We start from the raw sequence: 141673 nt of genomic DNA, 5'->3' as shown, positions 1-141673 counted from the left end.
AACATAAACAAGATGTTAATTTTTCTGAACCAACTATGATATACTATCAAAGAGAATAGTGGTACTAAATACACATTGGACACCATGTCACATCCAAAACGTCATATGTGTTTTTGACCGGTGGGTGCAATAGATAATGGATTTGCATGAGTGTAATAAGAAAGAAATATTGAGGAATTATTTAAAGGGGGAGAGATGGTTCTGCGAATTATTAAGAAATGCAATAGTTACAATTTGAACCGTTAATTAGTAGAAACGTTACCAATAATTAGAAAAGTAGGAAGGGATGAAGGTTGGTGTTTGTAATAATATTCAGATCGGAACTCCCAAAAAAAATTAATCAGTACTAAATGGTAAAGCAAAAATCTAAATTTATATAGTATTTGTTATCTGGACTTATTTTTAAAATGATGAAAAATTGCATGATTTAGTCTTCAAGATAAGATAAGATATTATATATGGAGTAAAAGGTAAGGCAGAAAGGTGGGACGTCAGACGTTTAGACATTTTTCTGTATGCATCTTTTATCGATAAGGTATAAAATATAGCGGCGTGGATATGGATTGGAAGGGCATCCCTATTCGACTCGATTGCAAATGGACCGACCGACTTCTTTCGAGAACTTTACCAAATATCATACGTTCTGTAGGAGACAATATTACCTTCTCTGTTTCGATAGAGCTGTCTGAAAACATCCCCTTCACTCAATGCAGCAAGTTTCAAAATTCTTCAGTTCCCTCTGTTTTAAATTATAAAACGTTTTGACTCTTCTAGATCTACTATAATTTACATTATGTCTATATACATAATAAAAACTATGTATTTAGGAAATATCAAAAACAGTTTAAATTTGGAAGGTATGAAGTATACTTTTAAGACCTTTTGGAGTTTAGACCACCGAGATTCAGAAAACACGGTTGGCCAAAACATGCACACACCCATGTGCAAAGAATGAACATCGAACTAAATGTCTTGAACAGTGTGTACTACTTCCTCTGTTCGTTGTAAACAGTTTGATATTTTTTAAAGATATGGTTTTTACTGTCTAAACATAATACATATTTAGCAAAAAATAGTTACCTAAAACATTCAGAAGAATATACAGTTTAGAAGAAAGGGAGTAGAGTACTCGAAAAAGTGCAATTTAACATAGTCTTAAGTCAAATTTGACAAAATTTGTAAAAACTATAAATATTACTAGTATTAATAATCAGGATACATAATATATCTATTTGGTATGAATACTCGTATTTTATAGGATGTATTTCAAGCTCTAATGATGGTATTCTCTCAGTATAGATAAATGTTCTCGAACAAATTACATAGCTCATCTAGAAACTGCAAGACAAATCTATTAAGTATAAGAGTTTTGCTATTTATCTGTTGACAGATTTTGTTATCTTTTATTTGTCAGATTCTAGGCCGTTTGTTGTGTTTAGAGATTCGTGCAGCAATCTAGGTTTACTGACGGGTCCGCCACGCTGATGGGTCCGCGAACTAGATCTTCCGAAACCCGATAACCTGTTATTCTTTCCTTTGACCGCTTCTTTCTTCCCCAATATTTCTCCGCTTCGTGAGAGTCACGGGTGGTGGCCTCGCCGCCGCTTTCGCTTTGCGCCGCGCCAGACCGTGGGTGGGGCGGAGCCACCGGCGGCAGTCCGCTAAGCTGCGGCGAGCTGTGGGGTGGGCATGGCTAAGCCTCGCGCGCCGCTTTCCGCTGTGCCCGCGGCCTGCGGTGGTTTGAGATCTCCGGACCGCTTCCCCCATGCCGACGACCGCACTAGAGCCCATGCCCCATCGATTTTTGTAAGTGTATTTCTTCTTTGTATGTTTGTTTGTTGATTTTGCTTTTGTGTTGAGGAGCTAGTGCGTGTTGGTGGGCGAGGGGCGAGCCGCGGGGTGAGGTTGGGCGACGTGGTGGCCAGAGCCGGATGCGCTGACGAGGGGCGGCAGTGCGGTAGGGAGTTGGTGCACCGGGGCGGCCAGCCGACCATAGGGCGCGGGCGCGGGCGCTGGGGCCGGAGGCAGCAACGCGGCGGCAAGCCCTCTCGCTCTGTCCGTCACCTGTGTGTGGGTGTGTGTGTTTGGTTCAGCGGTGGCTATGGTAGTTGTTTCAAACCCAGTAGTGGCTGTGGCTTTTGATTTGGTCGCGGCAGGGGTTGTAGCTGTGGATCTAGTTGCGGCGGGGCTGGGGTGTGTGTGCATCAGCTATGTGCACAGGCAGGCATGGACGGCAGGTGCTGGCGTGTGCGCAGGCCAAGTGGGCTTGCCGGCGGGCGCGTGCCTCCCTCTGCGTATACGTGCTACACGCCGCTCTAGCTTAGGTTGTTGCTTGTCTGTGTTTGCTTATGTTGTCTTTTCGATTTTGTTCTACCACATTTTTGTCGGGTTGTTAGGATAATATTTCAAGCAGGTTTATGTATTTCTGAGGTTATCTATCATTATTCAATTCTTGTGTTTCTTTGACATGATTGTGGTATTGTGGCTGCCTATTGTGTGACATTCTAACATAAATCATAAACTAAATTCGGCTCTAGTTGAAAATTTGCCATGTGAAATTATCTTTGATGATCACCATGCGCCCATTACCTAGTGGAGTAATATTCACTTGCATGATTGCACCATGATGCTTTTGTTTAGGATTTATTATATTCCCGCTGTCTCTGTTTCAGGAGCAGGACATCCTCCTACATTTATTGTTTTCTGATTACCATACTCTAATTTTGGCTTTGCAATTTTGATTTTTCAGTTAGAATGTTCCGGGAAGAGTTGCAGTTGCTTCAAGAGCCTGGCTCATATGTTGGTCAGGTGGTGAAGATCATGAGGAAATCAAAGGTTCTGGTGAAGGTAATTTTGTCTACTCTACAATCAGTATTTCATATGAATATCATTTTCTGCTTGAAAGTATTTATTGTGGCTGTGATCAAACAAAGCTCTAAGAACAAGATTTTACCAGTGCTCTCTAGAAGTCTATGTTAGGCACTTAGGCTTACATACTAGCAGAGTACTCTGCTGCTTCCTTTATTATTTAACACCTATAAATGAGCTTATGGGACATGTCTTTGTTTTTAAAGATAAGTTCATATGTGGAAATTGTGACTTCTCGTATTTTACAAAGAACAAATATTCGTCACTTGACTGCATTATCAATCCATGGAACTATGCTTACAAATAAAAAATATTCATCATTGTACTGCATTATATAGATCCATGTTCCAACCACATATTTAAAACAACTAAGCGAGTAAAAGAATTATTTGGCCATGGTAGTGCAACTATCTTAGATTCATGGTACAAATTAGCATCATCCTTTACATTTTTCTATCTTGTCTGTGTAAATCAGTCACATTGTCGCTGCTATATAGTTATGTATATCTACTAACAAAGAATCATTAAGTGGTTGTTTATGGTTTACATGGGCACTATGTTTTCCTTTCTTTTTTTTTCTTTTTCATTTTTTTCCTTTTTTTTGTTTGTTTGGTGTGTGTGTGTGTGAGTGTGAGTATGTCTCTTTGTGGGTAACAGGTTGTGTGGGTGCTAGTTTTGTGTTGTGTGGGTCTATAAGAAAGTGTAAGTGTGTCTGTGTTTGTGAATGTTTTTGTTTTTGTGGATGCATGTGTTTTTTGGCTCTGTTGGTCTTTGTGTGTGTGTGTGTGTCTCCGTGTGTGCATGTGTTTCTTTACGTGTGTTTGTGCAGCTATATTTGTGTGTGTGTGTGTGTTTGTCTGTGTGTGTCTTTAGGTGTGTTTGTGCTGTTTGTGGGTGTTTTGTGGGTCTTTTTCTTTTTTTCTTGTTTGTGTGTGAGTATCTCTGTGTGTGTGTTTTTGTAGGCTTTTTTTCTTGTTAGTTTATAGTTGTTTGTGTATTTGTATGCTAGCTTTGGGGGTCTATGTGTAAGTGTGACTGTGTATCTTTGTTTTTAGTTTTCTCTAGGTTGGTTTTGAGCTGCTGTTGGAGCTGCTGCTGCTGCTTTTTTTTCTGCTGTTGGAGCTGCTGCACTCCGAGGTTCGGGCAGCTGATGACTTCTATGTGTGTTGTGTTGATTTGCATTATTGTTTTTATGTTTGAGTTTGACCTTTGTTTTTTCTTGGTGAATTTAGTTGAGTTGCTTAACTTGTTTTTGTGTGTGTGACGTTTCTGCAGTTATATGTCAAAAATAACAAAAGCACTACGTGATCCCTGTGAAGTAGTACGGAGACAAATGTTTTTATCCTACTCTCTAAGTTGCTGCAGGTGCTAATCACTTCTATAATGCTTTATTTTGAATATTGGGTCATGGTTAATGAGACTGCTTTTTTTGTCCACAGGGACTATGTAAAATGGAGAGGGGTTCTCTTCCTTTGGTTTCTGCCATCTTTAGTTGATGAGTCTGAGAAGATAAGGCATTTGGCTGACTATCTTTTTGAAAACATCTAAAAAGGTATTTGTTTTTGAACTAAACTTTTGTTTTTGAAGCCACTAACTAACACGTATCAAGTCACTGATTAACATTTGCTTACATTTTTGCAGCTAAAGCGCCACTCCTTGTATATAATAGTTTTATTGAAGCTATATATGTTCTAAACGATTGCACTGGACATGGTGTCTACAACGACTCTAGTCTTAGGGAAGTTCAGACAGAAGACCTGTCCTTTTTGGAATTCCGTAAAACAACTCAAACTGTTTCTCAGTGTTGATGATATAGCTGTTTGCGATATATGGCTTTCTCAGTGTTGATGATGCTGGTGGAAGGGCTGTACTCTAGGTGGGGATCAATATCTTTTAGAACCCAGATGGTTTCTTGTCATTATGAACTAAGACTTGGATATCTAATACCTAGATAGTAGGTATGACCATTAAAGGGGTGTTTGGGTGGGGGTGTTAAAGTTTAACAGGTATTGTAGCATTTTTGTTTTATTTGGTAATTAGTGTCCAATCATAGACTATTAGTTTCAAAAGATTCGTCATGCAAATTATTCTTTAGCTGTATTTTTAGTTTCGTAAATAGTCTATATTTAGTACTCTATGCATGTGTCCAAACAAACACTCGATGTGACGGTTCACAACACCAACAAAACAGGGCCTTAACACATCTCGATTAGTGTTTATAGTCTGATTGTCAACCTGCAATGTGCACATGCAGCCAGAGTTTTTTATTCATGCTTATTATGTTACATGCTTAGTGTGTTAAATGATTTTGGAGAGCTAAATGGCTTTCATAGCTGCTATTTTTCCATAGTTGTGATGATTTAGTTTTTTTGTCAATAGGATGCTCTGCAGATACCGGCTTGCAAGGAGATGTGCATCCACCACAACATGTTGTTAGAGAATTCTGAGATGGATGAGGAAGGTGGCGAGGGCAGAGGAACGACCAGCGTGCTCTTGGTGGCCAGAGGGAGGGTGGTGACCTAGGTCGCGAAGAAGAACCTGATCCAGATTGTGGTCTTGATCTTCATCGAGCTGAAGCGGCTACTGGAGAGCAAGAACAACAAGTGAACTGCGACATTGAGCCGAAGCGGCTGCTAGAGAGCAAGAACAAGAAGTGAGCAGTGACGACAGTGAGACGTGTATAGTGAGCCAGCTACGGGTGTACCATAAATCAAAAGAGTGCGTTTTGTTTTTGCTGTTAATGGATGTTGGATTTGGGAAGCCGTTATGGGATGATCTATTTATGTTTTAGTTGACAGATATTTCAATGTTCTATCCGTCAGATTTTTTTGGATGAGCTGTCATCTGTTGATTGGATAAAAATTTGACAGATTTTGACAACAAAAATCTGTCAGCAGATAGCTAGACAGACCCTAAGTATAATTAATATGTCATTAGCACATGTGGGTTACTGTAGCACTTAAGGTTAATAATGGATTAACTAGGCTTAAAAGATTCGTCTCGTGATTTTCAACCAAACTGTGTAATTAGTTTATATATATATATATATATAATGTTACATACATGTGTCCAAAGATTTGATGGGATAGATAAAAAAATTTTGGGTGGGAAACTAAACAGGCCTAAGATAGTGGTAAGTTAAATGATTTGAGGTTTGAACATTTTTTGTATAAAAAAATATGTTTAAATTTATCATGAAATATGTTTATTGAGACTTAGTCAAATTCAGATTTGTTTCATTTTGACCAGATATAAAATTGTATATATAGTATTTATGTTAGGAGAAGAAAAACAGTTTTTTTTCATAGATTTGACAATAGGTCATGGCTCTCGAGAATCTTACAAAACGTCAATATCTCTCGAGTCTCGACAATGTGACGAAACACCAATTTATGAAAGAGACGTTCCTTTGTGACAAAGTTCACATGGGAAACCCATACCCTTATCTCTTTCTTGTCGAAATGCAGCAACATAAAAAAAATAATAACGAAGTATGGACAGAAATTCAGAAAATCCGGCTGACCAAACATGCGAACTTGCTCCCCATACAATGCAGTGAATATACGGCTTACCGTGAAGAGTGAACGGAGTGTGTCGCGATCCAGGCCCGCCGTGTTGTCATCGTCGTCGGCGGCGTCCAGCAGCAGGTCGAGGAAGTCGTTCTTCTTGGGCTCGCCAGCCTCGCGGCCACGCAGCCTCCCGTCGATCTCCTCGTCGAAGATCCGGTGCAGCCGCGCGAACAGCCGTGCCAACCGCCGGCGCCATCCCTGCAGGTCGGCGGGCGCGAGCGCCGGGAAGTAGTCGGAGACGTTGGGGCTGCCCACGGCCTCCATGATGTCCGTCACCACCTCCTGGAACTCCCTGGACCCGCCGTCGTCGTCGAGGCCGGTGAGGTCGCGGGAGAAGACGGTGCGCGCGACGAGGTTCAGGCTGGTGGTGAACGCGACGCGGCCGACGGTGACGCCCTCCCCGTTGCGCGCCAGCCGCCCGACGTGGTCCACGAGCTCCTGCGCCTTGTCGCGCCGGAGGTGCTGGAGCGCGTCCAGCCTGTGCGGCGCGAACAGCTCGGTGCCCATGATCTTGCGCAGCGCGCGCCAGCGCGGCGCGTTGGGCAGCCAGACCGTCGAGTTCCTGGCGTGGGCGCCGGGGGCGTCCGGCACGGACCGCCTGTTGCTGAAGACGGCGTCGTGCCGCTGCAGGATCTCCCGGGCGGCGGCCGGGGAGGAGGCCACCACCGTGGTCACCGCGCCCAGGCGGAGGGACATGAGCGGGCCGTGCGTCTTGGCGAGCCTGGCCAAGGAGCGGTGCGGCTGGTTACCGAGCAGGTGGAGGCTGCCGATGACGGGCAGTGGGTGGGGTCCCGGCGGTAGACCACGGCGACGACGACGGTCGTGCACGAGATGGCCGAGGAGGTATATGCTGCCGGCGAGGGAGAGGAGCAACCATGCCAGCCATGGGAACAGCGCACCCATAACCATATAATTGCTAAGCTCTGCTATCGGTCGTATTCGTGTCCAACGAGATGAATAGATGACAACAGGATGAGATGAGACCGATGCTTGTTTCGTCTTATATATATATAAGGAGGGTCGGGTGCATCGCTGCACCGGCATACTCGCAACGTTGACAAATTGAATACTGAATTTGGTGGCAATTTGGCATGGAGCGCACGGGTGATGCGAGTGGTGGCGTCTGTCAGTATGTTTGTATGTTTGACTCGATCGCCGCTGTGTGCACAGCGACGGGTGCGAAGAGAATTCGCACCGCCCTATTGGCTGCTACCAAACATGCATGGCGGCTTAGTCACCGCCTTTGACCACTTCGTTGAAACTGCAACGGCAGCTGCTCCAGCCTAACAGTAGAACTGTCGTAGCAAGTTGAAACTCTAGTAGTATACTGTATACTAGGCACCGTACCTGCCACGTCGATGATATATGTAGGAATAGAAAAACAAGGACATGCCTATCATGCAACGGAATGTCTTGGAAGCTTCGGACTACTGATTTTTACTCATATATTTACATTATCTTTTAGTTATATACTTATATGTACAACGTTTTATAGTGTTTTCAGTGTAATCTATTGCACAGAGTCAAATATATGGATAACACAACTTCTATTTCTTTGGATTGCAAGTATCAGAGAAATATATATCAAATTATTCCAAATCTCAAAAATTACAGATTGTTCTCAAATTGCAGTGGAACCCACCCTCCCTAACCTTATCCCTTTCCTTCCCTTCCCCTCGTGAGCCGCGTAGGCTTGATGGGGTCCGGAGGAGCACAGGTCCCAGCTCGGCAGCACCTTGCGCGCGACGGACTCAAAGGCGCCAGGTGTCGCCGCCTTGCACGGGTCCCAGCCTCCCAGGCGGCGAGGGCAGGCGGTACTAGGCAGCGACAGAGGGAGAGGGAGGGCTATTGCCAAGGGGTGGTGGTGGAGGGACGGTGTCGATGTTGGAAAAAATCAGTTGTTTACGACAGCTCCCAAAACAAACTGTTTTTTGTGTAGCAATTGTCAAAAACAATTGAAAGAAAACCTAATGCAATTTATCATTGATTAAAATGTCCTTGACCTAGGTCCTGTTTGGCACGACGATTGCTCAATTTCTCTACAATGGAAAAGATCTAAATGTCATCGTCACTGCTAGCTAATTGCCCCTCACCCCCTCGCGCGTTAATACCCTGCCTCGACCGCTAATCCTGTATGTCCCTTCACGTTTATGTTAATATTGCCAATATTAGGAGTGCGGAAGAGAACTGAAAGAAATGCATGGTTCCAGAGAGAAATTGGTTATTATAGGACTCCAAACGTTAGGTTTCTTTATAATAGGACTCTTAACGTTTGTTTCTTCTAAATAGGACCGTAAATAATTACAATCAGCTCTAATGATATTTTATTTCTTTTTTAATATCTTTTGTTATCTAAAAATACATGTATTTTTCATATTGACCCTATTACCCTTTAGCTATCATATGGTACTGAGTTCCATCCATTCATCTACGAGACGCGAGACGCCGCACGACGCTCCTCCTCGCATAGTGGTGTCAATTAGCTTGGATTTTCTTATTTGCGCCCTTTCGCAAGACCTCAATTTCAGATCAGATGGCTTAAAAGACGAGCAGGACTAATTTGCATGCCGCTAATCTTTGCTGGAAAGCTAAGAAATATCGTGCTGGAAAGCTAAGAAATATCGATGCAGTCCATTCTCCTTTTTCCTAAACCTGCACTTATGCAGTAAAATAAGTGCAGTAAACTGTGGTCGGACGCCGCCGGGAATTCGATGAAATTGGAGGGCTTGCAGCCTTGCACCATGAGATCATTGGCGCTAGATTTATCGGAGAGGGTTCGAGCGAGCCGAGAGCACATCTGCACATCCCTGTCACCAAGCAGCCAAATTCAGCAGCGCCGTGCAGGTGCGGCGGGTGACGGGAAGGGACGCTGCTCGTCTCGGCGGTGTTCACGTGCGAGGAAGAGCGTCGTGCGGCGTCTCGCGTCTCGTAGATGAATCGATGGAATTGAGTATCATATGATAGCTGAAGGGTAATATGGTCAATATGAAAAATACATGTATTTTTAGATGACAAAAGACATTAAAAAGAAACAAAATGTCATTAGAGCTGATTGTAATTATTTACACTCCTATTTGAGAGAAACAAACGTTAAGAGTCTTATTATAGAGAAACCCAACGTTTGAAGTCCTATAATAGCCAATTTCTCGGTTCCAGATGTAAAGATATCAAAGAGAAACAAAAAGTAGGAGGGTCTCAATTATTTTTTATATAGATTGGATTCCTGATACAAAATGTCTACATTCGAGTGGGCCTCTTCTTATAGGCTTCTTTTCTAATTTAACGTGGGCTAAATCCTTGTAGTTAGACCGGCTTTGTTGTGGGCTAGACAAAACCCATGTAGACCTTTTTCCTTTATTTATTTTTTTTCCTAAAATACTATATCTTGCAAAATTCATCAATATCATAGAAAAATAGAAAAGTGTCAAATCAGTTTTGTTATTTTCATAAAAATGTAATCTATTCATAGATGTTATGAATCTTGTTGTCAACTTAGTTTTCTAAAGGTGCCTATAGTGGCAGAGTTGTGTGTGTATTTATAGGGATAAGTATGTTTACATGTATGAGTGTTGTATGTTTACATGTATGAGTGTTGTATCGGTAATATGGTATGTATACATAAGTATAAGAATGTTTGATGTATATGTTCACTTTATCCTAATCTTTTTTAACAACATCATCACAGAACCAATTTCTTCGACATGTAGTTGTCTCACAGCTCATTAGCAAGCTTGCTCCATTGGAATGGATGGCAACGCGGATACTTCTTCTGTCTTAGAATATAAGTCAATTTTAGGACAAATTATTGCCTAAACCAACTAATTAATGTAACCCTCACTATAAAAAGATCTTATATACCGTATTTTGAGTCAGGTAGTGAACACTTATGGTAGGTACACACGTGTTAGGTGTTTTAGGAAAGTTAATTAACCTAAAATTATCTTTTTTGATTTGGGACAAATCTTTAATACTTTAATACCTTATATTTTTGGATAATAGTACTAATTTCTTAGTAATCTATATAACGCAACACAAGGATCCACTTAACATGTCTTCCCTGCCATTCCAAACTTCCCAAATAGCCTTACTCCACCCTTCTCTCACACCCTCTAATTTTCTTATATGTTACGTCTAACTTCTATATCTAGGATCTACATTTGACTATATTGCTCTCATTTGAGCTGATCAGCCAAATCTATCAGCCATGTAATAGTGTTTTTATCTTACAACAAATCAGTGAAGTACTTTCTGCTATGGCTTTTCATCAAAACGAACAGAGTTCATCTGCATCTCACGTATATAAGATTTTTTCCCATGGCAACACACGGGCATATTTTCTAGTATGAGAAAAAAAGCAAAAATGTGGTACATATGTGTTACCTTTGATTTTTATGCTTGGAGTTTTGTGGACCACGGTTTATTATAAAATTATGCTCAAATTGTACGTGAGCTTAGAAATGCTGAAACAAATAGGGCCTACATTATATGTACTCCCTCCACAAAAGAAACAATCCCAAACTTTAAATAAGTTAAATATTTTAAAGTTTAATGGAGTTTATGGAAAAAATTTTAATATTTGAGTCTTTAATTATTTTTACAAAAACAATTTTTTTAATCAATATAATGATACTTATTTGGTATCATAAATGTTACTCTCTTTGTTCTAAACTATGAGACATTTTAAATTTTCTAGATATACGTAGCTTGCTATGCTCTTAGATATACAAATATATCTAAATACAAAGTTAAACCATTGATAAACCCTGTTTATGTTTAGGATAAATACATGCAGCTGGCGGTTGGTGCGTGTGTGTCTCGTTATTGTTTGATGTGCTTAATACATTATTGCACAATAAGAATGATCAAAATACAGTTGTGCTGACCTATTGGTTAACTCAAATTGGTGTTGCTACAGCGTAGAGTGGCACAGCCTTGATTAGTGTCACCCCAAATTTTTCTGCCATCTCAACTCCATTTCTTTCAACATCAGCTGGAAGCTTCCATTTGAATTGATTTAACAGTGATCCAAGCACCAGATGCACCATCCTAATAGCCAATGGCATGCCAGGGCAAATCCGACGTCCTGCACCAAACGGGATGAGGTCAAAGTCTCCACCTTTGAAATCGACGGTCTTTGCCAAAAATCTTTCGGGCATGAACTTCTCTGGTTCAGACCATATATTTGCATCTCGACCCATTGCCCATACATTTATCAGTACTTGAGCATCTTTAGGTATTGTGTAACCGATTACTTTTGTTGCTGTCTCAGGTTGACGTGGCAACAATAACGGAGCAGGAGGATGGAGTCGAAAAGTTTCTTTTATAACCGCTCGAAGATATGGTAACTGGACAATTTGTGATTCTTCAAGATTTCTTCCTGAGCCAATAATTCCTGCAAGCTCATTGCAAACTTTAGACATTGAGACTGGATTTTGAAGCAACTCCGTCATTGCCCATTCCACTGTGCTAGAGCTTGTGTCACTTCCCGCAGCAAATAAATCCTAAAACATGATCATATTATGAAATTAACAGTCTCAACCATTGCAGAATATTAGGGACATCAAAAAATATGATGTAGATATTCGAAATTGTTCAATAAAAGTAGTATGATTTTTCACAAGAAGTTGTAGAATCTCCCAAAGAAATAGTGGCAGCCTACCAACTTGTTTTTACTCTTCACTTTCTTCAGCCTGGTGAGAGGGAGGTCTTGTATGGTTCTGCCGATTGTATATGTAAAATGCCTATTTTTGATACTTTCCACGATGGTGTCTGATACCCTTTTTTATGTAACATTAATTGTTGATGTTTTACAGCGACAATTAGAGATAAAAATTAAGCTTTAACAACTTCAAACATAATGATAATACTAAAGGATATATATACCTCTTATGCGAACTAAAATCTAGGGTTTTAATATATATTTTAATTTATATCTAATAATAAAAAACAAAATTTGTCTCTTTTTTATCCATCTATTTTTTAGTCCGTCTTTCTCTAACTGTCAGACAATAGAGAATAAGTTTAGAATGGTAATATATATTAAAAATTAAAGAACCAAGTAAGACAATATATTCGAACCATTCAAATAGGTGAGAATTAGGGACGGCGTGAAGCCGTCTCCACACCACCATCACTATATATATATATATATATAGTATCGTTGAGTCTAACATCCAGGACTACGGAATACTGAAAAATACTAAAACACGAGTACTAAACAATACTGAATTTTGTTCAGTATAACAGTTTGGTGTAGAATAGATCCAGTAGCACATATAGGTACTCTCATCTTAAATAAACCACATTGTGTATGTATTGATATTTATTTATCGGTTTGAGTATGTTTATAACTCATATTAAGATACTCTAGATCTCACGCGAAATTTTTTTAAGGAAATTCATATTTTTAATATATTACTAAAATACCACTACTATATTATATATTATAAGTATAACCACATACTCTATATATGTATGTATACTTAACATACATATCACCCTAGATAGTCTAATATGATCTACTTCGTCTATATACATTTTGTCAGTCATATACACCTTAAATTTAGAGATATAGACATGAGAGTATATATATATATATATATATATATATATATATATATATATATATATATATATATATATATATATATATATATATATATATATATATATATATATATATATATATATATATATATATATATATATATATATATATATATATATATATATATATATATATATATATATATATATATATATATATATATATATATATATATATATATATATATATATATATATATATATATATATATATATATATATATATGTGTGTGTGTGTGTGTGTGTGTGTGTGTGTGTGTGTGTGTGTGTGTGTGTGTGTGTGGATTATTGTGTGTGTTCACTGGAATGCAATCACTTGTGACAAGTGTCACACTCTTCGATGGCGCATACCATCTTGGATGCACTACACAATAATCCTCATTTTTCTATGTACGTGGTGGATCATTTTCACAAAATCTCATGACAGCAGCCCAAAGGTAGCCCCACAGTATTGATTGAACATAGAACACATGCTAAATTACAAAGTGTCACGCTCGATCTGGTTATACGGTTACTGTACGTCAGGATTATCATTGCAATCTTTTGAAGGAAAATTGTAGGCTTCTCAGGAATTCTAGAAACCATTTTTTGTGGCGCTGACCAACCTTGCAAAAGTTTAACACAAATTTGGCACCGCGTATTATGTCCACAAGGAGTGCATGTAAGGCATATGAAATAGACGATTTTCTACCCTCTCTTGAACGGTATATACGCCAAGGAATACCACTGCGGCCTTGTTTAAATGCACGTTTATTCACTTTAATCCATATGTGTTGAACTATTGAAGTGGACTGGAATAAAAATTTAGTTTAATTTCACTTCAACACATGTGTTGGAATGAAATCTAGTTTAATTCTACCGCAATTCATTTCAACACACGTGGATTGAGATGAATATATACATATTCAAATAAGGCCTAACTGTATATAAATTACTTTTATAAACTCTATATAGTTTTTGTACTCCTTGAGTTCAACATATATGGGACATAACTTTTCACTTGTCATGATCAACAAATAAATAAATAAATAAATAAATAAATAAAATTAAATAAAGTTAGATCTTGACCATCACTAGTAGTCGGTTGGCCTGCCTCGATCCGTAAATAATTAAGTGGTCCACCTGTGTTAATACTTCCTCCGTCCACGAAAAAATCAATTTCTAGGATCCGTGCCGGTCAAACTTTTTAAAGTTTGACTAACTTTATAGAAAAGAATAACAACATCTATAATATAAAATACACATTATATGAAAATATATTCTATGATGAATCTAATGATACTAATTTGATACCATAAATCTTAACATTTTTTTCTAGAAATTTAGTCAAAGTTTAAAAAGTTTGACTTAGGACAACTCTAGAAATTAGCTCTTTCATAGACGGAGGGAGTAATGTAGAAACCAAAAAATTGATGATTCTCAACTCAAGACGCATTTAAGGTATGCTTAGAAATTAGTCAACAAACGTGGACTGGCGAGGTACGAAGGTGCTATGGGAGCTCAAGGTCATTTAGGCCAGTCTTAGGCTTTGTTTAGTTCACCCTAAAAATCAAAAACTTTTCAAGATTCTCTGTCATATTAAATCTTGCGATACATGCATGAAGCATTAAATATAGATGTAAATACAAACTAATTACATAGTTTGTCTGTAAATCGCGAGACGAATCTTTTAAACCTAATTACTCTATGATTGGACAATGTTTGTCAAATAAAAACGAAAGTGCTATAGTATCAAAATTCAAAAACAATTTAGATCTAAACAAGGCCTTAGTGGAGATTTTATGGTTCTGTTTCTAATACACTCATATTTTAGAAACAGTACAAAAGAAGTTCATCCCTATCAAACTTTTTCTACTCTCATAAAACTTTCTGTTATCTCTCTCGTCATCAATATAGTTCCATGTTAGCATCTTTAATGCCCATAGAAACTCAACTTCCATTGAGATTGGTTTTAGGACAGTCCCAATACTAGAAACTACATATAGTTTCTATAATCATTAATTTTTATAGACACTACATTTAGAAACCATGGTCCCAATGAATAATTTCTATCCAATCACATATGTTCTTTCTCCATTCTGCACCAATCATATCTCTTCATGTCTTGGTTCTCATGTAGACATGGTTTCTAACTTAGACCCGGTTTCTATGATTTTTGTTCTCTCTTCAATAACTACCATACCACATCAGCAAAATACTTAGGTGGTAGTACAATTAATGTCCATAGAAACTATAATAGTTTCTGCATTGGGAGTGCCATTAAAAAGTTTAACTTATCAATTGATTAATAGAGGTGAGTGTCTTATGATGATGATCTTTGTAAATTAATGATTAATAGAGGCGGCCGTGCTAAATGATTAATAGAGCGGATATTTGTGTAGAGTATGGCCTTGTTTAGTTCATCCAAATCTAAAAAAATTTCAAGATTCTCCGTCACATCAAATCTTGCGGCATATACATGGAACATTAAATATATATAAAAATAACTAATTACACAGTTTGCCTGTAATTTACGAGACGAAATTAGTCTATAGTTAGACAATAATTATTAAATAAAAATAAAAATACTACAATATCTAAAAACTTTTCACCTCTTCAACTAGACAAGGCCTATGTGTGGCCCTTTTCGAAGGCTGTGACCAAAACTGCCCAACAACCACCTTCGTTAACCAGGTCTGTCTCTCCAAAATCCTCTACGTTGTAGTACATCTTTTCATCATATAGTATGCCAGCACATGTAACTAGAGTTCCACTATGGTTTTAGTTCGAAGAACTAAACGTGGGTTTAGTTATAAATTAAAAAACATATTAAATCACTATCTAAATGTATATAAAGCTTGATTTTCCAAAACATACATTACGTACATGCATTATTGAACGATGATATTCCCTTATATCTAAAAAAATGTGGGTGTTAATAAAAGAACTAGTAAAAACACAGATGTGCATACCGTAAAGATCGACCGTAGCGTGTCATGATCAAGCCTCCCCGTGGCATCGGTGTCCATCTCGGTGTCCAGCAACAGGTCAAGGAAGTCGCCCTTTCGTGGTTCTCCAGCCTTGCGGGCGTGCAGCCTCTGATGGATCTCCACGTCGAACGCCTGGTGCAGCCGCGCAAGCAACGCGGCAAAGCGCCGGCGCCGGCCTTGCAGGTCGGCAGCCGCGAACGCCGGGTAGAAGTCCGACATGTTCGGACAGCCCGCGGCCTCCATGATCTCCGTCACCACTTGTTGGAACCCTTTGGACTCGCCATGGTCGTCAAGGTCTGTCAGGTCGCAAGAAAACATGGTGCTCGAGAGGAGGTTCAGCATCGTCGCGAACGCCACGCGGCCGACGTCCACCGCGACGCCGGCGCGAGCCAACCGGCCGACGTGGTCGACTAGCAGCTGCACCTTCTCGCGCCGGAGGTGCTGGAACGCGTCCAGTCTGTGCGGCGCGAAGAGCTCCTTGCCCATAATCTTTCTGAGCGTGCGCCAGCGCGGCGAGTCGTTGGGCAGCCAGACGACGGAGCTCTTGGCATGGTCGCCGATGGCGTCGGGCACAAACCGCGTCGCGAAGACGGCGTCGTGCTTCTGCAAGAGCTCGCGGGCGACTTCCGGGGAGGACGCGACGACCGTGGTGACCGTGCCCAGGCGGAGGGACATGAGCGGGCCGTAGAGCTTGGCGAGGCCCGCAAGGGAGCGGTGCGGCTGGTCACCGAGGAGGTGGAGGTTGCCGATAAGGGGCAGAGGGCGAGGTCCCGGTGGGAGGCCGCGGCGGCGTGGATGTGCTAGGTGATCAAGGAAGGAGACGGCAAGGAGGGAGGCGATAAGCCATGCCAGCCACGAGAGCAGCTCGGCCATTCTATCTGCGAACTGTGGAAGAACAGAACCTGTGTATGTTGTGTATGCGTGATGAGCCTGTGCGGCTCTTTATTGAATCCATAGAGCTGTCAAACTCAGTTTTTTTCTCGATTCTTCCATGCAACAGTGCGAAAGCTCCGTCCAAGATCCAGACAATTGAATACCTACTATGTGTCACTGTTGGAATTTTGTTAAATTCTGGTAGGCTATGTAGAAATTATATTAAAAATGTTAGTGGTGTCAAAACTTAGTTTCATCATATATGATTCTGGTAGAGTATTTATATAGAGCAGATCTAATATTTATTCCAATGGTATTCCAATGGCTGATATTTCAAATGAAATTAGTAGAGAACATATGACGTGGTACGACAGAGGAGATTTAAAAGGAGTCTCCACGTTAACTCTCATAAAAACCACGTCAGATTACAAGTGGGCCGGTCTGTGCCGCAAAGAAAATTTGCAGGCTGTGCGCCTTCGCTGACGGGTGATACTCTGGTCACAAACTGCCGCTGAGCCTAGTGATCTTTTCTGCAAGGCCGGGCCCGCTAGGATTTTTTCTTTCTTTTTTTTTAAATGAGAGCGATTGCCAAATTAATGCACTGACTTGCTTATGTATAAATATCACCAAATCATAAAAAGCAAATTACTACTAAAATATAATCTCTACAGTACAAAATGACTATATTATTACGTCTGGAAGCCACAAATACATAAATTACTCACAAGCAACAATAAAAATGGCATAAATAAATAAGTATCTTTTAGGCGTTCTACTGTCGAATAATGCTTGTCTATGCAAGGATTTACAGCACCTATGCTAAAAGGTTAAATAATGCAGATTAGACTTCCTGACATACTGAATCCTGCTGCATTTCGACCTCCGATTTTTCATGATTCGTGTAACCAAATGCTTATAGTACCTTCTAGTGTTCCATACAAATTCTTGCTGCCAGCAAACCTTTAACCCTGCCTGCTACTGCTAACTAAATGTCTTCTCCTTTTGATTCCCCAAATCCAAACTCCCTATGCGTTTATATTGCCTTTTGTTGTGGTTTCGAGGCATAGCTTAAAACCATGATTTCCGCTATCCCTGCAGGATTTGTGACTAGTAAGAGTTATATAGAGCAATTTCTAGTTCTTGCTTTCCTTAACTAAAACAAAAAGCAAGATGAACAACAAGAAACAGATATGCTTGTGTTCAGGGGAGTTGAATTACTAGAACAAGATCTAGCATAGCATCCAAAGATTATATTATGACCTGATGTGGGCTTGTGCATATGTCAATTCATACAGTAATAGTCAAAATAGCCCCCTACATTTTGTTGCGATCTCTGCCACTGATGCTGAGCATGTGTTTAATATGTTTTACTGTAGCATTGTTCCTTTTCCCACCTCGAGGTTCCTTGCTATCGCAGACAACAAACCCCACAGATAGAAGCCAAGTAAGCCACTTATTCTGTAATGGAAAAAAGGTCCATCTCCACTTCATTATTAACGCAGGTTGCAGGCATACATTTGTCTCATGCAATGTATTCTTGTTTCTTTAATTGGGTATATCAAGAACACCCAATTAAGCAATCCATCCATCAATTTGGTATATATTCATTTCTATCAAAAGGATATAAATTATGAACCAACAAAACAACCGAAGAATATAGATGCTAGGAGTTGCATAGAGCAAGCAAACACTTGTGTGACACACTGCTACGGAATGCCTTTAGTCCCGGCCAGGAAGGGGCTTTAGCCCCGAATTTCGAGCCGGGACTACGCTTTCGGGACTAAAGGCACCCCCTTTAGTCCCGGCTCCGTGCACCGGGGCCAAAGCACCCCCTTTAGTCCCGGGCGGTATTAACAGCCGAGATTAAAGGGTGCTGCCAGCGGTGCCACGCAGAAGCACCATTTAGTCCCGGCCGACAATACTGCCCGAGACTAAAGGGGTCCCTTGTTTTTTCTTTTTCTTTCCTTTTCAGTTCTGTTTTTTAGTTTTTTATTTATACAATAGGTTTTTCAATATGTATTATTTGCTGCTAATATATATATATGTTCACAATATATATATATATAACAATATATATATATATATGTACATAAATATATAGAAGTTGTTCTCCAAATCTATTACTGCACAAGTTGTACTTCATCATCCAAAGATCTACAAAGCATACAAATAATCATCATTGTTTGGAATCATCGTCTCGTTAGGATTATAGTGGAACTCGCCGCTTGGATTTATGACTTGTTCCCGAAGAAATCCTGCTATTGCCTCTTGTATTGCTAGAAGTTGTTCATGTTGCATGAGTTTTTGCTTCAACCATTCAGTCTTCAATTTGAATTAAAAGAAGGTATTAGTTATATCAAGATTATCAATAGTAATTCGAGAGAAAATGAAAAGAGACATGTGTTACATACTCTGTGGTATTCTTCAGGAATTCTATTTGTTTCTGCCATAATATACTCGCAAACGTAGTATCCACATAAGTTGTTCCCCGGTTCTTGTCTCAAGATCCACTGTATGATGTAAAGATTCATCTCGTAAAAAAGACAAGATATAAGATATACCACGTACATTGACGAAGGATAAACTTACTTGTAGCTGTATTATCTTTAGTGGCGCCCTATGTTGAGTTAGATGTTCCCGAACAATGAATCTTTCCCAAACCCTAAACCAATGATATATATGAAACAAGAAAGTTGAATCATTAAGTATACATATATACAAGCTTAGTCTACTTTACGCATGCAATGGATCGAAATTACCTTTGAATGATGTCTATCATATCTTGATAATCTTGTTGCGGTTTCTTCATTGAGTCATAGATTACCAACTTACTTTCAACAAGATCGATGACTATGAGTATCCAGTGAAAGCTGTTCATAGAGACATGAGTCGTAGAGTAGGGTTAAGTAAAATTAAAGGTACACACTTGCATGTTAACTATATATATATATATATATATATAGGGAGAGTATACTCTGTAGCTAGCTACAAAATATGTTATTTTGTAGCCACCTTCATTTACGATAATTTTATATACTAATTTATGATAATATGTATACATATTTACGATAGTTGAGTTACTATAACACATGGGGATATTTACCGTAATGTTATAGTAAACCACTTAGTAAGGAGTTACTATAATCTTGTAAATTAATATAGTAATTATCGTAACTCAAAGTGGCTACAAAATAAGTTATTTTGTAGCCAGCTACAGAGTAATATATATATATATATATATGGAAATTCCTTTGTACACGTACGTGTAGTTACTCTCATCTTCAATAAACTATATTGTGTATGTATTCATACTTGTTTATCAGTTTGAGTATGTTTATATACTTATATTAAGATACTCTAGATCTTATATATATAACTCACTTGAAGTTGTAGGGGAAGAGTATTCTTTTTTGTCTTTTTGGTTCACGAAGAACCTCATAAGATTCGTATACATGTCATTGATCCAAGTCGCCGAAGGGTTTGGCTCCTTGAAAACAACGTAAGGATCAACAAATCCAAGAGTATTGTCATTTTTGGATCTGAGCTCAGTCATTTGGAGCCTGCATATAGTGAGTCCATCGACAAGTGTAAGGATTACTACTATATAGACATGCTGGAGAGTTTAATAAAAACAAAGAAATACTTACAAACAATATCAACTAATGAGCGATTTGTCCAGAGCGTCCATGTGGCATAGCTGGTGTAATTCGCTCATCTGGACTAAGATAATATCATCGCCTCGGAAGTAGTGATGGTTTCGAATTCGAACAAAAATCCAATCTACTCCGCCTTTAGAAGCCTCCATGCACCAATTATTGATTGTAAACATCTGCGCACCGAGTACATGTAGGTGCTTGGGGTTCATTAGACTTCTGCCCGGTGCAAAATTTCTCCTCCATTCATCAACTACTTCCGCTCGTGGAAACTCTAGCCTAGCAGCAATATTTTGAATCGTGGAGTATGGGAGACCGCTCTCAATGAAATAATTTTCAAGTGAGTCCATCTCAGACAAAGTGGGCTCTCCAGATTTCCTCTATACTACGCCCACATTTGAACCATACTGATCTACCACAATTAACGGGGACAAAAGTCTTGATGTGTCCCCGAGCTGTGGAACACCCTTTCCTGCTTTCTTCTTGGCGGGTTGAGCTTTTACAACTTTTATTAGTTAGCGTTCATAGTCCGACTTTGGAGACAGCTTTACTGAATCCAGTCTCGCTGTCTAATGAACATAAAGGCCAGCACACAGTTTGGAACTGCTCGGAGTGATGACAACAAGCGTGTGACAAGTTTTATGCTTCTTCAACCAAGAAAAACAGCAGCATTTGAACGACTAGCTAGTAGTATTAGGTAATCATACTAACATGCATGAGAGAGGCCAGAAATGAAATTGATATAGAATATTTCAAAGTCAGGCATCGAAAACTGAGGCATTAGGAAATACTAGCAAATATGCCCGTCCGTTGCAACGGGAGAAAAAAGTAACATAAAAATAATACTCTAGATTTATCATCAAACTATTTTCATATCGTTTGTATATATCATTAATTATTTGTAATATGTGACTAAGAAAAGAATCTAGCAATAATTATTATCTGATCAGAAAAATTCTTTATAACTTAAGTCGATGCAGTATTGCAAGAATTAAATTCAAGGTTGAAAGCCCTAGTTTGGTTTTGGATAATTGATGAAACCCTAGTACTAACCTCTATACTAAGTGTGTGTAGACTTAATGAGGTTGGTACATGCCAAGTGATGGAGCAAGTGATGATCATAGTGATGATGGTGATGACCACAAGATGATCGAGTGCTCAACTTGGAAAAGAAAAAAGAGAAAAACAAAACCCTTTGGAGATCAAGGCAAAGGTATTGCTTAGGGTTTTGGTTTTGGTGATCAAGACACCATAGAGGGTGTGATCACATTCAGGATAGATAGCCGTACTATAAAGAGGGGAGTTCTTTGGCTAAGCGGTTATCAAGTGCCACTAGGTGTCATTGTTCATGTGCATGCATTTAGAACCTAGTGAGCTAACTTAACTCCTTCAAAGAAAATGTTTGTGAAAATGCTAACACACGTGCACATGATGGTTTACACATTGTGGTGTTGGCACACTTTGAGAAGGAGGTGGTTTACACATGATTCGGCGCTTTTCGAGAAAATGAAGTGCATATTTTCTATTGCGCCGATGGGAATTTTTTGGAGTAGTCGTGGGAGTGTTTCTCGCTGAGAAAACACTCACCGGACGCTGGCTTCTGGAGCACCGGACGCTGCGTCCGAGCGTCCGGTGCAGACAGTGCCTGGCCCAGCTAGGGTAAGGCACCGGACGATAGGCACCGGACGCTGGCCTGAGCGTCCGGTGGTGTGAGTCCGGTGAGCACCGGACGCTCAGGGTGCGTCCGGTGGCTTGCGTCCGGTGATCGTGCGAGTTTGCGGAGCTCTCTGCACATGGGTCCGGTGTGCACCGGACGCGTCTGGTGCTAACTTGCTCAGCGTCCGGTGCACTGCAGGTGACCGTTAGACTCTGACACGCGGCTGACGTTGGAGCACCGGACGCTGGTGTTGAGCGTCCGGTGCCCCTTTAAGAGCGTCCGGTGACCCCGTATTTTGCCCAGTAAAAGAGCCAGCGACTCTATTTGTTTGAGGGGCTATAAATACGTGTTTGGCCGGCTTGGGCTCACTCTCTTGGTATTCTAGCATACTTAACATCCTTGTGAGCCTAAGCAAACACCTTCCACTCATCTCCTTCATAGATTAAACATCTTTGTGAGATTGGGAGTGATTCCAAGTGCATTTGCTTGAGTGATTGCATCTAGTGGCACTTGGGGATCGTTCTAGCTGCGGTTTTCTTGTTACTCTTGGTGGTTGCCGCCACCTAGACGGCTTGGAGCAGCGGAGGAGGATTGGCACGAGTTGGTGATTGTTCGTGGCCATCTCCCAGTGATTGTGAGGGGTCTTGTACCTTCCCCGGCGGAGAGCCGAAAGGTAACTCTAGTGGATTGCTCGTGTCATTGAGTTACCACACTTGTGGGTAGGTTCTTGTGGCGTCCTAGTGAGGACGAGGTTCGTGCTACACCTCTTAGCCACCGAACCACCAAGTGTTGGTCGACACAACGGGGACATAGCGTGCCGGCAAGTACGTGAACCTCGGGAGAAAAATTGTGTGTCTCCATTGTGATTGTTCATTGGATTTCTCCCGGTGATTGGACTTCATATTATTGATTGGTTCATCCCCTCTACGCGGCGGTATAAAGTTCAAACCATCTCTTTTACATTCCTGCAAACTAGAGTAGCTTACTTACTTGTATAGAAACTTTAGATAGCTTTCTAGTGTAAGTAGTGACATAGCTCTTGTGTGCCTAGTGATTATATCAACTAGAATTGTTGGATAGGTGGCTTGTAAACACTCCATTAGAGCTAGAGCAAAAGTTTCGCTTTGTTTTTTACTAACCTCTTGCTCTAGTGAGTTTGTAGAATTTTTAAATAGGCTATTCACCCCCCCTCTAGCCATATTAGGACCTTTCAATGGTGTACCTTCACAATTTGTATATCCAACTACAACAATTTTTAAATCTTTGACAATAGGGCACTCACAGACACACCCATATAGGATATCCTAATTCTCACCTAAATACAAAGCTAGCTATGACATTGTTAGAGGCTTAGAGTAGCAGCGGCATCATACATACATGAGGCATGAGAGCTGGCTTCTCCACCTTGCTTTTCTGAATTTTCTTTCCATCCATCTCAGCTTTGACTCGTCTCCCATGGATTTTGTCACTATCATATGAAAGCCTCTGCCGCTGTTCCTAGCTCTTGTGGCTCTGTAAGCATCCATCCCTGATTGCAGGGTGGACTGGTGACTCCGAAAACTTACATGTCGTGTTTAGATGGCCGCGACTATAAGATGCCGAGCACGTTTGATTTGGTGACCGTGTTCTCTTTGTGATGTCGGGCTGAGCCATCAGGCACCGGTGTGGGCTTTAACTTCAGCTACCTAGGCTAGGCCTGGTCCACGCTGCCCCACAGGCCCAATTAACGGTTGGCTTCATCTGAGCCGTTGATAGCAATCCAGTGGCTAAGAACGCTTCTGTCGGGAACAAATCCATGCGTCGACGTTTACAGCAAAAACTCTATCTTCATCTCTTCTTCCGCCGCCTTTCTCTCGCGCTCTGGTGATGAGAGAGGAGAGCGAACAAGCATGTGGCGCCAGCCCAAGTGCCCCGACGACCGCATAGCCCGTGTTCCTGGTGGTCGCACGCCTCCACGAATCCATGCCTTCGCTTTGCCGCACTGTTGCACAGAGTTGACGCAGGACGACGAGATCTGCTTCTTCCTGCTTGCAAGTTGACCAATCGAAGTCCCCCGCGCCGGGTTTGGCCCTTCATTAAGCTAGGTGCGCCGAGTTTGGCCCTTCATCAAGCTAGGTGCGCCGGGTTAGCCAGATCAAAGTCTTCTTGAGGCCATGCTTTTCTTCCTTTTCTGAGGCCGAGTTCCTCATGTATTGACAATGATCCGCTTTATAGTAGATTTTTCTTGACATATATTGGGCTGTTATTTATGATCTCGTAAAGAACATGGTTCTTTTCTTGGCATAGCTTTTAGAGTTCTTTTTCATCTTGATTTTTTTCTTTTATCTGGAATCCTTTCTCTCCCGTTGTTTCCTGCTTTGCAAGTTTTTGTTGCTTAACATTTTTAATTGACTCTTTGTATTGCACTTATTATTGTCGATTTGGATTCCATCTGCAATTGCTTGGTATCCAAAGAGGAAATATAATACGGACCCATGATGTCCTGTTATATTAGAGAGAGATTTTGTCTTGTGGTTTACGGATTGGACTCTTCTCGTTTTTGCTTTCTTCTAAGTCATGTTGCTTTTATGTTAAGGGAGTGTTTGGGACTGCTCCACAAACTCCACCGTGGAGCAGCTCCATAAAAAATTGGAGTTTGTGGAGTACCTCTTTAGGTGCTCTCACAACTACACCCTTTTTCCTCGAACTGAGTGTGTGGAGCTGAAACCGTTTGGCTAGAGCAGTCCCAAACACCCCCTAATACTCTATATTTCGGTGGAGATTTTGGAAGGTAGGAGCGACAAGGACTCTGGTTGTTAGAGTGCGATTCCATCATGGTTTCGATTTTGTTAGATTTTTTTCCTTCTTTCTTCCCTCTACTGTTCGAACATGGCTCGGACATGGTGACGAAAGAAATCTATTGGCAAACTGAAATTTTGACTCTTTATAGATAGAATATAGATGTTGATTTAACCATTGGAAACTAAATTTTACACATCTGGAACACCAAACACACATAACCATGACTTTAACCCTTCAACTCGTAACGATGGACCACAAGTCCAGAACCATAGTAGTGGATATATATAGTACCCTGAACTATATTATATCATAGAAGCACATCTAATAAACTTTAAGAGGAGAAGACTAGACAGTGGTTTTGCTCAATGTTTTTCCTAACTAGAGAAACTAGAAAAAAAAAATAAGTCGCTTGATCAGATAAGCTACAACTGATCTATTTTGATTGAAGTAAGTTAGAGCTCTATCAAGCGGATCCGAGACATGGACCACATGCCGTGAGCTAGTGACATCATTGTCCTAGCTACAACATACAGTGGCTTACATGTCCACTTGCTGTACGCCAACAGTGATTAGCTAGAGGAAACATCATCTAACAGGGATAGTAACTTGAAAAGATTGGGCAGCACAATCACGACAGTGACTCGCTAATCCATTGCATCCGTGCTTGCTGTCCATGGACGGCCGGCCGGCATGTGTTCGGCATGTGTTCGTAGCATGCTCTGCCTACAATCAGCTGTGAAACATGCCGCACACATTGGCGGCTCTATTACACTAGTGTACTCAATCTGTCTGTGCTGGTGCCATCCTCCTCGTCCTGGTCCTCGTGTGAGATCACTTCATTGGATCTTATATATAGGTGCATGCATTAAGCATTGCCCAATCTATTTAACTAAGGTTCAGCCAATGGAAACAAAGTGCTAAAAAAAGACCTAAACATTGGAGTCTAAGCGAATGAACGACACTATGAAATAAAACTCCTATAGAGCCACTACAAATGTGGCCTAGAGAAGGGATATTTCAGGATGAGTTTGATGCCTTCAGACACAAGGTCCTCCAGTTGTTTGACTTTCTCTAGTCGAGCTCTCAAGTCTTCCCAGCACTCTTCCAGCTGCTCAAGTCTGGCCCCCAGTGTCTTGGCATGTCCCTAACAAAACTTGTCGGCGTCTAGACTCGTCGTCTAGACACTAACGAGTATAAATCTGTGTGTCTACCTAAACCCGGATGGTGATGCAAGTGGAACACAGAGAATTTATACTGGTTCGGGCTAAGGATGCCCTACGTCCAGTGTGAGATCGGGGGTCTGTATTGCCTTGCACCCAAGAGTGCTTGTAGTAGGGGTATACAAGCGGGTTGCGAGAGAGGGCTAAGTCTCAGGTCTCGACTTTGTGTGGTGGACAGAGCGCTACTTGCTACTCTGGTGTGTGCGTGAACTTGCTTGGAGTTCTAGTGTTGTGTGTGTCTTGCGAGTCTTGGATCTGTGTTGTGTGCCTTTTGCCTTGAATCTGTTTTGGATGTGAGCCCTGGCTCCCCTTTTATAGTTTCAAGGGGACACAGGGTTTTTACATGTGTGACCGGTGATCTCCTTCTGTTGAATGGTGAAGTCACAGTCCCGACCCTGTAGAGGCTTATCCATCCCGTCCTTGAGGCATGGCTGACAATATGGTTGCTCTTGTGGAGGGTCGCCGAGCCCTGTTGAGGTCGTGGGGGTTGGATCGGTGACACTGTTGCATGTCCAGTAATAGTAGAACACAACCAATAGTGACACTGGTTAATCTCTCTCATACCTCTTTTACTATGAGGCGGTACACCACAGTAAAAGAGGTAAGGCTGCATAGTGAAAGAGGTAAAGCTACAGTGGCCGGGGTGGTTGGAATAGTCGCTGCCATGCCCTGCCGCGATATGGGGATCACAGCGTCCGTCATGTCGAGGGTACAGTTATCGTGCGTCGGGAGCCTGGCTTCAACGTGGGGGCTCGGGCGAGGCGGAACTTGCGCCCGAGGCCAAGAGGTCGGACGAGTCGGAGCTTACGCTCGAGGCCAAGGGGTCGGGCGAGCCAGAGCTTATGCCCGAGGCTAAGGGGTCGAGCGAGTCGGAGCCCGCGCCTGAGCCCTGGTGATCACGGGTGGTTTGCTTTGTCTCCTTTTTTGCGATTTTTTATTCCTTTGATTTGGGTATCCCTTTTTATGGTACCCAACAGTAGCCCCCGAGCCTTTGGAGGGGTGAAGGCTCCCCTTCAGAGGCTCTCTTTTTAAGGGACAATTTTGGTTGCTTTGGAGCTACTTTTTCCTTTCGGGAGGTACGCGTGAGCGCACCCGCCGGGTGTAGCCCCCGAGCCTTTTGGAGGAATGGTGTTATTCCTTCAAAGGCTTTTACCCCTGAATGTTGTAGTCGGGAGTATTTGAGGGATAGGTTGCGTGTTCTTTAAACGTAGTGCCTGTTCCCATTATGCGAGGAAGCCCCCGAGCCCTTTCCCCACAAGGGTCGATCAGGTTCTTTCTTGTCTTGTAGTTACGTCCCTCGTTCATCCTTTCGCTAGGAGGAGGGGTGGGTGGCGCCGTACTACCCTCGATGGGCGAGTATCGGCGTTCCCCGAGAGCTGCAAGCGGGTAAATCCAAGTGGATGTCCGAGTCCCATTCGGTAGGGGTCGGCTAGTGGCCCTATGGGCACATCTCAAAATACCCGAGGGCAGTCACACTGGATGTCGGAACCGTTCTCTAGGTTCCGAGGGCTCGGTGCCTCCCTCGATGGGATCCCACTCGCGTGACACCCTCATGGGTCTCGGATACGACTGGCAAAGATGCGCTGATCCCCTAGGGGGCTCGGACCATGGCCTCTATTGTGCTCATCCTCGGTCATCCCTCGCTCGGTTATCCTGAGGCGACTGTTCGAACCCACTTTGTGGGTCAGTCTCGCAACCTCTGGAACGTAGGCGGCTATGGCCTGAGGATTTTTACCTCGGGAGGATTCAGATTGATTGCAGTGTCGGGGTCAGGCGAGACGAAACCTGCGTCCGAAAGAAACCGCCCTGCTGCTCGGCTCGGGCGCAACACGGGGTCGAGCGCCGCTTGCACTGGAAGGAACCACCCTGACATAACTTTTTAGGGTGCCCCCTTTGAGGCGACTCGCGTGGGGAGTCGGAACGACCGTGCCGTTGTGCCCTGGCCGGATGTGACGCCTCACCTACGAAATTAATGTGCGCGTGCAGTGGGCGTGGGAATCGGGAGAAGTAGGCGTTTCGGTTTTTTTCACCTGATCAGAGAGGGCGTGATGTTTGTTCGTTTCGTCGTCGACCTTCTACGTGGGAGGTGAAGCCGTGGCGTGCTCCTTCTATAAAAGCGGCAGTGGGGGTCCTGATCCCTTTCTACCTGCTCTTGCTCCCAAAACGCTATTGCCTCCCAATCATCTTGCCGCCGCCTTTTCCGCTCTACCCTGCAAGCATCCTCCTGCGCTCGCAGTCATGGCCGGCGACGATGCGTGGTACCCCTGCAATGTGACAAGGTCCGCGCTAGAGGCGCGTGTGAAGAGCAGACTTCTCCATCCCATCACGGATGAGGGGTCGCCGGAGTGGATCGCTCCCCCGATGAGCGATAGGGAGCCAAACCCGCCTCCGGGCTACGTGGTTTGCTTCCTATCGTTTCTGGAGCGGGGGTTCGGAACTCCTGTCGGCCTACTCATCCGGGCGATTCTACACTACTACGGGGTGGAGCTACACAACCTCAACCCCAACTCCGTGATGCAGGCGGCCGTTTTCGCCACGGTGTGCGAGGGGTTCCTAGGGGTCCCTGCCCACTGGAACCTCTGGCTGCACCTCTTCAAGGCGGACATGTCTGCCCGCAACGAGGGAGGGGAGAGGAGACCCCTGCGGACCGGCGGTTGCACGCTGTAGCTCCTCCAGTTGCGCTCCCATCAATACATCTGGAGTAGCATGCCTACGTTGAACCGAGGGTGGCAGAACGGATGGTTCTACCTCCGGAACGACGGCGGGCTGCTCCCGGAGTATACTGGGAAGATGGTTGTTGAGTGCCCCGCGAAGTGGGGGTGGGGCGCCCCTGCGGAGGAGCAGAAGAGGCTCGGTCCCCTTCTCGCGGGGCTCGATGAAAGCCCAAGTTTGGTTTTGGTAATTAATGACACCAAGTTGCTAATGCATTATATTTAAGTGATTTGAGTTAGGCATAGCAACACAAGTGATAAAGGAGCAAGGTGGCATGGAAAGGTGGCCACATGATCACAAAGGGATGAAGCATGAAGTGAAGATCATGATGATAGACGAGGAGCAAAGTTATCAAGGCAAAGGTATAAACATAGGGTTTTACTTTTGCCGGTCTAAGATGAGTAGAGAAGTGATTGACCAGATTTTGGATAGATAGCCGACTATCAAGAGGGGAAATCATGGTCATCTCTCGAATCAAGTGCTACTAGGTCCATATCTTGAGCATATACATTAGGATCTAGTAAAGTGCTAACCTAACTCCTTTTGGTTAAATGTTTGTGAAAAGCTAACACACATGCACTTTGGTGGTGGACAGTTTGGTTGAGAGGGATTTGGGTTCCTCTCCTAGGGATTCGGCGCTTTTGAGAAAATTAAGTGCATATTTTCTATTGCGCCGATGGGAAATTTGGAGAAGTCACGGGAGTGTTTTTCGCTGAGAAACACTCACCGGACGCTGGCCTCAGAGTCCGGTGTGCTTGACCCTGCTAGGGTTGAGCACCGGACGCACTCTGAGAGCGTTCGGTGGTTAGCGTCCGGTGTGAGGAGGTTTTGCAACCTTCTCTACGCCTTAGTCCAGTGAGCACAGGACGATACCGGTGCTTAGCGTCCGGTGACCCTGCAGGTTTGCAGAACTCTCTGCGCATGAGTCCGGTGTGGACCTGCAGAGCGTCCGGTGATCCGCAGGTGACCGTTAGGATCTGACACGTGAGATCCAAGAAGGACATGTGGCCAACCCCTGAGCACCGGACGCTGGAGGTCGAGCATCCGGTGATCACTTGTTAGCGTCAGGTGCCCCTGATTTCAGCCCATTGAAAGTGGCTAACGGCTAGTTTCTTTGAGGGGGCTTATAAATAGTTGGTTGCCGACTTTGGGAGGTTCTCTCTTGTACATTTGATTACTTGAGACATATGTTGAGCTAGAGAACACTCCCTCCACTCATCTGCTTGCTTGATTGCTCATCCTAGTGAGATTGAGTGAGATTCAAGTGCATTGCTTTGAGAGTTGCATTTAGTGGCACTTGATTCTTGAGTTTGCTGCGGATTTCTTGTTACTCTTGGGTGTTTCCCGACGCCCTAGATGGCTTGGAGCAGCGGTGGTGTTGAGCTCGTGATTGGAGATTGTTTCGAGCCTCACCTAGTGATTTGTGAGGGGTTCTTGAGCCTTCCCCGCGGGAGATCGCAATTGGCTACTCTAGTAGATTGCTCGTGGCTTGGAGGATCCCCATCTTGTGAGTGGATGTGCGGCACCCGCTGAGGGTTTGGCTTTGGATTGCCAATTAGCTCGTGATCCATCAAGTGGGTGTATCGCCACAACGAGGAGTAGCTTGCTGGGAAGCAAGTGAACCTCGGTAAAAAATCTTGTGTCAACTCTTGCTGAGGATTCTCTTGTGATTGTGAGTGATTGGTTGGATATATCTCTACTCTACAACGTTGGTATAACAATATCTCTCTACTCCTTTACTTACTTGTTTACCTTGCTAGTTGTTTAGCTTGTTTAGTTTAATCTTGTTGTTTAGGAGTGTAGCTAACCTTCTCTTGTTGTTGTGCTTTAGTGTTTAGCCTTGTACTAGCCTGTATAGGTGGCTTGCATAGCTTAGTTGAGCTAGTGCTAGAATTGCTTCGCCATTTGTTTTACTAACTCACTTGCTTAGTGAAGTTTGTAGAAAGTTTAAATAGGCTATTCACCCCCCTCTAGCCATTTGGACCTTACACTCGAGAAACTACGTCAAGTCATGGTTACTGTGGCCACGGTGGCAACGGCGTTCCACAAGCGGAGCCTGCTACCGCTGGCGCAGCGGCGGGCGTTCATGTGGGAGATGACCCGGGAGGTCCCCTGGGTCGGGACGCGGATGCTGGAGGCGCCAGTGTTGGCGACGGACATAGCCACCCGGGTCTCGAGGACCACGCACCCGGATCTGAAGGATTCCCGGGTGGTGCCGATGCGCCCTGAGAAGGGCTATATTTCTCTGGTGGCCGGGACGCTGCTTTTATCTTTGATTTTGCACCCGTTTCTCTTCTCCCTCGCCTTAGCCTTGATTGCCGCTCGTTTGCAGGGAATGGGGATCGTCAAGGACTCCCTGCCCCCAGTCCCAGAGGACAAGGAGCTCCGAGCCAAAAATCAGGCCCGGAATGAGGAGCAGAAGAAGGCCAAGGAGGAGAAGAAGGCGAAGAGCGCGAGGAAGGCGCAGCGTCGTGAGACCACCGACAATAACCGCCGCGAGGCTGAGAAGGCGGGGCTCCCTGTGCCCGATTCTCCCGAGACTTCGGTCTCGGAGGTAGAGGGCGAGGGAGATACGCACTGGCTCAACGAGCTGGCGGACGAGGATGACGAGGATGAAGTGATCCCCCCTGTCGGCGGGGGGATCGAGGCCCGAGAGGGGTCGAAGGCCCGAGGGGGGTCGGAGGCCCTCGAGGGGTCTCAGGCACCGGGGGGCGAAAGAATCGCCCCCTATATCATTGTGGATGATGAAGAGGACGGCGCCCCACGGGAGGGCTCTGTCCCCCCGGGTCCCCAAGAGGGGGAAAGGGCGCCGGCCGGCGGGTCTGAGATGCCCCCACAACCGGTGGCGTCGACGGGCCCATCTAAGCCCCGACCATGGGTAGGGGCGGAGGTAGAAGGCTCGGCAGAGGCGCCGCGGACCGAGGCCACCGTTGGAGCCCCCTCGCCAACCACTGGGGAGACGGGGGTCCAACCAATGACCCTCGGTGCTTCGGGTGGCGCCCAGGGAGCTCCAAGCTCCCAGAAGAGTACTGCCCCCCGAGCAAGGTATGTACAGGATTTTTGACTTTTCTTTTGATTTTTTGGTTTTCTCTTTCTTCTAACTGGTGTTATCTCCTCATCAGCCGGAAGCACAAGGTGGCTTCAGTGGGGCTCGCACCCCTGAAGGCCGTGAAGAGGGGGGCTCAATCGACCCCTGGGTCAGCGAGGCCCAAGTCGCCGCTCCCTGAGCCGCGAAGAGGGCGAGCTCCCCACGAGGAAGGGGGGCAGAAGATGAGGGGGAAGATGCAAGATCCCCCAGCGAAGGAGGCAGGAACGCCGAGACCCCAAGAGCCAGAGGGGACGATCCTGGCCCTCGGGGCTGTTCCCCCTTTGGGGGACGCTGGCTAGGAGGATCAGGGTCAACCTGGACATGCCGAGGAAGGCCAGGCCGAGGTGGCGCTCAGTGTGGAGCCTCCCGAGAGGTCACACGGGAAGGGGGCGGCCCGACACGAGGCCCCCGCACGGGAGGGAGGAGGGAACATGGCCTGGGGCCAGAGTCCCATGGTTTGGCCCAACCCTGACGATCCGGAGGGGAGGGCCAGGTTTGTGCTGGACGACCCGTCAGAGGCCTATCTCTGGCAGGATCTTGAAGAGTGCAGACACGCTAGCGTTGAGGCGATCAACCGGGCGTCCGAGCTCGTGAGCCGGGACATGTTTAAATTCGCCCAGGTAAGGTCTCCGTCTCTTTTGGTGAAGTGTTTTACGTCTTTGGGTCAGTTCCTTGCATAATGTTTGAATTTGCAGGCGCTCCAAGCAGCTTCTTTGGAGAAGTCGATGTTCCTCCGTGGGGAACGGGACGCCTGGGCGGCTTGTGACGATGAGAAGGCTGCGCAGGAGGCGGCCGAGGGGGAGTTCGCGAAGGAATGCGAGATCTCTGCTGAGCTTCGGCAGAAGTGCTCGGCTCTTGCGACCGAGGCTCGGGAAGCCAGGGAAAAGGTTGCCCCCTGGAGAAGAGGGTCAACGACCTTGCCCTGGAATCCTAAGAACAGAGTGCCGCCGCCGAGAGGTACAAGGGCCAGGTTGCTCGGTTGGAAGCTTTGCTCGCTGAGAAAGACCTCGTCCTTAACCAAGCTCAGGCTGACCTCTCTGCGGCTCAGGGTGAGGTCGTGCACTGGCATCGGAGCTCGGCGGAGAATGGGAAGCGTGCCGAGGGTAAGAACTGAGTCTTTTACCTTGGCTCTTTAGTATTCGGATTTATTTTCCTGACTTTTGTCTTCTCATTTTTTGCCAGAGCTGGAGAAGAAGGTGGCGGAGGTAGCCTCTACCGCTGATGCCCTGCAGAAGTCCTTTGACGCCAAGGTAGCGGACGGCTCAGCTCTAGAGGCTGTGGTTGCCTCGGCATGCGAGGGGCTCGGTTTATCAGCGAACGCATCGGGGTCGTCGCTGCAGAGCCATATCGAGGCTCTGTACTCCCGGGTCGGGGAAAGGATGAGGGAGGCACTCCATGCCGGGGCAAAGAAAGCCCTGGCGGTGGTGAGCTCTCACTACGTTAGCATCAATTTGCCGGCGATTTGTGAGGGCTATGTCCTCCCTGACGACGAGGCGGAGGCCCATGAGGAGCTGCAGAAGCTTGGTGACGCCGCGGACGCCCCGGGAGATGCTCTGGCCGCCTTCTTCGATGCTGAAGTGGAGCTTCCTCCCCTCGGCGCGTAGGGACCTGGGCAATCAGGGCAGTAAGGCCCTTATAGTTAGCTATGTTTTGTTTGTGAACATCAAAGGCTGATGGGCCTTGTTTTTGTATGAAACTTTGATGTTGAATATGGATGTTTATATGATTGTTCCTTTTAAGATTTCCTTTATGTCTTTTGTTATCTTTTTCCCTATACGGACCCGACCTCGGGGGCGCGGGGTCGGATGAGCCTCTTAGGGTCTGCGTTAGTCAGAGCAGCCCGAGCCTAAGTCTTTTTCTCTTCCTTAGTAGTTTAGAAGTTTGGATCCGTCTCCTGATCCTAGGGGGCGAGTGGAGGTCGTCCTAGCCTGTGGGCATGGATCTTTCCTCGGGCTCACGCCTTCCTAAGATTTAGGGGATGGATCCGTGGCCTCTTAAGTTCTTTTAGGAAACGAAAGAAAGACCTTGGGTCAGGGCACTTTAACTTGTGCGAAAAAAGGAAGGAAAATTCGGAGTTGCCATAGGGGGTTCCCCCCGTGTAGCCCCCGAGGGAGGCTCGGATTCTGCAAGGCAGAGCCGAGGCTTACTCTCTAAAAAGAAACAACCACATAATTTGAAGTTCCACTATTCTTTCGAGGAAATGAACAAATGGATATCTTTACAAAATTCTAAGGGTACAAGCGACGTAGCTGTTCTATGTTCCACGCATTTTTGAAGACCTCCCCTGCTTCGTTGGCGAGCTTATAAGTGCCGGGTCGGAGGACCTCGGTGATGACGAAGGGCCCTTCCTAAGGAGGCGTGAACTTGTGACGACCCTTGTTGCTTTGCTTGAGCCTCAGCACCAAGTCGCCGACTTGAAAGGCTCGGCCTCGGATACGTCGAGCGTGGTAACGTCGGAGGGCCTACTGGTACTTGGCAGAGTGTAGGAGGGCTACATCTCTGGCTTCATCCAGCTGGTCCAGCGCGTCTTCTTGGAATGTCTTGCAGCTATTTTCATCATAGGCTTGTACCCTTGGAGACCCGTACTCCAGGTCTGTGGGAAGGACAGCTTTCGACCCATAAACCATGAAGAATGGGGTGAAGCCTGTGGCTTGGCTTCAAAAAGTCCTTAGATTCCAGATCACGGCCGGTAACTCTTTGAGCCACCTTTTTCTGAACTTGTCCAAACGGTTGAAGATCCTAGGCTTCAGGCCTTGGAGGATCATGCCATTGACACGTTCTACCTGGCCATTTGTCTTCGGATGAGCTACTGCTGCCCAGTCCACACGTATGTGGTGCCTGTCGCAGAACTTCAGGAATTTTCATCCGGTGAACTGCGTGTCGTTGTCAGTGATTATGGAGTTGGGCACTCCAAATCGATGGATAATATATGTAAAAAACAGCACTGCTTGTTCGGCCTTGATCCTTCTGATGGGTCGGACCTCAGTCCACTTGGAGAACTTGTCAATTGCAACAAGCAAGTGGGTGAAGCCCCCGGGCGCCTTTTATAGAGGCCCGACGAGGTCGAGGCCCTAGATAGCAAAGGGCCATGTGATGGGGATCGTCTGCAGAGCCTGAGCGGGAAGATGAATCTGCCGAGCATAGAACTGGCATCCTCACAGGTCCGCATGATCTGCGTGGCATCGGCCACAGCGGTCGGCCAGTAGAAACCTTGTCGGAAGGCGTTTCCTACTAGCGTCCGAGGCGCGGCGTGGTGGCCACAAGCTCCTGAGTGTATGTCCTCCAGGAGCTTGATTCCCTCCTGATGGGTGATGCAGCGCATAAGAATGCTTGAGAGGCTGCGCTTGTACATCTCTCCATCAAGGAGTAAGAAAGTCTTGGCGCGACGAGCCACACGCCGTGCTTCAGCTTGGTCTGAGGGTAGAGAGCCGTCGACGAGGCGTTGTAGTAGTGGATAGCACCAGTCCGGCAAGTCGTCGGGTGCAGGGGGCTCGGGCTCAATGTCTATGGCCTCCGGCTCATGAGCCACGGAGACCTCAGGATCGAGACCTGAGCCGCCTGGGGGTTGATCCGAGCCCCCGTCGTCTTTGTAGTCGACGGAAAGCTTGTAGAGGTCGCTGACGAAGACATCCGGACGGACGGTGGCCCGCTCAGATGCCATTTTGGCGAGCGCGTCGGTGGTCTCATTGTATTTCCTTAACACGTGGTTAAGCTCGAGGCCGTCGAATTTCTCCTCCAAGCGTCGGACTGCTTTGCAGTACGCGTCCATCTTGGGATCGTGGCAGCTGGACTCTTTCATGACCTAGTCGATGATGAGCCTGGAGTCGCCTCGGACGTCGAGTCGCTTGATCCCAAGCTCGATCGCGATGTGGAGACCATTGACCAGGGCCTCATACTCCGTCGCATTGTTTGAGGCGGGGAAGTGGAGTCAGATTGCATATCGCATCCTTACCCCGAGGGGTGAGATGAAGACGAGGCCTGCGTCGACCCCAATTTTCATCAGAGACCCGTTGAAGTATAGTGTCCAGCACTCGAACTGGATCTGGGGCGGAGGGAGTTGGGTTCCCGTCCACTCAGTTACAAAATCCGCTAAGACTTGGGATTTTATAGCTTTCCGAGGCTCATAGGTGATCCCATCACCCATAAGCTCTATAGCCCACTTAGCAATTCTGTCATTAGCCTCTCGGTTTTGGATCACCTCTCCCAGAGGGAAAGACGATACCACCGAGACTGGATGAGACTCGAAGTAATGGCAGAGTTTGCGTCGCGCTAAAACTACTGCGTAGAGTAGTTTTTGGATTTGGGGTTATCGGGTCTTTGTGTCGGACAGTACTTCACTAACGAAGTACACCGGTCTTTGGACCGGTAGGGTGTGCCCTTCTTCCTTTCTTTCGACCACGATAGCTGCGCTGGCCACCTGATCAGTGGCTGCGACATAGAGGAGCAATGGTTCCCCATCAACGGGGGGTACCAAGATGGGAGGGTTAGTGAGCAAAGCCTTGAGCTTGTCAAGGGCTTCCTGAGCCTCAGGGGTCCAGGAAAAATGCTTGGATTTTCTGAGTAACCTATACAGAGGTAGTCCTTTCTCCCCGAGACGGGAGATGAAACGACTGAGGGAAGCTAAGCACCCCATGACTCTCTGTACTCCCTTTAGGTTACGGATTGGGCCCATATTTGCGATGGCTGAGATCTTTCGGGTTTGGCCTCGATCCCTCGCTCAGACACAATGAACCCGAGGAGCATGCCTCGGGGGACCTCGAAAATGCATTTTTCAGGGTTCAGTCTATCCCTTTTGCCCTGAGGCATCGGAATGTTTCATCCAGGTCGGCCACGAGGCCGCTTGCCTTCCTGGATTTGACAACAATGTCATCTACGTAAACCTCTACTGTTTTGCCTATGAGGTCTCCGAAGACCTGGAGCATACATCTCTGGTATGTAGCCCCTACGTTCTTAAGGCCGAAAGGCATGGTTACGTAGCAAAACATTTCGAAAGGGGTGATGAAAGAAGTCGCGAGCTGGTCGGACTCTTTCATCTTGATTTGGTGGTATCTGGAATAAGCATCAAGGAAAGACAAAGTCTCACACCCCGCAGTAGAGTCAACTATCTGGTCGATACGAGGTAATGGAAAAGGATTCTTAGGACATGCTTTATTTAAACTAGTATAGTCTACACACATCCTCCACTTCCCATTTTTCTTTTTGACTAGTACAGGGTTAGCTAACCACTCGCGATGGAATACTTCCTTGATGAATCCGGGCGCCAGCAACTTGTGGATCTCCTCCCCGATGGCCCGACGCTTCTCCTCGTCGAATCGGCGCAGGCGCTGCTTCACAGGCTTGGAACCAGATCGGATGTCCAAGGAGTGCTCGGCGACTTCCCTCGATATGCCTGGCATGTTCGAGGGACTCCACGCAAATACATCGGCGTTTGCGCGAAGAAAGTCGACGAGCACTGCTTTCTATTTGGGGTTGAGGCTCGAGCTGATCCTCAACGCCTTGCCTTCAGAGGCCTCGAGGTCGAGGAAGACGAGCTTGGTCTCCTCCGCCGGCTCGAAGCTCCCGGCGTGACGCTTGGGGTCGGGGATGTCCTGGTCGCCATCACCGAGGCTTGTGAGGATAGACAGAGACTCAGCTAGAGCCTCGGCCTGCTCAATGCACTCGACGTCGCACTGGTAGGCGTGCTGGCTCGTCGTGCTGACGGTGATGATGCCGTTCGGTCCCGGCATCTTGAGCTTGAGGTAGGTGTAGTTGGGGACGACCATGAACTTGGCGTAGCATGGCCGCCCCAGGATTGTGTCGTAGGTCCATGGGAACCCGACCACGTCGAAGGTGAGGACCTCCCGTCTGAAGTTGTCGGAGGTCCCGAAGCAGACGGGCAGATTGATCTGCCCGAGGGGATGGGCGCGATGTCCCGGCACCACTCAGTGGAATGGTGATGCATCATTCCTCAGCCGAGACTTGCTGATCCCCATGAGGGCCAAAGTCTCGGCGTAGAGAATGTTGAGGCCGCTGCCTCCGTCCATCAACACCTTGGAGAGACGAGTCTCGGCGATGATGGGATCGACGATCAGTGGATAGCTCCCGGGGTTGGGGATCCGATCCGGGTGATCCTGCCGATCGAACGTGATTGCGCTCTCGGACCATTTGAGGTACGAGGGCGCGGCTGTGCTGACTGCGTAAACTTCTCAGAGTTTGCGCTTCCTTTGACTCGCGGTGAGGCGAGCCGCACGTCCCCCAAAGATCAAGAGGAAGTTCTTGACCTTGGGGAAGCCTTCTCCCTGGGGGTCGTCGTCCTTGGGGGGTTCTTCAGCGCCCTCCTTGACTATGATGTCGGTGTAGTACCGACGCAGAACAGTGCACTCTTCGAGGGTGTGCTTGGTTGGTCCCCTATGATAGGGGCATGGCTTCTTCAACATCTCGTCGAAGAGGCCGGGGCCAGCAGGAGCCCGCTTGGGGTTCTTGCGATCCACCGCGGCGACCAGGTTGTCGTCCGACCGACCCTGCTTCCCCTTGCGACCCTTCTTCTTCTTCTTGGGGTCGCGAGATCCCGAGGCCTCGGTGGTCTCGGCCTTTTGTTTCCCCTTGGCGGCGCCATCGGAGAAAATTGCGCCAACTGCCTCCTCGCCCGAGGCAAAGTTGGTGGCGATGTCGAGCAATTAGCTTGTGCTCGTGGGGGTCTTGCGACCGAGCTCGTGTACCAGCTCCTTGCAGGTGGTGCCGGCGATGAAGGCCCCGATCGGCGATCACGTCGGAGTCTGTGATGTTGGGGAGCTCGGTGCACTGCTTGGAGAATGGCCTGATGAAGTCTCGGAGAGACTCATCGGACTTCTGCCGGCAGCTCTTGAGGTCCCAGGAGTTTCCAGGACGCACGTATGTGCCCTGGAAGTTTCCGACGAAGATCCTGATTGTAGAGACAGTTTTAGTGAGGAGTTTGATAGCTTGTTTTCAAGAATAGCACAACAAAGGAAATGCAATGGAGCTTGAATAAAACAACCACTCTTAGGTTTTGTTTAGTTCACTTCAAAAACTAAAAACTTTTCAAGATTCCTCGTCACATCGAATCTTGCGGCACATGCATAAAACATTAAATATAGATAAAAATAAAAACTAATTACACACCTGTAAATCGCAAGATGAATCTTTTGAGACTAGTTAGTTCATGATTAGACAATAATTATTAAATAAAAATGAAAGTGCTACAATATCCAAAACCAAAAAATTTTAGAATTAAACAAGGTCTTAATGCATAGTTTTATTCTATAATTTTATAAATATTTAATTTCATGACTGAAACTAGATGAAACTTCCACAATGAGACTGAAACTAACCCAAACCTTAGCCTTGAGCCTAAAATTTGGGGGCAGTGTCGGGTTCGGACTTCCGTCCGTTGAAAGATCTTTCGGGTTATTTAAAATCCAACCCAAACCTGACGTGACTTTTGATGTTTGATCGTTTATATATTAATATTAATATTAATTATGTATCTTACTTATTATAATTAAATTAACGATCTGTTTTGGATGCCTGAGGCGTAACCGCTAACCGGCTAACCGCCTGAGCCCCGGACTGTCTTCACCCCTGCCTTCTGCCTTCTGCCCGCGTGCTCTCTCTCTCTCGTGGCGACGACACTGCGGCCGCGGCCGCCGCCCTTCGCCAGGTGCCCAGGATTTCTTCCTCCTTCGCCAGCGACGAGCACACCAGGTATGCCCACCCCCGTCTCTTCTCTTCCTTCTATGCGAAACCGAGCACCCAAACCCTAACTTAAGCTGTTCGGTTACTTGTATTCGAATCTGATCCAACTAGTCATACATATATCCTGCCACTACCTTCGATTTTGTTTGTAAAAATTTTCGGATGTACATGTGCACACCCATTGTTCTTTACTGGGCCCGCCCCTACCGAGGACAGCTTAGAAAAGTTATTAAGTTTTGACTTCAAGTTGAGTTGATGCTTTGTGGACTTCGAGTAAGCCTAGTTTACACTTTACAGCTAGTGCATGATGCAGCCGGGGCTTATACTTTCTATAATTGGGTCTTCGTTACAGCCTGTTCGCTGCAGCTTCAGCCGCTGCAGGTGCATCAGATTTTACAGCTGCAAAATGCTGTAGTTTGAGGTAGAATCGGTGCAGCTCCTGCAACTTTCAGCCGCACCGAACATGCACAAAAGCATAATTTTTGGTTAATTGAAATATTCATTTAGTTGTTGCTTTTTTATGGATGAGACTGGGATGCTTTTCCTTTTTTGGTTGATAGACGGTAATTTCTTGTTGGATGTTTTAATCAGAATGTCTGTTGCAATGCATATGAATATGATGAATGAATCATTTAAAGAAAAAACTTTATCAACCAGGTGATCAGCAGTGGCATGGCAAGGAAGCCTTCAGCTTGTCTCAGGTTCTGTTTCCGTATATGATGTCCTTCTTTCTGAAGGGCACAAATATTAAAAGATTGTTCAAGTGGCCATTGAGAAGAGAATCAACACTTTCGACACATCTTCTTGCTGAAATTCTGCCTGAAGTAGAGTTATCGGACTACCGGAGACTACCAAGCTCTTATTGTGAGAGCCCAACAGGGCTTCTCCATGGGGAGTACTTCAAGGCTGAGCTGATTCCTGATTTGGATATTTTCTTTGAGAGACTGTATGAATATTTCTGTGCAAAGGGTTTAAGATGCATTATCATCAAGTGGATAATCGAGATCCTTAATGTTACATTTATGGTATGTGCTATTGGTTTCTTCTTCTTGTTTGTTGACTGGGATGCCCTTGGCCATTTGAAATGTGGAGTGGAAGCACTTGAGATAGGGGATAAACCATGTGACCTAATGAGTGTCATCAAGAACGACCCATTAGTTCCGTTCACATATGTGAAGCTTATCACTATTGGATCAATGGTTATATTGACGACATATGGAATTATTAATTTAATCAAGTTCTTTGTAAAATTGAGAAGCATACTCAATGTTCGTGACTTCTACTATAACAGGTATTATTTCAATTTCATGTGTTCCACACATTGGTGCACATTTCTTTTTGAGAGAAAAATGATTGTCACTTCATTTTGCAGTCTTAAGGTCACAGATCTGGAGATTCAGACTATATCATGGCCCAAAGTAGTTGAGAAGGTTGTCCTCCTCCAGAAGTCACAACAACTTTGCGTTGTTAAGGACCTTTCAGAGCATGATATTATCATGAGATTAATGCGGAAACAGAATTACTTAATTGGGATGGTTAATAAAGGCATTATTGCATTTCCGGTTGCCTGTTGGCTGCCTGGAGTAGGACCAACTGTCAGTTCGCGTTTCCATGGAAGGAAAAGCTATCTGATGCTTCCAAAGACGCTAGAGTGGGCATTAAATTGGTGCATATTTCATAGCATGTTTGATAGGTAAGGAAGAATGTTCCTTTTCTGGTCCCCTATATCTATAATTAGTAGATTACGCTGCTAGTATTTTTTTTTTTAAAAAAACTTATTTGTTAAGCAGTGCAAGTTAGTTTTTTGAGAACAAGTAAGAGTTATGAAAGGAAAAGGAACTACTATGAAATGAAATCTGTATGTACAAGTGTCAAATTGATGATACTTTTACTGGTAATAATGTCAAAAATAGAATGCTGTTGCTAGGTAGGTAGTCTATTCTAAACCAGTCCTAGTAGATTTTATTGATGGATAAATTTTACTTTGTTGATAAATTGAGGTCTTTGTGTCACTTTAATATCATTTGTGATATGTGATAATAGAATGTCTGTGAAGCCTTGCATGTGCTGCTCTCAGTTATGTGCAGTGCAGGTTGAATAGGGTTTGCCTGAAATTTTAAGATGATCGATGAAGGAAACCATGAAGCTTATTATTGTATATTCTAGTTATTAATGATCTTTGAAACAATTATCACTACATTGATATTATATCTTCCATGATAAGTCTGGTCTTTCTGTTTTTGTTCTTATTCATGAAGTCTGTCGTCATAACTGCTCCTTTAAAATGTCCTCTTCCCGTGTAGTTCTTACTCATTGTTTGTTGATCCTATTCCTTTGAAATACCATCTTACTCTTTTTAATGCAAACCCCATGCCATCTTCTTTTGCAGTAAATTTTGTGTCAGGAAAGACTTTCTAACAGGCCCATCTGTTTTGACAAAGCGACTTGTATTTATGGGCATTGCAATGCTTTTGCTGTCGCCCTGCCTTGTCATCTTCCCATTGGTATACATGTTTCTGAGACATGCTGAAGAATTCTACAATAATCCCAGTACAGCATCATCTCGAAGATGGTCAAATTTGTCAAGGTGGATTTTGCGGGAGTACAACGAGGTAGAAATAGATTTCTTTTGCTGCACTGCTAGAAAATGCCAAATGATTGTGTGGTCAGCCTTTCCATTTTCCTAGTGTTTGGGGAATTGGGACAGATCCCCAACAAAAGAACATGTAGATCATATGTAGTTAATCTTGTTTCTTTTCCATTTTGCCCTAAATGCCGCTGCTTTTGGCTATTTCAGGTTGAGCATTTCTTCAGACATAGGATGGATAATTGCACTCTTCACTCTTTAAATTATTTAAAGCAGTTTCCAACTCCATTAATATCTATTGTTGCAAAATTTGTATCATTTGTATCTGGCGGCTTGGCTGGAATTCTTCTCATCCTTGGATTCCTGGGGGAATCTATTCTTGAGGGACATGTAAGCCCCCCCCCCCCCCCCCCCACACACACACACACCATCCTTAGTGTCACACAATGGGTACCTTCCGCCTTTTGAATCTCATGTCTTTTATGTCTTATGAAGGTTTTTGGCCGAAATCTTTTCTGGTATACTGTTGTTTTTGGAACCATAGCAGCTGTAAGTCGTAAAGTTGTGGCAGATGAGCTTCAAGTGATTGATCCAGAAGGAGCCATGACCCTTGTTGTCCAACATACGCATTACATGCCAAAAAGATGGCGTGGTAAAGAGAGCAGTGAAGTTGTGCGGAAAGAATTTGAAACTCTATTTCAGGTAATTTCCTTCCCTCATTTTTTTTTCTCAGATCACACTTTTGGCAAAAAAATTATCTTAATAGTTCTAGATCACACCTTTGACAAAAAAAAATCTTAATTGTTTTGAAGTTGGGTATTACTAATAATTCAGTAATTCTTAGTCAAGCAAATGCACTTATGATAATGGAAAATGAGCTTACAGTAGACGCAAAGATGCATTAAACCGAAAAATTCCATCCAATGTGAGGTTATCAAGTGGGTGCCTGCAGCCACATGTCATTGGCACATTAATGTTCTTCCAACATAACGAGTTAATGGATCTTTGCTGTGGTACTGAGAATACTTCATTTCAGTAGTACCAGTGTTTAGGCATTTAGATATCTGGTGTGATTTATGCTTAAAAAGGAGAACTGAGCAGTAGTTTGGTTGGTAGAGAACTGGATGTGTCTTAAGAGAGGGGAGTACCGAACCTACTTAAGGGTTCAGCAGTCTCTTAAGATGGCCGAGGGATTGCGTCTCCCCTTAGTTTTTTCTTCTTGGTTTATAAAAGAACTCAGTAAATCACTGTCCTTAGTTTTTTCTTCTTGGTTTATAAAAGAACTCAGTAAATCACTGTCTACGTAGAACCATAGAGAACTAGATGTGTCTTAAGAGAGGGGAGTGCCGAACCTACTTAAGGGTTCAGTAGTCTCTTAAGATGACCGAGGGATTGCCTCTCCCCTTAGTTTTTTCTTCTTGGTTTATAAAAGAACTCAGTAAATCACTGTCTACGTGGAACCCATGCTGTGCATTTATAAGTAATGGGCTATACTTATGTGGTCTATCAATCCAATGTATAAGTTACAATTAAGCTTTTAGAAGGATTGCTGATTGTTGTAATTGCAGTATACCATAACGATGCTTTTGGAAGAGATGGCCTCGATTTTCATCACTCCTTACTTGCTAATATTTGTGCTTCCAAAGGTAATGTTTTGACTTTTGAGCAACATCAACAGAAGTTTGTTTCCAGATTATGCTGTATAATGGTTGAATTTTCCCCATGTACAGCGTGTCAATGATATTTTGTGCTTCATTTCGGAATTTACAATTTATGTAGATGGAGTGGGAGATGTTTGCAGGTTTGGCTTTCTGTTGTGCTATTAATTATTACAATCTGCTAATTTTGCTACTTTGCAAGGTCTTTAACATCATTCTGTTTGTCTCAATAGCTTAAGCTTGTTTGACCTCCGAAGACATGGAAATAGGAACTATGGTTCACCACTTGATTCAGTAAAAGATACGAGGAGCTCCCAGGGGAAAATGGAGAAATCATTATTAAGGTACACATCTTTTTTTTAGTACCATCCATTCCAAATTATAAGACGTTTTTGCTTTTCTAGATTCATGGTTTTTGCTATGCACTTAGGTATACACTTGTGTAATGTGCCACTCGAGATTGAAATCACTCTGCTCAGCTCAAATTGCTTATGTGGCACTGGCATGTAAATATGACACCTGATGCTAAACATGAGCAGGAGTAGTAACTGAGGATCTCTTGGGCTTCATGCTACATGTTAATTAGGGTAATTTGGACCGCAAGTGACACCTAGTAAGTTTAGGAACCTAGATGTGCATTTTAACAGTTAAGAGACCTAGCTGACAGCACCACAAAGTTTAAGGCCCGCCCGTGCATTTTACTCTTTAATTAATAATAAAAACTGGCTCAGTTTATCGTGTGCATCCATATAGGTATTCTGGAATTGAGGATACTTAACATCCACAAACCATTCTGGTTGATTTTATGAACAAAATCATACTGTGTCATCTTTAATAAAAACTCCACACTTCAGTAATCAGCTTAATTTCATCCAGAGTTGTATGATTCCTTTATCACTGAGATGTGATATGTTCTTAAGTATAGTGATTAATTGTTTCCTATGTGATTGAATTTAGTAGAGTATACAAATAAATTCCAATCCTCATAAATCATAATAATCTCATTAACAGTGCTATGGAAAACTGGCATATGAAATCATTTCAAAGGGAAGGAATGTTGCATAAATTACTTTTGATAGACGTTGACCTAAAGTGGCTATGCCCTTTTATGTTGACAGTTTCCAAAGCACATATACATCATGGCAACCAAATCCAGATGGCAAGCAGTTTTTGTGCAATCTCCAGAGATTCAAGGAAAAGCAAATCCGCAAATATACTTTTCAACAAACAGTGGAAGATTCACAACTTTGGTCGAGTAGTAGAGGTCAGAGTGGCAACATTTTGCATCGGCTGCGCCCCAGTGATGTTTTTCCAGGCATTGGGATTGTTTACAACTTAAATCCATTAGGACTGCTTGACACAGATCAAAGAGCTTATCCGTATATCCTGGACTGGTATTACACATGCCACTCTGAACGTTCAGGCAGAGATTTGGACTCATATTCCCACCGCGGTGAAGCATCCCCTGAATCGGGGGAGGATATATGGCTGCCACCTATGAGCAAGCCACTAACTGAGATTGAAGAGGAGCAAATCTGGGATTCTAATTTGTATGAAAGAGCTCGAAGCCACTTGGAAGCATCAGCAACGAGTGCATTCTTTCAACGTACCACTTTCAAGCGCCAGGACAGGGAACATAATTCTACAAGCTGCCCTTGGTGGGCCCAGGCCTCTGCACGCCAAACTGATCCACGAGACAGATTTTCTGAGCCTCCTTGCGACAGTTTCATTGAGCCTCCAGACTTTGCAAATCACTACACATCTGCCCATTCTTCCAACCAGCACAGCGATTGGGCACTGAATTATGCACACCTTACTGGTTCACAGGATAATTTCCATGAACCACCGAACTTTGGAAATCACTATCATTCCAGCTATCACAGCAACAATGGGTTAGAGGAGGGAAACAGAGAGCGAGATCAAAGAGATAACAGCCCACAGACCATGTCCAAGACAAGTTTCATGGATGATGATCCCGACCTAGAGGAGGGCCAGAGTTTCCATTTCACCGATGTCCCTCCGAACAATGATGGAAATGAAGATGAAGATGATGGCAACAGAGTAGGCAGTATCTGTAGCTCTATGCTAGCCAACCTTCATGTACGGATTGTACCTAGGAGCAGTGACCCAGTTTAGTTGAAACAAACACACACACACCAAAAAAAAGTCATAGTTGTCCAGGGACGCCATCCCTAAATCACATAAGAAACAAAGGATGCATATTTTTAGTTTTGTACGAGCTGGCAAAGGCGGCAAAGGCAGACATTCTTTTGTACACATGAACTGCACCTAATATAATCAAGCCCTCCCCTTTGTGGAGGAGAGAGAGGCAACGATTCTTTTTTCCGTAGCAAATTGAAGTGTTTAAATAATTCTACAGAAGCTCCATTGGTCCGGAGTTATATTTCACACAAATGGTAGTCCGCTTGCATGATCCAAAAGTCAGTTCTGCAAGGGTTCTCACATCTTCAAGTGTTGACAGAGCCACAGAGGAGCTCGGGATCAACTTGTTTATCATGGCGATAAATTAAAAACAATCATCATGTAACCTGAGTTTTCTTTATCACTATTTGATGGTTTCTTTATCATACTATTGCGTGGGGCTGGGAGAAGTAGTATTTCACTTTATGGATACTTATATTTTTTTTGATTAATAAGATAAAAAGTACTCGTCGGTCTCTTTGAATCGGCAAAATTAGCACATACGTATGTCGCCTAAAAACAGTGGACGACCTTTAAAGCATCTGACATGCAAAATGCTGCAGTAGGCGTTTGCGCTTAGGTTTCTTATGGTACCTGGCAATTGTAGTTTTACCTATCAATCCGAGTTTAAATTTTAAACTCGACATGTATATGCAAGTTTTCTGGATTTATTTTATAGGAAGAAACAATGTGATTTTCTTGGTGGTACGATTGAAAGGACGGAATGGTCCACGACGGAGGTTGAGTTAGGTTCTAAAGCATCTCCAACAGTTTGGTAAAACTCACTTGTTAATGAGGCAAGTGAGATTTTCTTCTATCTCCAACAGTTTGTCAATTGAGCTTGATAAATTTAAAAAGAAGATCCACAACCAACAACCAAATCAACTAATCTGCTGGATGGCAAGTTGACAAATATGGGCGCGCGGTGCTGCTAGATGGCAAGTTGCCAAAAGATGGCAACCCATTTACCAAAACTGTTGAAGTGGCTATTTTCTAGTTTTACCAAATAAACAAGAAATAACAAGTTTATTTAGGAAACTATTGGAGATGATTGGAACTCCTGATCTCCTTCAGCTATTGCTGTAGTTTGAACTTATCTAATTTCCTTCAACTATTGTTGTAGTTTAATTTATCTCTTCGAACAGGATGTTTTGAAACATTGTTTTCCTCCTAGGATGCTTTTCAAGGCGGTTTAGTTCTACGTAGCGGCATGGCACCACATTGGATGTTCTATATGGCACCATGAGGGTGGTAAATTGTGAAAGGACCACCCAATTTAGTCTAATCTAAACTTGATTGTCTATCGAATGCACCACAAGGAAGAACTAAAAAACAATCCGCTTTTCATCCAAAATCCTCTGATAGCAAATAAAGCTTACAACATCATTAGACCATTTCATACAACATAGGATTTTTCAACGAATTCATTACAATATTTATTCATAAGTTCATGGGAAGAAACAAGTTTGACAATTTGTGCATATGACGAATGGCAAAATAAGAGAGTTCTGCCTCTGCATGCAACCACAATCTCACAAGGTGAATAAAAATAAATTACAAAAAGGCATCATAAAAGATGTCATCATTGTACCCACTAAGAGAAAACTATGAAATCCAAAGGACCCATCCTGTACCACGGCGATAGGCTTGGAAGGCAATGAAGATTTTCTCACCCATTGTTGTCATCTGCAACAATGGAAATAAACTCTAGTTGTTTGTCTAGCTAGTTTTGTTGGTTATGTAGAAAAGCTTACTAGCAGTGGATCTTTATATTTCAAGTTTAGCAGTCATGATAAGTTCATTAGCTAGTCAGTCTAGGTAAATATTTTCAAGTATGTGATAAGCAATCAAAATACATGATCCATTATTATCCCCATCATCCATCATGTTCCAATTGTTACTACGGTAGTGACAAAAGGCCAAGTGGTATCCATATTAAAGAAGAGCAGTGGTTTTCGAATCCATTTACATCTAGCCAGGTAAACTCAAATGTACCCTGTTGGGTTTGTACATGGCTACCATTCCTAATCTTGCATGCATAAGGCTTAAATCGACCCAGTCGACCTAGAGAACCCAACCCCATAGGCCATGTCCCATACAAGCTCCACCTTGAGCTATTGTTGTGATTCCCCACCACCCAACTATCATTGTATCCATTGAGTATACCGCATTAACCCGAATGTACCCTGTTGGGTTTGTACATGGCTACCATTCCCAATATTGCGTGCATAAGGCTTAAATTGACCTAGTCGACTTGGAGAACCCAACCCCGTAGGCCATGTCCCATAAAAGCTCCAACATGAGTTATTTTTGTGATTCCCCATCATACAACTACCACTTTATCTATTGATTATATCGCATTGAACACCTTAGGACAAGAAAGATACATACATTTCTCGATCACCATAAGTTGATATGTGTTTGATATGTTCAGCCTTGTCAAACACACCACCATCGATAATGGTTTAACAACTCCGCTATTTCATCTTTGCATTCCTCCACTTGCTCAACCGTTTAAGACTTCAGTGAGGACAACATTTCGCGCCCACCGTGGTTGTTGCTCAAACCTTCCAATGCCACCAAAAAGGAGCAACAATGGAAATCCTGGAGGGGTTGAAGAGAACTCAACCCTTTCCAACCAATGTCGAAGACCCACACATACCAAAGAAACTGGCCCAATAGGGATCCTTACTGAAGGGCACCCCACTGACAATGAGTCTAAGAGTGAAAACACATCAACCAACCGACAAGAGCCATGCCTTGATGAAACTATGCATACAAGCAAGAGATCGAGAAACTACATAGACAAAAGCTCCAGCTATAGCACAAAATGGCAGCAAAGCAAAGTCGATAACTTGAAGAACACTATTCAAGAAGTTGAAGAGTTACATAACAAATTGCCCAAAGAAGTTTATGACCTAAAAAAAGCAAAGTATAGTGCTCTAAGAAATGAAGACTTTGGTGGGTTTTGTCCCACCAAACTTGGGTTGTTTTGCCATAAAAAATCATTAAAGCATGTATTCTCCATGGGTACCCCTTGGATTTACACTTGTCAATGAATTTGGCCTTATCAGCAACAAACGAAAACCCTTTCTTCACAACATAATGCCTCACAACTTTCTTGAATGCTATGATATGCACCTTGCTAAACATTGGAATTTTCAAGATCATGAAACACATAATCTCCGGAGGACCTACACCATTCACTTCTACCTCAAGAGGTACACCTCCTTTAGCAATAATATATAGAATTAGAATTTTCATCATCATGATGTGCAATGTCATTTGTGGTTGGCTATGCAGGTGGTACTGTCAATTTGGTATATAGATGTGCTCATAGTCAACTCTAACATACTCCTCTTCGTTGTCAAAAATATGTCTCCCTGTTAGGCTCAACGTTTAGTTGCTTTGCTTCATCTTCGTTATGTGTGGGTCGTGTACCGTACTGATGTGTTCTATAGTCGGTTGGTTTGTTGTGGAATTCTCGGTACGCATTGGTGTTGGCCTATGGCATATCATCATGTGTGGGTGGGTCTTCACTAAGTATAGGACTATCATCAAGTGGAATAGCATAGAAAGACTCTGAGTCATCATAGTTGTGCATATTACAAACCGATTTGTCAAAGACACCTAAGAGGTGGCAACACATCTCAGCCTTATATATTCACACAAATTTAGTTTTTGTCTCATTGACTACTCTAATATATTCTCCCAACATATTGTCAAAGAGCTAGACAATCTAATATACTGGTTAATAACCATTTTACTTTATTGCCTAAAACTTTGGTCTAGTCTAAGAAAGAGCATCTATCTCTAAGTCTCACTTAATCATAAATATCTTTGTGTAAATTTTTCTACCTAAAGAGTGGTATAAAAACCTTGTACTTTAATATTAATAATAAAAAGAAATTTATATTAAATTTGGTCAAAAGGGATACGTAATATTCTTTTTGGATGGAGCAGTACAATGGTCCGATCAAAACCTACTCCGTACTTTTAAAGCAGTAAGTATAGGACAGAACGGGGAGACTCGTGAGGCCGGCGCTTCCTCGTTCCTTCTCCTTCGTTTCTCCTCCCAGCCGCAGGCGCCGGAATTCCGGAGGGACAGGGCCATCCTTTCCCCTTGGGGAGTCCCCCAGTTCTGCATTTCCCTCTTCGCAGACATTCGAGTACTTGCGCCCGCCGCCAGTTCTTCAGATGGCCAGAGCGGGCGATGCGGCCAAGGAGTACGTCGCCGGATCCGCCGCCGGCGTCGCCCAGGTTGTAGTCGGCCACCCGTTCGACACGGTCAAGGTATATTTCTTTCTCTCTTGTCTTCGTTCTTGCCTTCTTGTGCTCCGTTCTCCGCAATTTTTCTCTGGACTCTGGATTCTTGGTTGGTCCTGTTTCAGCCATGTTATGTCCCGACGATACTAGATGTTCGATGAAATGCTTGCGAGGTTTCATCAGCACATAGATATCCTACAGTGCTTTACATAGCCTGGGTGGTCAACAATGCCCTTCCATATACATTCCCGTGCTTGTTACGATTAGTAGCACATTATAGCAAATGCATGTAATCCATGAAGATCCATGCAGATTGTGCACCTAAGAGAGCAATAGCAGAACCTGAAATACTAGGTCAGTTGAGTAGGCTTGGGGATAGTTTAGGTTTCTTGCTTAGTAAGTCAATATCTTAAATTTATAATCTTAGGAGATGGTAGGAAGTATTATGTTTAGATTGGAACTTAGATTAGACACTGTGCTTCTATGAACAGTGGTGCCTAATAACCACTTAGGTTTGAGAAGTGGTATATGTACAAACCATTTACTAACAATTATGGGGAGCTCAGCATCTTAACACCATTACAAGCTAATCAACCTGCAGTTAATGCTAGTCCAGTAATCCTGGTTAACGTTCATGGGTAACTGTTAGTACTTGATTGGTAAAAAGAATTAAGTATGTATACCATTTCCCCTTAAATTTCTAGTTTATGGTTTGTCCTCTATCCTAAACAGTCCTCTTTGCCCTTGCTGTCTGGCCTCATTTAGATGGTGTTTTACCCTCGATGAAGGATTTGCCACCAAACTAGGCATCACTCCCATTGGACCCTGATGATCCACATTTCTATGTGATTGTGGCACTGTATGAATCGATTAAACATAAGTCCATACTCCATAGTACATTGGGAAAGTCAGCTGTAAGTAATATTATGCGAAGTGATACTAACAAATTCTTCATCTGACTGTAGATTCTGTTTGTTAGTTCAGGGCCTATTGAACGGTTACTTGGTATACCAGTGTACAAAATACACAAAACAGACGGTTCTCTGGATGAAGTGATCTTCAATCTGGACGAAATTTATGGTTGTCATTGATATACACTTGGTTCATGTGAATTTAAGATTTATTTTTTTATAACTTTGGTCCATGCAAATTCAAGAGTTTTTTTTTGCTTGCTGTTAGGTTAAACTGCAAGCTCATAATACCACGGCTCACGGAAAGGTGTACAAGAATGCGTTCCACTGCACTAGTAGGATACTGCTTGAGGAAGGAGTAAGCCCCTTCTTTCATATTGCTCGGTGTCATTACCCTTCTATACTTAAAGAAGGGATCAAATTGTTGTGGCTGTTTTGCCTGCAGTTAATGCTAGGCTCAGTATTGGAACCTGCAGTAGTTAAATTTAAGATTGATATACACTATCATATCAACATTCTGAAAGCTCATTGCATTGCTATTTTCTCTTGCAGATTAGAGGGCTGTACAAAGGTGCGTCGTCTTCATTTATTGGTATAGCTGTTGAAAGCTCCCTTTTCTTTGGCACATATTCCCAAGCCAAACAGTTATTACAGGTATTCAAATGATCTTTCCAACTAAAATAACTAAGCATATAATTGTTGAACAGTAGCTAAGTAAGGAGGAAGATTGCAAATCTTGAGTCAAGGCCTGGCTTTAGTTTAGTATAGTTTTCTAAAAAAAAATGTGTTTTCAGGGAAGCTATGAGGTTGGTAGGCCGCATCTACAGGTAATTATCCCTTCTGCTGCATGCAGTGGAGCTCTGATTAGCTGCATCCTCACTCCAACTGAGCTCACCAAGGTACTGGCATTGGTGCTAAATTCCCACTTTTTTCTAATTGATGTAAGGACTTATGATACATGATTCTAGTGATATTTAATGATGTGATGTCAAGGCCTTTTCCAGTGCAGAATGCAAGTTCAAGGGAAGGATGTAATCCATGGCGCTAGGTACTCCAGCCCTCTAGATTGTGCTGTGAAAACACTGGAAAGTGAAGGGGTGAGCTCAAGTGGCCTTCTACTTCTATTTATTAGTAGCTTAATAACTGTTACCAGACTAATCAGCTGTTTTGTGCTACAGCTTAAGGGTATATTCCGTGGTGGTTTGGCAACATTATTCAGAGAGGCGATTGGCAATGCTGTCTTCTTCTGCACTTATGAGTACAGTCGATACTGGATGCACAACTATTTGGATTCTGTGAGATTTTCTGATAGCAGTCATTTTGTGCTGGCAAAAGATATTGGGATAGGGGTTATGAGTGGTGGCATTAGTGGAATGGCGGTAAGTATTTACAATTGTTTGAAGTCCTTTGCAGTGCACATTTTACACCCTCATAATGATAAGTGTGTTTTCTCTCTGCAGTTCTGGACAGCTACCCTACCGCTGGATGTGGCAAAAACCATAATACAGACCGATCCGGACCCTCATGTGAGCCGAAACCCCTTGCAGATTTTGAGAATGGTAGTACTCTCACAGGACCTCATAATATCACGTTTTAATTATCTAGTATCTTGTCCTCAATGCACATGGCTTGAAATGTGACAGGTTTATAAGAGAGCTGGGATGGGTGGCTGTTATGCTGGACTTGGACCAACTCTAGCAAGAGCATTCCCTGCCAATGCAGCAGCAATTGTTGCTTGGGAATACAGCGCCAAGATTCTTGGTATAAAGCGAGGCTAGTATTAAGGTACTACTATATGAACACGGAGTTACTTAATTCAAGATTTAACCTTCTTTTCATCTGATGGCATCTTTTTGTGCCAGTAGACTAACAATATATTTTCCAGTGTTTTCTTGCTATTCCAGGCACTTTGCACTTATCCCGGAATTGGACTGGGAAATACACTGAATTTAAGTTTTCTTTTGGTTCATTGACGCGGATGCTTAGAAGAGGGCAACTGGAGCATTGTATTTGTAAAATTGATGGCATCGTTATCAAGTCTCCATGGTCCACTTGTATCTTTGAGTTGCATTAAAAAAACTTGAAAATGGTGGTGCATGTATATTAAGCAAGTTAAGGTTACCTCTGACCTGTACCATAATCACAAGCTCACTTGACTTGTTGTATGGACTCAACTGTCACCAGATGCATAACTGTATTTTAAGCTGTCCCTCTCCCTGATGAATTTTAAGCTGCGGCTGCCATTGTCCTGCACTGCATAAATGTATTATTGCTATCCACTGCAGAGCTACGACGCCGTGTTCGTTTGAGAGAAGCTGATTCTGCCTTATTTTTTATAAAGCTGTGCTGTTTAGCAGCCTAACCTTTCTTAATTATTTTATTGTATTTGATGTGGATCAAGCGTGTTTTTTTTGTAATTCCATTATAGCTATTCTGATTGGCCATATATCACAAAAGTACGCTGAAGAGCCATGACGAAGCCAAAGCAAAAAAATGTGCTCAGGAGCCGCCTCGTGAAATTGTAATGAAAAATGAATGGTAATGGCGTTGTCCGAACTCAAAAGGACTTACTTTTGTTGCGAAGCCACGAGCCCACAACAGCTAAGGGCCCTTTGTTGGGCTGCTTTTCAAAAAGCCGAAAGCCAACCAAAGGACTAAATTCATGTTTTAAAATTACTAATATTAAAATTTATATTTTTTGAACTACTCAAATGACCTTAGATGTAAAAACGATGGACTCTTTCAGGTTGCATTTTTTTTACCCAAAAGCTTACCTCTAGGAACCCATTTCTAGTACGTTTCTATAAATCGTGACGCACATATAGAGACGTCTGAAATAACTTTCTATACAAATTGTTTTCAGTTGCCTCTAAAAACGTTACTATAGTAATGAATGCTTGATACTATGTTAAGGGAGACTTTTTTTCTTAAACTTTAGGCTTTGTTTATATGCGAAAAGATTGTGAATTTCGCTACTGTAGCACTTTCGTTTGTTTGTGGCAAATATTGTCCAATCATAAACTAACTATAAGATCAAAAGATTCGTCTCGCGATTTATAGGTAAACTGTGAAATTAGTTTTTATTTTCGTCTATATTTAATATTTCATGCATCTGACGAAAGATTCGATGTGACGGAAAATCTTGAAAACTTTTTGATTTTTGGGGTGAACTAAACAAAGCCTTAGTTTATCCACATCTACTACCACGGCTACAGATCAACAGACGACGCGTGTCCTGGATTACAGGAAACCTCTGCTGTGGAGTGGAGACATGATTCATTGATTCTCAAGGCATCAACGTGAAGCCAAAGGTAGAGTAAACGAAGTCTGAGTTCCGATTGTTTGCACAAATGTTTATGCGATGCAATGAAATATGATACACTACCAGATTATCCACTATTTTCTGTTCCAAGTTTATTCTACCTATAACGTTTACCCACGCTTGAATTATTATTTTTTTGCTCACTCTACGTTACGGCACAGCAGCATCTAGTAGTACCCAAAAAAAAAAAAGGATATGACACGAACGAGGGATGGTCGGATGGAGGAGCAGTGTACCGACAAACTCAGCGAACCAATTTAGACGCCACGGAGCAAAAACAGCCGTGCGGTTTCAGTTCAACTATCATCAGTTTTTTTTAAAAATACCACTCCCGCACCACTAAACCAGCCAACCTCCTCTGTTAAAACTCTCCCTGTGTGTCCCCTGGCTTCCAAGCGACCAACAAACGCATCGCAAATTTTGCAATTCCATCCATCCACCCAACACTCCCGCGCCCATTCCGTTGAGCCCCGCCGGACGGTGCACGCGCGCCACGCCGCTGACCGCGCACGTCCGTCCCCATGGACTCCGACGCCGCCGTGCTCCCCACCACGACCACGCCGCCGCCGCCGCACTCCAAGAACGGCCAAGCCGACAGCGAGCTCCGCCGCCGGCGCCGGCGCCGCTGCGCCTGCGTCTGCCTCCTCGTCTCCCTGGGCGCCGCCCTGCTCCTGGGCATCACGCTCCTGGTGCTCTTCCTCACGGTGCTCCGCGTCCGCGACCCCACCACGCGGCTCGTCTCGTCGCGGGTCATCGGCTTCGCGCCGGGTCCCGGCCCGGACTTGCAGTTCAACCTCACCATGGAGCTCGCCGTGGACGTGCACAACCCGAACCCGGCGTCCTTCTCGTACGCCTCGGGTGCCGCGCAGCTCTGGTACCGGGGCGTCCTGGTCGGCGTCGCCGGCGTCGACCCCGGCCGCATCCCCAGCAAGGGCGACGGCACCATGGAGCTGGTGATGACCGTGCTGTCCGGCAGCTTCGGCGCCGAGCTCACGCAGCTGGTCAAGGACATGGAGGCCGGCGCGGTGCCGCTGGACGCCAGCGCCAGGGTGCCCGGGAAGGTCGCCATCTTCGGGGTGCTCAAGCTGCCGGCGGTGGCCTACTCTGACTGCCACGTCATCTTCGGCGTACCAGAGATGAAAGTCCAGAGCCAGGTGTGCCATGACCACACCAAGCTCTAATCGGATCCACTGCCGGGGTTCTCCATTCGCTGCTTGGGTTCTCTTTGGCTTTCCGTGAATGTCAAAATGTGCCGGTTCAGTTTTCCAAAGATGCTCGGGTAGAGTTTAGGTATGTGTATTCATAGAGTGATTGTATGTGTATTTTATCTTGTACTGTATAATTCTTAAAAAAATAAATTTCTTTAATTTTAGCAGTTTTTAAAAAATATATATTAATTTCTACAAGCTGAATTAAATGACGATTAAAACATATTTTGTGGAGAATACACTGAAATTGAATTGGCGCTGTAAATGATGTGTATTTTTTAAGATAAAATCAAAATAAAATATAATTTGTAGCGAGTAGCATTTTAATAGTTTTTCACTATGTACTCCCTCCGTCCCAAATAGGAGTGACGTTTTTTATTTTTAGACATCATGTTTGACTGTTCGTTTTATTCAATTTATTTGTAAATTATAAAATAAATAAATCATTAGTAAAGTATCTCTAATGATAAAAATAAGTCTTAATAAAATATACTAGAATTTTTATAATATAGTGAACATATAATATAATATGCTTTAGTTTGTGCTGTGACTTTAGATCTATTTTTCTATAATTAATTAGAATAATTTATAGGTGTGGTTTCTATGGTCTAATGTGGTGAAATTTTTATGGACTAAATACTGTATGCTTAAATTATACTCCCTCCGTTCCAAATTATAAGTCATTCCAAGAATCTTGGAGAGTCAAAACATTTTCAAGTTTGACCAAAAATATAGAGAGAAATATAAAGATTTATGTCATAAAATAGGTACACTATGAAAATATAACTAACAAAGAATCTAATGATACTTGATTGGTACAAAAAATGTTATTATTTTGCTATATAAATTTGGTCAAACTTAAAAAACTTTGACTCTCCAAGATTCTTGGAATGACTTATAATTTGTAATTTGGGACGGAGGGAGTAGTAAAAATTTTATACTTATTGGATCATATCTTAGCTATAGATTTTATTTAGGTTTATGCTTGTTAAACCTACATATATATAATTTAGGTTTATACTTGTTAAATGGCTCCGGAGGGGGGAAAAAGGAATGTTTAGACGGACTCTGATGCTGTAAAGTACAGGTACAGGTCGTAATAGTCATACTATTAGAATTTGTAATTTTATTACGACTTGAATGTAGAATCATACTAGAAATTGGACCCCTATTTGCATGTGTAGGAGCCTTGGAGGCATTATATTATTATTATTATTATTAATGGGTGAAGGTCTGCATCAATCAAGGCAAGAGATGGGTCACAGGCTCACAGCACATCCAAAACCACTGAAACAGACCGTTGCGTAAAAACTGTTTCTAAGTAGACCTTTCTTCCCTCTAATATTGATTTTTATTTATCAGGAACGGATGCGTAGGATTGCCGATGATTTGCATCCGAATCAATACCCTTGGAGGGCATTCATTTTCGAGCATTAAAGCAACCAAATACACACGACCACAACAGGATATTCAGAACTCTACAAGTAGTTAGTCAAAAACCATTGCTGACTAGAGTGACTACGAGCGTCATTTTTTTCCCGTCGCTGCGCACGTCACATGATCTAACCACTAAAGATAAACTTAAAACGATAAATTAGATACGCACTAATATTACAAATATTGACATTACACAGAACAAAGTTACAGATAATGTACATAGGAATACATTTCAGCGACTAGCAATACTATTGCTGCAATAGCAAGCCAGCAGTTGATTTCATCTAGCTACATCCATAGCCAAAAACGAAACACCACCAGACTCTAGGAACCTAGCAATAGACCCAGCATCAGATTTCACTCACAATAGCACCTCCAGTGGCGGCTACAACTGGCCAATGCGATCCTGTTAGCAATGCAAGAAAAGAAAATCTCAAATCAATAGGCATCACAGTTTGAGAATAAACGGTACACATACAATCAATCCGATCCTCTAGGTGCCCAAATGCAGGTGCAATCAAACTCAGCATAAAGAAGTTTCCAGCGGATCAAGACTACTTGAATTACATTACACAAGATTTTACCTGGAGCATTTGCATGAGTTTTGGATTCTGCTCTAAAAGTTGGCAGAGCTTCTCACGATCACTAAGTAGACTCTGCAAGAATTAAAAGTTATGACTATTAGTCTCCTTGGCATTAAGTTCATCCCAAAATGTAGTTTCATAAAAACAAATTTAAATGTTACCTGAATGGCTTCTGGAGATGAAAAGAACTGATTTAAGTTGATCCCTGAGTCTTGCTGCTGTTGTGAGAAACTATCAGCTTGCATACCCTGGTTCTGAAGCTGTGATTGTTCGCCAACTTGCCTCAGTGTTTGCCCAGATTCCTGCTGGCTTTGATGATACAATTGTAGTTGAGGAATGGGTAGCTGGTTAGGAAATTGCAATGGAACTTGTGGCAAGATAGCACTCTGGGGATATGGCAGCTGCTGATCTTGGTGTGGTAATTGGATAGCACCAAGTTGTTGAAGTGTCTGAGAAGGATGTGGCTGCTGTGGTGGGGGTGGGGGTGGGGGTGGCCGTGGTTGTACTGAGGAGACAGAAGGCTGCGAGTTAGAAATATTTTGTGGAAGACCAGATGAGAATTGAACCTGTTGGAGAGGCGTGCCAAAAAACGGAGTCGGCATTGAAGGCCTGCCCATCAGAAATTGTGATGCAAATGATGGCAGCAGATTCGAGTTCATGGCTAGATTTGAATCACTAATAATAGAAGCAGTTGGAGAAGGCTGGACAACACTCCCTTGGTTATACAGGGTTGCTGGAGAGCTAGAGCTCATCGGAGCATGTTGAGTAGCAACAGCTGAATAAGGTGTAAGGGGTGGCATCGGACGAGCAGATAAACCTGAGCTGAAGGTCTCCAGAGGGATCCTATTTACTGGAAATGTGTTCCATAGAAGCTTGGCCTCTGCATTGGGTAAATCATTCGCTGATGAACCGCCAGCGCCTGCAAGCATATATTGAGTTTGACCCTACAAAAGCAAGTTCACATTTCAAAAGCTGAATTAACAGATAAAAACAGAAAAGAAGTTGCATAACTAAAGCTTTCCTATGTTAAATTACCTGAAGGCCTGTGAAAGCACTAGGCATACTAGAGTCAAAAGATTGTGTAGGATAACCAGAAAGACTAGGTGTTGGTCGATCTCTAGCACTGAAGGAAGATGACTGCCTATTAGCTGAATCAGTATTTTGCATGGGCACCGATGAAATCGGAGGTGGCATTGGTGGCAGAGGTGGATGGTTATTGGAATGTCTATGCTCATGCCCATGGGATCCACTTGATAGAGAAGTCTCAGAATATTTTCGTGGACTTCTCTTTTCATGTCTACGAGATAAATGTTGATGATCTGCTTGTACAGATGATCTCCCAGACACACCAATAGAAGGATAATTAGACTTTTCAGCATGATCACGAAAAGAATTCTTCCCTGGGCTAGAAACTGAATATTTCAGTTCCAAAGAATTGTTAGGTTCTGAAAGCATTGCAGTCTGGGAAGAAATGTCAACGCCAGGACTTTCATCATCCTTTGGGAGTGATGTGGCCCTCTGGGAAAAGGGAATTCTTTCATTCTCCTGATTTTCTGTCTCAATGACAGGGCCAGGAGAATTTTCCCCAATAATGACAGGTGGTGATTGGAGACTATCATCTGGTTGAGGGAAAGGAAGTTTATCATCTGAACCTGATTCCTCATCAAAAACAATTTCAATTTCTTGATCATCATCGAGATCAGTCTTGGGTTGACGCAAGTTCTCTGGCTTAGTACGAAGACTGCCATCTAAACTTGCTGTCTGACTTTTAGGTTGAGGTGCATCTCCTGTTGGGGCCGGCACAGGATTTTGACGTTCTCTCTGCCTTGCCATAAATTCATCAACATGAATGGATGGAGGCCTTCCACTAAGCGTTCCCCGTGGAGTAGAGTTCACAATATTTGACGCACTACTTGCACCATCTATGTTTCTCTCTCTTGCAACATAGTCATCTACATGCATTGAAGGCGGTCTACTTGTGTTAGGTTTCCGCTGACGGAAAGTGTCTCTTCGTGTATGTCCTGAAGAAGCATTGGTTGTATTTAAACCTCGCGAGAACTGTCCAGTGGGTTCAGGCAGTTGATTATCCCTTACACGCCTACTTGCACTCTCTCCCAGTGCTAATTTCCTCCTGGCAGATTGGCCAGGTGTTAGTTGTCTATCAAGAGAAGAATCAGGCAACTCCCAAACTAGTCTCTTTGCAAATTCACCCTCTTGGCAGTCAAGAGGCTCTTCTGAATCAACAATAACCTTCCACACATTAGAGAAGAGAAAAGGCGATTCATCCTTTACTGACACATTGGCTAGGGATGGCATCAGATCAGCTGTCATAACAACAGAGTGAGCAATTTCTGACAGTGAGTCAGTGCCTTCTTGAATAACCATCTGAACTGAATCTGCGGATTGCCCAGAATTCTCAAGAATTGAGCGTAGTAATGTGATCGAATTCAATAGCTGTGAATTGACATCAATATTAGAAACAGGACAGTAGAGCAAAAATATTCTAACATAGTAATGAAGCTATATACCTTGTGTAAAAGAGTCTTTCCATCAACAGTCGTTGAATTTTCAAAGCTCTGGCATATCTTCTCTTCAGATGTCTTCATGAATAACTCAATCTCACTTGGACTCTCGCCAGATGATTCCAAGGAACCACTAGGATCAGAAGGGAGCCCAAATAGATACCTCAATATTAACAGACCCTCGAGACTACAACAGCAAGACAATAATTAAAAGTCAATTAAGATTTACTCTGATATGAACCCTAAATATACAAAAAGAAACAAATTGCAAGCCAACACAAATAGCACAGGAATCAGCTAAATACCCAATCATGTTAAAAATTCACTGTGAATACAACAAGTTTGTTTAAAGATATTAAAACAAGTATATAGCGTTACTTGCTCTGCGAACAAATCACATGCAATTAAAATTAAAATTAAAATAGGTATTACTTCTTCACTATCCTGTGCGCGCATCACAGGCAATTGAAAAGATCTCTGAACTTTCCAGTGAACACAAATGCCAAGGATTAAATCAAAGCAGACCACTAAAATGCAGACTAATGTACAATGGAATAGAAGAAACTCATGCATTTTTTTAGTAGGAGGATTCACAGTGAATGCAGGAGTGAGGGCATCGGATAGGATGGACCAGAAACAGCAGGCACACTAAGAGTTTTAACTTTGAGAGCAGGGTAAGTGGATAAATTATACCAATAATGAGTACATGATTCAAGAAGAGCAATAAATGGAAAAATAAGAAATGAAGAAAATTATGGCCTTGTTTAGTTCCCAAAAAAATTTGCAAAATTTTTCAGATTCCCCGTCACATCGAATCTTTAGACACATGCATGAAGTATTAGATATAGACAAAAATAAAAACTAATTGCACAGTTTGATCGAAATTAACGAGACGAATCTTTTGAGCCTAGTTAGTCTATGATTGGATAATATTTGTCAAATACAAACGAAAAAGCTACAGTGTCGATTTTGCAAAATATTTTGGAACTAAACAAGGAAATGGAAATGGAAATGGAAATGGAGAAGGCTGGGCCATGCATGCATGATGTGACAGCATGGAATCTGACAGCTCAGGATCCTAATGGATGGTCTTATACCCATATGTATAGATAATAGGATCCAACATGGATTGTGGGTGTATGGAGATGGCTATCTCCCCCATTCCCCAAACATGCATGACCCACAGACACGGCACAAGGTAAACACAATATACACAATTCTGTAGAAATTAGCATATGTTGACTACCTCAACAAACAGAAAGAGACAGCAAAAGGCAAGTGTGCTAAATAAAATGGCCTCACCAAATGAACATTGACAACATATAACTGCAAATAATACCTCTATACAATCTTCTGTGGATTAAATGCTATTGAAACATTTAAAAGGAATTAGAGGATGCAACACTTACTTTTCACCATACTGGCTGAGGGTGATAGCACCTAGTGTCAAGGAATAAATAGTTTCTACTAAATAATCCGTTGGTTGATTAGAACCAATATATTTTGCAAGCTTCTTCCAGCAATTGAACAATGAGGAAAAGCAATTCCAACCATCCAGAGTTGGCAAGTTATGGTTAGGGTCACTCTCATCTTTTTCAAGAACATCTTTGTTGGAAGTATGTATTTGTGACAATATCAAAGTTACTGCACTTCTACAGGTATAAGAAGCAGCCAATTCCTTGAACGCCAACGAACATGCTAACATTTCCCGTCCAACAGGCAAAACCTGGGGTATTTATATTATAACACGGTAAACATTATGAATCACAGAAATAAGATAAACTAAATTTGAACGAAGATATAAGAATGATGTTAATTTTTTTAATAAAGATATAGCTTGTTAATGATTTCAAATTTAGAGTGGCATATTACACGATTCAGTTAAAACAGTGATGAATACATTAGGAAGTAGTACTTCAGGTGGAAACAAACTAACAAGTTTTCAAATATGCTCAAAGACATCTCAGCTACAGGCAAGAGAATGTTCAGCATCCATATAACACTCAAGAACAAATATAATCCCATCTGTCAGATACAAAAAAGAAAGAAGAAATGAAAGTGCAATAGAGCAAATCTACTGTTCAATGTTTACACTGTCACACCTATTATTTGTATTTTCTGCCTCATTTATTGCTGAAGTTTTTTTAGATCTTTTTTAAAACTTCTCCATAGTGTTTTATCAAAATGAGTATAATTTCCAATTGTTAACTTCTCCAACATACTATTATTTTCCCACAGCATTAAGGACATTAAAAAAGGACAATATGCAGTACGGTAAATAATTAAATTTCTAAAGTTCATATCTCTTTCATTCAGGTATTTCTTATTCCGAAATCTGAATAAACATAAGTTTGTACACCAAAATTTATGCATGTACTGGGATATCTTAAGATGATTGCATACATTACTTTGGACTCAAAGGGAATTACAGTTTCAATAATAAGGTCTGTAAAACCTTGGCACAGAAGAAAATCAGAAAAGCAACAGTCAGCACTCAGCAGATATTTCAAAAAAATTTCAGCATCCCAGGTCAACACCTTCACGGTTTCCTTAGCTGATTTTTGAGGTTTTCCATGCCAAATGTATTAGTGTGCCAAAATCCCAGCACCTACCCTCCTACAAGGCTACAAGTATTTGCCATATAAACTAGGTGACTCAAAACACAATTGAAAGCTCCAGAAGTTCTCACCATTATTACCATGTGGCCCAACATTACAAAAAATTATGATGTAATTTCATGTGGAACCAACAAGTGCCTAATTGTCTGTTCTAATTGCCACCTCTCAGGCCAAATCAAAACACACAGGGTCATCTCAAATCATATCTAATTCCTTCAGAGCAGGATAACTTGAGAACATGACAATATTGACATCAAGAAGCGAAGCTTGGGGATCAAATAAACAAGTAAAATATTTTGAATAGTGTTTTAATACGCATCAAAACCCATGTTTCCACAATAATAGACTAATGATAAACAAACTAAAAGAAATGTACCTGGCAGAACATCACAAGGTGTTGCATGACAGAAGAGCATTCATGAACAGATTTCTCATTCAGGGACCTTGTTGGATGGAAAAACATTAGTTTTAGTACATAAATAAGAAATATGTTTCTAAACAAATAACGACATGATTGTGTGCTTACTCTTCAATAACAGCCTTCTCATTATTAGACGTATCGATACTAAAGACACATGCAATAGATTTAAATAAAGGGATCCTCCATTTGAGCATGAGGTCATTCTTAGAGGGCGCCCTTCCAAAAGTCTGATTATCATCTGAAAAAGATGATCGGCTACAATTCTGTAGTAACTTTCGAAGAATCCTTGTGAATTCCATCCTCCAAAGCAATACCTGAATTAAGACAAATGAGAAGGGACCACGAGAGAAACAGCTTCCAAGAATCATAGATAGCAAAGAACCTCTCACCTTGCCAGTAGGATGCTCAGACAATTTTACAGTAAACTGAAGCAACTGATGCACCTGGAAAACGCATAAAGAACTTCAGGTTGCCAATGCTGAGTTTTTACCAAATAAATGATGACAACTGAATTTGAGGAAAAATAGAAAAGAGGCTCCTTCAACCGTTCTATGATGCCAAGAAAATAACCGAGTGTTACATGCTTCATTGTCAAATTGGCACACAAATAGAATTTTCTGAAGTTTGATGCTTGATCGATTTCGAAAGACGATTCAAGAGAGCACATCTAGGAATGTGCCATACAGTTCAGAACAGAAACTTCTCAAAATGCAGGCAGGAGATTCATGCCAGAATCTGTTAGAGTATGTGTATTATAGGCCCATGTATGGCAACTCTATATGCTACCCTGTCTAGGGTTGGCCCAATTAAGAAAATTAGTTCTGAAACATGGTATCAGCAGCCTAGGGTTTCTTCCCTGCCCAATCCAGCCGCCGCCGCCGCCCACCGCCGGCAACCAAGGCCGTCTGGACTTCTCCTCCTCCCAACTATTTCACCTCTTTCCCTCCCCTCCCCATCTCAACTTGGGCGCAAATCACGCGTACAGCGCCGCCCAGACCCGCACCACCACCTCCACTTCTGCCGGCGCCGCCGCCGCCCTGGCCGTCGGCGCGGCTGCCGTTCTGGCTGCGCGCACAGGCCCAGCGGGCGCTGCAAAGGATCCCGCGGCCGCGGTTGTGGGAGCGGACGCGGATACGGCTCCACTCAGCGTCAGAGCAGAGGATGCGCCCGACATCGCCGCTGCGTACGCCAGAGCTGTCGCCGCCGCCGTCACGGCAGGCCTCGGCATGCCTGTGGCTGGGCCTGCCCTGCCAAGAGCGCAGGAGCTCTACCTAGGGGGCCTGCCCTGCCCGGGGCGCTGGCCGGGCCTGATCTAGCCGCAAGCACAAGTGTGGCTGCTCTGTCGCGGGCGCGGGTGGACTGCTCCCGGCTGCGGCCCCCTTCCCCGCCCCGCCTCCACCGCCCGCGTCCCATCGTCCTGACTCCGCTCTCGTCACTGCTCGTGTTGCGGCTGCGGAGGGCCGGGCTCGCGTGCATGAGGCCGCCCACACTTGGGAGCGCAAGCGCGATGCGGCCGATGCCCTGGCCCGCCAGATCGCCAAAGCGGAGCAGTTCCTCAGCCTCCCTGCCTCGACCGACGTCAGGGCCACGTCCTCAGGTACGGCCGGTCCTCGCGTGTCTCACACCGCGGTCCTCTGGCACGATCCGGCCGACCTGTTCGTGGCGCAACTCCACTACCAGGCCGGGGGTGTCCAGAACATCCGCCTCCTCGTTCCGGTCGTCCTCGAGCCTGAGTCGCCCTCCTACGCCCGCTCGCGGGACCTGGTCTTCCTCACACTCCGCCGCTACGCACTCGACGACCACATCCTCCTCGACGCCTCGGTCGCGGTCCAGACCCCCGCGTCGCTGCGTCTCGACAGCATTGTCCTCTCCTGGATCCTCGGGACGATCTCCCTCGACCTCCACCACCTCGTCCGCAACACTCGAGCGCACGCGGGGCCCAGCTGGCGCTCGAGGGCCAATTTCTAGGCAACGTCGAGGCCCGAGCTCTGCGACTCGACGCGAGCTTCCGTACCTTCGTCCAAGGCGACCTCTCCGTCAGCGAGTTCTGCCGCCAGATGAAGGTCATGGCGGACTCTCTCGGCGACCTCGGCTGGTCCGTGGAGGACCGTATCCTGGTTCTCAATGTCCTCCGCGGGCTCAGTGATCGCTACGCCTACTTCCAGACGTGGATCACCCGGCAGCGGCCCTTCCCCACCTTTCGGCAGGTCCTTGATGACCTTGCCATGGAGGAGCTTACTCAGCGCCTCCAGCCTAAGTCCACCTCCGTGTCGGGGTCCTCGTCCTCCTCGACTGCTCTCACTGCTACTCCGCCTCGTCCGGCCCCGCCACCACCGTCGTCACTTCTTGGTCCTCTCCCTCCCGGGCCGAGCAGGGGTGTGGGGGGCCATGGCGGCCGCCGTCACCGTGGCAAGGGACGTGGAGCAGGTCGTGGGGGCAACACGACGCCGCCAACTCCACGGGGTGCACCCTGGCCATCTTTCCACAACCCATGGTCAGGGCGCATCTCCATGTGGTCGTTCCAGACCACCGGTGGGGAGCCTCGCCCGCCAGCGGCCATGCTCGCCAGTGCTCCCCCGGGGTTCCCCTTAGCGACCTCGTGGGCGGCGGTCCTCAGCGCGTACTCCGCGTCTACGTGGGCTCCTCCACCCGGCACCTCGCTTGGGCCGACCGGTTGGGACCAGGCAGCCTTGGCCAACTCCTTCAGCACCATGGCCCTGACGCCCCCTGTTGGGCCGGAGTGGGTCGCCGATTCTGGGGCTACTTACCATACCACTCCTAACCCTGGTATACTTTCTTCTGTTCACCCTCCGTCTTCCTCTCTTCCTTCGTCCATTATGGTCGCTAATGGGTCGTGTCTTCCTATCACATTTGTGGGTGCCGCCTGCCCCCATGGCTCCTTTCGTCTTCCTGGCGTTCTTGTTGCACCTTCTATGGTTCACAACCTTCTTTCAATTCGTCATTTTACCAATTCCTGTTCTGTAGAGTTTGACTCCTCTGGTCTTACTGTGAAGGATTTGGCTTCCAGGCGTCCTCTGCACCGATGTGACAGCACAGGGCCCCTTTACACTCTTCGCTTTCTGGCATCTGCCTCGCCTTCTTCGTCTGTTTTGTCAGTTGCCTTCGCCACCACTACTTCTTCCACTACTTGGTACCGGCGCCTCGGGCATCCTGGACGTGATGCCCTGATGCAGCTCAGTCGTAGTTCTGATATTCGATGTACTCGGCCACACGATGAGCATTTGTGTCATGCATGCCAACTAGGCCGTCATGTTCATCTTCCTTTTCATAGTTCTTCTCATGTGCCCCACTTTTTTGACCTTGTACATTGCGATTTATGGACATCTCCTGTCATCAATATTTCTGGATACAAGTACTATCTTGTGGTGGTTGATGATTATTCGCATTATTCCTGAACTTTTCCTTTACGTGCAAAGTCATGCTTTCCCCATGACCCTCCACTTTTTCGCTTGGGCGTCCACACAGTTCAGCCTCACCATCAAGGCAGTCCAGTGTGACAATGGTCGGGAGTTCGAAAACTCCACCTCCCGTGCCTTCTTCCTCTCTCACGGTGTCCAGTTGCGCATGTCTTGCCCGTATACCTCCTCTCAGAACGGCAAGGCTAAGCGCATGATTCGCACCACCATCGACACCGTGCACACTCTTCTCCTTCAAGCCTCGCTTCCTGCTCGCTTTTGGGCTGAGGGCTTGCACACCTCCACCTACCTCCTTAACCGCCTTCCTTCCGCTGCCTGTCCAGCTCCCACGCCACCCCACGCTCTCTTTGGTACCCCTCCTCGCTACAATCACCTTCGGGTCTTCGGGTGTGCGTGTTACCTGAACACCACCGCCACCGCTCCACACAAGCTGGCTCCCATTCGACCCTCTGTGTCTTTCTCGTGTACTCCCCAGATCACAAGGGGTACCGATGCTACGACCTTACCTCACAACGCATCTCATCTCTCGCCATGTGATGTTCGATGAGTCTGTCTTCCCCTTTTCCACCACCACCACTTCCGCCCCCACCTTGGACCTTGACCTTTCCTCCCTGTTCCCACTGACCCGGTGGTCGAGCCACCTTTGCCGGTGTTTCATGCAGGTACTGCTACGCCATGCCCCTCGCCGGGGCCGTGCCCCCGCTCGCCGGTTGCCCATCCCACCCCGGGGACACTCGCACGGTCCTCTCGCCGGCTCTCACTCGCGGGTGGCCCGTGCATCAGCTGGACGTCAAGAATACATTCCTGCATGGCGTTCTCACTAAGACAGTCTACTGCAGCCAGCCGGTGGGGTTTGTTGACTCTTCTCGTCCCGACATGGTGTGTCGGTTCAACAAATCTCTCTACGGCCTCAAGCAGGCCCCCTGGGCGTGGAACCATCGGTTTGCTGCCTTCCAAGTCAGACACTTCTCTGTTCATCTATCACCATGGCGCTAAGACTGCATACCTGCTGCTCTATGTCGATGACATTGTCCTCACAGCCTCCAGTGAGTCCTTCACCGGATCATAGCCTCACTTCAGCAGGAGTTTGCTATGAAGGATCTGGGTCAGCTACACCACTTCCTCGGGGTCACTGTTGAGCCTCATCCTGTCGGGTTACTCCTTCACCAGCGGCAGTACACTCTTGATATCCTGGAGCGAGCTGGGATGACTGACTTGTGCTGAGGATACCCCGGTGACAGATCCCACTGCATACCGGAGTCTTGCCGGTGCACTTCAGTACCTCACCTTCATCCGACCTGACATCACCTATGCAGTTCAGCAAATGTCTCCATATGCATGATCCCCGAGAGCCACACCTCACCGCTCTCAAGCGGATCCTTCGCTACCTCCGCGGCACCGTCAACTTCAGTCTCCTCCTTCACCGACGGTCGGCCTCCACCGAGCTCGTCGTCTACACTGACGCCGACTGGGTCGGGTGTCCGGACACTCGCCGCTCCACCTCCGGCTACGCCGCCTTCCTAGGCGGCAACCTGGTGTCATGGTCGTCCAAGCGCCAGCCGGTCGTCTCACGCTCCAATGCCGAGGCAGAATACCACGTTGTTGCTAACGGCGTGGCTAACGGCGTGGCTAAGGCTTCCTTGCCGAGCTCCATAGCCCTCTCTCACGGAGCGCACTGGTCTACTGCGACAACGTTAGTGCGGTGTACCTCTCCACCAACCCGGTTCAACACCAGAGGACCAAGCATGTGGAGATCCATCTACACTTCGTCCGAGATCGGGTCGTCATCGGCGATGTTCGGGTCCTCCACATCCTGACCACCTCCCAGTTCGCCGTCATCTTCACCAAGGGTCTCCCGTCCTCAACCTTCACCGAGTTCCGCTCCAACCTCAACATCACCAGTGGCTAGTTGCGTCTGTGGGGGGCTCGTGTGTTGTACTTCTTTTTGTGTCCAGACTGCAAACTCCGCTGCGCCGGCAGTTCAGATTGCGGGGGAGTGTTAGAGTATGTGTATTATAGGCCCATGAGGTTAGGCCCATGTATGGCAACTCTATATGCTACCCTGTCAAGGGTTGGCCCAATTAAGAAAATTAGTTCTGAAACAGAATCTACCAAATTTTCAGGACACGCCAGCACCACAGTGGCAAGCAGCAAGGTCTTTTGTGGGTTATCCCAGCGGAACTGATTGTTTAGTATGTTCAAGCACATAAAGGGGAAAAAAAATAAGAAAAGCAAACCAAAGCATCCAGACAAAAAGGAGAAACCAGAACAAGGCTTTGGATTGATCCCTGTTCCAGGAACCTAACCAATTTAGGTGAAACTCAGAAGACACCAATAGATAAGTGAGTTGTGCCTAAAAGAAATGCTTGCATCAGCATATAGGCAAGCTCTAACATTGACCTTGCTAAAAAAGGGGGAAAATGCAACAAAATCATACAATCATACAAAAAAAATAGCTGGCCTTCAAGAACTTGTTAAACAATGAATTGTATTTCTCATGTGGTAAATGCCCACCCCTAACTCCAAGAATTCCAACAGTAATGCATTTACATCACCAAATTAAAGTGATGGCACATATATTATGCGAGTATAATCACTCCACATTCTCATACCTTAAAGATCTCTCTCTCTGACAGGGAAGTTTTGTCAACTTTATCATCTAACCATATAAATATAGGGCGTAGAAGAACAACTGCACACTCAATCTTTTCTGAGGCAACACGAACAATGAAAACACGAAGCATATCCTGTATGACCATCAACGCCTGCAATATACGATGATTTATGTAAAAATTGATAAAGAAAAGAAGCCATTGCTTCAGAGTGATATGATATGATAAGCAAAAGAAATCAGAGCAGTACATACCGAAGTAGCAAAGTTATCAATGATACGAGCAAGTCTATCAAGTTGTGGCATCAGCCTCACAAGTAATATGGCCACATGTTCAGGATGCAGGTACCAATTCACATCTTTCTCCACTTGAGGCCCTAGCACTGTTCCAGTACTCAAAGATCTAATGGCACTCAGAGAAGGAAGTTCAACTTTCCATAGCCATATGCCTTCATCTGGGAATAGATCACCCTTACAATGCACACAAGATATGAGAACAGCAGTAGAGAAAAACTATAAAGATGGCATCAATACTACTTCCTCTGCTCCAAATCATAGTTCAGTTTAGCTTTCTACTAAGTCAAATTTCTTCACCAATTTATAGAATGTACCAACATCTATAGTAGCAAATTAGTTTCATTAGATAGATTCCCTTTGAAATATGTCTTGATAATGCATTCACTCGAACTTGTAGATGTTAATATATTTTTCCAAAAAATGGTCAAAGAGAAGTTTGTCTTAGGACAAAGCTAAAGTGAACAATAATTTAGAACAGAGGGAAAAAGAAAAGGGAATCTATAGTCATCTCAAAATAGATATTAGGTTTGAGGACATGTGCCACAACCCACGATATTGGTTGAAGCTTACTAAGGATGATATGGTGACGGAGCATATATTCTTCCACAAACCAAAACAATAGCTTTAGGTCCTACTTAGGATTGGATGGTCCATTCGTTCTCCAATCCTCAGTCCCAGAGGTGGAAAAGTGGCCAAAATGCTTACCAGAAGACAAAGCAGACTAATAGCAGCCTTTGGGCCCAATGGTACGGACGCATTAGTAGCCTCGATATTTTCAAGAAGGCAATGAAACAGACCAGGTGCCCAATTATACAACGGCCAGCAAGCAAGTGCTGACGTGATAAGATGGCAAACAACACCAAAACCGATAGCAAAAGTAGGAAACATGAAGGACAAATCTGCAGCACAAGCTGCTAGCCTCGGGCTGCAAGAATAGAATTGCAGACATTGTTAGACAGAGATTGAGAGGGAAGGGTAGGAGGTATAAAATGGAACGTGATATGCACAACCTAACTTCTCGATGCAACTGCAGAAGAGAACTAAGAAGTTTTTTGTTGCGGTATTGTTCTTTTGTTTCCTGCAATGAAAAGATAACCCAAAAAAACAAAGCACAAAATCAGTTTGAAACAATTGTTGTGCTCATACGCATACGATATATCCATGTTGATCGTGTCACAGAGAATAGGAAGTGCAGCTTACACGTAATATATGAAGGAGATTTATCAACAAGACAAGTGAGGGAATCATGAGGTCAACAATAGCTTGCTCATGAGTTCGATCTAGAAGTAATTCCGTGGTAGAACTCAGTTCAGCCCCTTCATCAACAAGGTAATCTGAAGAATAATTTTGAAGTTTTAGGACAAAAAAGAGCACACAAAGATTCATGAATACAAGAATTTAAAGATATACTGCTGTCACAAATTCCATGTCACAGTACAAAAATATAAAACATGTTGCCCTCACCATAACTATTTGATATACGCTCAAGCATAGACTTGCAGTTCATCAGGACTATGTATATAACAGTTATGGCGCCTTCTTCAAAAAGGGATGACGCCACGGCCTTTGCAGATAGCAAAAAGGTAAGCATGTCATCGCGAACTATAAGTCATGAATAAATGGGTTTTTCCTGAGCATGAGTTTCTTACCTTATCATCCGAAATAAATGCCAAGATACGGAAAGCGGTTGTTAATTGGACCACAGAAGTGCTGCATAGGGCAACTCCATCAAAATACTTATCCGCAACAAGTTTACCAAGAAGATTATCAATGACCAGACCATCTGAGCTACTATTTGAATCTGCAACTACATTTTCTACATCCATTGAATCTGACACAAGCACATTTCCTGAAGAAAGATGAGCATCTCCACCAGATGCGAGAATAGCAGAATAACGAAGAAGGCCCCGAGCACCATTTCTCTGATAAACAACACCAGCATCAATCCATTCAAGCAACCTTGTTGGTGCATCTTTCCTGTTTGAACCAGGAGAAGATGAATGCAGAGCCTTGTGCAGATCAACAGCAAACCCAATCCATGATCTAAGTGATGAAGCAGTTGAATCCGCAACCAAAACTTCAAGAATTTCTGCAGCTGAATGGAAAATTGCAAGACCCAATGGCGACCCTCCTGAGATTAGACAGAGACAAAGACATGTAAGCTCATGAATACAGCACTAAATCAAATGGAAGGATCCAGAAGATTCTCAACCATTCTTAGCCATGACTGAATCAAGATCCTTATACGAAGAGAGAGATCTCAGTAGAACTGATATCGCCTGCAACAGAAATATTGACATCACTCAACAACCCAAATAACTTTGAGAGAATTCCCTATGTGCCACTAAAAAAACTTGCTCGCCCATATGTAAAATAAAAAAAAAAGAAATATCTTAACTCATGTGCCATAGCTTCCAATTTTCCATTCCAGTGCCAATACTGTCAAGTTCTGCCTACTTGTCACCCGTTAGTTCTACTTGTGCTGTTACTTTTTGCTTTAGCAGACAATTTTGCCCTTGCTTGAAGGAGATATAACCCTTCTCCTTGACTGGAGTTGACCCTGACCCTATGCCAAGATTATCATCCTCGTTATAGCCATGGCCACAGTGGCAAGCTGTCTTTCCGAGGCTGACACGCTATGTTTCCCTGGTCAACGAGAGACCAGAGCAGGCAAGGAAGCAGAGCCTCGCCACCGGAATCCCAGGCACAAGGCCCTTGCCGATGCATGTACCCACATCGTCGGCACCTAGCCTTGCAACATGTCTGTTGTCTCAGCAATGACGGTCCCCGATGAGCACAGCAGCACATCACCGACAGACTGCATGCGGACACCCCAACTGCATCTACAACAAGGAGTGCTGGTGTGGTACCGTTCGCGTTCAAGCAATGAGCAGATGCCAACGCCACAGAGCAAGTGCTGCAGTGGCATCGGTGCGTTCATGAACAGCTCGAATGCTGTGGAGGGAGCAGGGGATGATGACCACAAGCTGCTGTGCCTGTGCCCAAAGATCCCTGGGGAACATGAACAAGATGCGGCCCAATCCTGTGGACCCTATGCGCATGATGTACCTCACCATTGTCTGTCACATCATCCTCCCGCTGCAGGTAGTCTTCATCTGCTTCAGTGAGCATGCTCTTCTCCATCTTCCATATACTACCTCCATACCCGTAAAGAAAGTCGTTTAGGACAACGACACAGTCTCCAAAGCCTAACTTTGACTCCTTATTTTTATAAAAATATTTATCAAAAAGTGGTATATGTATATTTTTATGAAAGTATTTCTCAAGACAAATCTATTCATATGGTTTTCATATTTCCAAACTCAACAGCTTAAAAGTTATTCATGATTTATATTCCCAATGTTTGACCCAAACCTTGTCCAAAACGACTTTGGCCTTGTTTAGTTGGTGAAAACTTTTGGTTTTGGCTACTGTAGCACTTTTGTTTGTATTTGACATTTATTGTCCAATCATGGGCTAACTAGGCTCAAAAGATTTGTCTCGCAAATTATAGGCAAACTATGCAATTAGTTATTTTTTATCTATATTTAATGCTCCATGCATGTGCCGCAAGATTTGATGTGACAGGGAATCTTGAAAACTTTGCAAAATTTTTCAGGAACTAAACAGCCCCTTTCTTTACGAGTATGGAGGGAGTACATATTTGTTCATCTGCTTTACTTGATCTGAGCCTGACCGACGACGATGGCTTGCAGCAGGGCAATCATCCCCACAGGTGGTGAACGGGTTCTCCCAAGTCTTGAATAACCCAATACCCAAGCACAGCCATGGAATGGATGGTTCCACCAGTGTGTGCTGTAGCTGTGTTGTCTCTGCACCAAGGAGCGCCCCCTAGCGTCTTTTTTTTGTGTGTTTCTTTGGCTGTAGTATGTTGTTTGAATGGCATGGGGAACGAAAACAAGCAGCCTATTACTGAACTAAAGCATAATACAATCTTTACCACACACATGATTAACAATTACTCCCTCCGTCCTAAAAAAAACATGGATTTTCAGTTTCCCTAAGTCAAACTATTCTAAGTTCGAGTGTTTGACCAAGTTTGTAAGAAGAGTACTAAAATCTATCACATCAAAGAGTTCATATTATATCTAATGAAAGTTCATTTGATATTGTATATATTGTAATTGTCCTTTTCTACAAACTCAATCAAACTTAGTATGGTTTGACCTAAGACAACAGAAAATCCCTCATATTTCAGGACAGGGGGAGTACGTAGGCAAAACTTGACAGTAGTGGCACAGGGAAACACAGAAACTTGACGCCATGGTACATGAGGAGGATTTTTCTGTAGTACATATGGGTGAACAAGGTCTTTTAGTGGCACACAGGTAATTCCCTCAATAACTTCCGTAAGAGAATAGTAGACGTAGACAAACAGAGTGTACCTCAGGAAAATACCCAAGAGCTAATAATGCTTGCCGACCAGAATCAGACCTGTATCACAATGTAAACCTATGTGGTGAACATCATATGGAGTCAGTGAAATGTCAACAAATAAAGATGTTGGAAACAAGAATCTTTCCCTTTCCAGAAGTGCAAAGGTATGTGGTGAAAATCGTATGGAGTCATTGAAAAGTCTACAAATAAAGACGTTTGAAACAAGAATCTTTCCCTTTCCAGAAGTGCAAACCTTTGTGTAGAGAAATTAACTAGGCATCTTCAATTTTAGATATAAGTCTTAGTTAAAAATATAAAATTTGCAGGTATTTAACTAGAAATCGATGCATCACTGGACATCCAGATAATATCAGTGTGGTGTTCTATTATTGATTATTGTGGAAAAGATAATTTTGTCAGAAAAAAAAAAATTTGAGCAGGGTACTGGACTCAAAATTGGAAGATAATCTCAGTTTGCAGCCTCTTGTTATTCTTTTACACAACTGTTCATATGCAAAATGTAACACTATCTTCAATACTGACCTTGAAATGGCACAGAGTTCCCAAAGAACCCACAAAAGTTCATCAGAGTTTGGAGGAACTGAGAGTATCCTATTGGCAGCACTTCCCTATAGAGAAGAATCTTATTATCATTAGAAATAAGAGATACAGTTCAGATCTGATCAATTATTTGCGTGCAAATTATGCTCCTACAAGTGACACAATATAACTAATACTCCCTCCTTTCCAAATCATAAGACATTTTGGCATTTCTAGACACATAATGTTTACTATGTATCTAGACATAACTTATATCTAGGTGCGTAGCTAAAGCTATGAATCTAGAAAAGCCAAAACGTCTTATAGTTTGGGACGGAGGGAGTAGTATATGTAACTGCATTCATAGTGTGGACAAAATGATACATAGTATGATGAACCGAGTGATTTCACAAAAACATGTGTAAACACACACAGAACATTGTTGTCTAGCCCGGTGCAGGAGATGGAGATGTGGAGAAGGGAAATACTAGAGATAATTTCTTGTTTATCCTTTCTTCATGGTATCCTTTATTCCATAACCATAATGGCATCCCCTTAGAAAGAGTCCATATTCTTAAAAGTGAATTGCATAATCTAATATATTTTAGTTTCATGGCAGCACAAAGCCAAGTTCATGTGAAAAAGCTCTTATAAAACAATAGAAATTGAATAAGCATAATGCAATGAGGCCTGCACAAACCACTTTAAGATGTAATTCTGTGATCATTCCAACTTCTTTTGGGCGGCAGAAAAACCCTTTTGATAAAAGAACAAAAGCCTGTCGAAGAGTTATGCATTCTGCTTTATTCATATTTTCTGCATCTTGAAGAGAAAGAACTATAAGCTCAGTTGCTTCAGGTTGGCTGAGCAAGAATGATAACCCTGGGAATATAAAAGAATAAGTTCAGTCAGAATTTCATGAAAATGGAGATTAAGATGTTTCCAGTTTAAGAAAGGTAAAATGCCAATCAAAACCTGAACGACAAAAGAGGAGGGAGAGGATAAGAGATTCAATTGATGATGCTATCCCCATCAAAATTTCGGCAGCAGGGCCACTGGCTGAATGCAATATAGGTGATGACAATAAGGCGGCTGACAGAGGAAAAAAACTTCGTTCCTGCATATAAAGAACACAGAAGTGAAGAAATTGTATCTCAAGTCACGAATTCAGCTGTAAGCTTATAAAACAAGTGCATTTATGACGTCTATGAATACTGATAATCAACAGATTGCAGAATGCATTCCCATAAATCATTTCGTTTATGAAGAATTCATTCCCATAAATCATTTCGTTTATGAAGTTAAGTTAAAATATTTCTAATCTTGTGCTTTTAAGTAGTTAAATGGATAATCAACAGATGGTCAATAAAATATTTTTCATCTTGTGTGATTTTGCAGTTGATCAATTTGCTTTATTCAGTTGCCCAGTTAGGCAACGCCAGAGATCACATATTCTCCAAATCATTTTCTAGTTGCCAAACTTATTTACTCCTTCCGTTCCAATTTATAGGCCGTTTTGACTTTTCTAGATACAAGACTTTTATTATGTATCTAGATATATTGTATATCTAGGTGCATAACAAAAGCTATGTACCTAGAAAAGCCAAAAAGGCCTATAATTTGGGACAGAGAGTGGTACTATATTAGCTTCAATTTGGCATCAGAATCAAAAGAACAGATATGCTTGCTCCTATGGTTGGGACTGTTGCCTGGATAGCTAGCAAAAGTTTACTATTTTCAAGATAAAGAATGGTATGACCATCAGGTCATCATAATTTTTTATATCAGAATGCAAAAGATGGATCAAACCCGTTCTGATTGGAAATTGTGGAATCCTAGAAAGGCCAATAAAGGCTAACAGGAAAAGAACAAATGAGATACAATGGTTACAGCAGCCTCAGTGGAATTGTAACAGCGAAATAGAATAGAATCACAAAATTTTCTCAAGTACATGAGAGAACTGTGTATCGTTGCATCAAGAATAAAGATCCAGTTATAACACACAATCAAAGAAGTAGAAAGTCTGCAACAAACAGAAAAGAGAAACAAGGACTACTGACTCAACTCAACCCAATGCAAGCTGTGTCAGACCTTGGCCCCAGACAGCACCATAATAGAGATGTTAAGACTAATAAGATCAAAGAGCTAGTAAGGTTTAGACCCTAATTCCTAGAAACAGACATAAAATGTTGAGAGCACAAAGCATTCATAGCCTGTCAAAACAGCAGTCAGAGCATATAGGTACAGACATGCAACTGTGTCATATAGGACAATGAAGTTATATAAAATAATAACATAAAAACAGAGACCTTGTTTAGTTCCCAAAAATTTTCAAGATTCCCCATCACACCGAATCTTGCGGCACATGCATGGAGCATTAAATATAAATAAAAAAATTACTAATTGCACAGTTTGCCTGTAATTTGAGAGACGAATCTTTTGTTAACAAATACAAACGAAAGTGCTACAGTAGCCAAAAACAAAAAAAAAAATGCCAACTAAACAAGGCCAGAGAAGATCATGCAAATTGACACGAGTATTAACCTAACTATAATCAAGCTCAGACCACATAGGTACAAAATATGTGTAGAAACAGCAATGCAAATTAACAGCATTACCTGGATGAGAGACAATAAGTATGGATCAGTATCATACTGCAAAAAACTGTATTTAGACGAACTTATAAGATCAATTGTTGCTTTGTACGAAAGCAAGCCTTCCAAATGTTCAGACTTAAATAATCTTCTAGCAGTAGCCACTGGTGACGGGTCTTCAATAGGGCCACAACAAATTATCAATTTCTGCATCAGCATTTGTCAACATAAAGTCACAATGTAGCCCATCACTTTTGAAGATGACACTACATACAGCTGTAAAGAATGTTTGACTGTAAAAGGACAAAGTGATAGTCTTACCAGCATTTCAGCAAGTTCGACACTAGCAGAAATAAGAAATGGAACTCCATCAGTAGAAACTTTATCAGCCTGAAGATTGGAAATCACTTTGACTACCACAGACTGCAAAACAACCAAGAGCTTCGCATCACCAACGTTATCATATATAAAACTACAAAACAATGCATTAAGATTGAATACAAAGATCGGTCAGTAAGGGGTTAGGAGGGGGGGTACTTCGAACCTCGTATTTAGATAGTATCTCATAAAAACGCAAGCGTTGTAGAACATACGTAGCTAGAGAGGCAATATCATGCCTTTCCTTTTCCAGTAGAAGCTTCAGCAAAGAGCAATAGCCATTGCTGCTGGCAACACGTATACTGCTGTGCTCAGTTTGCGGCCACCATCCCAGGAAAGCTTCACATCCAAAACCATTCCTAGTAGCATGCTCCACAATACCTAGGAGAAGCAATGTGGTAGCTGCAGATTTTGGTGTCTTCCAACAAAGCAGATTAATGATTTGCTCCATCCCACCAGTATCAACAAAATAAAAGCAACTCTCTTTTGAGGAGCATAGCAGGAGAACCAAACTCAAAGACAGGACCAACCATTTGTTCTGAAATCGAATTGGCGTGAGATTAAAAAAAATGTTGAACATTAAATAGATGTGTAGCCAATGATATAACATCACATGATATACCTGAGAAGGACATTGTAGATCAAGTAAAGAAAAATTCTTGTAATATGGGAAACATTGGTTAAACAACTCAATTAGAATCTTGGTCGTGGGCAAGTCTTCATCTCCTCCAATGGTAAAACCATTATCATTGAAAAGATTACTGTCAGTAACAGCATGGACATTTTTCCAAATTTCAGAGAGCTCATTACCAGCTTCAGCAAGAATATTGTTAATTTCCTGAGAATCAAAATCACTCTTGGTGAAAGAATTTGCTGAGTCTTGACTCGAAGTATGTAGAATATGGTTTGTACTAGCAGTCACATATTTAGAAATAGCTGAGAGAACTGCGCTTCTTAGGTTAGGAATAAGATTTTCCACATCAGACATTTGGTACATTTTCAGAGCCAAATGTAAGACTTTCTTCGCTTCAATTGATAAGTCAACATCAGTGGCATGAAAACTCAATGGTTTCAATGATGATAATGATTCTTCAAATGACAATTTGGATGAAAGTAGCGCTGGTGGGAGGTCTTCAAGCTTTCCCTCTGATGGAGAGCTAACAACATTCGCAACAGAATGGTCCAGACCTAGTTCTATGTTGAATTGACCAAGGTCTTCGGCGGTATTGCCATATATTACAAGGGTGAGGCTGCGATAAGTTCCACGCAGAACTAAATGGTTCGTCACAATAGCCTGCAAATTAAGAAAAACAATGAAATTCGTGTGAAGCGAAAGAAGAATCATGCCCCACAATATCAGACAAGCAGATGTGACAGATACTACCACATGATTTAGATAACCAGCAGAAAATCTAGAACAAGGCAGTCTATACTAAGTAAGAGCAACAGAAGTCCTCAAACATGTTTGGCTGTATTTTCAATGTTTATTAACTTATAAATTGCCAATGCCCAGTAAGAAAATCTTTTTTTGTGTAAAGAAATTCTTTGTTACTAGAAAGCTCAATAAGAGAAAAGTAAAATGACATCTGACACAAGTGACCTGTAAATTAGTTTGAGGCAAGGTGTAATATTATTCATGACTACCAATTAGAAAGCATAGAACTGCTGCTGACTTATGGTTGCTTGGATATTCAGTTTTACAAAAATTGTCATTTGTCGTTTGTCAAATAGAGTTTAAATACCACATTTTAATTTTTTTTAATAAGGGCCACATTTTGTTTGTTAGGATAAAATAAGGATACTGAAAATCTGGTTTTCGAACACAAAATGATGAGCTTCATCATATCTTTTTTCACAAAAGAAGATTAAAAAAACAAAGAACAAAGTAGTTGATACTATTACTCCATCATTTTAAAATATATGGTGTAGTATGAGAATTCAAAAAAGTCAAACTTTGACATCATTAGTCAAAATATATGTATATTTATTATTTAATGCACAAAAGATGCATCAATTGGTTTGTATTTCACATGTATTTTAGAAAGACACTAGAAGCATACACCACGGGCTGCTGCAGGGATTGTAAATGAATTTTAGTGGATGGTGTGGTATGCTGACGTGGACAAATAAATGCATGTTAGTGGATGATGTGGCTTGTTGAGGTGGATGGCTTGCGTGAATAGATAGGTGCCACAATTGCATGTGCTAGTGGGCTGCTGGTGTGGATGGTTTGCATGTCGAGATAGAATTCTAGTAAGGTTTAGGATTATAGGACATATAGATATAGATATAGATAGATAGAGATTGGTATGTAGTAATTGATAATATATTGTAAGACAACGTACTAATAGTCAAAGTATACTTCGAAACATTTTCTCAAATCCTAATATGGTTTATTGGGGGCAGAACTAAACAAGGATTGTACTATTAAATAAGACCTTAACTAACAACTTAAACCATTTTATAAACACTCATTAAACAGTTCCCAAAGAATCTTTAAATAATTTTGCAGCTCTGAGTTCAAGGAATCGAAAGTCAGACTCTAGAAAGTTCAGGGTCTTACAATCACTAGGGCAATTTATAGATCTGGAATAAACAACTATTTTTAGTTCTAAACCCTATCCACTGTCCTATCTGTCATACACACATAAAATATCTTTAAATCTAGAAATGCATTTAAAACTTACTACTGATCATTAAACTGCAAAGATTCACATTTTCCAGATGGATAAAAGGGTGAGCAGATAATCCCATCCTCAGTTGAGAGAGTTCTGCTGGTTTTGTTCATACCACACTCTGGGCCTAAAAGCCATAACAATGTTATATTATATGTTAAGTTAATGAGATTTTTTCACATTTCAGATCAATGGTTCCTAATCCTGTTCAGCCAATAGTTTACCATATCTGAAGAGAAAGTCTATCATATCGAAACTGCTTAAAGAGAAATTAGATGGTTCTGATGGGTTCTACCATGTTCACCTTCAATGAATATCTGTGGATTTATTTGTGCATGCACCACATAGCATCCTCCAGTGAGGATGGGATTATCTGCTCACTCTTTTATTCATCTGAGGATGGGATTATCTGCTCACTCTTTTTATTCATCTGGATAATGTGAATCTTTGCAGTTTAATGATCACAAGTTTTAACTGCAATTTCTAGATTTAAAGATATTTTTTTGTGTACAACAGATAGGACAGTGCACAGGGTTTAGGACTTCCAATATGGAAAATCTCACTAACTTAACATGAAAGATGAAACATTGTTATGGCTTTTAGGCCCAGAGTGTGGTATGAACAAAACCTGAAGTAGTGTTGCGATGGCTGCAGCCAAAATTAGAACTAATTCATATCCTAAACAAGAATTCTTGTTTCTCTATAAGTGATAAATTAGCTTCTTAGGATAAGATCAGTTACATGATATTTTAGCTGGCCAGAACATTATCTCGATGAGTTGAAATTTGAAAAGATTAGACAACAAAATTTCAGAGGCTCTCTATCAATCATCTAAATAACCTTGAAATTCATAAGGAATATACAAAATGTTCTTTTGGGTCAGCCTCTTTCTTCAACCGCCCAGATTCTTGGCGAGCTGCATAGGAGAAGAGCTCCTGACCAGTCAACAAAGGACAGGCTTCCTACCCTCACACAATGGGATCCTTACCCCACCTGGACTACGACAATCCTTACCTCAGCAAGATATGGATAAAAATAGCAACAAAATAAGAAGTGCCAGTTAAGAGAACATGACAAACTAGAAACTATGAATTTATTCATACCTCAACTTCTAGCACATTGGATGAAGAATGTGAATATAAGAAAGGATGGCAAAGACGCCTAAATCGAGACTCCCCATCACAGTGAACAAACACTTCCAAAGCAAATGAAGGTGGCGATGTAGCACTGGATATAACAACAACAGTAGTAGTAAGGGAACATGGCTCATCAATCAACATAAGCAAAAGCAGTGTTGTTAATTAAAAAAAGATGTGTGCACATGCTCCTCGCACAGGTCAGTACAATTATATTAGGAAATCTAAACTGAAGGAACCGGAATCTTACTCCTAAGAAACAAAAGCATCAATCAATACCAACAAGTTGTATTAAATCTTAAAAGGAAAAAAGAAGTGTTTTAAGAAGATTGCCTCAGGCTTAATGAACTGAATAGGTACTATAATTTAACATTACTACTTGTTTTTTCTTTTATCCTAAAGATATGCAGAACGAGACAGGGAATGTCCACCCGGCCTTTGACCTAGGAAGACGAATCCTCATTCCTGCAACTATACCTTCCTCGAGCAAACCAATAAGAATTTGTATCCCCTATCCCTTGCGCCATTTCAATTAAAGCTTTGGGAAGGATTAGTACGCTATGTTTGTTTACTCCCTCTGGGGTGCTTTTACGTGTATAAAACATGTATCATGAGCTAGGGTGAATATCTTCCTACCACTAGAGACAACAAAACGAGAAGTAATTATGGGAAAAAGGTTAAGCTGAACCATTACAAATCATTGGCATCCTCTGCATATAAAGTTAGTCTGTAGGTCATACCCTGTGGGGAAAATGACTAAATAAAAACTTTAAACTCTTCAAAAATGGCATGCCTTATATAGTTTACAGAGGTTCTTGAAAATTGTCAGCTGTAAGGCATGGCCCATATACATGGGAAATTCAGATGTGTAGTCCCATTTACAAGATTTTTTTTTTAAAAAAAAAAAAGATAAAACAGAGAGTTGAAATATTCTTTTGAAGCTTTAGAGTCTTGGTGGTATCCTTAGAACTTATCTCATGCTCCCTCCCTCCCTCTCTTCATATTAGTGCTAGGGAATTTTTTTAAACTATCTATCATTGTTATTATGATTGTAGTTAGGTTAAATGGCATAAGCAAACTTGTATGCAATCCAAGTTTGATGCAGCCATTGTTGTTTTCAGCATGTTTCAGAATTGTAAAAAAACATATTATCCTCGAGACATATTATCTATAACAAAATAAAATCATTCCGAACATTTGGATCTTTTTCAACTTTTACTCATAGAAATATAAGCATTTGATAAATAATTTATCTGATTTAGCTGTTGTTCTACAGTACAAAAGCAAAAGGAACACTCCCATCGAACACCTAAATAGTTGGCAAGGCATGGCATTAAACCTTCAAGGGTCAAATGGACAAATGAAGGTAATTAACATATTTAATATATGCAGAGTATCACCAATATATCAAAACGGTCCAAACATCAAGATCACTAGATGATATAAAAGTGTTAGGTTTCATGTACCAACCAGATGAACCCCAAAAGCTTAAGCGATTGGGAGGAGATGGGGAAACACTAATACTTAAAAACACTCCCACTCACGTGCAGCTAGAACAAGGTGCAAACGTGGAAATAACGAAGGGAGCGGACGACTTAAAAGATGCCTCTACCAGGACTCGAACTCGAGACCTCTGGCTTTGATACCATGTTATGTTTAATTCACCAACCAAATGAACCCAAAAGCTTAAGCGATTGGGAAGAGGTGGGCAATCCACTAACACAACAAAAAGTTATCCCTGTTTTCAATAAACTGCAATAGACAAATAAGTTCAACAGGGCACTCTTCTGCAGGACACATTCTGTCACAAGTAACCTTTACATCAGGATCATATTTTTGTTGATTAGAAAAAAAGTATCGTAAATGCAGGAGTGCCGTAAGAACAAAAAACAAGATTCAAAAGAAATGCTTCTTACCCAATAAGGGAAATGTTTGGTGTAGAAGGAGATGCATTCTGCTCAAGAAACTCACAAGCAGTGATCACAACTGGTTCAGAAAATAGCACCTGCATGATGTAAGGTGCACTTAAGAATAAGAAACATATATGAGGTTGAGACTTAAGAGAATGCCACTCCCTTTATCTCGACATTTGTTAGTTGCAATCATTGACAGCTCAAAATTAGATTCTTGGCTTAGACTAGCCGCAATGTTCTAAATCCAATTAGATGCTTCAAATACCAAACGATGACCGATGCTTCATTTTCCATTTGAGCTGCAGCGGCTAACGATGCTTAACTATTGAATTAAATATCATTTTATTCTCCCAGAGCAGAGTCCCCATATCACTTGCAAGTAGGACCGTGTACTTTTCTCCTAGAGCAAGCCCCAAGGCATGTTCCTTACCCGGCGCCAGGATTCTCGATGCTTGAATTCACTCTTGCAATGTGCAGACATCAAGGTTGAGATCACAAAAGGAGTTTGAAGCATAGGTATTCCTACACACTGTCTAGTCTTAGAGGAAAACGTCCCAAGGTTGAGTATCTGCTGTGCAAGTTTCTACAAATTCATATCTCAACATTACATTCACAGTTTAGTGAAAATATCATAAGGATAGGTTCTAAGATACAGACGATTGTATCGAACAGGGACAATAAATAGTTGGTCCAGCGTATAGGGTCTCATTAGCAGTAAATAATAGCTAGCTGTAATCCGTGACACCTAAACCTAGTTAGCATGATTAGGTACAATATTTTCCTCACTATACCGCTTCATCTACATAATTAGTGCATTAAGATCAAATCACTCCAATTACCTCTTGTTCTCAACCTTGCCTAACCATGCAAGTGCATTGCATGTACCAACACCAGTCTACCAAACTATTAGAGCATTTTATTCACCCAGCACTAGCTTGGTCGGATATTACAGAGCACATTAAAGGGGAGAAGAAACGGGATGGGGAACCGCACCTCGTCGACGTATTCGTCCAGCTGGGAGTGGAGGATCGTCTGAGCGAACAGCACGACCGGCTCCGGGCGGCCCATCGCCGCGAACTGTTAAGCCCGGACGGCTTGACTCGGTGTTGCCGTTAGCTCGTCTGCGCAGGGAAGTTAGTAGGGATCAGTCATAGCCAGATAGCTAGCTAATTTAGGGTTTGGGTGCTCGGCTTCGCACAGCAGGAAGGGAGGAGAAGGGGTGGGAATACCTGGTGGGTTCTCGTCGCCGGCAAAGAGACCGGCTAAGGCCTCGGCACCTGGCGTAGGGCGGCGGCGGCGGCGAACACCCAGCCGTCGGACAGAGAGGGGGGGGGGGGGGAGAGAGAGAGCACACGGGGTGAAGGTGAACAGATGCGGCGTACGGCGGTAGCCCGGTCCGAGGTTGTTCGGCCCGGGAGCGCATGGGCCTTTTCTGGGCCGCTGTTTTTCGCGTAGAGTATTTCTTTTTGCAATTTTTTTTCTTTCACTGTTTTTATTTTTTATTATTCTTCTTATTTCGTATTTTTATTTCTTTATACAGGACACTATCAACGGCTAGAGGAACTTTGACTTCAATCTACTATCTACTGTAACTAAGGAGACCCCCACTAACAGATATACAGTATCTATGATCTCATGAAGCTACATTACCACCTTCGAGTTGTACATGCGGCACAAATAAACAACCACTCACTTGTTCCTCCATTAGTGTGAGTTTGCATTACAAAACGTCCATAACCTGAACAGTTCATTAGTCGGATTTATAAGCTATTGAAAGGCTGGCCATTTTAATTGCATAACCATGGCTTCCATGTAGTGGTAAAAATAACAACGGTGGGATATAACGAATGCAAAAACTAAATTCAATAGCAATGGGGAAACTTACATGTTCTAGTGATATAGAAGGGATGGTATATATTGATTTTTTTTCTTTGTAAAATATGCTCACGATTTTATAATCAACTTATAAGCAGCTACCAACTTATATGTTTTCTAAAACAATCATGTGCATGCTTCAATGACCAATGCTTTTATTTCTTCCTTCCACTATTTCTCACTGCACTAATCTCCACCTATACATGGCTACAAATTTCGCGGCTACGCACGAGGTATCATCTAATTATGTAAAAAAAATAATGTTTTATTGGTATATAAAAAATAAGTAAACAGAACATTTTTATATTTTATTCAGGTTGAACATCTATTTTAATTGAAGCTAGAAACCCTTTTTACTTGAACCAAGTATGTTTTCATGTGTAAAGCTATAATGTTTTTCTTATAAACTAAAAACAATATTCTCTTATCAATGTGGCGATTTTCAACTCAATCTAGGATATTTTTCCACTGTTTCTCACTGCACTAATCTCCACCTATACACGACTACAAATTTCGCGGCAACGCACGAGGTATCATCTAATTATGTGAAAAAAATATTGTTTTATTAGTATATAAAAAATAAGTAAACATAATATTTTTTATATTTTATTAAGGTTGAATATCTATTTTCAATTGAAGCTAGAAACCCTTTTGACTTGAACAAAGTATGTTTTTCATGTGTAAAGCTATAATGTTTTACTTATAAACTAAAAACAATATTCTCTTATGAGTGTGGTGATTTTCAACTCAATCTAGGATATTTTTGTTCTAATAAACATAAACAGCTAGGAGGATTCCCTGTGCATTGCCATGGGTAGGAAGAAGAAATATAGATAGGTTAAAATATTAATAACTAAGAATCAAAAGATGTATATATATGGCGTTGATAATACAGCAATATATGTTAATAAATAATATGATTTTTAATGTTAATAGCTTGAATGAAGATATAATGGCATGTGTTAGTGGATGTTAATATGGACACTTTGCATGGTGAGATACTTGAATGTGCTAGCGGGATATTCTAGTGGATGCTGATGTAGACACTTTATATGACAAGAGAAATAGTTAGTAGTGTTTATCTTTATAAGAGATATAGATTGTTCCACTGAACCAGAAACACTGTTAAGCTTAATAAAAGAAATATATGAACTTATTGAAATACGTTCTAAGTGCTCCAAATAGGACAAATGAAGAGAACCTACACTTGGATATATCACCAAAAGATTAAGTGTACCTGACCCTTTTTTGCATTCACAAATTACTTTCTAAGAATTGTTATTATTATTTTTGTGATGATTCCTAAGAATTGTTATTATTATTTTTGTGATGATTTCTAAGAATTCTTATGTCAGAGGATTAAAATTTAGGTTGTATAACTTTTTTGTTGTCAACCTTAAGCATATGATTAATTTGGCTAAGCAATATGTTTATATTATGCAAAAAGTTTGTGAAAGCCCAATTTAAACCTCCACTACCGGTGCCTTGTACTTCCAAAGAAAGGAGAAAAGGAAAAAGAAGATAAAGATACCTAGTTGCTTTAAAGTTGAGATGGTTAACAACGAAGGCGTGGATAGTCATTTCTAAAACTGACCGCTGATTGAGGATCGTGTGTAGCACGGGTGGCGAGAGTGAAAGTGCATTTGTCCCCTACATGGTCTTTGGTGTATTGATGATGTCCAAATTAGGGACTAATATGACCTTAATGAGAAATGTTAGTCCCAAGAAAGGTTGGAAGAGTTGATAAAGATGAAAAGGAAGGAAGAACTAGTGAGAGAAAAGAAGAAAGGAAGAGAAAGAAAAGAAGAAAAAGGAATGTCAGGGAGGACCAAGCATCATCATCTCAAGGAGAAAGTGAAGGTCATCACCTCTCCATCTCAATCCTTGGATCAGCTCAAGAAATCCCCTTTTCATTTCTTCCAAATCCCAACTCAAATCCTAATCTTTGATTTCACCATTCATGAATGGAAGGAGAAGGCCGCTAGCTACTACATCATCTCAAGTGTAAGCTTAAACCCCTCTCTCACTCAATCATCTCATGAATTCCTCGAACTCCTGCACAATGGAAGTTATGTGATTTTTGTAAGAAAATCTTGATCTTGGCTCAAATCCATATCTCTCACCTAGAAGCAAGAAGGAGCAAGACTTAGGCATGATCTTGGTGTGGGTCGCTCAAGTCTCAAAGTTAAGTTACCATGATCCAAGTTCATGAATTTTTTTTTCTCTCAAGATGGTTCATTTTCTAATCACTAGTTTCATCTCCCAATTAAAATCTCAAACTCTAGGTTGCACAACCCCAACACCTCACCTAAACACTACTGATAATCACCACACATGCTTTAGGAAATATCACCCAATAACCCTAGCTTCACATCCAAGAAATTTAAAGGGACCGTAATGCCTAAGAGTGGGTTGAACAACTTAAAACTACTTCTAACCTTTGGCCCCCAAAACAACATAGTCAAAACCTATGCAATATATAATTTATTTAGATGTGGAACTAATATTTTTCTAGGTGTGTTGCTATCTCTACCGTAAAAAAGGTATGCAACCTATTCTAATCTTATCAACTAGCAATTTCCCTGCTACCCATCAGGTTCAATAAGGTTCAATAAATGATGAAACTTGTGCTTGATGAGTTAAAAATTAGACATCGTTCGACACGTACAGCTCTATTTCATCAGTGAAGTTTTTGTTTGCTTTGGCTTCATGGACAACTTCGTTGGTGGAGCTGGAGCCATTTTAGCAAACTATTTTTTTTTAAATGTTTAGCAAACTATTTAGCCAAACAACTCCACATGTAGAGCTTTTTAAAACATGTTCTCGTAAAACACACCATAGAAGGTCTTATTAGGGCAAGTTGAAGTCGGAAAAAACCACTATTTTTGGCTCCACCCTCTACATATCCTCTATGAAAGCACGATTTAAGGGGTTTGTTGAGTGAAGCCGTTTAGTTGTATCTATTTTGGTACAAAATGGCTCCAAACGGCTGAAGGAGCCCGTGGAAAAGCCGTTTCAAATCGGACTTAAGTTGGTGTTAAATATAGGGTCTGTTTGGTACAGCTCACAACAGCTTCATGAAGCTGTTGTGAGCTGTTTTTTTTGCCAAACACTTATTTTTAAAACAACTTCATGGGTGAAGCTGTTTTCCCCTCCTCTCACAAAGATATAAGTTGGGATGAAGCTGGAAAAAAGTAGCTTATTGCAGCTTCTCCCTCATTTCTCTCTCTCAACTATGCATAAAGTAGTTGGTGAAGCTATTTTGCCAAACACTTTCTCCAAAACAGCTCAGCTTTATTTAGAAAGTCACTCATAAAGCTATTTTCTAAAAAGACAGCTTTACTAGTGAAGTTGAGCTATGCTAAACAAGGCCATAGTCGACATGACAACATGAGAAGCTAGAAAAATCTTGTAGTGAGATCCGGTGCTGCTGCAGGCCAGCAGCGGGTTGGTGGAATAAACGGTCCACGAGACAGAGGCACCATCGCACGGAGCTGGGACTGGGACTCTGGGCGGGAGGAGGACCGGAGAACTCCAACTCTCGAGTCTCGAAGGCTCAGCGGGGTCCAAACTCCAAAGCCGACGAGGAACAAGAGGAGCCCGGCTCCGCACGCGGGAGCGAGAGGATCGCCGGCGCAGGATGTGGTGCGCGTCGTGCTTGGCGTCCGCCTGCGCGGGCTGCACCTGCAACCTCTGCGCGTCGGCGGCATCGGCCGTGTCCCGCCGCTCCGCGCGCCTCGCCTACTGCGGCCTCTTCGCCGCCTCCCTTATCCTCTCCTTCTTGCTCCGCCAGTTCGCCGCGCCGCTCCTCAAGCATATCCCATGTATGTGTCCCACAATTGCTACTCACTCTCCAGCGACCCCAACCCATCATATCCTATAGCCCTAATTCCTCTTCCTTTGAATGCTCTCGCTGTTTCCCCCCCTCCAATTGCTAAGATCGATAGACCTGCGTGGAGTTCCTATCTTCAATTTTTGTGGCAGTTCTAGTTAATTTATTTAGTTAATTGTGATGTAGCGTGCTAGATCGACCTTACCTTTGTGTGGTTGTGAACTGACTTGGGGAATTCGCCACCGGATGCCTATTAAATAGTCACTGTCGTGGCTCATCCATTTAACCCTTTTTTTATGTTCCTCCACATGCACGATTTCAGTTTTTAGCTTGATCTAGATGATGAATCCAAGGCACCTTGACATGGAGTTCCCAAGGAAGTCAGATAGTTTCATGAGCTTTACGTACGTGTAAACATTTGCTCTCTTGAATGTGATGTAGAATTCATTAAATTTCTCCACGTCCCTCAACCTCAAGGCTCAAGATGCACGAAAGTAATGAAGAGCGTTCTTTTGCTGCACATGATGAAATGGATTTCTGCAGTAGAATATTTTACTATTTTGTCATTCCTGTAAAGTACTAGCAGACAAAAAAGGTTCATAATAGTTGTTGTGGAAAGTTCTATAGAGCATCTTTTCGGTTTACATTTACCAGATGTCCTTTCTGCACAGCGCCCGAGCTGTACATTGACATTTACGAGATGTTTTTTCTTGGGCACAGGCACAGGCACAGGCACAGCCACCGAGTGTTATTCCTCTTCTGTGCTGTAATATCTAGAACTGTGATTTTTGTTTGAGTGCAAGTTCATAAGTCATAAGTCTTGCACAGGCTGAGAATCTTGAGCATGGATGGTCGTTCAATGCTTAGAGCCCCTTTGAAACACAGGAATTTCACAGGAATCGTGTAGAAATTTCACAAGAAAAACGCAGGAAACAAGAAAAATAATCCTGTCTGTATTCCAAATGGGGCCTTAATGGTTTTTTAAATGCATCAGTGTGGTTTTTATGCACATGCATGGTTGAGCATTTGTGTGGTCTTTGTTGTCATCACTGGGAACAACTTTGCCTATTTACCATAAATGCATGCTGGTTTGTAAAAATATCAACTTTTGGAGTTTTTTTTCGGTTGAAGAAGAAGAAACAGAGAGTTGTTATTTCAAAAATTGTTTTTCTTTGTTTTGAAATTTTGATCCATCAAATCGTTGAGCTTATTATGATAAATCAGATGGACTTTTCAGTCATTAATTTAATGATCATGTTAGTGGCTAGTAAGTCTGTAATGTATTGCATTGCAGGGATAAATGCATTTGATCAAACACCACCAGAAGAATGGTTTCAAATGAATGCTGTTCTTCGTGTAAGCCTGGGGAACTTCTTGTTTTTTGCAACATTTGCTCTCATGATGATTGGTGTGAAAGACCAGAATGATCGGCGAGATGCATGGCACCATGGTGGCTGGATTGCAAAGGTTGCTGTATGGGCTGTTCTCATTGTTCTTATGTTCTGTGTGCCAAACATTGTTATTACTATTTATGGTAAGTTGGTAACCTCGTTTTCCTCATCATTTTCTATCTTTAGTGCAATTTTGCAAGTGTGTACTATATTAACATGTTTGTAGTAACAAGATGCATATGAATATTGTTTACAGATATCTAAAATAATCTCTTTTCATGATAATTCTACCACCTGTGTATTTAGGCTTGAATTTTTTTGCATATACTGATACATTATATTCAGGCAGACACCTCAGTTTGTTGGTTTCTTTTTTTTTCCTTGTGTTGACATTATCTCCAAAGTCAGAGAACTTCTGATGGCTTCAGCTAATTCATAGATTGCACTACATATACCTCCTTTTGCATTTCTAACTATTGGTAGATTGTAGAGGTGCCCCATAATCCTTACGGGCCAGTTGGCATTTTTAGTGAAGTTTCACTAATTTTGAGATTGGTTTGCAGAGGTACTTTCGAAGTTTGGATCTGGCTTCTTTCTCCTAGTACAGGTTGTGATGCTTTTAGACTTCACAAATAATTGGAATGACTCATGGATTGAGAAAGAAGAGCGAAAATGGTTAGTGTGCTGAGCACAGGCTAGTGACACTTGAACTTGCTTTGTCTCTTGTGATGTTGATTACGGCATCTTGTTTGATATTTCAGGGAAATAGCTTTGCTGGTAGTGACTGTGGTTTGCTATCTCTCTACATTCGCCTTCTCTGGTGTGCTCTTCATGTGGTTTAATCCCTCCGGTCATGACTGTGGTCTCAATGTGTTCTTTATTGTCATGACATTCATCCTTGCTTTTGCATTTGCAATAGTTGCTTTGCATCCCCAGGTAATATACCTCTTCAAACTTCAAATCTCGTCAAGCTATAACAAAAACAAGTATTTATGTGCAGTTTTGAAATAAATATTGTTAAGCACGAAGAAATCTGAATCATTTGATTTTCTTAATGATCCAAATTTCTAATGCAATTGCTCACACAGTTTTCTGCTGGTGCCTGATACATGTTGCTGTTTATGTGTAATGGAATACTGTTTCCTTTCCCAGGTCAATGGAAGCGTTATGCCTGCTTCTGTCATTTCTGTTTACTGTGCATACCTGTGCTACACAAGTCTCTCAAGTGAACCGGATGACTATGAGTGCAATGGGCTTCACAGGCATTCTAAGCAGGTTTCATTGGGTGCTCTTATACTCGGGATGCTCACGACGGTGCTCTCTGTTGTGTACTCTGCAGTTCGTGCTGGATCTTCGACTACATTCCTTTCGCCGCCATCATCTCCTAGATCTGGTAAGAATACTCCAATTACAACTCCCTGCACAGCCGGATGCTTGGTCGACTGTCATGGTGATGAAAAATGCATGCAGGAGCCAAAAACCCATTACTCGGTGATGAGGAGGATGGCAAAGGCGATGGCAAAGAAAGCGAACCGCGCCCCGTGAGCTATTCCTACACCTTCTTCCACCTCATCTTCGCCCTTGCAAGCATGTATTCAGCCATGCTCTTGACTGGCTGGACGAGCGCTGCATCAGAGAGATCAGAGCTGATGGATGTTGGATGGACAACCGTCTGGGTGCGCATCTGCACAGAGTGGGTCACCGCCGCGTTGTACATCTGGACCCTCATCGCCCCACTGCTCTTCCCAGACCGTGATTTCTCCTAGGCACCCCGCACCGATAGCCTATGAGTTGTTTAGTATTGTTAGTTGCAGATTGTGAATATGAATAAGCAGAAGTTGGGAATTGGTAGGGATCTGGTATTATCTGTATGCTATCTGGCTTGCCTAATGTGGTGGTAGTGGTTAGTACCTGTTTGTGTGGCCTTGTAGAAAATATGTTTCGGCCGAGTGTTGGTTGTGGATTTTAAAGTCATAGCTATATGTGACATGAGGTCAAGTTGCGGTTGACTCTGTAATGACGACAGTTATCATTTGTAAAGAATACCGTCTATTGCTCGTAATTCGTGTTTATAGACCTGCAGCGTGGATGATTGCAGTTTTGGAATGTGCCTCTAAGGAAGTGATTAGTTGGTGCCTTGGTGGGTAAAATTACTGATTGAAAGCATGAAGGTCAGGGCTTCTGCCTGCCGTGCTGCTAGCCACATATGCCGAGACAGTGACAGTGGTGGACGCCTCGACGGTGAGTGCCGTTTGCTCAGGGACCTGTCCTCCCACTACACAGGCAGGGCTGATTGAAGATGCGTCTCCCAACTAGCAACGCGCATGTCCCCCATGGGGAGAAAGAACTCTTCACACCTAGTTACAAGCAGCAGGTTTTTTTTTTTTTTTTTTTTTTTTTTTTTTTTTTTTGCGACAAGCAGCAGATATACTTCCATGGCTGTATGCCTATGTATGTTTCGAAGAAAAAAACTTCATATATAGAAGACTACGGTATCCAAATGATTAGTACAGATCACGGTAACATTGCAAGCCACCTCCATGATAAGATTCGCTACACAAAGGCTCAGACAGCTGAGCAGGAACTAACAGCCACAATACAGACTAGATTTCACCTGACCGAAAAGAGCTAGTGAAAGTGGCCAAGGCTTTCCTGAGCTCAGTTTGCACCCATAAGTGTCAAAATCAAGCGGGGCTGCAGACATACCTACTGATCGGCGCCACGGCTCAATTTGACTACCATTCCTTGTCATAACTACACAAGCTAACTACTATATGTCAAGCTCTGCGGTAGCTCCGAGGGCCTGCATCATCATTTCTGTTTTTTCTCACACTTCCGCTTCTTTTTCCTCTTGTAGTTCTGCAGCACTTCGGACCGCTGGTGTGGTGAGGCTGATAGCAACCACTTGCTAAATTCAAGGTCATCCATACCCATGAAGGATGCGATACGGCTAAACTCTTTCCTTTTCTGCTCCAGCGAATAAGATCTTGCCACTTTTCTTTTCTCCTCCAGTGAATAAGATTTTTCCATGACAGTGTGCTTTGTTTCATTCTTACTGTGCAGCTCCTCTAAGGAGCTCTGAAGAGTCTTGTCTGTTCCACCCTTCTCTCTTTCGTTTGTTCGAGAGTTCACAACATCCTCGTTGCGGTGGGCATAAACTATCCCTGTTGAACAGACCAAATTTATTACTTCAAAATAAAATGGATCAGTGAGAGGGAAGAGAGGTTAAAGAAGTCACCCTACCAGGCTATTCTCAATTAATAATCTCATATGAACTTTTACAATTACACATAAACATAACTATTCTCAAAATCATGAGCATAATACAAATAGCTACTAGATAATACACCCAGGTGTCGAAGGGTGAAAAAATTTTATGCCAGGTTTTTACTTTTCAGCAAAGAGAATCACTATATTTATAGTGGATCCATAAACAGCTGTTCAGTTTCAGGCTACAGAAGAATAGCTTGATATTCCAAAAACGTGTAAAATAACATAATAATTCAACTTTTAAGCAGTCTATATTTTAGTGTAGAAAATGCAAGCTATCTGAGTCTGAATAATAAGACATACTAAGGCGCGTTCACGAAAAAAGCAAGCAACTCTGAATTTATGAAGGACTGTGATTGAATAAGCTCAAAATATCCCAAGACTAGGAAACGATAGCCTTGAATACTAGCTACAGATAAACACCATAAAAGAACAGAATGGTGCAGTATTTCAAAAACTTTTGAGCAAGGATCTCCGAATGTCTAGATTGCATCTAAAATGAATAACTAGTTTCTGTATCAGACTTTGAAGCTAACAGCCACAGTAATGACTAAACCTTCGCCATTTGGTCCATGAACCTTTTATGAGTATATTTATGGTAAACATAAAGTAATTTTTCAGAGAAAGAGCATACCAAAATCAACCAATTTCTCATTATCCGTATCTGTTGTTGTTGTGGAAGACTTCCTATTCTCTTGTGAACCAAATAAATCAGTATCGACTATTTCTCTTATCCCTGTTGCTTCTGTTGCACTACTCTTGCCATGTTCTCCATGCATCTCAATAATCTCACTAGTAAAAAGCTTATCGGACAAGTCACGGAAAAGATTGCAGATCCCAAAGAGCTCACCTTGAAATTTCTTGTCATCCTAAATCAGACTTATAAGTTATCAGGTATCAACAAAAAAAAACAGAATTATCCAAATTAGATACCCAAAGCAGATACCAGGTATCTAGTCAGTAAGCTGTTAACTTAGTACCAAAAGGCCAATCTGAATTAAACTATTGTGCAGTTGTGATTGCACCTAGTCTATCACACCTGCAACAGCTAAAATAGCCCAAACTGAAATTCTCAAACTAACATATGCTGATGTGTTAAAAAAATGCATAGGAAGATCGTTGGGTGGTGACATGTTTGGTTTTTCTCAAATGCCATCTAACAACAATTATGCATAATGTTATTTTGTGGATTACACAATGTCACTTCCTTGTAACAATACACCCAGGTATTTTGCATCAATGTATGAATTCCCAAACACTTAACATCCTGATTGGGTCTTGGGCCCAAAAAGCAGGTGTATAACAGTCAGAAGACAGTAAATTTGTAACATTTCTGAATGTATGAAGTCCTTATCAAACGTCTCAATCCTAACACATCTCTGAAGATAAGAAAATGAAAGAAACACATCTCTCTTACACAGTTAGACCTTTGTTTGGAAAGCAGAGAAAATGTTTATGGAACTGAACCAAGAGTAGTTAACTTGGGCAAACACAGTCGTAGCAGAATGTAAAGCTACGTGCCACATAGAATGGACAAAAATTCTAATTTGTGACTACGCCTATCCAAGAATATTGAGTAAATAAACCCCATCCTCAACATCTTTTGTTCCAAGCCAGCTCAACTTGTATCAATACAAATGCCTCGTGGAAAACAATTTATGTCCTCCATTCAATCTTATTGTTAGAGTATATGTGTATGAGGCCCATGAGGCTAGGCCCATGAGGCCCATGTATCCATAATTATATGGCCACCCTGGTTTAGGGTAAGCCCATTAATGAAACCCTAATTCTAACATGGTATCAGCCTAGGTTTTCCTCCTCCTCCCCTTCCCAGCCGCCTCCAGGCCAGCAGCCGCCGCCGCCGGCCGGCCAGCTGCCTGGGCGCCGCCGCCGCCGCCATGGCAGGCCGGGACCCTCCTCCCTCTCCTCCTCCTCCCTATTTCCAGCAATTCCCGGCGCTGCCCTACCCGACTTGGGCCCAAGCCGCCGCCGCCGCCGCCCGACCTCCCCTGCCGGCCGCGACCCGCCCTCCTCTCCTCCTGGCGGCCGTCGCGAGCGCGGAGCCGGCGGCTGCCGCGGAAGCCGCGGCGCGTGCGGCGGCAGAGGCGCGCGCGGGCGCGGACGCAGCGGCGCGTGCGGCGGCAGAGGCGCGCGCGGGCGCGGACGCAGCACGCGCGGACGCAGACGTGCGCCCGGATGCTCCAGCGCTCGCGGACACGGCAGCGCTCGCGGCTGCAGCGCGTGCGGCGCGAGGGGAGCGCGCGCCTGCAGCAGACGACGGCTCGAGCGCAGCAGCCTACGCCCGGGGAGCTGCTGCCGCCATTGCTGCAGGGCTTGGCATGCCCCTGGACATGGAGACTCTGCCCAGGACACTCCTCACAGCCGGGGGCGCCCTGTCCAGGGGGCTTCCTGCCGTGGGCACGGCTCCCTTCCCTGCACCGCCTCCGCCGCCCGTGATGCATCGTCCGGACTCCACCCTCCTCGCCGCTCTCGCCACTGCTCGTGCTGCAGCTGCGGAGGGCCGGGCCCGCGTGCGTGAGGCCGCTCTCGCTTGGGAGCGCGAGCGTGACGCGGCCGACGCCTTGGCCCGCCAGATTGCCGACGCGGAGCAGTTCCTCGGCCTTCCGGCCTCGCCTGACGTCGGGACCACGTCCTCGGCATCAGCTCCGGTCGTCTGGCACGATCCGACCGACCCCCACGTGGTGCAGCTCCACTACCAGGCAGGGGGCGTCCAGAACATACGCCTCCTCGTCCCGGTCGTCCTCGAGCCCGAGTCGCCCTCCTACGCTCGCTGGAGGGACTTGGTCCTCCTCACCCTCCGCCGCTACGCCCTCGACGACCACGTCCTCCTCGACGCCGCGGGGGCGGTCCCGACCCCCTCGTGGCTTCGCCTCGACAGCGTCGTCCTCTCCTGGATTCTGGGGACGATCTCCCTGGATCTCCACGACCTCGTCCGCAACACCCCGAGCGCTCGCGGGGCCTGGCTGGCGCTCGAGGGCCAGTTCCTGGGCAACGCCGAAGCCCGGGCTCTGCGGCTCGACGCGAGCTTCCGCACCTTCGTCCAGGGAGACCTCTCCGTCAGCGAGTACTGCCGCCAGATGAAGGGTATGGCGGACTCCCTCGGCGACCTCGGCTGGCCCGTGGAGGACCGCATCTTGGTCCTCAACGTTCTCCGCGGGCTCAGTGACCGGTACTCCTACCTCCGGACGTGGATCACCAGGCAGCGGCCCTTCCCCACCTTCCTGCAGGTCCGTGACGACCTTGTCATGGAGGAGCTTACTCAGGGCCTACAGCCTGGGTCCACCTCCGCTTCGGGGTCCTCGTCCTCCTCCTCGACTGCTCTCGCTGCCACTCCGCCCCGTCCCGCCACCCCACCACAGTCGTCTCTTCTTGGTCCCCTTCCCCCCGGGCCGAGCGGGGGTGGGGGGGGTCGGGGCGGCCGCCGTCGTCGTGGTGGGGGACGTGGAGCAGGTCGTGGGGGCAACACGACGACGCTGCCACCTCCACGGGGTGCACCCTGGCCATCCTACAACAACCCATGGTCAGGGCGCATCTCCATGTGGCCGTTCCAGGCTTCCGGTGGCGAGCCTCGCCCGCCGGCGGCCATGCTTGCGGGTGCTCCCCCGGGGTTCCCCTCAGTGACCCCGTGGGCGGCCCCGTTCCCCGCGCACTCGTGGGCTACTCCACCGGCGACCTTGCCCGGGTCTGCTGGCTGGGACCAGGCGGCCTTGGCGCACTCCTTCAGCACCATGGCCCTGACACCCCCAGTCGGGCCGGAGTGGGTCGCCGACTCTGGGGCTACTTACCACACCACTCCTAACCCCGGTATACTTTCTTCTGTTCGCCCTCCTTCTCCATCTCTCCCTTCGTCCATTATGGTCGCTAATGGGTCTTGTCTTCCTGTCACCTCTGTGGGTGCTGCCGGCCCCCATGGTTCCTTTCGTCTTCCTGATGTTCTTGTTGCTCCTTCTATGGTTCACAATCTTCTTTCTATTCGTCGTTTTACAGCTGACAATTCTTGTTCTGTCGAGTTTGACTCTTCTGGTCTTACTGTGAAGGATTTGGCTTCCCGGCGTCCTCTGCTCCGATGTGACAGCACGGGGCCCCTTTACACTCTTCGCTTTCCGGCATCTGCCTCGCCTCCTTCGCCGGTTTTGTCAGCTGCCTTCGCCACCACCACCTCCACTACTTGGCACCGGCGTCTCGGCCATCCTGGACGTGATGCTTTGATGCAGCTTAGTCGTAGTTCCGATATTCGATGTACTCGGGCTCACGATGAGCATTTGTGTCATGCGTGCCAACTGGGCCGACATGTTCGTCTTCCTTTTTCTAGTTCTTCTTCTCATGCGGCCCGCATTTTTGACCTTGTACATTGTGACTTATGGACCTCTCCTGTCATCAGTATTTCTGGATACAAGTACTATCTTGTGGTGGTGGATGAGTATTCTCATTATTCCTGGACTTTTCCTTTACGTGCAAAGTCTGATGCTTTCCCCGCGCTTGTCCACTTTTTCGCTTGGGTGTCCACTCAGTTTGGCCTCCCTATCAAGGCTATCCAGTGTGACAATGGTCGGGAGTTCGACAACTCCGCCTCCCGTGCCTTCTTTCTCTCTCACGGTGTCCAGTTGCGCATGTCTTGCCCGTATACATCCTCTCAAAACGGCAAGGCTGAGCGCATGATTCGCACCACCAACGACACCGTGCGCACTCTCCTGCTCCAGGCCTCTCTTCCTGCTCGCTTCTGGGCCGAGAGCTTGCACACCTCCACTTACCTCCTTAACCGCCTTCCTTCCGCTGCTTGTCCAGCTCCCACACCTCACCACGCTCTCTTTGGTACCCCTCCTCGCTATGATCACCTTCGAGTCTTTGGGTGTGCGTGTTATCCCAACACCACCGCCACCGCTCCTCATAAGCTGGCACCCCGTTCGACTCTCTGTGTCTTCCTTGGGTACTCCCCGGATCACAAGGGGTACCGATGCTACGACCTTACCTCTCGTCGAGTCCTCATATCTCGCCATGTGGTGTTCGACGAGTCGATCTTCCCCTTTTCCACCACTGCCACTCCTGCTTCCACCTCGGAGCATGACCTCTCCTCTGTGTTTCCTACTGACCCGGTGGTCCAGCCACCGTTTCCGGTGTTTCCTGCAGGTACTGCTACGTCGCCTGTCGCCCGTGACACCTCGGGGCCTCTACCCTGCCCGGGTCCCGAGGTGCCACCTTCCGGCCCGGCCCCTGCGCCTGACGCGGGTCCCGGGTCGGCACCTTCGCCACCGGTACGCTTCGCCCAGCCGGTGCGTGTCTACCAGCGACGTGCTCCCGACGTGGGCCCCGGGCCGGCGTCTCCGACTCCGGCCCCACCACCGGCACGTTACGCCCAGCCGGTGCGCGTCTACCAGCGACGTGCCCGGCTGGCGCCGCTGCCTCCGGCGGCGCCGGTGGCCCCCTCTCCGCCGGGGTCACCTGCGCCACCGGCGACGTCTTCTCCGCCGGCGACACCGACCCCGCCGCCGCGGCATCCAGCTACTCGGGCCGCGACGCCGGTGTACCACCCACCGCTCCTTCACCGACACCCGCGTCATGTTCACCCGATGGTGACGCGACACGCGGCTGGGACCCTGCAGCCCCGGGCTCTTGCGGCGATGCCCGGGGACTCGCAGGTCTCACCGGTACCCTCTTCCGTGCGCGAGGCCTTGCTGGACCCTCACTGGCGCCGCGCGATGGAAGAGGAGTACGCGGCCCTCCTCGCCAACCAGACATGGGATCTGGTGCCACGACCGCCGGGCTCCAACATCGTCACCGGCAAGTGGATTTGGACCCACAAGCGCCGGGCTGACGGCACCCTTGAGCGGTACAAGGCTCGCTGGGTTCTCCGGGGCTTCACTCAGCGGCCCGGTGTCGACTACGACGAGACCTTCAGCCCGGTGGTGAAGCCGGCCACCGTCCGCACGGTGCTCTCACTGGCTCTCACGCGCGGATGGCCCGTGCATCAGCTGGACGTCAAGAATGCCTTCCTGCATGGCGTTCTTACTGAGACAGTCTACTGCAGTCAGCCGGCGGGATTTGTTGACTCTGCTTGTCCTGACATGGTGTGTCGGCTCAACAAGTCTCTCTACGGCCTCAAGCAGGCCCCCCGGGCGTGGAACCATCGGTTTGCTGCTTTTCTACGGACTCTGGGGTTTGTGGAGGCCAAGTCAGATACCTCTCTGTTCATCTATCACCATGGGACTCAGACTGCTTATCTGCTGCTCTATGTTGATGACATTGTCCTCACAGCCTCCACTGAGTCACTCCTTCGGCGGATCATCGCCTCTCTTCAGCAGGAGTTTGCCATGAAGGATCTGGGTGCTCTACATCACTTCCTCGGGGTCACTGTTCAGCCTCACCCTGCTGGATTACTCCTTCACCAGCGGCAGTACACTCTTGATATCCTGGAGAGAGCTGGGATGACTGACTGCAAGCCCTGCTCCACTCCAGTTGACACACAGGGCAAGATCTCAGAGGCTGAGGGTATACCAGTGACAGATCCTACTGCATATCGGAGTCTTGCCGGGGCACTTCAGTACCTCACCTTCACCCGGCCGGATATCACCTATGCAGTTCAGCAGATCTGCCTTCATATGCATGATCCCAGGGAGCCACACCTCACCGCTCTCAAGCGGATCCTACGGTACCTCCGCGGCACAGTCGACCTCGGTCTTCTCCTTCACCGACGGTCGCCCTCCACCGAGCTCGTCGTCTACACCGACGCCGACTGGGCCGGGTGCCCGGACACCCGCCGCTCCACCTCTGGCTACGCCGTCTTCTTAGGCGGCAACCTGGTGTCTTGGTCGTCCAAGCGCCAGCCGGTCGTCTCCCGCTCCAGTGCCGAGGCGGAGTACCGTGCTGTCGCCAACGGCGTGGCCGAGGCTTCCTGGCTCCGTCAGCTCCTCGCCGAGCTCCACAGCCCTCTCTCCCGGAGCGCACTGGTCTACTGCGACAACGTCAGTGCGGTGTACCTCTCCACCAACCCTGTGCAGCACCAGAGGACCAAGCACGTGGAGATTGATCTACACTTCGTCCGGGACCGGGTCGCTGTCGGCGATGTTCGGGTCCTCCACGTCCCGACCACCTCCCAGTTCGCCGACATCTTCACCAAGGGTCTCCCGTCCTCGACCTTCACCGAGTTCCGCACCAGCCTCAACATCACCAGTGGCTAGTTGTGTCTGTGGGGGGGCTCGTGTGTTGTACTTCTTTTCTTTCGTGTCCAGTCTGTAAACTCCGCTGCGACGGTAGTTCAGACTGCGGGGGGATGTTAGAGTATATGTGTATGAGGCCCATGAGGCTAGGCCCATGAGGCCCATGTATCCATAATTATATGGCCACCCTGGTTTAGGGTAAGCCCATTAATGAAACCCTAATTCTAACACTTATCAAGATACTTCTATGGCTAAGAGAATACCTGCACGCCTTCAAAATAACGTCTCTCTATTTTTCCAGAGACTGCAATGTTGGAAAGCTGCTGTTTATATATCTGTCGTGAATAAATGAGCTCTTCAAGTGAACCAGCACCAAGTAGGCGAAATACTGTGACATGCCGTCTCTGTCCATACCGAAATGATCTGTCTTGTGCTTGCAAGTCTTGGGCAGGATTCCAACTTGGATCAAATATCACCACACGGTTAGCACTAACAAGGTTTACACCTAAATTACCTGCCCGAGTAGATATAAGGAAAACCTGCATAAAAGAATTTAACCACTTAAATCAACTATGGCCTTAAAAAAATTGTTAGGTAGAAGTACAAAAAATCCACATCTGCCAAAATTCACCTGTTTGCTAGGGCTTCTGTTGAACTCATCCACTAGTGATTGGCGTGCATTCATGGGAGTTGTTCCATCAAAGCGTGAAAAGCAATAACCCTTCCTTATGAGAAACTTCTCTAGTATGTCAAGCATCCTGTATGTAAATAGAACTAAATAAAATCATCAAGTAACCAAATGCAGTGATGCTATTGAGCCCCCTCCCTCCCTCCTCCCTCCCTACTGCATGTAAGAACAAGCAGCATATCTAAAGTGTGTGTATTTAGAAGGTAATAGCAACAACACTATTTACAATTAATTTTCACCATTCATTGGGGCAACTCATATTTTGACCAAAACTAACTTTTTTAATATCTACTAGTTAGGTAACATATATTATGGGGGCCACAAGTTAGAAAGTTTTACATCCAATCACACCCTAAAATCACAGTCAGACATACATAAATCTAAACCACAACTCTAATTGAGACAGTTTTTGGCATAGATATAAAACCTAAATAAATAAGATTTTGTGCTCTAACGAAAGCATGCCTACTAAGGAATATGAAGTAACAATTTTTCCATTACAAAATCGATAATAATCAAAAGAATGGAAAACCCACTTACAGCAGTGGACAGATATATTTTTGTGTATTCTACCATTTTATGGTCAAGTGTGGCTGAAACCTAAAAGATCTTCTGAAATATGTTTCCTAGTAAAAAAAAAGTCAAAGAGAGATGTACTTATGGAATGATAGAACATGACCCATGTACTAGAATAGTTGGCAATCTGTCTTTTTCAGTCCTAATTTGAGAAGTAAACAACATTAAAGTGTGGCATGAAAGTAATAACTAGAGCAACTGGTAATGGTAAAACAGTGGGACTAAACATCGATATAAATTGGAACTGATGGGATTAAAGTTCATGGCAATATAACTTTGCCAGCTTATGAGCTAAATGTTAGTGCATAAATGAACAACCTGACAGAATAACTGAAAAGAAGAATCTTGTCACCCTGCTGAGTCCACAGTGACAGAAGCCTTTCTAGTGCTCGCATCTTTCCACAATGTTCAGCATCACTGAGACCCATGAAGTTTTCACTTTTAGCGGTACCACCAACTAAGTCAATATCTGCACCGAAGACAGCAGCTGCAAGTTCAGCATCTTTCTTCTGCTTTTCAGGCTCATCCTTTGGATTAGGTTTTATCAGCTCCAGATGGTTGCTAATCTGCAATACAGGAAGAGATATCAGATTTTTCAAAAAAACAGTCTAAAATAATGAACAGGTTTTTGTTGTTGATGCTGCTGTCATTCCAAATAACATAGGATAGGAAAAACCTGCTGAAGCTTGACGAGGCAAGGAAGAACAAGACAGAAGGGGCATATAGAACAGCCTTCATCAGGGTTGTCTCTGTGAAGATAAGACCATATAACACCAGCTGGTTCAGTTCTCTTGCAACATTCAACCTGAGGTAAAGGACTTCCACAGCTACAGGGTACATCCCTATTAATAAGGATCTGTATGTCAGGTTGTTGCAGCATTCTTCTATAAACACGTTTTTGAACATCACTCATTTTGCAGAAAACAATATTATCCTCCTTCCCAAGCATAAGATGTCCAATTGTCTCCTCTTTTGTTCTTCTCAATAAGAATTTCCTAAGAACGGAAACAAGGTGCTTCTTGCGTGCATCAGCAACTTGAACAAATCTCTCAGGAGCACTTAGCCTCTGACCCTGTTTTAGAGGCTCATCATAATAGGCTCGAAAGTGTTCTCGATCCCCTAAGCAGCCAGGCACGACCCAGTCAAATAGATTAAATAATTCCATAATCTTATTTTGCATTATGGTCCCTGTGAGACCAAACCGCTTTTGAGTTGTTATCCCCAAGCATGCTGTATATAACTTGGATTTTTCATTCTTGAGACGATGTGCCTCATCAACAACCACAAGTTCCCACGAGATACCACATAAAATCTTGTCATGAATTCTGAAAGTGTCAAAACTGGTAATGAGTACCTCCAGTCCTTGAGTTTCAATTTTTCCAAGAACCAAATCACGATTTGGACCATGATAGACAGCAACAGAGAATTCTGCCCACTCAGAAAATTCATTTTCCCAGTTCCGAATCACCGAAGTAGGGCAGAGGATGAGTACAGGGCCAATTTTCTTTCCTTTGTTTGTTGATTGCTCATGGCCATTGCCTTTTCCAATAACAGAAGATAGAAAAGCAATAGTTTGAATGGTCTTTCCCAAACCCCTAAATCACAAGAGAAATCATGTTAAAAGGTGAACAGGAAGTGCAGTAAGATTCAAAGAGCCCAGTAACTTCTACGTATAGGAATGAGTTCATTGTCACTATATCAACAGTGTACATATATGCATATGCTAACCTTTAATAAGGCGAGCTTACTTAGTATTATGCACCAAGAACAACAAACTACATTGAGAAAACTAATTGCTTTGCTAAAATAATTTGGATCCTCACCAACATTTAATATGATTGAATGAGTGCTTATCTAAAAGAAGACTCTTGATTGGTATCCAAGGTTATTTCAAGAACGAAATGAGGATCATCGATCTCCTTAAAGAAAATGATCATCTGAAATTTTGAAGCCTCACATGTCATCTCCAAGAATACCGCCATGATTGTTTCTATACAAATTGTACAAGAATCTCACACCGTCCCTCTGATGCGCAAGTAGCCTACAATTTATTGATGGGGGCACCTACAACCAGACAAAAAAAAAAGAGTACAGAAATTAAACTGATGAATAATTACAACGATCAGGGGCTTGCGCAGAGACAGAAGCAAAAATGCATTTCTGTGTGATGATTACAAATAATACAGGATGGACTTTTTTTGGGGGGTGTTAATTTGAACATAAAACAATCCCACAGTGGACAAAGATGTAAAATGGTAAAACCATCCACAGAAAATGAAGAAACAAAATCAAGTATAATGTTTTGCAAACAATAATCATGTAAGAACATAGCTCTATGCTATAAAAGCATGGTGTGCACATGTGCAAATCACATTTACTTTTCATGCTTGTAGCTGATACTTTTGGTTGAGCACTATTGAACACCCTTGTTTTGCCAAAACCTTGGCCATGTCTGAGTTTTGCCCATGAGTAAAATTTTTAGTGCTTTTGGTGTAGTCCAAAGAAATGGATCATGCAATATTGCAATTATTCACGATGCTTCTTGAATCTAGGAAAAAACTTATCAGCAAAAACAATGTCTCAGCCTTAAAAAGAAAGTAGAATAACTGAGTCCATGAAAGAAACAATAGCAACACAGCAAAACCATATAAATAAATAAGGGGCAACTATTTTCCCAGGAAAAAACAAGTTGTCACTCACTACAGAGAATTAATCAAGTTTAGCTTCGTTGTAAAAAATAGTATTGTCAAAGAGACCTCGAGATCTGGTCCAACATAAATCCTGAAGGTCAGATGATGAAAGGAAAGCAGTCCATCAACCACATAATACACGTCCCATCAACCATGGAACATGTAAAAGTCAACTTATGATGTAAAATGCATGTCAATAGCTCATCATCAACTACTGGCTTCTTGTATTTAACTGAGATAAACTGCAGGGCATCAACTATTGTGTTCTTGAATTCCCCTGGACCTATCTCTATCGCAATGTATCTTCATTTACCAATTTCTATTTAACTGAGACAAACCGCAGGCCATCAAGAACAGCAAGATATGCTATGGCAAACTGTTATGCGATATTTTTTCGCTCTCCCTCATCTCCCAAGAAGTAGGATTTATCACTACTTACTCCATCCCAAAATACAAGGTGTGCATGTATTTCAAAATTCAAACTTTGTCGCCTTTGACCAATAATTAGTCTAATTATAATATTCATATGATTATAATATTCATATGAAAAGTTTACACTAAAAACGTGATTATATCAGGTTTATATTCATAAATACTTTGTAATGATCAAACTCCTGTTGCCATAAATCCCTTTGTACTAGTAATACTGAAACTGAACTAGTCGTGGGCAAGTGATTCTTGCGAGACAAGCCCTAACGAATCTACTGCCACCGAGGAGACGCAGGGGCAGTACGGTACCTGGACGACAGGGTGTTCTCCAGGCAGCGAGAGCACAAGTGGCTCGAATGGCCCGCGGGACTCGAGGGCGGCCGGTGGTGGCGGAGGCTGGCAGCGGCGGATAATGGGGCGACTTTTTCTCTCGTCCTCGTCCTCTGACGACGGCGGTTCATCGACCTCCCGCGGCTTCTGGATCGGGGACCTGGGGACGGGTGGGAGCTGTACGGGCCTGGAGGAAAAGGAGGAGGAGGAGGAGGAAGAGGCGGCGGCCTCGAGGCGGAGGAGCTGCTGCGAAAGGGACGTCTTTGGGGGTCTCCGCGGAAGGAGAGCGGGGTGGTGCGGCGGTGAGCGCGGTTGGGTCTGTGGTTGGGAGAAAGAAGAGGAGCAGGCGTTGAGGGTTTCCTTGAGGCGGTTGAGGGACATGGACGGAGGCGGGTGGTGCTCCGGCCGTCCGGCGAGTCCCTGCCGTGGAAGGACACCGAAGCGAAGGCGGCAATTTTGGTTTGGGAGGAGAGTTTTCTGGTTGATCCAACAAAGAACAAACGGTCAAAACCTAATAAAAAAAGAGGAGATTATCAGACGAATAATCAGCTTGTCATTCAATAATATTTTTCTCACACAATAAATTAATCAATAATATTTTCTATCACGACTTATCAGCCAAATAAACAAGACAATATTCATGTGAATATCGCTCTTAGAATTGTCCTTACATATATACCATTGGAGAGAGAAGAAATCTTACCAGTTTACCAAAAATAAATCTTTTTACTTGTGTAGCGTGCCAGATCAGGATGCTAGCATGGAGACACACGGTAAAAAGACAAAGATGCCCCTTCTCTACTCTTCTCTTCTCTCTCTCCTACAGTTGTGTTCCACATTTAGTGTCGCTGCTATGTAGAACCCACTCGTCAGATTCGTCTTCCACCTTTAGCACCTAGATGAGGGCGCTTCTATCAAGCATGAAGACACCACTACACCCATGGATTGGCGCGCAAGATGTGAAGCTCGCGAAGTACCTCCCGTTCTCATCGCTCCTCAAACTCTACTAGGGGCAGTGGTCAATCAGGTGTGGTACCTAACTACCCATACATAAGATGGAGGGCTGTTGCGGTCATCGCTTTCCATATTGTGTCATAGCCGGTCACAGCGGGGCTCAAGGTGGGCGGCAAGTTCGTGCTCTAGCTCATGCACGTGGCCATCTTCAGCGTCGAGCTTGTCCACATCCACCATCGCTCGGTACTCGCGGTGTTCGATGCGACCATAGCGAACCTCCCGTGCATCGTTGAGGCGCCCATGCTGCTGGAGCGCTGCAACATTGCTCTACGTCCCTGCACCAGCTGGACAACGCACCCCGCCATGGTTAGGTTCGTGTGCTCGTTGGGGCCACGCGTGTCCATGGCCACGCCTGCGCCCACCGAGGCCGTGCCTAGCTATGCCCATGAGCTCCACATCTCGATGCCACCCCATTTCACATCTAGATGCTGAAGGTGGAAGACGATTTTGACGAGTGGGTCCCACGTGGTAGTGACACCACATGTGGTGCCCAACTGTAGGGGAGAGGGGAGTAGGGCACGGGCAACCTTTTCACCGTGCGTATCTATGCTCGCACCCTGATTTGGCACGCCGCATAAACAAAAAGGTCTGTTTTTGGTAAACTTGTAAGATTTTGGAGGTTGTTTGGTTGCTAACTACGGAGTACAGTTTACCACACTTTACCTTAGACAAGTTTTACCAAGATGAGAGGTGTTTGGTTGACAACTAAGTTTAGATATGATTCTTTTTGGCTCTACATATCATAAAGTTAAAAAGTGTGAATATATTACTTTAGGCATGGTAAAATATGATAACCAATTTACTAGCCATACTTTTGTGGCTTGTCATACTTGCCTAAAGTTAGTTGTAGATCTTGTAGTAGACTATGGTTAACAACCAAACATGCCCTTCTTCTTTCTCCAATAGTATATATGTAAGGACAATTCTAAGAATGATATTAGAATGAACTATATTATTAATAATGATAAAAATGTAAATCTCCTCGAACAATGGTGAAGGTGTTCTCTTCAGTTTAGACTTTGGAGTACGATGATGATTCTCGTTTGATCATCACGATGTAGCCGCCCACGGAGATTATTAATTTTAATTTTAACATGGATCTAACAAGGTTTCTCTTCTCATAAATGAATCTAAAAATTTTCAACAGTTGACTATTTAGCTAGTTATTCTGACATGAACATAAAAATGTAGAAAAGAGAATAATCATTAGCGACGAGTAAATAACCTATCTATTCCATGTAGTCTAAGAATCTAAGAGAATGATATACGAGTCCAATTGTACATATAAAAATAAGATTATATAAAATAACTTTTTGCTTTTATCTCTCACCTCTATATAAACTTGTACTCCCTTCATCCATTTGTCGGAGTCATTTAGAGTCATGCGAAGTGGCTGAGGAGAAATTAATTCGGCCAGTGAAAGGTGCTGCATGCAAACAATTGAATTAATTAGACTAGTGAGAGAAACCGTATATGCTCGAGAAAAGGTGAAAATAGTGGTTTCTAGATGACTCCAATTCTTAGAGAATTTTTTTTCGATAAAATGATTCCGATAAATAGATGGAGAAAGTACATAGCTAACACCATTGTAAATGGCCTAATAATCATGGAAAAATTCTTTATACCAAGTTTGGTTTTAAAAAAACAACTAGCCGTGCGTACTTTCTTTGATATAACTTCCAAAGATCACGCATTTACTTGTGGCCGTCGGGACTCGGACCTGGAAGAGCGAACAGTCTCGCTGACCAAATCGACGGTCTGGAGCTCGTTGACATCCCGGCCGCCGAGCTCGGCCGGCAGCCCTGCGCGGCACGGCAAACAAGAGCGCCGCCTTGTTCGGGCTCGGGCAGCGGGCACCCGCAACCCCGAAGGCCGAAGCGCGTACTCCCGTCTCAAAAAGACAGTTACGGTTTACTTTCAAACCTCTTATTTGACTAACTCTAAAAAGTGATGACATAATGTTACATATCTATTTATATTTATCCTTTTTATAAAATTTAAAGTCGCCATAACATCTATGGTATTAGATAATTAATATTTACAATAATATATAGCTTAAAGACATATTTATTTAATAATAAAAATAGAAAATAGTTAAATCTTATCTCACTCTAATATTACCTCTTAATATGCCTCAGTATTATATTAAAACATGAGAAGTTTGATGCTAACATTATTTTTTTAATTTAGATTAGGATTGCTATGAAATATGAATCAAGCATCACATTAAATAGGCTATCATTAAATTTTTATAATAATTGGAGCAAGATAACTACAATTTTAATTTTACAGTAAAAAGCATAGACAAGCATTTCCAAAAAAAAGTGTACTAAAATTTATGATATTTTTTGTTTACTGCATGGATCTACATATGTGGAGCTGAACAAAATTTGTTTTATATTTTTTAGATTTTTCTATGAATTACTATATATTTATTATTTTTCAACCGATTTAAAAAATAAAAGAAAAGTAAATTGGAGATTTTATATTGGGAACTCTAGAAAATTTTTTATTTTTTTTCTCTTCCATCGTAACGGAGTAATATGAGATTTTGCATTAGGAACTCTAGAATGTTTTTTATTTTGTTTTTGCCCTTCTAGAAACTTTGGAGGGAGAAGGCGATCCTAAACCGAACACGGGGGCAGAAGAAAGTATTTGACAAACTGAAATTTTGGCTCTTTATAGATAGGTATAGATTATAAACTTTTTATATAAATATTATCTATTTTAATATAACTTATTTAATCATTAAAGATATATTAGTAATGATTTTTTATTTTATAATTTATATAAAAGTTTTAAATAAAACGAGCAAAGTAAAAAAATGTTTTTTAGACGGAGCAAGCCATACGAGCACCACCGACCGGGCGCGAGCGCGACACGAACTCGGCACCAACCCAAACCGGCTGCACCCACATCTGCACCCGCTCCGAAGCCAGGAGCCGTAGAAAAGCCAGCCCCGCAGACGGAGAGATCCCCGTGCCAGCCCCGCCCCGCCCCAGCCTAGCAACGCCCGCCCCGCCCCGCGCCGCGCCCCCGCCCGCCCCACCTCGCCGCCTCTCCACGCGACCCGCTCGACGCAGCCTGCTCCGCCGCCGCAGCCCAAATGCCCGCCCAGAAGCGCCCGCCCCCGCCACCCTCGCCGCCCCCCTCCGCCGCCGGCTCGCCCCCTCCCGCGTCTCCGCCGCCGCCGACGGCCGAGCCCGCGGAGAAGAAGCCCAAGCTGGAGGAGAACGGCAGCGCCGGCGGCGGCGCCGAAGCCAACGGCAACGCTAACGGTGAGCCGCTCGTTCGTTCGTTCGCCCTGCCGCCGCCCCTCCCACGTGGGTCGACGGCGCTCTTCTCCTCGATCTCCACGCGCTGATGCTGGTTTATTTCCTCTCCCGCCCACGTTGTTTGCCTTTGCTCGCAGATTCCGGCGCGAAGGCGGCGGCGGCGGCGGCGGAATCGGAGGAGTCTGAGTCGGAGGACGCGGACGCCGCAAAGCAGGAGTACGTGCTCGGACGCTCGCCAACCGTCCCCGTTGTTTGCTTGCTTTGCCGGTTGCCGCTCTCCTTTCCCCGTCGTCGTGGTTTCCTTCCTGATGCGTGCTCCAGATTTGCCACCGCTAAGCGCCCACTCGCGCGCGTGTTCGCTCTCTGTCGTTGGCCCGTTGATCAGCTCTCGTGCCTGAGCCGAGCCCGTCGGTCTTTTCCTAGTTGACCATGGCTGGCTGCGGATTTCTGGGGGCTGTATGCGGGAAGAGAGGCGACGAGCCATAGATGTAGAGCATGGTTTGCACTATTTTTTTTACCTGTGAGAAGCAGTATCTCTGTGAATTCCGTTGACACCCAAGCAACACAAGTTGTGCAGATGCAAGCGCTTGCTGTAGTCATCATCTGATTCATAAGTCCTACCTCTTATTATTAATAGAGCCAGGTTACCAAAGGGGGTATGAAGTTTGAGGCAGTCGTGAAGAGTGCTCAAGTTTTCAATCCTACAGTCTAGTGTGGGTTAGGGATGATACTGCAGATCTTTCCGTGCAGTTACAAGTAGAATGAAGTGCTTAATTGGTGGTTAGATATTGATCATGTTCCTTATTTAAGAAAACCTGTTGATCCTGCCTCTCTCCAGCAACAAGTTTCAGCTCACACATCATAATGCCCTTTTCGTCACTACAGTGAAACTGAACATGGAGTGTAGCTTTCAATGTGACTGCATCATCCTTTATTTACTGCTTAACAATTATGCTTAATAATTAAGGATGCCAGTTGCAATATCTAAGCTCCATCCAGCTATTAATTGAAACATACATTATGAGCTTGGAAGCCTATTCAGAATTGGTAGGTGAAGCTTTTGGCATACTGGTAGACCCCACCACCCCTAGTTAATTAAAGCTTTGAACTAGAGTGTTTTTAAATGCATACAGCTTTAGTCTAATTGCTGATATGCATACTGATGTACAGTTGCTGCTATGCCTATAGATTTGGTACACAGATTGATTGTAATAAGAGTATAAGATCACATGGCTATTTCTGCCTAGTGAAAAGATATTTCAATAAACTTTTACAACTTAGATGTTAATTATTCTGACAAAAGACAGTGATGAGGTAAGTGAACATTAGCCTTTTATTTTGTACTCTCGTTTCTCTGTTAGTGATGGGTATTGCTCCATGCATGTCTGTTATGGTATATGAGTCTGGCTCTTGCCTTATTTTGATGTCACACAACCAAATGCAGAGGACAAAAGCGAATGAAAGCCAAGTTTGCTTATTAGTTTGTAACAGTCATCTTTAACTTAGCTTTGGATGGTTATTATGTATCCAGGATAGTCCCAAGTTACATGGCCTAGGCCTGAATTTTCTTGTCAGCAACATCATAGTGCAAGCTGCCTACCTAGGATTTAGATGGAACATTCCAAGAAAAATAAAAACAAGGTTAACTTTTAGATTTTGACATGTAATCGGGGCTGAGCTTGAGCAATGTTGTTTGCCTCTGGACTTTAGACAGCAGATTTTACAATGTGTTTGCCTAGGATATTAGCTTCCCATAATTTCTAGCAAGTTGATAAACTATTTGTTTGCCTCAGTCATTTTTACATGCATGAACTGAAATGAAAGCACATGCAGTGTGTTAGTCCTGAACATACAGCGGAAGGGCCTCTAGCTGAGTTGGTTAGGTGGCTTGAGTAGCACTCATCAGGTCCCGGGGTCGATTCCCTGTGGGAGCAAATTAAGGCTGGGGTTAAAAAAGTCCCCTCGTCTGTCCCACGCCAAAGGACAGGTCTAAGTTCTGGCCTGGTCATGGTTGTTCTCACATGGGCTACAATGCCATTATGTATGGGTGGGCGGGTTTTCTTGATATAGGTGAGAAGGTCTCCTTAATGCAATGCCTGTGGGCTGTCTTACCCCTTGTAGGTCGATTTTTTTAGTCCTGAACATACAGCTCCTTTGTAAGCTCTGACTATTTCTCAAATTACACCTTTAGCACCACCTTCTGTAGCATATATGATCTATACTACTATACTAGAGTAATCTAGTGCTTCACCTCAAGTTTTTATAATTCTTATAATTTAGTTACATGATGTTCATTTTCTCTTGCTTTTCCCACCCATTTTAAAGAGTTTTGACACTTGCACTGACACTTGCAGGTTTGTACCAGTAAAATTGCCGGATGTACGCAAAGAAGTGCAGTGTCCCATATGCTTAGGTACCTACACAAATGCCATTTCTATATGGCTAGATTATTCATATACACATTGCAAACACACAATGTGACATTTCAGTATTTTGAAACCCACCTATACTTCAGTTGGAGAGAACCCTTGCCACAAAGATAAGAATTTTCTTGGACATGCCATTTATTAGGAGCTAGAGCCAATGGCTGGTACATATTTTAGTCATGCTTAACTAAAACTAACTTCATTCTGGCAGTAAATAATGGTTTCAATGAAGCTTTTGGTTTTCCATTTTTAATTTTGTAGCTTTTTTTAGCCAAATTTTTAACAGAAAGATGTTGCTTGCAGATATAACTCCTTGTCAATTTCACTCTTGGTGTCATACACAAACTCTGTAAACATGTTGCATAACTGAATGTCAACTTTAATTTACTGATTGTGGAACCATCTTATGCTGCTAGGCATCATCCGGAAGACTAGAACAGTTATGGAATGCCTGCACCGGTTCTGTAGAGAATGCATTGACAAATCCATGCGACTTGGGTAATATATGACTATTATATGGCATTGCTGTTGTGTTGTTTTGGCTTCTGAGTCAAGACTTACAGTTCTCTTCTTTTGTTCTATATTGTGACATGCATCCCTGCATGTTTCTTTGCATGTACATCAGACATTATGTCAGCCCATGTTGAGTAGCACAGTATTGTTACTTACATATCCCTTTGCTATATAGGAACAATGAGTGCCCAGCATGCCGCACACATTGTGCCAGTCGGCGTTCTTTGAGAGATGATCCGAACTATGATGCCTTGATTGCAGCTCTATACCCAGATATTGACAAATATGAAGAAGAGGTATTGTACTTGATATTTGTTTATTCATATTAAGACATTGATCCTAGTAAATGTTTATGCATTGTCCCATGTCCAGGAGCTAGCGTTCAACGAAGAGGAGAATGACCGCAATAAGCAGGTTCTTTTCTATTTCTGTTTTGCTGATACCAGTTTTATATCCACTTTCATGTGAATCTGTTGTGATGTTTCGCATCAAATATTCCCCCATCAGTTATGACTTAGGTCTCTAAACCTGCGTGTTACAAAAATGGTGTGGTATGATTCCCTGCTACTTCTCGTAGAATTTTGTCCCATGTGGATCATCCCTACATTAGCATTTTCTGGATGGGTAGTCGAAAAATCCCAGCTAAATTTCATTTATAAAGAATCAAATTTGGTCAACTCTGTTACCCCTTTTTTGCTCCTTTCAAAAGAAAATGTTTTAATGTGTCCAAGCATAGACAGGTGCCCTGGAATCACTTGGACTAAGTTGATATCGTAGCATTGAGCTGGTTGTTTGGTCCAACTACACTTCTTGCAGAAGGATAAGAATAAGTTAATGACAGAGAACTTCATAAATTTCTTCGAAAATAAAGAGAACTTCATAAAGGAATAAAAATGAAATAGACAATTTTTTTCATGTTAACTTTGTTAGTGGCAGAACTTCATTATCTTATTTGGAACTGTAAACTGTGAAGCCTGCTCTTTGTTCCAATGAGTGGAAACTTATGTTAACTACATGAATAGTGGAGTCATGAAACTGCCAACTTCCTACACTGGCTACAAAGTGCAGATGAATATTTAGAAGCCTTTCTCTTCAAGAACCCAAGAACATTGTTTTGATGTCCGTGCATATGTAAATGCCCTTGTATTCAAGTTTAACACCTATAAAGACCCGAACTAATGATTGACATATTTGTTTGCAATCTGCCATTTTGTTTCTCTCTGTATTTATTTTTACATCGAACTCAAGTTCATTTTCCTGATTAATGTACATGTGAAGATTCAAGCATCCATTGCTGAGGCTTTTCGGAAACAATCAGAAGTTATTGGGCGGAAGTCTACTGCCAAAGCTACTGCTGCTGCATTTGTAAGAAGATCACGCCGTAACATTCGGCCTAATGGGCAGAATACCTATTTCCGTGGCCGAGGAAGAGCCAATTCTGATGATGTTGCTCTGGCCGGTTCTGAAGATGAAGAGGATGGAAACGGTGAAAACTGTAGCAAAGAGGCCTCATCTGCTGAGGAGAGTTCCCCAGAGAAAAAGCCGAAACGACTGCCAAAATGGCCAACGCCACGTTCTTCACCTGCCCGAGGAGCATGCAATGACGAGGTTGCTTCTGATGAAAAGGATGATGTAGGAATATCCAAGGAAAATTTTAGCACATCTCCTCTACGAGCATGGGGAAAGAATGGCACTCGCAGTCAGACTCGCCACAGTAGCTTCAGTGGTTCAAATGGTAGGATGGTCAAGGGTGGGCGCATGATCAAGTTGGTTGAGTGCTTACGAAATTCTGACGACAATGACGGCGAGGTGAACACAAAAATGCTCATGATATGTTTCCTTATTCATTACAGTGTTGCACTGCATTGCATTAGTGACTGACTTTATTTGACAGCGTGATGTACATCTTTGTCTGCTTCCACTTGATGGACAAACGGCACCAAATCTGGAGAAGTCATATCTGTGTTGCGGCCCAACTCTCTCCATCAAACAACTTTGTCAGGTCAGTACTTATTGAAACACTTGTGCATTGTCTACTATCAGAAATCAGAACTTACAGATTGATGTCTTTGTGTAGTTTGTTGCCAGTCAGACATCTCACAAAGATGAAGAAGTTGAGATGTATGCGCTGAAGCCTTCTTACAGCAATCCTGTCAGCACTAACCCGTCTGGTCTCGACAAAGCAAGGCTAGCAGGGGAGCAACGCCTTTCAGACTTGCGCTCCTCATTCACATTTCCTAACGGTGTTCTGGTGAGATCAAACACTTTGATTATCTGATTAATCTCGTTCACATTTCTTCTAAATGTTATACTTTCATTTCAGGAGCTGGTGTATGCCATAAAAGTGGCGAACTAGATGCTGGATAAAGGCCAGTTAGTTCAAATGGAAGTATTTTGTTTGTACATATTGTCATCGTGATCCCTTGATGAAATGACAGGTTTGGGCTCTTGTATACAACTGAGAAGGAACAAAAACCTTGGGGGGAGACCAGTTGGTGTATAATTAGCTTGTGAGGTGTGAGATAAATGTGTGTAGGTCTGTCGACCAGTAGTTTCAGAAGAGTCAGATTGGCTTCCACAGTTCACCTCGCTGTCAACCCAAAATTCGGTCTGCACTGCCAGTACTCGGGGAGTTTCTCGGTTGGGTGAAGGCTGAGTTCTCCTCGGGTGGTTAAGTTCTTTTGCTTCCACAAGTTCACCGGTTTCAGCTTTTGGAATTCATCCCTTCATATTCTTCAGACCGCAGCCAATCCGTGCTGCGAACGACTTCCCAGATATATATGTAACAGAAATCTGATTTAAAAAAGATATGTAACAGAAATTACTTTTTTTGTCGTTGCTTTGTATGATGACAAAAGGTCAGTCGTATTTAACCTTGAGATGATTATACCTGAGCGTTACTGTTTTATTATATCAAGCTGTTGAAGTCAATGTGTGATAAACAAGCTGCCATGGTATATATATCCATAGCAATCATGTACAGTATTCACCAACTACACTATCCGAGTCCAACGAAACCCTCGTCAAGAGATCTCCAGAAAAGAAATGAACCACTAGCAGCCTAGTGTTTTATAGCTCACACCACCCTGACGTGTTTACTCTTTGCTGCAATAGATCATACACAAAGTGCTACTACTGACAGTGTAACCACCCGTCATTCTATCAACGGCTTACTCCCACGGGTATAATCCTTCATACATCAAGAGAACAGAGAATTCAGACGGTTGACATGATCATCGCATCATTCTCCCTTGTCCTTGGTGGGCATAGACCTCCAGATCCCAGCCAAAATGCTACCGTAGACCGAGTGGCAGATGCTCGAAACAGCACATGGAACAGCCGTGAGAGGGTTGCCGAAATGCTTGGTTGCAAGGACAAGGCCCAGCACTGAGTTCTGAAAAAAAATATCAAAATCGTTCAGATATAAATAAGGCAGCCGATTGTACAATTGGAAGGGCATAAACTGAGGTCGGTGTCGTAGGTCTTTGGAAACATGACAACTAAAATGAGGAGACACTTGGTTCACCAACACCAAGTGATTAAGAGTTGCCTGCTTCAGTTACCTGCATGCCAACCTCAATAGAGATTGTTCTTGCAGAAGAGATATCAATGCCAAGTAATCTTGAAAGAACATAGCCGAAGAAAAAGCCAGATGCATGCAAGCAACCAACAGATAAAACCACTTGCGACCCAGATGCTAGGATTGCTGAAGCGTTCTGTGCAATAGCATTGCCACAGAGAACAGCTACTGTCGCTACAGCAATGAAGGGCATCAACGGGGACACTAAGTGAACCAGACCATTGCAATACTGATTAAGTAGAGCACCCAAAAGGACAGGTGCGAGGACAACCTGAAAAAAAAAAACAACATTAGCCAGGGGTCAAAAAAATTAGATGTAAGACAGAAAATAAAAAAAGAAATTTGCAGCACCTGAGATGTGGACACAAACAGTCCCATTGGATCTACTGCAACATATTGCCCAGCAAGTTTGGATGTCAGGAGAGGGGTCATGAACTGCATCAGGGAGCAAGATGTGGATAAAAAGCAAAAGATAACAGCTAAGTTGAGGATTACAGATGTGAGAGTAGAACATCACCGCTGCAGCAAAAGTGCTTACTGCTGTCATCAGGACTGAAAGAGCAACATTTGCCCTGCAATTTGAATATTAGTTTATCTAAGTCTCTTTACTTTTCAATACAATTCCCTATTCCTGAAATTTTGTTTATTTTCCTCCATTGACTTTGAATTAAATGCAAATGCACTAACTTATTTCAAGTTAATTTTCCTTACTAGTCAGTTATATCCACTGAAGATTCAAGATATTCATCACCTTGACATTCGTTAATCACTTAAAATATATCATTCTGCCAACATTTCCAGATTATTATAGTTTTAAGTTTTAACAAGGCTTGTGATGGCATTTATTCTTGGCATGACACTTTATTTTTTCATTACCTTGCTAAATAGGTCACAATGTTGCTCGCTGTGCCTGCAGATACATTTTCCTTCTCAGTTCAAGTGCCAGTAGCCAATCTATAGATAAAAAGGAAGGGAAGTGCATACACACCTCCAGGGCAACAGGCCACTAAAATTAGTCCAGCAGCATAATGGGATGGCAATTTCAACAGCTTGCTCACAAAAAATCCTGACAGTGGCATCACCTGTACATAAATCACTCACTCTGGATTTTTTCTTGCACATGGAGGGGAAAAACATAAAATACATATCCATGTCATCACCGATTAAATATGCTTATAAACAGAAGATGCGCCAAATTTTACAAGGGACGACTCTGCAGTTGTAGTAATAGTCTCATAGATAACGAAGATGTAAGCAGTATGGTTTAATATTTATATGGCTTTTCATCCACTTACAACAACGGTAATCATGATATTTTTAGTGTTTAAATACCTACCTAAAAGTATTTTTCAGGATGCACTTATGACTCAATCATGATGTGATATGTGGAACCTAGGGTCAGGCCCCAACTTGTTGAAACTTCTGCATAGTTCATGCTACAAGGAAAGTTTTTTTTTTCCTTTTTTGGTCTCTGTTATGCAATTCACTGGAACTTATTTCAGGTTTTGCGAATTGTTCCTGTTAGGGAAGAATTTTTTTTAGAAAGAATCCTGTTAGGGAAGAATAACCTCACACACCATCGATTGAGTCTAGGGTTGCAAGTATATACAAAGGGCCATAAGGCCTACATGGGCCAGAAAGAGAGAAAACAGAAAATATATGTCTGTATATTAACAGTAACCGGTATTGGGAACAATGAAAACAACCATGTTTCTTATACCAGATGTTGTGGTGTGATATGCCTTTGCTACCAAGAGAGTAGGTTTGTTGAACCGGCAGGCGTGGAACCTCGACATGGTAGGTAATGTGATAAACTCTACAGCGTGTTTGGTTTGTTGGATTGACTGGCACGGAACCCAACAATGCAGGACATCTTCGGACGTTTTTCTTTGGATGAGTTGATCCCCACAAAAGGCTCGCCGGTTGGCTTAAAATGGACAGGTCCATGGACATAAGGAACCATGGATGCAAACCAAACAAGTTACTAGGCTCAGATTTAGGATTGGATGGTTCGATGGATCACCTGGTGGCTCAATCCAAATAGGCCACTAGTGAAGGGCCGTGACAATAAGCGTACAAACTCTAGAGTGTGTGGGTTGGGGGGGGGGGGGTAGATTTATTGCTTTCTTGCTTCCTTAAATCATCAAACGTAGCATGACTGTACTATCTGACAACTTCATTTGATTCCCTCTTTTCTAATCTGCTAGCCTCAATGATCAGGATTCCATCTTCACTATACCAAGTCACCAACTCATGTAGTCATGTGGACCTCCTCTTAAATCTTAATGGAGTCTGTGACAAGGAAAACTCTAATCCTAACTACCAAATACACTAACGTTATGCATCAATAGTGTAAATGTATGTGTATTTTGAACTCACAGAATATGATTACAAGGATTCAGACATATGAAGAACCAAAAAGGGAGGAACTGACCGTGTATTGCAGTATAAATCCAGCAGCTAACTCCCTCGGCATCAATAATGCGGTTTTGAGGTCATCCAAAGTCAATGTCATTCCCATCCCTGTAGGTATAAATCATATACCAATTACCCCACTATAAATACAATGGTTCCCAAATGAAACCAGGGCTGAATAACACGTCCAGGTCCAGACACAAGAAAGTAAACACTCCTCAGGTTGCACATGTAAAGTGACACCAGACGTGAGTACAAGGTTATATTAATCGTAGCTACGGCAATTTGGTTTAATCCATGAACTGAAGAGTGCTCGAGAATTTGGTCCTGCTGCCTCCACCATAATGGCACAGTAAAGAGAACATCTTACGTAGAAAAAGCCAAAAACTCGTATCAAAGTGAGATTGTGAGAATATGCAAAAGATGCCGGATTGTGCTAGAGTACTGAAATTGTACGGTTCTTTTTTCAAATCTTCATCTTCTTTTCTCCTAATCACTTGCCTGTCCTTTATCATTTTGGGATATCTTTCCTTGGTATCAGCTTGTGCATTTATTCAGTGATCTCATTGCTAGCAGCTGTTCTAATATCATATAGACTTATAGAGGACATCAACAGAGCTAATAACCCCACAGGGGAAGTAGAGTTTTGAGTCCACTTGGGCCTTGTTTAGTTCCCAAAAAAATTTGCACCATGAGGGGAAGAACAAGTACTAGCAACTAGCGTGGGAACGGAACTACGGAAGGGAAGGAAGGCGCCGACCGAGCATTGTGAAGGAGAGGCCGAGCATCTGCGCGGTGGGTCCGACCCAGAGGAAGGCCGGCGGCCGCCAGAGAGCCAGCGCGCAGGCCGACGCCACCCACACCGGGAACCCCAGCGACAGAGCCTCCCCGACGCGCACCACCGCGCCCCGCACGCCTCCATCGCCGCCTGGAGCCTGGGAGGGCGCTGCATCGGCATCGGCGGCCGCGCGGCACCCGGTCCTCGACGGAATGCCGCGGGCGCGGAGCGGGGTGGCGGGGCGAAGGCGGAGGCAGGCGAGGCGCGGTGGGGTGGACGTAGCATTGAGGCGCCTGTGGGGAGCAAGTAGGATACGACGGGGGGCGGTTACCGCGGCGGCGGGAGCCGGCGGCGAGGGGCTGAGGAGAAGCATGCCGCGGGACGGAGTGAAGGAAAACTGAACTGCCGTTGACTGGGCAGAGTGAGAGCTGAGATGTGGGGTGTTGTACGTTGATCAGGGGTTTAGAAGTTGTTTATAGTTCCTCTTTCGTCTAAAAAAATCTGGATTTTGATCCATCCATTTTATATGACATTTTATATTTTATCATCCAAAGTATTACTTAATATTTTGTATCTTGTATTTTATGGAAAACTAAACAGTAAACACACTCATTGATTTATGATTCGTGGAAAATCTGTTACGGGCTATGAAAAAAAGTTATTATGAGCTATAGTTAGTTTGTGGGTGTAAATTATTTGGCTAAAATAAGTATATAACATATTCTCTCTGTTTTTCTTCAAATAATTGTGAAACGGCTTTCTATTTTTATACGTTTTGAAAAACAGAAAGCCATAAGCAGGATCCAAAGTGTTTCTAAAACTGTATTACACGAAATTAGCTGCTTCTAAAAAAGTAGAAGCAATTTTAGAAGCTCAACCAAATATAACCTAAGTTGTTAGATCCAATACCGCTCTAGACCTTTTATCATCCGTTCTTTTCTTTCTTCAACTTAAGTTACCTGTTACCGGGCGCAGCTTCACCACTGTAGGTCGGATAATATTCGATAGCATCCTTCCGGAGAGCGAGGACATCCAATCACACGATTCTTTATATTATTCTTTACTCCATTTGCACTTAAGAATCTTCAATGATTTTGGAAACCTAGCAGGTTTCTGATGCTTAACCGTCACTTTCTGACAAATATCACATGAAGCCACATACTTGATAATATCAACTTTTATCCATTTTCACTTAAAACGCTATTCCAAATCTCATATATCGTAGCCCCTGTTTGGAACAACTTTTCTAGCCCTCCCTTAAACCCCAAGCTGGACAACTTGAACAACAAACTTCTATAAGACTATCCACAGCGTTGCAAAAAATCGATATTGAAACTCTCTTTCTCCTATTTCAGCATTGAGTCATACCATTGTGGTCGATGTTGAGTTAAAAAAAAAAGGTGACACCGAGGCATGTTCTTGCTTCGATGCTCATGTACTAGATGCTTTCTCATGCACCAAAAACCAAGATAGTGGATCTGACACAAGTCTATCTGGTGCATGCACGTCGACGCACAATGTTGTCGTGTTTTTAGGCATTTTCTTAGCATTGATTTAGTTGGCATAAGCATTAATTTTTCAGCACCGGACACATTGCGAGTAGTCAAGAATCATGCGAAGAAAAAGCTTAGCGCTTGGTATGACATATTCTAGGGGAGGAAGAACACAAATGTTCAAGCCCCGACGAGGATGCCAAGGAAGAGGAGGAGCTTGGCGAGGAAGATGTCGTCCATGCCCATATGTCGTCGCCATCGTAGTGCCTTCTCACGAGATCCGTTGCTGCCCTGTCTCGTGGTCATCACTTGCCCCATCATTGTCAAAGGATGAGGTAGATCCATAGCCACCGCTGCTCCCATCTCACGGGCATCACCTAGGCACCAACCATTGTCGAGCTCGGCTGCTTTGGCTCTAGTGGTAGGGAGGGGAGAGGGAGACGGAGGCAGGGCCAAGCATCCAGAAGCAGTGTCGAGCAAGGGGATGCGGACGTGGGGCTTTAGCAAGTGGAAGCAACACACAGGGCTCAAGGCGATTATGCGTTGATGTTGAAACGATGCGAGGAAAACAATCACGGGCAAAATAAGTCTTCGAAGAATCATTGTGTTTGGCACCCTTGGACAACTTCTTTTCGCTTGAAGCTATCTAGAAGTGTTTGGCTAAACAAGACCTTAGTTTCACCTAGATGCACAATATGATGAGTTCCCTTAAAATCTATTTTCACCTTAGCATTCTAGGCATTGTTAAAATCCATTTTTACCTCCGCATTATGTAACATGCAAAGAAGGTCCTCGAAACAAATGGCACGATAAGCAATAGTCAATTGACTAGTACTAAGGGCTTTTCCAGTGGTGCTTTTAAAGTGACTCATGAGAATATTTTAATTGGCACGAGTAATGGAGCGACCCCTTTAGCAAATCGATGCATAGAGTATGTTAGGAACCGATCAGAAAATATGAATCAATTCATACCGATTAAAATAATACTCATACGAAAGAAGATGAGAAGAGAATGGATAGGAGACACAGTTTTTTTACTCTTAAAGTCATATGCCCTCACTCTCCCACCTATTGGATTCGCTTTGAGAAATGTGCAAATACATATCTCAAAACAGTTTCGTGTTGAGATGTGTGTTTGCACACTTCTCAAAGCGAATCCAATAGGTAGAAAAGTGAGGGCATATGTCTTCGAGGGCAAAGAAAACTTTACCGGATAGGAAGTACCAGTTCGCTTGTGCAAGTGTCTTATTCAAGAGAACAAAATAATCTTTTATTTGCTTAGCCCACAGAAAAAGTCGACTCACCATTGTAGATCTTTGAAATCGACTCACTACTGCAGCTTACATGATCTCTCTTCATAAAAAATCGACTCACCACTATGGAAAGCTTAATGGCACTACCCCACGGGTAATAATTGAAAAACTACCCCACAAGTATTCATGAAAGTATCCACTGGCTAGCCGACTCCCCTAACGAGATATGATCAGATAGCATGTCTATTTGCTTGGTTAATAAATTATGATTGAAAATACTATTTGCTGATTTATTGTGAGAGAAAAATATTATTAAATAATTAAAAAAAATACTGTTAAATAGCTTGTAGATTCGACAGAAAATGAACAAGCTTGCCGATCCGATCGAATCTTCACGGGTGCCCGAGTGCGATTACAAATGGCAAAGTCACGGTCAGCAAGCCCAACACGGCAACCTGACGAGTGACGACGACGTGGCAATCATTTTTCAGTGATTAGTTAGGGCTTTGTTTAGTTTCAAAAAAAATTGCAAAATTTTTCAAATTCTCCGTCACATCGAACCTTTAGACGTATGCATAAAGTATTAAACATAGACAAAAATAAAAACTAATTGCATAGTTTGGTCGAAATTGACGAGACGAATCTTTTAAGTCTAGTTAGTCTATGATTGGACAATATTTGTCAAATACAAACGAAAGTGCTACAGTTTCTATTTTCTAAAATTTTTTGGAACTAAACAACGGATAATTATTACTAGCGGCAGAGCCAAACTTGGGCTCCGTTACCCATCACGGTGCATTATGTTGTGATCTGATAAATCTCGCATTCCCCTGCTGCCGCACATATTACGGCCCTGTTTGGATCACATGAATTTGAAAGGAAACTGATTCCTATGGTTTGCTTACGTCAGTCACCGTTTGGAACAAAAAGAACACTCTTAGCCTTTCCTCTGGAAAGGATTCTTCGTCTCCATAAAACGTAGGAAATAAAAAATACAGTTCGAGCTCAAGGTTTGGTGGAAGCCCGAGGCAAAGAGGTAGACGAGAAAATATTGGGCGATTAAAATCCGATTAGGGAGGAGATAGAACCAGAAAATCTATATTTTTGTCTCGTCATCACCGGTGTACGTCGCCATGAATAGCCCGCCCCCATCTCGCTTTCCTCCATTGACTGTCAACGGAGGTCTCTGAATCGACGGCTGAGCTTGATGGCTGCTCGCAAGCACGCAACCACCATCTCACTCCGCTCATTGCGTTGCTTCAATCCTTTCTCATACTGATCCAGCAAAAAATGAGCGAGATGCAAGACATTGAGTGTGTTTGGTTGCAATCCACATGTGGCCAGGGCTCATTTGGGCTAGAAAATGGGTGTTTGGTTGAAGAAGGCTTGGGGCATGGCCAACTTGGACCAACCATACAGAGATAGCCTGACCAGCTTTGAAAGCCCAAATCGGGCTTCCCAACTGAGCCAGGCTCTAGCCAGCCGCCAGGCCGTTCTCGTCACCGCTCTTCGTCGCGTTGTCCTTCTTCGTGGTGTGGCCGCCACCGTCGCGCTAACGTCGTCCATGTGCTCGGCGTGCAGCCGCAAGCCAAAGTCGGCCGCCAATGCGGACCCGACCGCATCGGACCAGCTGCCCGGAACGGGCTCCGTCTCCGGCGGCAGCGGCGGCGGCAGTGAGGAGGCTGCAGACGCCAGGGAGGGGGACTAGGAGGTGGTGAGGCTGTCGTCGGAGCTGGCGACGTGCGGCGCCATCGACCCGGTGGCGCTGCCGTCGTCGACCTCGAAGCGACGACTGTCTAGATCCGCGTTCACCGCCCGCAGAGGCAGAGGCACGACTTCTCCAGCGCCATGGGCTCCTCCCACGGTGAGGATGCCGGACCTGATGCTGGTCCCAATGATCAGCGCCACGACGCCGACCACGCTCCCTCTCTTCTCGCCACAGGACGACGACGTGGGAGCGGGAGCACCCGGACTTGGCCGCAGCGCGGACCTCCTTTGGCCTTGGCCATTCGCGCGCACCACTCCTGGCCCTGGGTCGTCACGCGCGCGCTCGCCCATGGCATGGGCGTTGCTGCACCATGCAGGACGCCGCCGCAGAGGCTTCTCGACACACGCGCGCGCTGCCGTACACCATCACCGTCTTTCTGCTCACGTTCGGCTCCCTGCTCATCTTCCTCATATGGACCTGTCATGTGGGCCACCAGGCTCCACCCGGTGCCCAGGCTCTCCGCTGCGCAGGTGAGGCCATTCTCGCCGCGATGACTGCAATCTCGGTCCCCTCTTCCTTGGTAGTTTGCTGATTCGTAGTACAACTTTTGCGGCTGCAGCTGGGCATGATGGGAGGAGGAAGATCAATGCGTGTGTATGCCAGGTGTTTGAGAAAATGTCTCAAAGGAGGTAAACTCACCGGCCCAAGGAAGAGGTAACTGTATACAAACCAAATCAACCAATCAAACACGAATTCATCCTAGTCAGGCTCAGCAGCGCATGCAACCAAACAAGCAGGTCTTGGCTTACTAAGGGCAGGCTTGAGGTAGCCTGGCTTAGTTTTACTGGCCAGGCTCATATAGGAAACAAACCAAACACACCCATAGAGAGCAATGAGACGAGGATAACTGGATAAAAACTAAAAGAAATGATAAAAAAGCGGTGAATTCTTCATAGACTTCGTCCACGAACCCTAGACCCTAGACCAGAAAGAGAGTTGTAGAGCTCAAATATCGCATGTGATCATTTTTTATTAGTTAATGAAAGTGCTATTTTTCTTTTATTGTTCCTGTACCAATTCCTATGTTTTGGATTCCTGACGTCACCTCTTATTTATTCTTGTATTTTTCAATGCTCTGTTTTTCAATCTCCGTATCTGTGTTTTCTTCTATTCATGTATTTTTCATTCTTGCGTTCCAAACAGGCCCTACATAGATCGATACAATACCACTGTCTGTTTGTATGGTGTGTGTATGTTTAGGCTTAACCAGCGAGAGAACAAATCCTTGTCTGGGTCCATGCAGAGTAATTTTGTTGTAATACATGTCCTCAGCGCCGCTGCGCCGGTGATTATTACACATCAAGACTTGTAAATTAAAATGGAAGAAACAGGCACAGTTACTAGTACACGCCCTGGCCAAAGCAAAATATTTACAAGATGATGGAGAACAGCCAGTACACACCACACACACAACAGCAGCAACAACAGGGCTCCCCTTGAATGGCCAAGCCGAGTCAGAGGAACTGACCAGACCAAGTACTATACCAAGTAAATACTCACTACTCACTACTCACTACTAGGAGCGACTGCATATCACTCATCACTCCATAATAACACATAATAAAGGACAATTAAACGGCAAAGTCTTTATCAGCAACAGCGACAGCAGAACTGCAGAAGTACTATAATAATAGAGCATGCATGCGTTTTAGATAACCACAAGGACCAGCAAACATGATGGCCTGACAGAGACGCCGGGCCCTTCATCATCCTCGGCCTCATCCGATCGATCTAACGGTGGTTGCTCCTGGTCTCGTCGCTGTAGAGCCTGAAATCAAATATTGACAACATTCCGTGTCACGATATTTTGTTTGCTAAAGTCCAAATGACACCATTGTTTAACTAGATCGTTTTCACAGCTTAATTATTTTTGCGTACTATATTAGTGAAACTATACATACGGAGTATATTAATATTATTAACTAAAATAAATCTGGCCACCAGCGTGCTTGTCCTTTAGGCCTTATCCGTTCCAACAAAGTAAACACTCAAACAGTGAAGTATAGCAGTCTCTGTCACTGTCTCACTCTTCTCGGTCGTGCTTCTGGATTGGCATGCCACGTGAGCGAATCATGGTTATTGGCTAAGTGGATCTCATATTGCTTTTGCTTATTATTATTTTTTTAATATTGTGTGTGTGCTGACTTCACCAGTGCACATGTATCGTCTTGATTATGGAACTTTCTGGGTGCTTGTAACAGAAACTAATTAAGATCAACCATTCATTTAGCTAAACAGGGCTCATGAGAGGAAGAGTGGGAGAGCAGCAGCACAGCAGCCCAAGTTTGTGCTTATAGAGTCTATTTGTTTGGACTTATATGTCGAATCCGTCAGCTATTTAGCAATATTTTTATCGGCATAATAAATCATCGAAAAATAGTTTAAGTTACGGGCTCATAATTATTAGTTAGATGCTGGATCTGCTGTTGAATGAGCAGATCACGTGGCTAGCCACACCGACGTTGTAGGTGTATCTGCAATTAACCAAGTGATTCATAGCCACCGACGGGGCAGCGAGATGATGCATGCATGCTTCTGCTTATTGCTACTAGTACTTACCAGTCGTAGACGGTGGGGGAGTTTGGCTGCGGGCGGTCGAAGAGGTTGGCACCCATGCCCTTGGTGGCCAGGTTGCTCCCCGGGTGGAACACGCTGCGCCACACGTTGCTGGCGCCCCGCGGCGTCGTCGTCGTCGACGACGACGACGGCGTCACCGGCGTCGTCGGGGTCGACGGCATCGACTGCGTCCGCTTGTAGCTCCCCGCGGCTCCGGCATCCGCGTCTAATTATTTATTAGTATAGTAAAAAAGAAAAATAAAACGGTGGTCAGTACGTTATATCAGTCAGTGAAACGAACCTTGCAGCGCGGGCAAATTATTAGCGGGTAATTAACTTGTGTAGGATTTTACTGCTAGAGCATGCAGTATGCTTGTTCCCGAACGACGTAAACAATGAGGGATTCATTCATTTCTATAATTATAGGTTGGACGATGACGATGAGTAGGACGACAGTAGAGTACCTTTGTCGATGAGGATGGGGCGGGCAGTGGCGGCCTTGCGGAGCTTCTCGAGGCCCGTCTCCGGGTGAGGCCCCGCCACCACGTCGTCCCACAGCTTGTCCAGCATCTTCTTTCTTTCTTCACTCACAAAGCCACCAAGATGGGATGGGATGGATCTAGAGAGGTCCGGCAAGTTAACGAGCAGCGCGCGGGTACAGGAGGAGCAGCGAGGTGATGGCCTCTCTATAAATCACGGAGGGGACGAGTGTCCGGACACCGGCCTGGTCAATGTACCGCCCGCAAGCCAAGGCCGCGATGGAAGCTTTTTTTTTTTTTTTTTGCCAGCAGATAAGTGCGTTCAGCCGGTCATACAGTGGATGGTTATGGTGGCGTGGGCCTGTTTACTCTCTTAAAAAATTGAGCAAAGTGCATACCCGGTCCTTATACTTGTTGAGGTGTGTCACCCCGGTCCATAAACTCTCAAAACGACTACTTAGGTCCGTAATCTTAGTTTTTGTGTCGTTTAAATCCATAAGCAAAGATGGTGTGGTGTGTTATTGCAATTAGGTCCCTTAGTTCTGTAATTCCACCCGCATCCCTTCGTGACCCTTCGCGTTCATCGTTACGACTTGCGGCGAGGGCGGCGAGGGCTACAAGGCGGGTGACTGAAGGGACGACATCAAGGGCGCTAGGAGCAGCGAGAGTCTCTGCCCTACCGGAGCAGGAGAGGCGGGCGACTGAGCACCGGAGCGGTGACACTGCGGCTATAAGGATGGTTGTGTCGCTGCGGCCAAAAGGGGCACCTCCCCCTGTGTACGGTGAGTTTGATCGGTGCTTTCTCTTCTTGATTCATCTGATTTGGTATGCTCAGAGGATACACATGAGGTAGAAACGCAAGATTTTGACATGTCCAGACGTTGAATTGGAGCAAAATTTTAGGGTTTTGGCATTTTTTGTCTTCACTGCAATGTACTTTATTTTGTTGATTTTTTGTCTATTCTGTAGGTGATCGTAGAGATGTATTCACAGTAGAGATTCACCATGGTGGTTTTTTTGTTGGTTCTGGAAATCTCAGATCATATGTGGATGAAAGGGTGTCTTGGTTTGATAATATAGAAGCAGATACGTGGTCTTCTTTGTGGTTTTCAGACTTTGCGAGCAGTTAGGCCACCAGAACAATCTAAACTTGAAGGTACACTGGCTGCTACCAGGAAAGACAATACAAGATGGTCTCCGTCTCATACTTTTAGATGCTGACACCAATGTAATGGCAAGATGTGCAGAGGATGTGAAAAATCTAGTAGTATATTTTGATCATCAGGACTTGTATGATGAAATTAATTGGGATGATTTTGTTGCAAATCCAGTGCCTGAATTGCCCAAAGTCATTAGCCCATGCAAATCACACTATGCAGAGAAGAATCCTACACAAAAGTTGCCTGTTTTCTACACAAATACGGAGAACATTAGAGTGGATCAAACTGTTGACAATGAGGCAGAGAGTGGGAGTGAAGGTGATGTTTTATGGGACAGTGATAATGAGATAGAAGAGGGAGATGCAGATCTATTTGAGGACCTTGTTTCTTCTCATGTGAATGTGGTTAAAGACAACAAGAAAGCCAAAGGAAGCAAATTGAAGACACTAGCTATATCTAGACCTATACAGGGAAGTGATGAAGAAAACACTGATGATGAAGATTTGGACCTTCCAGAATCAGATGGGGAAGGTGAAGTGAGACTAAGGTTTACATATTTTAGCGAGGAAGATATGCAAAACCCAACCTTTCATGTTGGCTTAGTGTTCCCAACTGTCCAGAAGGTAAGAGAAGCTATCACTGAGTATAGTGTCAGGAATAGGGTTGAAATTAAGATGCCAAGGAATGACAAGACAAGGGTAAAGGCTCATTGTGCTGATGGTTGCCCATGGAACCTATATGCTTCTTTGGACACTAGGACCAATTCCTTTGTGGTTAAGACTTACTATGGGGTACACAATTGCCAAAAAGAGTGGGTTCTGAAGAGATGTACTGCAAATTGGTTGGCTGCAAAGTATATGGATTCCTTTAGAGCAAATGACAAGATGAGCATTACTGGTTTTGGAAGGACAGTGCAAAAGGACTGGAACCTTACACCATCAAGGAGCAAACTTGCTAGAGCGAGAAGATTGATCATGAAGGCTATTCATGGGGATGAGGTACTGCAATTTAATTCCTTGTGGAATTATGGAAATGAATTGAGGAGGAGTAACCCTGGAAGCTCTTTCTACCTTAACCTTGAGGGCAATCTATTTAGTAGTTGCTATATGTCACTAGATGCTTGCAAGAGGGGGTTTCTTGCTGGCTGCAGGCCCTTAATTTGCCTTGATGGATGCCATATTAAAACCAAGTTTGGAGGTCAGCTACTTACAGCAGTTGGTATGGACCCTAATGATTGCATTTACCCTATTGCTTTTGCTGTTGTTGAGGTGGAGTCATTTGTTACATGGAAATGGTTTTTAGAGTCCTTGAAGGCAGACCTGCAAATTGACAATACATTCCCATGGACAATAATGACAGATAAGCAGAAGGTATTGTAATTATTTGTCATGTTGTTTGGTAGTCCAACATTTGTCATGTTCTTTGGTTGTCTAATAGTTTCTTGTTTCAGGGTTTAATCCCAACAGTGAAGCAAGTATTTCCTGAGTCAGAACATAGGTTCTGTGTTAGGCATTTATATGCTAATTTCAATGAGAAGTTCAAAGGGGAAATCCTAAAAAAACAATTGTGGGCATGTGCAAGGTCTTCTTCAGTCCAACAGTGGACCAGAAACATGGAAAAGATGAAAGATTTGAATGTGGATGCCTACCAATGGATAGAGAAGATGCCTCCTAACACATGGTTAAGGGCTTACTTCTCTGAATTTCCCAAATGCGATATATTGCTGAACAATAACTGTGAGGTATTCAATAGCTACATTCTAGAAGCTAGGGACTTGCCAATACTTAGCATGTTGGAAAGGATAAAGTGCCCACTCATGACAAGGCACTACAGTAAGCAGCAAGAGATAGGAAAACATATACAAGGTGCTTTTTGTCCCAAAATTAGGAAAAAAGTTGCAAAAAATGCAGAATTTGCAAATATGTGCTTTGCTTCACCATCAGGACAGGGTGTGTTCCAAGTGCAGATAAAGGATTACCAACACATAGTTGACATCAATGCTAGGACATGTGACTGTAGAAGGTGGCAGTTAACAGGGGTGCCTTGTTGTCATGCTATCTCATGCTTGCGAAGTGAGAGGATCCCACCTGAAAGTGTTCTTGCTAACTGTTATTCTGTGGAAGCTTTCAAAAATGCATATGGATTCAATATTTGGCCTTGCAAGGATAAAACTGAGTGGGCAAAGGTGAATGGGCCTGAAGTATTACCACCAATTTATGAGAAGAAAGTAGGCAGACCACCAAAGTCTAGGAGGAAACAACCACACGAAGTGCAAGGAAAGAATGGGCCAAGACTGACTAGGCATGGTGTGGTCATGCATTGTAAATATTGTTCAGATGCTAACCATAATTCTGGTGGTTGCAAGCTTAAGAAGATGAGTTTTAGTTCAGAGGAAGTAAAAAAATTAGTGGCCACAACACGTGCTACATTACAAGAAGCTGAACAACAAGCTGCACAGGCTACAACAAACCAGGAAGGCCAAATACAAGAACAACCACCACAAGAGTACCCTATCAATCAGGTGTTGAGGCAAGAATGCCAGGCTGAGTCCATGACACAAACCAGCACAACCCTGTTGAGTCAGATGCTATGGGAGGTAATATACAGAAAATCAATTGCATATTAACAATGTTTTTTTTACAATATGTGTTAGACCACTTATTTATTTGCTTGCGCAATTACATATTTATTTGCTGCAGGGATCTCACTCTACATCACTATCTCAGCCTCAGGGGCCATTGCCAGATAGTGCTTTCATTTGCTCCAATCAACCTGTAGCAAGACCTGCACCACTAACCACATGCACAAAGGCAGGAAAGGCAGTTGCAGGTAGGAAGAGGAAAGCCACAGGACCAAGCTCCAAGGATGGAAATCAAGCACGTGCAAAAAACTCCAAGCCAAAAAAGGGAGCAGCAACTAACAACTCCTGAATGATAGGGAGCATTACCCAAGAAGTCTCTAGAAAATTTAGCAAAGATGCTTTTTCAAATATGATAAATTGTTAGTTTGTTTAGACCTTTTTAGTCAAAACAATTGCTGGATGTTTGTTAGAGTTATGAAATGCATCTCTTTCAGTCAAAACAATTGTTGGATTATGCACTCAGATTTTGTTTTTTGCACAGGCAATTGGCAATCAGATTTCAAATCTGTGATTTTTTTGCATAGGAAATTGGCACTCACATTTCAACTAAATTTTATTCATCCAACTGTACGTGTACCATTCTTACATCCACCAATTAAGGGAAAAAAAATCCCAAAACATGATTCATATATATGATCTCTCAACCAATTCCTAAGAAAGGCAGCAAGAATTGTTCTTTTCTTTGCTTCCACGAAAGTACACATAACACCAAAAGTTTAATTGAACTCAGCATTTCTAAACTAAATGCAGCATGCCCCTGGCGTGTATCTGCTCCAGCAATAGCACCTGTAGGAGCCGCTGCATGCCTCAACCTTGCAGCACTCCTCGAGCAGCAGCACCTTCACCACCCCAAACACACGAGCGGCAGCACCTTCATCAGCCCCTACGCACGAGCGACAGCACCTTTGTCACACCCTGGCTTTTAAAATAAGACCAGAGTCGTCATATGTGTGCCCAGGAAGTCCACACATATAACAAAAGAATAGAAATATCAGAATCAATGTTATATATAGCGGAAAAACATATTTATAATAACACTTACAAAACATCAGAGTACGCGGAAACAGTAGCTAAACTTCTTAGGCTCCAATCTTCTCAGGGACGGTTGACTGGGGGCTCCGTACGCCAAGCACTTCCCATAAGCTTCTAGAAAACTCCATGACCTCTTTATCCTTCTTCTGAGCAGCACTTTACTACACACTGGGGGGTGTGGGGGAAATAGCAAGGGTGAGTTCATGTCGAACTCAGCGAGTACAGACGGAAAGTATAATGACATGCAAGGCTTAATCAAAGGAAAAGCTGAGACTGTTTAACTGCAGGTGAGCTTTTTAGTTGGTACACTTTTATTACAATTCTTTTATTAAAACAACCTATTACTAAATATGAGTGAAGCATCCCAACCCTTAATTAGATGAAAGTATATTAACAATTTTATTAATCATCATTATAATTATTACCGAGGTAGCAACCTCAGATAGTAACTCGGGGTAGCAACCCCATTAAGGTCATGGGATAGCAATCCCAATTTAGAACACAGGATAGCAATCATGCCAACACGGAATAGCCATTCCGCCAAAGCACGAGGTAGCAACCTCAACCAAATTTCGCCTCCAAGTATCCAGTGAATCCAATTTGCTCATCAAGTGAGGGTCTGGGCCGCTCGTGACCGTGAGCACGGCTGATATATCAGTTTTACACTCTGCAGAGGTGTGCACTTTCACTCCAAGTCGTGATTCCCATTTGCCCGGGGTCGCGACTCCCCAAAACACTTCCAAGGTGAGCAGGCAGGGTCTCACTACGAGACTTTTCACAGGGTCCAACTAATAGGATGCCACTCGCAAGTTTTCGCCGGGGCGCTCGACAGTCGATACCCATAGCCATGGCGTACCGAGCAGCCGCTAACTTAATATTCATTACCCAAGTTACTTCCTCACGCCTACCCGGAAAGTAACACCCTACTAGTGGAGGTCCTGCTAATTAGTCAAGCCAGAGCCCATATAGCTTGGAGCTGCACTGTAAGTCCCAGGGGGCCGCTCCCTGACTAAGTCCTTACGGAGAGCAGAGACGGGTACGCCCGGCAAACCGGACCACCAACAGTACCCGCTCCCCCTTTCCTCAACCATAACACGATGCTCGCAAGCACCGCAACATCTCCATCACCGAAGTGACCATTGTTCACCTTTTAATCATTAATCATCATTGAAGAATTTATTAAGCAAGATCATTATTTTTATTATTATATAGATTAGATGAGTAGAGCAACTAAGCATATCTACTGTTCACTATACTACCCATGTATAACCCAGGCATACAAGGAATATAGTAGGAGGCTAGTCAAGTCCTTATGGTTTGCAGTATTAAGACACATGCAATGGAAAGTAAATATATTTAAAGTTCATAGGTACAATATGATCAAAGGGTGTCTGCACTTGCCTTTATTCCCAGTGTATATCTGCTCAGAATTCTTTGGCTTCTTTCTTCTAATCTTCAACTTCTGCTTCGACTGTCGGTCCTCAGCTCCTGATCTTCACTGTTGATGAACCACGCTTCTACTCGTAGCAACCAAACAACACGAACAGACAAACAAACAATCACGACTAAGAACAAACAACAATCAAAAGAAAAGCTTAGAAAGAGCGCACTAAACGACACGGCTTGATGTTACGATCGAGACACACGAGAACGATTGAGAATGGAGCTATCGTTAAACAGACACGACTTTCGAGGTTCGAAGTGTAACGGAGAAGACGACTATACGCTGGTCGTATTTTATGAAAAGAGGTGATAGACTTTGTCTAAAAGTTGAGTTGACCAAACTATAAAGCTGGAGTTAAACTTTAGTCATAATTATTATAAGTAATTATATACCACTGAAGCCAATTAAGCATTTATAGTTTTGAAATATGGATTATATGAAAGAAACTAATTAAGTGATTATATATCAGGTTAAAACTAATCAAGGTATAATTAATAAAGAAACATTATAGTTAATATTAATAACGTGAGCATTTAATTATTTATTTATAAAAGATCAAAATTATAAACATAATTTACTTTTAGTTCAAAAAGACTTAGATAAGTATTACTTAAATTATTTATGTGCTTCATGTTTAAATAATCAAATTATAATTAAGAAGTATTTAAGTTCACATTTGATTATAAAGATACCAAAATATAATCCTATATTGTCTTTATCTTAATTAAATAGAAAAGCATTCAAAACGTTAATCAAATTATTTAAACTCCTAAATACGAGACAATGAAAACAACATTGCTAACATATAGATTACGCCGACATAGTCACAACGCAACGAGAATCGAATTACAACTAGATTGCTCCTAATTTAAAAGCTATTTAATAAATATTAATCAAATTATATTTAATAAATTCAAGAATAAGATACATGATAAATATTTATACTACTACGCAGAGCGCGGCGATTCAAAACTAACGCGACAAAAACGGGATTAAACGGAGTTGAAACGCGCATTCTATGGCCAAAACTAGATCAGTGGCAAGACTGTGAATAAACAGAACTAATTTTCGTATTTTAAATAATTAAAACAGAATTTTAAATGTGTTTTGGACTGTGGGCACTATTTCCCTAAAGCGCAGGGGCTAAAACAGAAAAGGCAAGGGCTTTAAATTAAATACTTTTGAACTGAATGGAGTGCGGGTTAATTACCGAAAAGTGCAGGGGCTTTTTCGCAAAATGGCCAGGGCTGACCGCGTCTGACTTGTTGACCGGCCACGCGGCGCTTCGGGACTGGCCGGTCCACGGCCCGCGCCTGTGGACCGGGGCGGGGGCGCTGGGTCCACCGGTCCACCGTGGACCGGGGGCCGGGCGGGATCGCACGCAGCGGCGGCGTGGTCCGCGGCGGCGGCGCCATGGCCGCGGTGCTCCGGCTCGCCGTGGCGGCGCTACGGGGCTCGGGGAATCGCGCAGAGGGCACCGGCGTGATGCGCACGTCGAGGCGATCTCGGTGCGTGTGTTGGCTGCGTGAGAGAGAAGGCGGGGAGGACGGGCCGCGCGGAGGCGGCGGCTCGACGACGGCGAGAACTCCGGCGTGGTCACAGGCACAGTAGAGAGGGAGAGAGCGCGCGCAAAAGGCACCGACGCATTCGTCGCGCGCTTGCGAGCCTCGAGAAACGCTCACCTTCGTGAAGAACATCGGCGTCGAGGCGGATGGCGGCAGCGGGATCTTGGCGAGCTCCGGGCTTAGGGTTTTGGCGTTCGCGAGCGCGGCTTGGTGGCGGCTAGGGTTCGAGGAAGGGGCGCGGAGCGGCTGCATCGTCCGTTTTATAGGCTAGGGCGGCTCGGCGAACCTCGCGACGCGTGCGGCGCGGACGTCTAAGCCGGTGGCTGCGGCCGACTCCGAATCGGCCGGGGTTGGGGATGACAGGTGGGTCCCACTTGCGGGGCCCACCAGTCAGCGGGCGAATGCGGGTGATGGAGGCAGCGCGTGCGGGCTGCTGGCCGAGCTGGGCCGGTGCTGCTGGCTTGGGCCGAAGCGGGGCGTTGGGCCGCAGCCTGGCTAGGTGGGCCGCTGGCGTCGGGGAGAGAGGGAAGGGGAAAACTCGGCCGAGGGAGAGGGAGCCGGCCCAGAAAGGATAGAGGGCTTTCTCTTTTTTTTTTGTAAAACAGAAAATCTAACTTCTTTTGTCAAACTATTTCCAAACTATTTTCAAACTATATTTCAAAATAAATTTGAGGCAATACTTTAGGGATTATTTTGGAATTTGTTGTTAGACTATTTCAAAATTTAAATATATTTTAGTTTAAACATACTTCTCCAACTCGAATCTGAACTAGTTTTCAAATAGGACTTTTGGAGTTTTATTTTTCCGAAAACCAACGGGACCTAAACGCGGCTCGCTAGAAAATTTAAAATTTATTTTTTTTCTCTCACAAGCCAAACAAAACTAGGGCACCCAGCACACAACAAATAAAACACTCATTATCTTTATAAAAGTTTCACTTATCTTTATAAAAGTTTTAAAAATTCTACATTTTTCTCCTTTCATAATAACAATAATTAATAAAAATCTCGTAATATTTTAGAAAAAATATAAATCCTTCATTTAATTTAGTATTTTCTAATAACAATCTAAAATTAAAAATTTTAGAGTGTTATAGATCTACCCCACTTAACATAAATCTCGCCCCGAGATTTGAAGAAACTAGAGAGAAAGATTAAGTAGATCATCAAGTTGTTTCGAGATTATCAAGACATGATCAAAAGATTAAATATAGATATAAAGGGGTATAGAGTATGGTAAATATTGATGACAAATAAAGATAAACATATGAGATAGAAATTGATATTTGGATCCTGTATTATGATAAAGTGCAAGGGCAAAAAGCCAATATTAACAAGAGATGATACATAGGAGATAAAGATAGATATTATAGTGCTCACAATTTCCTTGATTCCAAATATGCATAAGATAGTAGATGAAAGGATAAAGAATTACCAAACGTTGACAAAGACTTAGATTTTTTTTTTGTCTTCACGCTTAATCATTTGTAGTCCTATGAGATATAAGATCCAAGATCGCACGTTGACAAAAATGATAAGGGCTCATCGCAAGAATGATAAAGTTCAATATAAAGTTCTCCATGTCTTCTGTTTTGAGATCCTCAAGAGTGATGATCGTAACTGCCGCTACCCCACTTAAACCAAGTGTTTGCTCATCTTCAAAAACTATTGTTTACGAACTTCATCTTGCCAGATCGGAACGATCTTTAGAGATTTCCTTCAGAGATTACCCGTCTAATAACACACTGCACTTCTTGGGATTCTGAGAGACAGGGAGAGAAACAACATAATGATGGGAGAAGATAGAGTGAAATAACTTCAGTTATCTTAGTAAAGGTGCAAGACTGAAGCCAAAAGTCGATAAGGTTATCTAGGAGAAGGTTCTTGAACACTATCTAGAAAAGCAACCCAAGGGGTCTGTTAAGATTGACCATATATCGGTATGGTTTTCATGTGACTTTCAGGTTCTGCATTTTGTCACGTGATAATCCATCAAATATTCCAAAGTGAACAAAAAAAAATACATCTTATCTTGGGACTTTGGTTTCCTATGTCTTGCTTTGATAGGTCAACAAGCACCACTCTTCCTAGGACACTTGATGCTTCTCTATGGTCTCCATAGATGGATCCTAAGTAGATTTCTCATACCACTTGCAGTGTTGGGGAAATATTGCGAGAGAGAACTGCACAAAGGTTGTCAACTCATTCTGAATGGAATGTTTATGATCACTTCACGGGTAAGCACTACCACTCGATGTTGGGACAACACCAGGTGCTTTGCTTAAGGTTCCTTCGGTAAACATCTTGTCAAACAACTCATAACTCGTATTAGGAGCTTAAGAACGATAAGGTCCAATGAACAAGATATCTCATTTTACAAAGAAGATTACAAGTGACTTGTATAAAAAAAATCTTTATAAGCTAGAAGCCATCGCTGACTTTATAAGTGTTACATACTTCCTTGACTGGTTCAAATCTATCTGAGTCTCCTAATACAATCTACTCCACATCTGATGTTGTGTAAATATTGCCTCTCTATAAGGTCCACATTTCTTTCGAATTGCCTCATTGTCGATACAATCATTCCATTAGTCCTTCAATTCTTGGGGTGAAGTTGAATACCTTCATACATAAACCTATCTCCTGATGGGGTGGTTAGAGATACTGAGTGTTGGGTACAGTCAATCTCTCCATGACAAGCAGTTAACCATCCTCTTCCAAGAACGACATCAATATCCAACGATTCCAAAACTACAAGATTCACCTCAAAATTTGCACCTTTTATGTCAAGCCTAACTTTTGGGCACATGTGTGTTACTTTTATCTTCCCTCTTGGTGATTTGACTAGTATGGTTTTCTTCATTTCCAACATAAGCATCTTATGATCAGCAACACATTTACTCGAGATAAAAGAATGTGAAGAACTTGAGTCAAACAAAACAGTGGCAGGAGTTGAATTGACTAGAATTGATCCAAACACCACATTTTGTGCTTCACGAGCAGTACACAGATCCACATGGTTCAATCTACCATTAACATAGTCACGAACTGGGTACTTCTTTGGACAATGTTTCTTGTGATGTCCCTCTTCGTGACACTGGTAACAAGCATTGCTAACCATTTTACCATAGGTGTTATCCTGACATTGAGCTCCTTGAATTGATGTGCCAGGAGTAACTGAAGTGCTACTAACTTGTTGGTTCTGAGGGTTCACCTTCAATGGAGTCTCTTCACTATTTCGCTTCTTAGCTTGATTACTCTTTCGAGGCTGATATTCTGTATAGGTGATGGTCCATCCATCTAGGCATATCTCTGGCATAGCAAGTGTAGCTGAAGGGGCATCTAATTCTTCAAGGTATGAATGTGTCTGATGAGAGTTTGGAGCTAAATCTAACTGCCATGTAGAACTCAGATTTGGCTCAACACTTAACAGTGGCTCTAGGGAGATTGCCTTCCTTTTCTTGTTACCTTCAGTCTGTTGATCTTGGGGTACTTCTATCTTTCCTTCGCTTGACTTTTTCTGAAGGCACGGTAAACCATAATATCTGCAGCAATTACACGGCTCTTGAATCCCAAGTGCCTCATTAATACCATCTTTCTTAGCTTTCATGTTCTTCCAGGCTTCTATTACTTGTCTCTTCATTGCTCCTTCCTGAGTTTCAGTCATGTTCTTTTCTAAATATAATTGAGAATCTTTTGGTGGTCCCACTCCACTTAGTACTTGATCTTGCATAGACAAGGGCTTCTCCTTGTTTACTAGGGACAAGGGTAGCATAGTTGGGTCTTCCTGACATTTGGTGTAAGCTTCTTCAATGTCGCCTTGGAGAAGTAAAGATTGTAGTATCAAAAACTTCTGGAGTCTAGCCATATGATCAGCTGCCATCTCTAGGATTTGGGATTGCCAAGCTATCATCTCTTCACTGCTCAATTGTGTTGCAGAAGTCATTGGTTGACTCGGATCACCAATATTCTTTTCCATTGATGTCACCACTTGGATCAATCATCTGACATTAGGCAATAGTAGAATGAGCTAGAGTAATATAGGCAAAGAGTATGACATAAGGTAGGAGAGAATAGCTGGACAGGATTAAGATTGACAAAAGATATGGATAGGATAAGAGAGATCACTACCCCACTTAACAGAGATCGAACTAATCCCCAAACGATTTCTTCCGGAACTCCTCAAAACACTAGAACAGAGACAACACACAAAACATCAAACCAAACAAAACAAGCACGCAACACATCAACGACACTACACGTGCTTCTTCAACAGTGGTGGTCATCCTAAAAAGGTAAGTTCGAGATGATGAAGGGCCATCGAGTTTTGGAATAAAATAAGTTTTGAAAACTTAAGTAAAACAACTAAACAAAAGCCAAGGAGATTAATAGAAATAGCTCAAAGGAAGCTATTCAAGGAGGGGATACAACATGACAAAGATGAAGAAATAGTCAGAATCAAATAGTCAAGAGATGAGAAAATAGTTTTATATTAAAATAAGCTTTAGAAATCGACCAGTGCTATCTAGGCATACGTCCTACAGTCGACATTGCTCCGATACCATTCCTGTCACACCCTGGCTTTTAAAATAAGACCAGAGTCGTCATATGTGTGCCCAGGAAGTCCACACATATAACAAAAGAATAGAAATATCAGAATCAATGTTATATATAGCGGAAAAACATATTTATAATAACACTTACAAAACATCAGAGTACGCGGAAACAGTAGCTAAACTTCTTAGGCTCCAATCTTCTCAGGGACGGTTGACTGGGGGCTCCGTACGCCAAGCACTTCCCATAAGCTTCTAGAAAACTCCATGACCTCTTTATCCTTCTTCTGAGCAGCACTTTACTACACACTGGGGGGTGTGGGGGAAATAGCAAGGGTGAGTTCATGTCGAACTCAGCGAGTACAGACGGAAAGTATAATGACATGCAAGGCTTAATCAAAGGAAAAGCTGAGACTGTTTAACTGCAGGTGAGCTTTTTAGTTGGTACACTTTTATTACAATTCTTTTATTAAAACAACCTATTACTAAATATGAGTGAAGCATCCCAACCCTTAATTAGATGAAAGTATATTAACAATTTTATTAATCATCATTATAATTATTACCGAGGTAGCAACCTCAGATAGTAACTCGGGGTAGCAACCCCATTAAGGTCATGGGATAGCAATCCCAATTTAGAACACAGGATAGCAATCATGCCAACACGGAATAGCCATTCCGCCAAAGCACGAGGTAGCAACCTCAACCAAATTTCGCCTCCAAGTATCCAGTGAATCCAATTTGCTCATCAAGTGAGGGTCTGGGCCGCTCGTGACCGTGAGCACGGCTGATATATCAGTTTTACACTCTGCAGAGGTGTGCACTTTCACTCCAAGTCGTGATTCCCATTTGCCCGGGGTCGCGACTCCCCAAAACACTTCCAAGGTGAGCAGGCAGGGTCTCACTACGAGACTTTTCACAGGGTCCAACTAATAGGATGCCACTCGCAAGTTTTCGCCGGGGCGCTCGACAGTCGATACCCATAGCCATGGCGTACCGAGCAGCCGCTAACTTAATATTCATTACCCAAGTTACTTCCTCACGCCTACCCGGAAAGTAACACCCTACTAGTGGAGGTCCTGCTAATTAGTCAAGCCAGAGCCCATATAGCTTGGAGCTGCACTGTAAGTCCCAGGGGGCCGCTCCCTGACTAAGTCCTTACGGAGAGCAGAGACGGGTACGCCCGGCAAACCGGACCACCAACAGTACCCGCTCCCCCTTTCCTCAACCATAACACGATGCTCGCAAGCACCGCAACATCTCCATCACCGAAGTGACCATTGTTCACCTTTTAATCATTAATCATCATTGAAGAATTTATTAAGCAAGATCATTATTTTTATTATTATATAGATTAGATGAGTAGAGCAACTAAGCATATCTACTGTTCACTATACTACCCATGTATAACCCAGGCATACAAGGAATATAGTAGGAGGCTAGTCAAGTCCTTATGGTTTGCAGTATTAAGACACATGCAATGGAAAGTAAATATATTTAAAGTTCATAGGTACAATATGATCAAAGGGTGTCTGCACTTGCCTTTATTCCCAGTGTATATCTGCTCAGAATTCTTTGGCTTCTTTCTTCTAATCTTCAACTTCTGCTTCGACTGTCGGTCCTCAGCTCCTGATCTTCACTGTTGATGAACCACGCTTCTACTCGTAGCAACCAAACAACACGAACAGACAAACAAACAATCACGACTAAGAACAAACAACAATCAAAAGAAAAGCTTAGAAAGAGCGCACTAAACGACACGGCTTGATGTTACGATCGAGACACACGAGAACGATTGAGAATGGAGCTATCGTTAAACAGACACGACTTTCGAGGTTCGAAGTGTAACGGAGAAGACGACTATACGCTGGTCGTATTTTATGAAAAGAGGTGATAGACTTTGTCTAAAAGTTGAGTTGACCAAACTATAAAGCTGGAGTTAAACTTTAGTCATAATTATTATAAGTAATTATATACCACTGAAGCCAATTAAGCATTTATAGTTTTGAAATATGGATTATATGAAAGAAACTAATTAAGTGATTATATATCAGGTTAAAACTAATCAA

General features: G+C 43.6%; 11 protein-coding genes and 1 long non-coding RNA gene across 19 annotated transcripts in view; 6 read left to right on the top strand and 6 right to left on the bottom strand.

The window, feature by feature from the left end:
* Nucleotides 1-7788, bottom strand: part of LOC8065682 (geraniol 8-hydroxylase) — an 8578-nt gene extending 790 nt beyond the window's left edge. The window contains exon 1 of the mRNA XM_002464314.2: nucleotides 6441-7788. Coding sequence (XP_002464359.2) covers nucleotides 6441-7481 — 1041 coding nt within the window. The 5' untranslated portion in view covers nucleotides 7482-7788. The remainder of the gene's footprint in view (nucleotides 1-6440) is intronic.
* LOC110432025 lies at nucleotides 1455-5699 on the top strand. 4 transcript variants are annotated; one of them, XR_002449480.1, is made up of 7 exons: nucleotides 1525-1806; nucleotides 2750-2847; nucleotides 3924-4005; nucleotides 4144-4233; nucleotides 4308-4420; nucleotides 4510-4744; nucleotides 5248-5699. It is a non-coding gene; the product is annotated as an uncharacterized LOC110432025 (long non-coding RNA). The 4 variants fall into 4 exon arrangements; XR_002449479.1 differs by having other exon boundaries at nucleotides 1455-1806; nucleotides 3924-4233; XR_002449478.1 differs by lacking the exon at nucleotides 3924-4005 and having other exon boundaries at nucleotides 1540-1806.
* On the bottom strand, nucleotides 11160-16943 carry LOC8065151 (geraniol 8-hydroxylase). Its single transcript, XM_002464313.2, has 2 exons — nucleotides 15995-16943; nucleotides 11160-11938 (listed from the first exon to the last, which is right to left on the bottom strand). The coding sequence occupies exons 1-2, from the start codon at nucleotides 16883-16885 to the stop codon at nucleotides 11333-11335; spliced, it is 1497 nt and encodes a 498-aa protein (XP_002464358.1). The 5' UTR covers nucleotides 16886-16943; the 3' UTR covers nucleotides 11160-11332.
* Nucleotides 39518-46288, top strand: LOC8065150 (autophagy-related protein 9). Its single transcript, XM_002466887.2, has 10 exons — nucleotides 39518-39697; nucleotides 40346-40979; nucleotides 41061-41381; nucleotides 42078-42300; nucleotides 42486-42665; nucleotides 42771-42977; nucleotides 43844-43921; nucleotides 44006-44076; nucleotides 44167-44277; nucleotides 45052-46288. The coding sequence occupies exons 2-10, from the start codon at nucleotides 40405-40407 to the stop codon at nucleotides 46067-46069; spliced, it is 2784 nt and encodes a 927-aa protein (XP_002466932.2). The 5' UTR covers nucleotides 39518-39697; nucleotides 40346-40404; the 3' UTR covers nucleotides 46070-46288.
* LOC8065148 (mitochondrial arginine transporter BAC1) lies at nucleotides 50132-53697 on the top strand. Of its 5 annotated transcripts, XM_021456436.1 has the most exons (11): nucleotides 50133-50428; nucleotides 51167-51260; nucleotides 51367-51481; nucleotides 51581-51670; nucleotides 51865-51966; nucleotides 52107-52211; nucleotides 52317-52409; nucleotides 52491-52691; nucleotides 52773-52871; nucleotides 52956-53097; nucleotides 53198-53697. In XM_021456436.1, exons 3-10 carry the CDS (start codon nucleotides 51479-51481, stop codon nucleotides 53088-53090), a joined length of 828 nt encoding a protein of 275 aa, XP_021312111.1. In that variant the 5' UTR covers nucleotides 50133-50428; nucleotides 51167-51260; nucleotides 51367-51478; the 3' UTR covers nucleotides 53091-53097; nucleotides 53198-53697. The 5 variants fall into 5 exon arrangements, with proteins under 5 accessions (XP_002466930.2, XP_021312111.1, XP_021312131.1 ...); XM_021456456.1 differs by lacking the exon at nucleotides 51167-51260 and having other exon boundaries at nucleotides 51386-51481; XM_021456453.1 differs by lacking the exon at nucleotides 51167-51260 and having other exon boundaries at nucleotides 51381-51481.
* LOC8065681 lies at nucleotides 55001-56006 on the top strand. The gene has a single exon (XM_002466884.2). The coding sequence runs from the start codon at nucleotides 55156-55158 to the stop codon at nucleotides 55813-55815; it is 660 nt and encodes a 219-aa protein (XP_002466929.1). The 5' UTR covers nucleotides 55001-55155; the 3' UTR covers nucleotides 55816-56006.
* On the bottom strand, nucleotides 57310-84766 carry LOC8065147. The gene is made up of 29 exons (XM_021452555.1): nucleotides 84633-84766; nucleotides 84397-84524; nucleotides 83407-83495; nucleotides 81458-81581; nucleotides 78302-78973; nucleotides 77846-78217; nucleotides 77623-77724; nucleotides 77326-77508; nucleotides 75683-75824; nucleotides 75408-75589; nucleotides 74711-74796; nucleotides 74176-74224; nucleotides 71982-72048; nucleotides 71419-71900; nucleotides 71234-71333; nucleotides 70970-71103; nucleotides 70780-70847; nucleotides 70475-70694; nucleotides 69728-69943; nucleotides 69474-69626; nucleotides 63814-63867; nucleotides 63530-63738; nucleotides 63380-63446; nucleotides 61795-62111; nucleotides 60392-60572; nucleotides 58899-60317; nucleotides 58025-58807; nucleotides 57864-57935; nucleotides 57310-57685 (listed from the first exon to the last, which is right to left on the bottom strand). Exons 2-29 carry the CDS (start codon nucleotides 84469-84471, stop codon nucleotides 57665-57667), a joined length of 6639 nt encoding a protein of 2212 aa, XP_021308230.1. The 5' UTR covers nucleotides 84472-84524; nucleotides 84633-84766; the 3' UTR covers nucleotides 57310-57664.
* On the top strand, nucleotides 88729-92583 carry LOC8065680 (probable serine incorporator). Its single transcript, XM_002466883.2, has 6 exons — nucleotides 88729-89102; nucleotides 90405-90644; nucleotides 91065-91176; nucleotides 91263-91437; nucleotides 91654-91894; nucleotides 91972-92583. Exons 1-6 carry the CDS (start codon nucleotides 88919-88921, stop codon nucleotides 92265-92267), a joined length of 1248 nt encoding a protein of 415 aa, XP_002466928.1. The 5' UTR covers nucleotides 88729-88918; the 3' UTR covers nucleotides 92268-92583.
* LOC8065146 (switch 2) lies at nucleotides 92954-106144 on the bottom strand. Its single transcript, XM_002464311.2, has 8 exons — nucleotides 105639-106144; nucleotides 104168-104274; nucleotides 102887-103805; nucleotides 102529-102776; nucleotides 101578-101704; nucleotides 101210-101485; nucleotides 94406-94640; nucleotides 92954-93665 (listed from the first exon to the last, which is right to left on the bottom strand). The coding sequence occupies exons 1-8, from the start codon at nucleotides 106038-106040 to the stop codon at nucleotides 93313-93315; spliced, it is 2667 nt and encodes an 888-aa protein (XP_002464356.1). The 5' UTR covers nucleotides 106041-106144; the 3' UTR covers nucleotides 92954-93312.
* LOC8065145 (putative E3 ubiquitin-protein ligase RING1a) lies at nucleotides 109721-115722 on the top strand. The gene is made up of 10 exons (XM_021447590.1): nucleotides 109721-109951; nucleotides 110086-110164; nucleotides 112303-112361; nucleotides 112791-112872; nucleotides 113063-113183; nucleotides 113260-113301; nucleotides 114166-114696; nucleotides 114782-114889; nucleotides 114965-115138; nucleotides 115211-115722. Exons 1-10 carry the CDS (start codon nucleotides 109780-109782, stop codon nucleotides 115241-115243), a joined length of 1401 nt encoding a protein of 466 aa, XP_021303265.1. The 5' UTR covers nucleotides 109721-109779; the 3' UTR covers nucleotides 115244-115722.
* On the bottom strand, nucleotides 115772-120122 carry LOC8065144 (probable sodium/metabolite cotransporter BASS1, chloroplastic). The gene is made up of 8 exons (XM_002464310.2): nucleotides 119643-120122; nucleotides 118902-118990; nucleotides 117456-117549; nucleotides 117344-117377; nucleotides 116985-117039; nucleotides 116819-116902; nucleotides 116451-116738; nucleotides 115772-116281 (listed from the first exon to the last, which is right to left on the bottom strand). The coding sequence occupies exons 1-8, from the start codon at nucleotides 120031-120033 to the stop codon at nucleotides 116129-116131; spliced, it is 1188 nt and encodes a 395-aa protein (XP_002464355.1). The 5' UTR covers nucleotides 120034-120122; the 3' UTR covers nucleotides 115772-116128.
* Nucleotides 125413-127421, bottom strand: LOC110433518 (dormancy-associated protein 1). Its single transcript, XM_021455820.1, has 3 exons — nucleotides 127195-127421; nucleotides 126734-126956; nucleotides 125413-125942 (listed from the first exon to the last, which is right to left on the bottom strand). The coding sequence occupies exons 1-3, from the start codon at nucleotides 127298-127300 to the stop codon at nucleotides 125906-125908; spliced, it is 366 nt and encodes a 121-aa protein (XP_021311495.1). The 5' UTR covers nucleotides 127301-127421; the 3' UTR covers nucleotides 125413-125905.

The sequence above is a fragment of the Sorghum bicolor genome, chromosome 1, assembly GCF_000003195.3.
Source record: "Sorghum bicolor cultivar BTx623 chromosome 1, Sorghum_bicolor_NCBIv3, whole genome shotgun sequence".
NCBI lineage: Eukaryota > Viridiplantae > Streptophyta > Magnoliopsida > Poales > Poaceae > Sorghum > Sorghum bicolor.
The sequence above is the reverse complement of the archived record's forward strand: the minus strand, read 5'-3'. Positions and strand labels throughout refer to the sequence as shown.

Coding starts and splice junctions, on each gene's coding strand:
- LOC8065151 (XM_002464313.2), bottom strand. CDS start 16,885: ATGGCCGAGCTGCTCTCGTGGCTGGCATGGCTTATCGCCTCCCTCCTT. Junction 11,939..15,994: donor CGCTACGGTCGATCTTTACG/GTATGCACATCT, acceptor ATCATGTTTTAG/GATTTATTTGCTGCGGGAAG.
- LOC8065150 (XM_002466887.2), top strand. CDS start 40,405: ATGATGTCCTTCTTTCTGAAGGGCACAAATATTAAAAGATTGTTCAAG. Junction 42,666..42,770: donor AATCTATTCTTGAGGGACAT/GTAAGCCCCCCC, acceptor TGTCTTATGAAG/GTTTTTGGCCGAAATCTTTT. Junction 44,077..44,166: donor GGAGTGGGAGATGTTTGCAG/GTTTGGCTTTCT, acceptor TTGTCTCAATAG/CTTAAGCTTGTTTGACCTCC.
- LOC8065148 (XM_002466885.2), top strand. CDS start 50,333: ATGGCCAGAGCGGGCGATGCGGCCAAGGAGTACGTCGCCGGATCCGCC. Junction 51,967..52,106: donor AAGCCAAACAGTTATTACAG/GTATTCAAATGA, acceptor ATGTGTTTTCAG/GGAAGCTATGAGGTTGGTAG. Junction 52,410..52,490: donor AAACACTGGAAAGTGAAGGG/GTGAGCTCAAGT, acceptor TTTGTGCTACAG/CTTAAGGGTATATTCCGTGG.
- LOC8065681 (XM_002466884.2), top strand. CDS start 55,156: ATGGACTCCGACGCCGCCGTGCTCCCCACCACGACCACGCCGCCGCCG.
- LOC8065147 (XM_021452555.1), bottom strand. CDS start 84,471: ATGGGCCGCCCGGAGCCGGTCGTGCTGTTCGCTCAGACGATCCTCCAC. Junction 71,901..71,981: donor TTCAGTCATGGCTAAGAATG/GTTGAGAATCTT, acceptor GTCTAATCTCAG/GAGGGTCGCCATTGGGTCTT. Junction 60,573..61,794: donor CTCAGCCAGTATGGTGAAAA/GTAAGTGTTGCA, acceptor TTGCTGTTGTAG/TCTCGAGGGTCTGTTAATAT.
- LOC8065680 (XM_002466883.2), top strand. CDS start 88,919: ATGTGGTGCGCGTCGTGCTTGGCGTCCGCCTGCGCGGGCTGCACCTGC. Junction 90,645..91,064: donor CATTGTTATTACTATTTATG/GTAAGTTGGTAA, acceptor ATTGGTTTGCAG/AGGTACTTTCGAAGTTTGGA. Junction 91,177..91,262: donor GAGAAAGAAGAGCGAAAATG/GTTAGTGTGCTG, acceptor TTGATATTTCAG/GGAAATAGCTTTGCTGGTAG.
- LOC8065146 (XM_002464311.2), bottom strand. CDS start 106,040: ATGTCCCTCAACCGCCTCAAGGAAACCCTCAACGCCTGCTCCTCTTCT. Junction 102,777..102,886: donor GCCTCGTCAAGCTTCAGCAG/GTTTTTCCTATC, acceptor CCTGTATTGCAG/ATTAGCAACCATCTGGAGCT. Junction 101,486..101,577: donor ACAGAAGCCCTAGCAAACAG/GTGAATTTTGGC, acceptor TCTTTTATGCAG/GTTTTCCTTATATCTACTCG.
- LOC8065145 (XM_021447590.1), top strand. CDS start 109,780: ATGCCCGCCCAGAAGCGCCCGCCCCCGCCACCCTCGCCGCCCCCCTCC. Junction 109,952..110,085: donor AGCCAACGGCAACGCTAACG/GTGAGCCGCTCG, acceptor CTTTGCTCGCAG/ATTCCGGCGCGAAGGCGGCG. Junction 113,302..114,165: donor AGAATGACCGCAATAAGCAG/GTTCTTTTCTAT, acceptor GTACATGTGAAG/ATTCAAGCATCCATTGCTGA.
- LOC8065144 (XM_002464310.2), bottom strand. CDS start 120,033: ATGCTTCTCCTCAGCCCCTCGCCGCCGGCTCCCGCCGCCGCGGTAACC. Junction 117,550..118,901: donor GATTTATACTGCAATACACG/GTCAGTTCCTCC, acceptor ATTTATGTACAG/GTGATGCCACTGTCAGGATT. Junction 117,378..117,455: donor AGTGGCCTGTTGCCCTGGAG/GTGTGTATGCAC, acceptor ATGTATCTGCAG/GCACAGCGAGCAACATTGTG.
- LOC110433518 (XM_021455820.1), bottom strand. CDS start 127,300: ATGCTGGACAAGCTGTGGGACGACGTGGTGGCGGGGCCTCACCCGGAG. Junction 126,957..127,194: donor CCCCATCCTCATCGACAAAG/GTACTCTACTGT, acceptor ATAAATAATTAG/ACGCGGATGCCGGAGCCGCG. Junction 125,943..126,733: donor TCCCCCACCGTCTACGACTG/GTAAGTACTAGT, acceptor ATTTGATTTCAG/GCTCTACAGCGACGAGACCA.